This window comes from Pholis gunnellus (genome assembly GCF_910591455.1).
Source record: "Pholis gunnellus genome assembly, chromosome: 2".
Taxonomy (NCBI): domain Eukaryota; kingdom Metazoa; phylum Chordata; class Actinopteri; order Perciformes; family Pholidae; genus Pholis; species Pholis gunnellus.
In genome coordinates, this window is record NC_136536.1 from 10,109,347 (window position 1) to 10,247,360 (window position 138,014).

The 138,014-nt window shown below is 41.3% G+C and overlaps 12 protein-coding genes across 14 annotated transcripts; 8 read left to right on the top strand and 4 right to left on the bottom strand.

Moving 5' to 3' along the window:
• Window positions 1-2,252: 2,252 nt before the first annotated feature.
• Window positions 2,253-5,020, top strand: dazap2 (DAZ associated protein 2). The gene is made up of 4 exons (XM_079173802.1): window positions 2,253-2,392; window positions 3,603-3,721; window positions 3,816-4,064; window positions 4,185-5,020. Exons 1-4 carry the CDS (start codon window positions 2,380-2,382, stop codon window positions 4,311-4,313), a joined length of 510 nt encoding a protein of 169 aa, XP_079029928.1. The 5' UTR covers window positions 2,253-2,379; the 3' UTR covers window positions 4,314-5,020.
• Window positions 5,021-5,897: 877 nt separating this feature from the next.
• Window positions 5,898-10,956, bottom strand: LOC306706663 (uncharacterized protein). The gene is made up of 6 exons (XM_079173813.1): window positions 10,754-10,956; window positions 10,388-10,428; window positions 9,161-9,220; window positions 8,947-9,006; window positions 8,750-8,794; window positions 5,898-8,657 (listed from the first exon to the last, which is right to left on the bottom strand). Exons 2-6 carry the CDS (start codon window positions 10,392-10,394, stop codon window positions 8,485-8,487), a joined length of 345 nt encoding a protein of 114 aa, XP_079029939.1. The 5' UTR covers window positions 10,395-10,428; window positions 10,754-10,956; the 3' UTR covers window positions 5,898-8,484.
• A 1,858-nt stretch (window positions 10,957-12,814) lies between these two features.
• bin2a (bridging integrator 2a) lies at window positions 12,815-19,609 on the bottom strand. 2 transcript variants are annotated; one of them, XM_079167737.1, is made up of 13 exons: window positions 19,415-19,609; window positions 16,602-16,709; window positions 16,423-16,503; window positions 16,119-16,173; window positions 15,944-16,038; window positions 15,682-15,777; window positions 15,146-15,253; window positions 14,964-15,049; window positions 14,800-14,875; window positions 14,630-14,712; window positions 13,678-14,290; window positions 13,517-13,586; window positions 12,815-13,426 (listed from the first exon to the last, which is right to left on the bottom strand). In XM_079167737.1, the coding sequence occupies exons 2-12, from the start codon at window positions 16,683-16,685 to the stop codon at window positions 13,533-13,535; spliced, it is 1,431 nt and encodes a 476-aa protein (XP_079023863.1). In that variant the 5' UTR covers window positions 16,686-16,709; window positions 19,415-19,609; the 3' UTR covers window positions 12,815-13,426; window positions 13,517-13,532. The 2 variants fall into 2 exon arrangements, with proteins under 2 accessions (XP_079023863.1, XP_079023864.1); XM_079167738.1 differs by having other exon boundaries at window positions 19,373-19,609.
• On the top strand, window positions 18,014-21,073 carry LOC306702200 (uncharacterized protein). The gene is made up of 5 exons (XM_079167756.1): window positions 18,014-18,330; window positions 19,629-19,734; window positions 20,084-20,190; window positions 20,429-20,601; window positions 20,688-21,073. The coding sequence occupies exons 1-5, from the start codon at window positions 18,171-18,173 to the stop codon at window positions 20,964-20,966; spliced, it is 825 nt and encodes a 274-aa protein (XP_079023882.1). The 5' UTR covers window positions 18,014-18,170; the 3' UTR covers window positions 20,967-21,073.
• A 315-nt stretch (window positions 21,074-21,388) lies between these two features.
• On the bottom strand, window positions 21,389-29,175 carry racgap1 (Rac GTPase activating protein 1). The gene is made up of 17 exons (XM_079181822.1): window positions 29,051-29,175; window positions 28,565-28,670; window positions 28,257-28,459; window positions 27,995-28,137; window positions 27,730-27,799; window positions 27,589-27,642; window positions 27,405-27,482; window positions 27,166-27,283; window positions 26,521-26,663; window positions 26,068-26,232; window positions 25,872-25,967; window positions 25,326-25,524; window positions 24,918-25,023; window positions 24,019-24,151; window positions 23,087-23,213; window positions 22,874-22,973; window positions 21,389-22,439 (listed from the first exon to the last, which is right to left on the bottom strand). The coding sequence occupies exons 2-17, from the start codon at window positions 28,647-28,649 to the stop codon at window positions 22,364-22,366; spliced, it is 1,896 nt and encodes a 631-aa protein (XP_079037948.1). The 5' UTR covers window positions 28,650-28,670; window positions 29,051-29,175; the 3' UTR covers window positions 21,389-22,363.
• Window positions 29,176-30,343: 1,168 nt separating this feature from the next.
• LOC306713069 (inactive dipeptidyl peptidase 10) lies at window positions 30,344-53,823 on the top strand (the record flags this gene model as incomplete). The annotated part of the gene is made up of 25 exons (XM_079182635.1): window positions 30,344-30,382; window positions 35,852-35,966; window positions 36,764-36,859; window positions 37,053-37,147; window positions 39,324-39,395; window positions 43,488-43,540; window positions 44,151-44,232; window positions 44,705-44,825; window positions 44,954-45,108; window positions 45,996-46,093; window positions 46,604-46,727; window positions 47,117-47,158; window positions 47,243-47,347; window positions 48,387-48,478; window positions 49,262-49,309; window positions 50,585-50,703; window positions 50,799-50,846; window positions 51,097-51,195; window positions 51,561-51,627; window positions 51,767-51,961; window positions 52,058-52,112; window positions 52,218-52,317; window positions 52,421-52,479; window positions 52,676-52,748; window positions 52,832-53,823. 25 exons carry the CDS (start codon window positions 30,344-30,346, stop codon window positions 53,047-53,049), a joined length of 2,370 nt encoding a protein of 789 aa, XP_079038761.1. The 3' UTR covers window positions 53,050-53,823.
• Window positions 53,824-54,935: 1,112 nt separating this feature from the next.
• Window positions 54,936-64,813, top strand: cs (citrate synthase). The gene is made up of 11 exons (XM_079178647.1): window positions 54,936-55,073; window positions 57,742-57,792; window positions 58,061-58,168; window positions 59,450-59,515; window positions 59,861-59,992; window positions 60,674-60,862; window positions 60,952-61,151; window positions 61,692-61,821; window positions 62,114-62,215; window positions 62,485-62,694; window positions 62,812-64,813. Exons 1-11 carry the CDS (start codon window positions 55,023-55,025, stop codon window positions 62,980-62,982), a joined length of 1,410 nt encoding a protein of 469 aa, XP_079034773.1. The 5' UTR covers window positions 54,936-55,022; the 3' UTR covers window positions 62,983-64,813.
• Window positions 64,814-66,320: 1,507 nt separating this feature from the next.
• Window positions 66,321-70,226, bottom strand: coq10a (coenzyme Q10A). The gene is made up of 5 exons (XM_079178658.1): window positions 69,627-70,226; window positions 68,742-68,891; window positions 68,456-68,648; window positions 68,137-68,238; window positions 66,321-67,711 (listed from the first exon to the last, which is right to left on the bottom strand). The coding sequence occupies exons 1-5, from the start codon at window positions 69,761-69,763 to the stop codon at window positions 67,544-67,546; spliced, it is 750 nt and encodes a 249-aa protein (XP_079034784.1). The 5' UTR covers window positions 69,764-70,226; the 3' UTR covers window positions 66,321-67,543.
• Window positions 70,227-71,265: 1,039 nt separating this feature from the next.
• ankrd52a (ankyrin repeat domain 52a) lies at window positions 71,266-88,652 on the top strand. The gene is made up of 28 exons (XM_079170522.1): window positions 71,266-71,387; window positions 71,942-72,025; window positions 72,160-72,238; window positions 72,426-72,496; window positions 72,705-72,905; window positions 72,996-73,083; window positions 73,364-73,506; window positions 73,720-73,932; window positions 74,516-74,594; window positions 74,683-74,797; window positions 75,314-75,396; window positions 75,495-75,612; window positions 75,716-75,784; window positions 75,904-76,044; window positions 76,264-76,326; window positions 76,554-76,665; window positions 76,994-77,065; window positions 77,169-77,370; window positions 77,499-77,586; window positions 77,722-77,839; window positions 78,496-78,715; window positions 78,817-78,904; window positions 79,035-79,118; window positions 79,474-79,619; window positions 79,748-79,830; window positions 79,934-80,016; window positions 80,592-80,683; window positions 81,012-88,652. The coding sequence occupies exons 1-28, from the start codon at window positions 71,361-71,363 to the stop codon at window positions 81,281-81,283; spliced, it is 3,234 nt and encodes a 1,077-aa protein (XP_079026648.1). The 5' UTR covers window positions 71,266-71,360; the 3' UTR covers window positions 81,284-88,652.
• A 3,411-nt stretch (window positions 88,653-92,063) lies between these two features.
• On the top strand, window positions 92,064-96,995 carry rnf41 (ring finger protein 41). The gene is made up of 7 exons (XM_079167457.1): window positions 92,064-92,170; window positions 93,018-93,105; window positions 93,200-93,315; window positions 93,409-93,680; window positions 93,846-93,981; window positions 95,208-95,311; window positions 95,417-96,995. The coding sequence occupies exons 3-7, from the start codon at window positions 93,226-93,228 to the stop codon at window positions 95,769-95,771; spliced, it is 957 nt and encodes a 318-aa protein (XP_079023583.1). The 5' UTR covers window positions 92,064-92,170; window positions 93,018-93,105; window positions 93,200-93,225; the 3' UTR covers window positions 95,772-96,995.
• A 1,957-nt stretch (window positions 96,996-98,952) lies between these two features.
• On the top strand, window positions 98,953-114,588 carry dgkaa (diacylglycerol kinase, alpha a). 2 transcript variants are annotated; one of them, XM_079180908.1, is made up of 24 exons: window positions 98,953-99,068; window positions 105,141-105,244; window positions 105,606-105,682; window positions 106,885-107,014; window positions 107,204-107,278; window positions 107,367-107,416; window positions 107,515-107,589; window positions 107,825-107,941; window positions 109,040-109,157; window positions 109,307-109,395; window positions 109,503-109,622; window positions 109,883-109,981; window positions 110,186-110,272; window positions 110,393-110,466; window positions 110,548-110,622; window positions 110,790-110,875; window positions 111,008-111,097; window positions 111,285-111,445; window positions 111,536-111,600; window positions 111,935-112,025; window positions 112,165-112,351; window positions 113,111-113,228; window positions 113,465-113,525; window positions 113,676-114,588. In XM_079180908.1, exons 2-24 carry the CDS (start codon window positions 105,169-105,171, stop codon window positions 113,754-113,756), a joined length of 2,202 nt encoding a protein of 733 aa, XP_079037034.1. In that variant the 5' UTR covers window positions 98,953-99,068; window positions 105,141-105,168; the 3' UTR covers window positions 113,757-114,588. The 2 variants fall into 2 exon arrangements, with proteins under 2 accessions (XP_079037034.1, XP_079037033.1); XM_079180907.1 differs by having other exon boundaries at window positions 98,967-99,068; window positions 105,012-105,244.
• A 1,314-nt stretch (window positions 114,589-115,902) lies between these two features.
• Window positions 115,903-127,498, top strand: tamalin (trafficking regulator and scaffold protein tamalin). The gene is made up of 8 exons (XM_079167423.1): window positions 115,903-116,206; window positions 118,760-118,812; window positions 120,033-120,087; window positions 121,749-121,851; window positions 123,541-123,634; window positions 125,045-125,111; window positions 126,191-126,257; window positions 126,550-127,498. Exons 1-8 carry the CDS (start codon window positions 116,009-116,011, stop codon window positions 127,044-127,046), a joined length of 1,134 nt encoding a protein of 377 aa, XP_079023549.1. The 5' UTR covers window positions 115,903-116,008; the 3' UTR covers window positions 127,047-127,498.
• Window positions 127,499-138,014: the final 10,516 nt, after the last annotated feature.

Consider the following 138,014-nt stretch of genomic DNA (forward strand, 5'->3'; position numbering starts at 1 on the left):
CGCTTCTATTGTTATGTTGTTATTGTGCTATGTTCTAATGTGTGTCTGACTCATATTTTGTTCTTTTAATCATTCATCCTTTTGTAAAGACACTGTGTGACCTAGGTTTTGAAAGGTGCTATTTAACTTACTTAATCCACTCCTTTAAATGTTTTGCAGCCATTTCAAAAATAAATATGAAGTTTCTTTGGGGTGACCCCTTTTAGCCCAAATGATCCGCACTTTAGGGACAAACCCCGGTTTGGAAACAAACCCACATGCAGAGGACTGGATTTTATTCATGGCTATTTCTGACATTGCAGGACCAGACTATTTGGAGGGGCCGGAGAAACGGGCCATGTTGTGTTGCACTTCAGCTGCAGAAAACGTGATGAAACACGCGGATCATCGACATGAAGTGGTTACGTTTCCATCGCAGATCAGAAAAAAGGATTCAAGATGGTGCATTTCCTGCTGCAATGCCCTGTTAGAAACGAGGATCTGTCAAAAAACTTCAGCGGGTGTTGATGAGCTCCCCACCCCCATCCTGCCCAATAAAAGTCTCGTCGCGTCGGCCACTTTTGAAGACGAGCACTAACCACCAAGCACAGGCGACAGAAACCATCCCTACCCGTGCCTAGAGACCGAGTATTATGTATTTCCCTCTCTTTATCATAAATATATAAATTATGCTAATTACGAACATTGCATATTAACGAAAACTCATTTCCTCTCGCCATGTCGCTGCTATGCGCGAGGTGCAGGCTCGAATAGACTCCGGTTATTGTATTCAACTTACCGCGGAAATGCAGCTTGATTTCTGTAATCCCCCGCTTTTATAAAAGGTCCTTGTCACAGTTTGTTTCAGTCACACATAATTAAAAATTCATCTCAGCTCCCAGACGGGCGCTGTGACTGCACACAAAAGAGGTATTTGCATTGATAAGGAGGGTTGTAACGTTAGGATCTCCTCTCTCTTAATGTTTAATGACGATGCCCTTTCTGCAACAGCTCAGATAATCAAAAATCCTTGAGGTGTCTCACAAAATCCTATTTGAGCTGTAAAGTCGGACTAAATTGCAACAAAATTGGCCTTTAGCACTACGTCATGAGCATAATTTATGCACGGAAAAATCTTGCATTGAAAAATGTCTGCCTCGACTTGCGAGGTGCCATGGTTCTCTTAAAGGGGAAGTACCGAGAATACAAGCCGAGGAGAAAGAAGCTCTAGCCCAGTGGAATAATAGATCACGCTGCTGTACACGAAGAGTTGCATAAAACTGCTCTTTGTTTACTTACAGTATTAATAAATATAACACTTAAATTATGCAGCTATAGGTTCATTTAATAACTTTATTATCTCAGTTTAATATTAATATCAATGGGTAAATGTCATAAATGGAAATGTTACTGCAAATGGAAAACGTGTGTCAAACTTACACACTTTATTAATGAATACAAATGGGCCTTTTTACAGTAAAACTAACAATGGCTCCATGAACAATATCAAAATGAATCAAAATATCTGCTATGACAGGCTTTTTGTGGATGGGTAACACAGATAGTTCATTACAAATCAAGGGCAGGAAAAAAGAGAAAGAATATACTATCAATATTAGTATTAACATCCTTGTATGGTATTTATCAATACACTACAAGACAATGACCATACAGAATAGTATCAGGAACTGACCTTGTTTTTAGTTGTAGCTACATTTCCAATTAAGTTATTTTTGTATTACTATAATAATATGTTATTATCTACCTCCCTGCGTGTCTCCTTAGGCCGTTTGTTTCTTTTATCAGTCATGTGTTACCTGTCTGCTGTAAAACTGCTATCTAGCTATCTAGCTATCCATGTGTCCATCTATCTGTCTATATGATAGATAGATAGATAGATAGATAGATAGATAGATAGATAGATAGATAGATAGATAGATAGATAGATAGATAGATAGATAGATAGATAGATAGATACTTTATTCATCCCGCAAGGGGAAATTTGTTCACTACAGCAGCAAAAATATATTCAAGCAATCAAAGAATAAAAAATAGTAATGCAAAGGTGTTAGCATATGTTTTAAAATTAGCATCTATTCTTTGACCTTAAAAGGTAAGTCCGATATTTGTTGTCTTTTCCAGAAGCCAACAGTTCACCTTTTAGTCACTCTTGAACGCCCCTATCTCTTCTGCCTGTAGGGGGCGCGCGCACTTAAAATACCGAGTGCGCCGAACCACAGATAGAGAACGACTGACGTCACCACTTCCACAACAACAAGAAGCTGAAAAACAAGGAAGTGAATGATTGTGAAGCCGTAACCTGTTATAAAGGCCGTGACAAGATATACGCCGAGCTCCGTTTAATCTGAAATTCCTCCGCGTCCGCACCAGTCAAGAACAATGAACAACAAAGGTATTTGTCTACACTCCGTTCGGGTGATTAGTCAGCTGTCCGTTTTACGACGCTGACGGTTTAACTAGAAGATGAAGAAGAAGCTGTGTGGTTGTGGCCATCTGAAGCGGACTTCACGTTTAGCTACGTACACGACAATAAACAGACGTTTTCTTGCCTAACTTGTTTAGCACACCCGTCGATCGCGGGTATATATTTTATCATAAAACACCGAGGATGTAAATAATGTACGCGTAAATCCACTGTCACCTTATATCACCGTAGCATTAGTGGCCAGGTCACATATTTCCAGTTAGCCATCATCACCACTCACAACAGGCAGGCTTTAAAGGCAGCGCTAACATGATTTTACCGTTTTAGTTCACATACGTGGGAATGTAAATATGAATCCATCGTTTTAATCCACTGTGCACATGCAATATGTGTAGAAGTAGCCTATATTTACAGGAGCATTATATCGCGTGTTTCGTGTTTTTCCCCTCGGCTATATGCTAGTTATTTGAACATACTCGGATCCTTTGTTGCTACCAGGGTTTGAAGCGCCGAGGCCGACAAAAATAACGATTATTTTCATGATCGATTAATTACCGATTATTTTCTCGAATAATTGCTCTTGTCTAACTACGGTAAATAGCGCAAGATGCGCATCGTTAATTCTGGGATCCGTTATATAAAGAAACCCGGAAAATATTCACTTTGGGGAAAGTGGGACCTGAGAACGTTAGCATTTTTTGCTAAAATAAATACTTTAATTATTAATACATTATCAAAATACATTTTCTGTCAAATAATCGACTAAGCATTTTAGCTCCATGTAGGGATTTTTTTCTGACGTTTTGTCAGTTTTTAAACACAAATCTTGTAATTAAAACAATAACTTTAACTTGTATTTTTTAAACTTAGTTGACAGTTTTGATTTTTTTTTTCTTTCATATGTTCGAGTGTAAAATAAATATATCTTGTAGGCTCTCTCCATTATTGGGACCACCTTTCACCCCTCAAGCCAGGCTGTATGTGCTAAATTTCTCTGCAGTCCATATTTTAATATTTAGCTGTTTTCTACTACTGCTGAGAATGTGTTATTCTTTGCTCTAGCCTGACAATAAACATGACGTTTTCTGTTTCTGAGAAACGTTTGACCTCTAAAATCATTCTGTGTCAGTCACTAAACGACGAAGCATTTGCTTAAAGTAAAATGTTGTTTTTGCAGGTTCATATCCTCAGCAGGCTGTGTACCCTCAGCAGAGCTCTGCACCTGTATACCCTCCTGCTATGCAAATGTCTCCTCAGGCACCTCCTTACACAGACACACCACCTGCATATTCTGAGGTAACTTATTACTTTTATGTATCCTATGATAACACAATACTCTCAGTGAACGGTTCTATTCACTTCTTTTTTTGTGTGTATCTTTTGTCTGCAGATATACCAGCCCAGATATATGCTTCCACATCAGGTGCCCAGTCAGGTGGCACAGATGTCCTCTCACTACCCTGGTGCTCAGATGTTTATGCCCATGCAGCCACATATGCAGGTTGGGCAAATGGGCCAGAATGTCCCCATGGCTTACTATCCCATGGGAGCCATGTACCCCCCTGGTTCAACAGTGATGGTAGATGGTGGCTTTGATGCTGGTGCTCGCTTCACAGCAAGCAGCGGTGTTTCCATCCCAGTGAGTATCCACCTAGTCCAATCATTCAGAACTCGGTTAGGTTGTCATTGCAGACTGTTATAACGTCCAAAGTTTGTCGGCTCTCTACCAATGCTTGTGCTTGTTTCTCCCCATCTCTAGCCCCCACCTCCTGGACATCCCCCCAATGCAGCTCAGCTGGCTGCCATGCAGGGTGCCAATGTTGTAATGGCACAGCGCAAGAATAACTTCTTCCTGGGTGGATCCAGTGGAGGTTATACCATCTGGTAACGGCAACTCCTCAACTCCTCCTTCATGCCTAAACCGTGTCCCCCGCCCCAAATGATGCCCCAGTTCTTCCCCCATCCCATACGCCTCCCTCTTCAGGCTGCTTGGCCATGCCACAATACTGATATCACCTAACGGAATGTAATATTTTAGCGCCCTTGTAAAAGGTACAGTACTCCACTTCTGACCCCGAGATCAAATGATGAATGCCACTGCCTGGAGAGGACAAATGCTAATTTTTAATGTCGTAGAATTCATTCCATAATTCTTGAATGGGTCTAACCTCTTTCGGTCATTCCAGATTGGACCTCTTTCAGGCATCTGTATTTGTTCAAGAGACCTGGTCTCCTTTGATCGAATGGATCACAAATTACATTGAGATGTTCTTGTATACCTGTAAAAGCAACGTAAATTAAATATTGAAATATCAGACCCGCGTTATATAGTTTAGCTGCTTTATGGTGAAAGTGAAATGCAGTTACAAAGTTGCAGTTGAAGTGCAAAAAAAAAAAAAAATCCATTTGTCTTTTTTGGAAACTTTTAGTGTAGTTAAATTAATAGATGTGTAATAGTTTCATGTAAATACCAGTATGATGATCATGAGAAATTACATCTCAACTATACAAAAAAAAAAAAAAGAATAAGCATCTTGGATGCTTTTAGCTAGAATTGTCTCGTCCTTTGCACAGTATCCAAAATATCACAGCAAATGTGTCGTACAGTCTAACTGACGGATTGTTACATTTAAATCACTTGTAAATTTAATAAACTAAACTGAAGCAAATAATTTAAGAAAAGATTTCATGCAATATCCAAAGTGGTTTACTGTACCTTGTTGGGCAATTTGTAGATGAACATAGTGAAGTGCCAAAGAGCACTGGGGATAGCCCGAATTTAAAGCAAATTAACTTCAGTAAACTTAAAGGAAAGAAATTTAAAGTAAATCCAAATAGTAAGTTGAATGGGAAGGGGTGGTTGGTGTAACATTTCTAGATTATTATTTTTTTTTTTCTCCTGTTTCTATTTCACAGTCGGATACCCAGAGTTTATACACTAAATGTTTTATTGTACAGACTTCAAGAACTACCCTCCACTGTTTCTCTTTGTTTTTTCACACAGTATCATTTAGAATCCAATTTTTAAAGTATTTATTCACACGTAAAAAAGTGTCACCTTTGTGATAGCATTAGTTTCTTGTCGTTTTAAAAGATTGAGGAGACTTTATGAATAAATATTTCAGTGTTTCTTTATTCCACCCTTCATTACTTTCCACATTTCCACGACTAGTTAGCCTAATCAATTTTTAGTACAACCAATGAGCTGGTTGTATCATAAATTTGGTCTACAATGCACTTATGTTTGGTTATTACTTGAAATTTAAAATGTCACAATTTGAAAGCAAACATATCTTCGAATAAGCAGGTATGAGATTGTTGGTACTAAGACCTTCAGTTTGACACGACTGCAATTGTGTTAATGTCACTTTATGTGGATTAATCACATCTCTAAAGTGATGCATCATTTTGCACCTTTGCTATGTACAAATTTGATTAAATAGATTTTATCAGAGATGCACCGCAAAGCAAATTTGAGTGGTTGCAGACTAGGGGCCGACTTTTCTTTCTTCTTTTTTTTTTTTTTTTATTTAGTTTTCATGACTTTTAAAAAAAAAAAAGAAAAAAAACTGAGATTTCTGTTCCTGTTTAGAAAATCCATCAAACTAGTCCATTTGAAAGTAATGTCAAGATGTGTCGTGTTGTTCAGTCGCCTTAACGTGTATGCAAACTTGCAATGAGGCTCTTTCACTGTCGGCATAATTGTTCATTTCCAACACATTTTTGTGCTGCTAATTAAACTTTAGAATCTTTACATAATACGTTATCTTGCAAACTTTAAATGAGGTGTCTGAAACTAGCTAAGTTAGTGTGGATACAGTAAACGTATATTTGTAGATATTCTTCATTTTGGTGTGTGGTAGCGTCGTCGTGTCACTGGGTATCCGACACACCGTATCGAGTTTTAACAGCTGTGGCCTCCAGAAAACAAATGGCGCCGCTGTCGACCGACATATAGTTATTTCTGTGTTGGGTCGGAGAGAGCAGCTGTCTGGAAACGTGCTTCGTTCATCTGATGAACTCCTTTTTCAGCGGCTCTTAAACAAAGCTACTGTACCAGACATGACCCACGTGTCACTCGGGTGTTTTTCTTTAAATGGCTCAATGTTCATTTATTCTCACTCATGCTGTCGTTTCATACAGCTCCGCTGGGGAAGAGGCCACAGCTATCAAAACTTTAAAAATAAAAAAAAATATGATTCAGTCTAAGGTTTTTCTTTTACTTTTCTTTTTTTCCATCTCTTGTTTGTGAAGCAGCATAATGGTGGCTTTGTCCCAGCAATATGAAGTACTGTAAACTACAGCTGACCAGTAGATGCTATGCCAACCACAGCCAGCAAAAGGATTACTCTTTGTTGAAGGATTATGGACATTTAGAGTTCAGGGATTCTCTTTACAACACTTTGTAAAAATAGATGTATGTACTAAAGTGATGTGACAGACTTTGGTACACATTCTATCTTTTAAGATTACTAAAGGAGATGAGTGTCAAAAAGATGGAATACTTTGGAAAAAAAGGTCTTAGGTGCACTTAACTTTTTTATACTAAACTTAAAATTTAAAATGTAAGTTTAGAATAAAGGTTATTTTGGAAATTTGAAATGCTGCATGTTTGTTTAATTTTCTATACATATACATTGTATTAGAACAGGGCAGGTTAAGTTCAAAATTGTGACCTGAGATAACACCTGGGATTTTTGGTTATTGTTTTGTTGTGATTTTAGCTTAAATGTTGCCTTTCCCTGGCCAGACTGCATCACAGGTAATTGATCGTTTAACCAACTTACTTGATTGTTTGAGTGGATGCTACTTGCTTGGCCTTAATACCAATATCACTTTTGTCATAAATAATTATCTCCCACCTTAGTTTAGTATACATACTGTACGAAAGAGTCAATAACTCAAATATTGTCACTTTGATATAAAAGGAATTGAGTCAAATATGGATCTGTATTTTTGTCAAATATCAACGGAGCATTGCACAGTTGCCAGTTTATTGCGGTTTGGCATTTTAATCCCAACAGTCCACAATAAATCCCAACTTCTCTGAAGCTCATCAAATTCAGTCCTTGTTGAAACTGTCCGGTTCGGATTCACATCCGTTGTAGTCATTTGATACCGTGGTTTGTCGTTATCTATTGGAAATTGATGTCCAATATATCTGTCAGCTAATCTACTCGACAATGTCAACAAAAACTGACCATCTGCTTCTTAACAGCGTGTTTTTGTGCAGGATGAGAGTCATTGGATGGAGCTAGGTCTATCTAACAAACTGTCAAATTTGATTTGTGGTTCATTGACCACCGATTCAAAGTCAGGTTGTGGGTTTATGACTTTGACTAGTTTGAAACACATTAAACATCACTGCAAGCTGTCACACTGTATAATGGCTCTAGTCCAAAAACAAGTTTTATTGCCTTCCACATTCATGTGAAATGGAGAAGTCATCAGTAACCGTGTCTAGCAAGGAATAGAAAAACAGTTACAACAAATGTCTAGGCTGTCCTGAATGGAGGACATTGCTTTTAACTAGCTTATAAAAAAAAATTGCATAGAAAATCTACAATTTTACAAGCAAATCAATATAACAGTAACTTCTCCCCTAATAGCTTCATAACACGTCTTGTAAGAGGTTTGTTTGTTTGGTGGGGAAACAAAGTGTCTGAATGAAACATAATTGCAGATGGTAAGAGGAAAAAAACCAAACATGGCTGATAAAGAGTAGCAGATTGTTGCAGAGTGTTTACTGATCATGTAACTGTGACTATACTAAAACTATTTTTTTCATGCATAGCTTTGCTAACCTGACAACACACCTGTTGTCACCTGCTCCTCATCCATCAATATTCACTCAGTGTAACAATCTTATCTTTGGTTTTGCTTGTGCGCCTCTGCGTTTTTTCACAACACACATCTTAAAAACACATTTGTTTTTTGTTTTTCCCCCCTCTGCCTCCGTGTGCAGAAAATCACGGCCTTCCCTCAAAACACAGATGCATAGAAAAACAAAACAGTCCCATTTCTTAGCAGTCCTCCACAGAGCCTCGTCTCCACCAGGTTCAAATGAAGTATTCCTTCTTTTCGCTCACGGCCTGGTTATTCTGCTGGTCGTCGGGGTCCTCCCCCGGAGCCGGCTCCCCCGTCGTCCTGTAGTCTCCTTTGTTGTGGCAGAGATACCGGTAAAGCAGGAAGCCCAAACCAACTACTGTCAGCAGGATGACGACAACGACCACTGGGGAAAAAATAAGGCAAAAATATTAGCTTTAAATGGCGCTTTCAAACATCACGACTAGAGAAAGTTCAGATTGAAGTGCGACCGATTACCTGCAACAACTGCGTCTGAGCTGGCGGGGGCTGCTGTCGTTAGCACTGAGATGGGGAAATAAAGAAAAACAGACGATGTATCAGAGTTAATTTGATTGTTTTACTTTGCAGGAGGGGAAGTAGTGCAATTCCAGGAGGAGGCTGGCTTGTGTGCCATTAATAGAAAATGAAATGAAATATAAAAGTGTAGGAGTTACCCTGAATCATGGTGGTGTCTGCTTCCGGGGGAAGTGTTGTTAAAAGCCCCATATCTGATGCTGGACAAAACACAAGCATGACATGCATTGATAAAACAGCACAAAGTCTACGGTCATCATATCAGGACACTTGTGGGCTGCAACTCAAGAGATTTGAAGCCAAGTGAGTTCATATCATAAATAGAAAATAAAAAATAAAAAACTGTGTACTCACCCTTTGTCGCATTTGTGTTTATGTGTGCGGAGAGTGTTGTCAAAGGAGTCGTATCGGAATCTGGAAGGTTAAACGAATGTGTTAAAAAATGTCACAGGGCGCTATCTTCAGCACACAGGCTGCTGGTAGAGAGTTGTGCAACCGCATAGCTGCCAGCCGAGGAGGGAATATGAAGTGTGGCGACACGGTAATCTGGTTATTAACTACTGGCACTGGAACAAACCTGTCAATCTCTTTGTTTCCTCTCTGATGCAACGACTTAATCAGAGAGCACAGCGGTGAGAGAAATACTGAGAGCATTTAAAATGTGTAAAAATAAACAGTACAAAGTTATAAAACACTCCAGAATAAGTCCTGCATTTAAAATTATACTACGGTGGAAGTACAAAAGTCTTTTCAGTAATAGGAGGTGGATTAATCAAAAGAAAATGAAGCACTTTATTTGAGAAACAATGCTCTATAGTGTGTGAATTTCCTGCTTTTCTTGGTCATAAATTAGTCTAAATGGACTATTTTGGAGTTTGGACTGTTGGTCGAACAAAACAAGACATCAGATGGCGTCACCTGTGGCTCGGGGATATTGTAAGGGGCATGTTTCATTGTTTTATAGACTAAATGATTGGTTAGTTGCAGCCCTGATCAGCAAAAGTACTTAAAGGATCAAAAGTAAAAGTGTGCATTAGGCTGCAGAAAGGCACTAATCGGAGTGTTAGGTTATATTATTGGATTATTATTACATCTGGTCGAGGTGGAGCCAGTTTTAACTAAACAAACCGTTGGGTAAATAGATGATCAACCACTTTGTAAGAACTGAATCTACAAAGTAACTACAGTATATCTCAGCTTTCAGAGGAATGTAGATGGGCTGCAACTAGTCATTGTTTTAGCAATTGAGCTGTAGATTATTTTTGAGATTAGTTGATTAGTTGATTAATCCTCCATCACAATCCTCCACCATCCAATGTCTTGATTTTTTTTGTTCATCAACAGTTCAAAACCCTAAAATAATTTACTATATTTTACTATAAATGTAAGACCAAAACAGGAGTTACATTTGAGAACCAGAGCATCAAATGTCTGTCACCTATGTTTTTCTTGAAAGATTTCCTCTATGTTATTTTATTTTGAAAATATCTAGAAGAATCAATTTTGTCATAGCAGCACATCAAATTAAGAAGACAGACATACAAGCACTTAAATAAAATTGATTTAAAAAGGTGGACTTACCATTCATGATTGGTGACAGTTAACTCACTGGCTCACGTTACCTGGAAAAGAAACACATAGAATCAAACAAATAAACAACCACATGTCTCACTAACATTTCCGCAAACGTCAAGAAACCATGTCGTACATCTGTTTAACTCACATGGAAACTAACCGGTCAACACCTACTCCACCACTGTAACCGACGTGCTGACTCTTTGTCCAACATTTTAAGGGACAAACAAAACTTCTCCGTCCTGATTAAATTAGTTCACTTAACACAATGTCCCCTCGAAGAAGAAGAAAGCTTCACTTTTCAGGGGACGTGTATCTCACACTGAACAATCAAGACATCGTTCATCACAGCTGTTGAGTGAGATTACCTACCTGGCTGCTGTGGAGCGAATCGAAAACAGCTGGCTTTAAAATCCGATTTGTTTTGTTTGTTTTCCGCTCAAGTTGGAGAAAACTAACGCACACTTTCTAACTGGAGTTTGACATTTAAGCTGCCGGTGAGTCTGTTGAGGCGTCTGAAACTGCGTCTGTGAAATACAGTAAGCGGCAATACTTTTTCTCCCCGCACTCGTGAGTCACGCAGCACACTCTCTCGATTTCCGCCCCTCCCTTTCCTCCCTTTCCTCCCCCTCCTCCCTTTCCTCCCCCTCTCCGCGTCGAAGATCGTCTAATCACAAGATGCGGGACTCCGAAGTTAAACATGTGAAACAGAGGAGAGAAGAGAGAAGTAGGAGCATGCAAGTTAGACAGACAGACAGACAGATAGACAGATAGACAGATAGATAGATAGATAGATAGATAGATAGATAGATAGATAGATAGATAGATAGATAGATAGATAGATAGATAGATAGATAGACAGATAGATAGACAGATAGACAGACACTTTATTAATCCTGCAAGGGGAAATTTGTTTGCTACAGTAGCATTATGATAAAGGTAAGCAATCAAAAAATAACAAATATTGAGTAAAAGAATGCACAATATATACAATGAAATAGAATAATATTAAATTAACTTTACAAAAAAACCCAAGTAAATATTCACATTTGAGAAGCTGCAACCAGAAAATCTTTTGGCATCTTTAAGACTATTGTTTGATTTATTGATTGCTCAAATAGTTGATGATTAATTCGACTAATCATTTTGGCTCAACTGGAATGTGTGGGGTAAAGCAGTAAATCCTGATTTGCACAATATTTTCCCAAAACGATCTGGTTGAATTCAAATTTAACTGAATGCTAAAAGTCACCTGTACTTCAGCGAGTTAGTGTTGCACATTGAAAGGATTCCAGCAACCCTGTAATGGATAAGCGGTTACGAATGATGGATGGATGACCATTGAAGGACTTGGGAGTGACAGATCTTTTTTAAATGGTTAAAATCTGTGCAGCAGAGGGCAAGATACCGACTTTTGGTTCCTAGTGTGGGTCAAGCATAGTTTTGGCAACTTGGTAGCATCTTTCATTTGCTGTACTCCATTTTGCTGTGTCAGTTTTCATTTTTTTTTTTTTTCTTATATCTTTTTTTAATTGTTAGCAGTAGGGTGGATTTTCTATTTGGATTCAGCCACAACAAGCCATGTGAAATAAGTCTACATGAGACTCTTTTGTTAACAGTCCTGTTTGGGAATGGGGTGTTTCTTTTTCCACACCAAACTGGCTCAAACTGGCACTGTGCTGGTCGGATTTCAAGTCGCACCCGACATCCTTCCTGCATGGTAAACAACCACGTTTTTCAACCCCCTAAAGCTGACATAGCCCTGGTGACATCATCGGGGTTATTTGGTCAGATTTGACTAAAAGCTCCCTCTAGAGCTACAGGGGACACTAACAATGCTTTCACATGCAGAGTGATACTCCTCAAAAAGGGGTAAAATAAAGTCACAAAGTCAGTCACATATGATGCATAGATGTATATTGATACTGCTCAGTCATGACACAAAGCAGCCTGTCAATCACGTAAATCACTAGGTGGTTTCTGTGTCCTGATTCTGACTACCAAAATAAAACTCCATGCTGTTCCAATTCAGGAAGTGAGAGGCAACGGGGTCAGCTGACCATAACAAATTTGAGGAAACTCACATCAAATGTCTTTTTCTTAGAATGAATTAAGCAAAAAAACACATTTTTGTTCATTGAACTAATCTGGTAAAGACTGGCCGATGATGGCCGGACTATTCTCGACATTTTAGCTCTGGAATTTGGTTCAAATAAACTTGTAAACATTAAAGATGAATGACTCTTGAAGCAGGAAAACTCTCTTAGCTTTTATGCAAATAAATTGAAGCAAACTATTGCAAATTCTGTTGGGTTCACAATGATAAAAAGCTGAGAAATGTGGGCTGAGTGAGAGCTCATTGCTTTTCACCCTATCATTTTATAAACTCTGTTGGCAGAGAAGCAACCACAGCAGATGACGCCTTCAATTAAATTTAAACAAGACAGAAGGATTTATTGTGTCCACATTTCATATTAATTTATATATTTCATGAAATTAGTATAAACGTGATACAAAAAAAAGATAATTGTTCAGAATTACAGAATGCTTCATCTTCACAGTGCACAACTACTTAACTGATTCCAGTTTTGTGAGTGAAAAAGATCAAATATACTATACTAATATAATAATTCAAACAAAAATGGAAAATGAAATCCCCAGCACATGTGCATTTGTATACAGTGACCATAGTCAGTAAGAAACGTTTCAATTTAAACCTAATGGTGCATTTATGTTTGGTGCACATAAAATAACTCTGATTTTCTAATTTATGGTGCAGAATATAATGAAACCTGTGGGGTGGAAAGTCATTTATAACCTATACTTTTCAAAGGATACTTAAAATGAAATATGACTGTTACAAAAAAATATGACTTTACCCATAAAATGAAATGCACTGTATGTACATATGATTTCAATGAAAGATAAATAATAAAACTAACACCAACAAGTCGATGCACATGTCCACATGTTGAACATGTCAGCGCTGCTCTCTCCACAGTTTGTCTTCTTGTGCAGCTGTTGACTTCAATCTCCTCCGCTTCTCTGTTCAAATCAACACAGGGCAGACATGGATACATGAATAAGGTAGATGGAAACAATAATAATCGATAATAATGCATGAATCATACAAACCTTGAGTCTGAATACTTTACACCACTGTGCTTTTTGAGTCTGGAGATGTCTGTTTTTCTGCAGGAGCATCCTGAAAAGTCATGTGAAATGTGAGTCATGACAAAAACACAGTGGCGAATGGAGGTCTGTGTCGCCATTCCTCAGCTCATTAATTGACAAACCTTGTGAGGAAGGCCCGGGTCCTCGGTGTCAGAGTGCAACCCGGAGACTTCACCATTCTCCACTCCATTCGGTTTGAGGGTGTTGAGCTCCATCGGGCTGTCTTCTCTCTCCTCAATGTGCAGCGGGCCGTCGTCCGCTGCAGACAGCTGAAGCTCCAAGCTCTCTGAATCCCCGGAGTTGTTCAGTTCAGAGCTGCTCTCACTTGGTGGAGCTTTCTCACCGTCTCCCTTGTTGTCAGATTCTGCGGGGGGCTTGGCCTCAGGCTCCTCTTCCTTCGCGCCCTTCTCCTCTTCCACATCATTGCCGTCCTCTCCAGACTTGTGCTCATTTCCAGCTGCAGCGTCTTCCTGTGCAGGAGAACTGTGGATCTCACTGTGGCTCGACCCCGCGTCCAGGTCCCCGGACTCGGAAGCGGGGCTCTCCGTAAGGGATGGCCGCGGTGAGACGGCGAGGATGCTGCTCTCTCTGGACAAAGAGCTGTGGCGAGGCTTTTCCGGGGACCTGAAACTAAACCTCTGGCCAGGTCTAGGACTATAGCTCTTGTGAAACTCAGAGAAGCTGGCTTTCCAGGCCTTAGGGGACGTCAGAGTTCGTCTCTTCAGGGAGCCATACCTGAAATATTTTGTATTATAAGACAAAAATCCTCAAATTCAGACATAAAAGTATTCATCCCAAAATATAAATCTATCGGAAAGCACTTTGTCTCTTTAAAATATATTATAGTAAATATTGCAGCTTTGCTGTTCAACCTCAAAACATGTGAAATATTGGCATTAAATGCTTTTTGGAGCTGCAAAAGACAACGCTGTTAGCATCATTGTGATGCTGAGAAGAGACTTTGTAAGTTGTGTGAAGTTTAGCAGAGCTTCAGTTGTCATGAGTAGATTTTTATTGTCATTCAACATGTTTTCAAAACGTCTTCAAATTTCAACGCTGAAAAGGAAAACTTACCGTTGCATTCCCTTCAAAGCAAACATTTTGTCCGGGTGCTGAGCCTGCAGCTCCTTTATCACATTCAGCAGATCAAGGTTGAGCTGAAAGAGGACAGAACTGGTCAAATAAAAATAAAAATAAAACATAACAATGTATATAGTTTGCCTACTGACTTAAGAAAAACGTACCGTGCTCATTTCTTTGTAGAAGGTGTCTCTTAAATTGGATACAGCTGAGAAGACTGTCACAAAGCATCCAACACGGCTGAGAAAGAAAAATAAAACCATAATGTAAAACATGTGTATACGCTTACATTTCATATGATGATAAACAAAGAGATATTCTAGCAAACCTGTCAAAGAGCACCGGCAGCTCTTCTTTTAAATCAAAGTTGATCCCTTCGTAGACACTTTTAGCAGCATTCATCTCTTCACTTGCCTTCAGAGTGAAACAAATGTAAGAATATTTTTGGGCAAATGAAGGTTGAAATGCACAGTTAAAAAAAAAATATATATGCATGTTATTATCAATAACCTTGTTGATCTTGACATCGTCCCTCTTCTTAGCAGTCTGCAGTGCCTCCAGGTGGTGAAGGGAAGAGTCGTAGTCGACCAATTTTCTTCCTCTCTTGGCTACTTTCTCCTACAGATTGGAAAAGATTGAGACTGCGTTCCAAATCGCATGCTTTTACTATTAATACATACTTCAGCCGCCCTTAATTAAAAAGCACGTACTGTTGCATGCAGTAGATATTTAATATAGGATGTACTACGTCATAATAACATTGCACCTGTAACTTTGACGCCCTTGCTCATATATCAGCTACATAAAGGATTGTGGGTCAGGCTGCAGGCTTGCATACTGCACAATACTTTTGGCATAGACATACTTTGTATTGGGACTTATTAAATCTTTTTCTGGCATACTAAGTAGTGTGGTAGTATGGGTATTGGAACACACAGATGGTGTGTGTGTGTCTTTGTAGGGTTTTGCGTGTTTTGTTCTCAGGCCTTTTGTCTGTCTGTGTATTCACTTCTGTTTGCTTGCGTGCTTGCTTTCTCTCGTCTTACCCTGACATCTGGGAATTGGCTCACGTAGGACTCCATGGTGCGTACGGCCTGATCTAATAGCTTCACCTCGAGGTCATTCCACAGGAGGTCCTCCCCCTTATTAAAAGGCATAGCATAAATATTGCATTAATTATGTATGAAGAGAGGGAGAAAGAAGGGGTTTTGGTTCCCCTAGCTATGTGTGAATCCTGTTGCTTTTGTCGTTGTAAAACACAGACGTGCAGTGGTAGAGCTGCATTTCATCACTGATGATTGTACCGACCTCTACAATGGCTCCTAAATCTTCCTCCCCAGCCCAGTCAGTTTCGTAAGCATCAAACAGAGACTGGGAAAGGCGTCTCGAAGCTTCGCGCATGTCTGTAAAAAGCAAACTCGTCCGTGTGAGACCTGCAGAGGACACAAATCGACAACATATACAAGCAAAAAAGCATCTTCACCTCGAACTGAATTAATGTAGTTCCTCAGGTCCCTGTACATTCGGTTCCCATCAGTCTGCGAATAGACAAGAGGTTTGTATAATTGTCAGTCTTTAGATTTATGAATTCCATTGTGTTTGGTTCTCAGAGTATAAGCCATCGCATGTTTACACAGTAGAGACAGCAGTGGAAATATATTTGTGTTAAACTGAAAGTCTTTTTTTTTTTCAATTGTTCAAACATTGTTAATCTACTTTATTGTCCAAAACAAACACGGACGGTAACTCAAGGTTTCCTTTATCTCGTTAAGCAGGGGAATGATTACCTGCTGGTCATTAAACTGTTGGAGACAACGTTCAAAGTGGTCATCTCTGCTCTCCACCGTCTTCCCCAACTTTTGCAGTACCTGTAGAAAAAAAAGCACGTACCTCAAAGCAACAGCTACCGCATGGTAATACCTTCTTTCTCTTGCTATTCGGGAAACAGAAACGTGCAGATTGTTACCTTTTCTTTGCTTCTGCTCAGCTGTCTTTGGACTTTTTTAGCAAAGTCACCAGTGCCGCTCTTCGGACTTGTGCTCTCGGCCATATTTTGACTTGGCTGTGTTTGTTCCTGAACGATGAAGAGAAACGGAGAAGAAAGAATTGTCATCTCATATTTAACCAAATTAAGACTGCCTCAAATTTGTTCACCCTCTCCAAGCCTCCAGAGCTCACTAGAGAGACTTTTGCATGTCGGACCCATCAAGACCACTCATTTAATGTATAACAACATACTTGCACAATATACACAGTTATATTTAAATTACTATCAATACTATGGGAGTAGTAGTACAATTATTTTGTTATAGTCCAAGATATTGTGAGTAATGCATATAGGTTTTGTTAATGCTATCACCTCACTCTACTCTATTAGTCTCTGTGCTGCTGTAACACTTTACTCTTGTGCTTTTTTTCATATTTATAAGAGTATTTAAACTTAATGATATCAGATGAGGTGGAAAAATGGGGAGAGTGAGGCGTAACTGAATAACCTCTTTATATTCACCTCAGTGAGCAAAGCAGCAAGAGAAGTCTTCACGTCGCTGGGGCTCTGGAGGCCTCTCAGCAGTGTTAGAAAAAGTATTCAAATCCTATACTCAAGTAAAAGTACCACCATATAAGAATACTCCTTTACAAGTAATACAAAGTCCTGCATTCAAAGCTTTACTCCAGTATAACTTGGTTTTGTCAAAGTATAAGTACTCATTATGCAGCAGAATTGAGTTATATTTTATGTTACTTCTCCTTTCATAATTGATGCATATATGTGTATAGCAGTAGTTGCTTTTCAGATTAAGATTTTTACAAACAAAACACAATAATCTCATAAAATATGATTTATTAATACAGATTATACTATCTAATAGTAGAGTCATTCAAATGAGCTCCACCATGACCAACTACAACAATAAAATGCTGTTAACGAATCTATACATAAGTAATAATCCAGTATCATTTGATTTAATATTAGGACAACAGCTATTTATTTTTGCTAATAATTACTCAAGTAACACTTTTAATGCAGTACATTTGATGGAGTATTTTTACATTGAGGTATTAATACTTTTACTCCTGAATACCATCACTGAGTAAGTATAAAGTAGTGGAAAATTTAAACCTCTGCCGTTAAGTTATGGAGCGATGGAATTTAAAAAAATCAAATAAATGACTTGATGAATTAATGAATGTGCCAAAGGTAAATACATAAAGAACCAAATAAAATCAGAAATATCAATGTCACATTTGATAAATTAATCAATGCCCACATGTATTGTTGATATTGTTTTAGGAACATTTGATTGCATATTCATTTTTTAATCGAGTGGTTTAATTATATTTTGGTAGGTTCCATCCTCCATACTCTGACCCGTGGACGCTCCCTTTTGCTTCAGCTGTGGAACCGCGTTAATCCTCTGATAACTACAATACCCAGAGTTCCCTGCGCTCAAGCCACTCCCAGGAGTAGACAGGCAGCGGTGAACTTTAACCAGAGTGTGTTGTATGTTTCTGTTGGTGTCGGAGGAGTGGCTCTATGATAAATTCCGACCAGATTCAAGCGCTGCTCGCCGACCTGCAGGACATGATCATGGGGAGCACGCTGGTCAAATGTGCCGCCACCGACCTGGGCATCCAGTGGGCCGGCTGGGCTCTGTCTGCAGCCTTCAAAACCGAGAAGTTTTATGATTTGGCAGGTAATGAAAAAGAAAATACCAACAACTGGCGAACATTTTCCCCTTTGTGAATGTTGATTTGTTGCCTTGTGCAGAGGTTTTGCAGCCTGACTCGTTATTCAGGACAGTTGAATTGGTTTAAACTTGACAGAGAAGCGAATCACATTTAAGCGGGATATACGTAGGTTAAACAACTATAATTCAGCTGTGTGAGTTGTAATTTAGTTTTTTTTGTCTGCACTTAAAAATTGAACTGTAACCATTATGAAAGCTGCGTTATCTAAAGCAGCTTTGTTGTGAAACAGCCAGAGAGCTCCTCCTTCATGTTAAGAAGCCACATGCATATCCAATCAGCTTAACTTAGCTGGTCCTGTGTCACTGCAGGGCCGTACAGAGACATCATGGGGCCCTCTTTTTAAAACAAAAAGGGGGCCCCAATTATTTTTAATTTTTGTATGTGGGGCCCAATGAAGAATGGACACAAGCCTTTCTCTCCACTAGTGATTACTGGTACCTGGTCTCACTTTTGCATTATTAAAAACTCAAAACATTAATCAAGTAAGAATTACTCTGATTTAATTCTTACCTTACTAATGTCCTCTAGAGCATTGGTTCCCAAAGATTTTCACGGGAAAACCCCCATTTGAAAAAAATGTTTCTCACCACTGCTCTAGAGCTAAAACCAGAAGTCTATTAATTGATTTTTATCAAGCAAAAATGATCCAACATTTGGTCTACCTATAGTCCCAGTTTCTCAGTTGTGAGGATTTTCTGCTTTTTCCTTATGTAATAGTAAACTGAATATCTTTGGGCTTTGAACAGTTAGTCAGACCAAACAATCAGTGACAGGTTGTCATCCTCCATAGATTTTGCCGATTATTCAATAATGGTAAAACAATAACTATAATCTGTAGTCCCAGTTTTAATAAGGTGATTGTCACTCGTGACACGTTGTCAGCTTAAAAAGTTAAGTGTACGAGCACTGACGAAGTTAGAGGTGACTGCAGCCTTCCAACCAGATAATTATCAAATAATTTGTTACGCGTAGAACAGTGCAGCTTACCTGTCAACGACTGATTTCTTTATAATTTCACAAATGAATCACCTTGACACTTGTCTTTGACTCGTCCTCTTCTTGTTCTCCGCTCTGCGCTGTGCTCCCGGATATTTTACCCTTGAACTTTGGAACCAATTGCCTGCAGTATCCTGGGTAAAAGATTTATCAAACACGCCTTACTGTGCAACAAGTAGAGCCATCCGCCATGCCCATGTCCCAAACGCTCTGAGTCTGCAGCTTGTCTCTCTCTCTTTTCTACCAGGATCTGGCACATTTATACTACTTGCCCACCTGAGTCGTGTCTGGGGAGGAGCCAGTCATGTCCGCCAGAAGGTGCAGACTGGGTTGGTGACAGCATGGGGACTCAGGTAAGTTAGGCAGCGTTGACCCCCATTGTTAAACACGGTGTCACCCCCTGCACATTTGAATAAAACTCAGAGGAATGCCTATATATATATATATATATATATATATATATATATATATATATATATATATATATATATATATATATATATATATATATATATATATATATATATATATATATATATATATATATATATATATGTCATTATTGCCTACAGAGTTTTGTGTAAGTTACGGAGGGTCCTTGGCGAGTTCAGAGGAGGAACTAATGAACGTGAAACCTTCGTCCGGTTAATGAATAATGCCTTTGGTTAATGTGCATGGACGTTAACCATGTCCTCTCTGCAGGCTGGGGACATTCCTCTTCATGCGGATCTTGAAGGACGGTCATGATCGCAGGTTCAACAATGTCAGAGACAGCCCAGGGACTTTCTTTGTATACTGGACTGTTCAAGGTACTTTAAGTGATGCAGAAGCATTCCTCTCATTGCCATAGTCCTTACCCAACTCGGCACCCAAGTTGCCTTGTATAAATCGCTGTCTGGTTTCTAGCTCTCAGTATGCTTGTATTCTATGAAGGAGCTGTTTGTTGCTGTAAGTTGAATGCATTTAGTTTGTGGTGGTATTAAAGGCTGGTTGAAGATGATTCATTCCCCCCCCCCCCCCCCCCCTCCCCTCCCCTGTTTCTCTCAGCCTTGTGGGTATTTATGACCCTCCTGCCCACCCTCATGCTGAACAGCGAGAAGCGGGACGTGCCTCTGGGAACGAGGGACTACATTGGCTGGACTGTATGGGGCCTCGGCTTTGCCACTGAAGCTATTGCTGACCAGCAGAAATGGCTTTTCAAGCGTAACCCAGAAAATGCTGTAAGTTAACAGACCTGGTGTTGTGCAGCCCTTAATGCATCGTTCACGGTGTGTAACTGCAGTGAAATGTACTTTTGTGGCTCCAGGGGAAATTCATCCAGAGTGGACTATGGGCTTACAGCAGACATCCAAACTATTTTGGGGAGATCCTGCAGTGGTCGGGGCTCTGGCTCTCAGCCTCGTCAGTGATGGAGGGGCCCCAGTACCTGAGCGTGGTGTCGCCTCTCTTCGTCTGGTTCCTGCTAAGCTTCGTCAGCGGCATCCCCATCCTGGAGAAGCAGGCCGTGAGGAAGTGGGGCTCTGACCCGGTCTTCCAGGACTACGTCAAGAACACTCCTGTTCTCTGGCCATGGCCTAAATTTTGATATTACATTTTCTCAACTGCTGTACCAATAAATGCCTCACAAAATGAACGTATATGCACATTTGTCATGAAGCGTCCTGTTATTTTGGAAAATAAAGGCACACCTTTACATAACAGCCCTCTGTGTAAGATTTCTTTGTGGCGTGACTAAGAGCTAAATCAGTGCATCGTGGTGAAGACTACAGGTTAAGCATTTCTGCAGTAAGATGGCTGTTAAGATTGTCATGCAAGTGTCTTAAATTGAGAATTTGACTGTGAAGGAGGTAATCTGTCAATCTGAACCCACCAAGCTCTCTGCATGTTTAATCAAAACTGGAGTTAACCTGGATCATAGAAACTCTCTTTACACCCTCCAACTGTTGGATTCAGGAAGCTAGCGAACAGCACAAAGCATTGGACAAAAGGCACACGAGACATTTTTGCAAAGGTTAGAACTGTATATTAAAAGTTACATGAATTTTAAAGCGTGAACTTGTGTACAAAACTTGTGCCAATAGTTAATAAAATAATGCCACGACAACTGAACCGGCTAATCTTAGAAAGTAATTGCCTCTGGCGTAGGGCTGCTCGTAAGCATCCACCCGGAGTACAAACATTACACAGAGCAATAAACAGAGAAGCTAAATTATCTGGCAGAGATTACAGCCTGTGACATAAACCAGTAAATATTCCTGATGATCACTGGCCGTGTTAAACGACTGCAAGTGAAGATATTAAAATGATGACCCTGTTCTCAAGAGATTAATGCCAATTAACTATAAACTCACAACCTCCAGCTTGCAGAAGATCCATAACATCTTACAACTACTGGTATTAGTATGAAATGGAAAGAAACATTTACAATTCTCCGGAGGACGAAGACAATCAAAATGCAAAAGAAATAGAATACAAACATCAAAAAACATAAAAGATAATGTTACCAACACATTCAATTACAACCTAGAATGAAATGCTTGAGAATCAGTTATTCAACTTCTGAGTGACACATGAGTTGAAAAACTGTCTAAGGTTGTGACTGAATTTAGACACAGGTCACAATAAAACTGCATATACAGAACATATTTTTACCTCTGAGCATATTTCTCACAAAGAGTAACAAACAGTACATTCTCATGTGTGAAGAGGTGAAAGTAGAATGCCGTGTTAAACAATTAGCTCTAAAGACACTCGAGTGTGCATAGATAGGAAAACCTATTTGGTTAAAAAAACAAAACTGTATCCTTTTACAAACACGTAAAGTCACAGAAACTCTTGACTATTGTGAAACACTAAAAACAATTATAAGAAGACTTCGAGACTGGCGGAGCGGTACCATAATATATGTTCTGCATGAATGCAAAAAACAATATCTGTTGGTTGTTATCGTAGTAACAGGAAGTGTAGCGTAGCTGCTTTGGATTATTTAAGGAGTGGAGACGCAAAGAATTTTCCTTGACGAGAAATTCCGACTGCTGATTTGCTCTTGCTCCCAAATCTGCAACAAAGAGCGCACATAATGGCATTTAATTGAATTAGGAGTAAATAAATCAGTCAATGAGATATTGTACAGTAGATTAAACACTATGAAAGATGTTCAAATGATGTTTTAATATCTTTGTTAAACAGTGGAATCAGCAGCACACAACAGTCGTTCTTGAGGTAATTGTAAGATAATTGGACTTCATGCAAGAACAATTTAGGTTTCATTTGCATTATTAATAGTTTATATAATAAAAGATTGATACTTGACGTCAGTGTATCAATACAATATTGCCCCGCAAAACCAATATTGCTAATATGCAGTATTCTAAATTATTGAATGCGGCAAGTTCTCCTAAATCACTTGTACAAGCCACTTAAGAACAAATCAGTTAGTACGAGTGGTTCTTGCATGAGGCCCGTTGATGTGATGATGTGCTGTGTGTTTACCTGGGTGTCAGACTGGACTTCATGCGCTGAGACAAGGAGCTGGAGGAGGGGGTTTTATTGAGCTGGTGCTCTGGAGTAGTCAGAGGTCCCAGCATGCTCACTGCAACAGTACAAATATTACAATGATACATCAACCAGCAAACAACTGTGCCCAGACTCCCCAGGCAAACACTGCAGACAAAAACAAACACACAAAGTCTAGTGAGCTCGTACTTCTCTCGGGGGTGGCATAGCAGTTTGCGTTCTCGATGATCAGGTGGTCCAAGTTAGTCGGATAGCTTTCCGCCATCACAAACTGGGCCCAGTAATCCACCGGGAGACCCAACAGGCGCTCCACAACCTGAACACAGAAAGATTAGCAAGAATGCAAAAGATCAGGGTTATTTCAGTGTGTTGCCTCATCCTCTTCCAACAGCGCTAAGCTGAATGTGTGTGTGTGTGTGTAGATGCCCTGGGCAAGTCAGAGGGGAATTACTGAAAGAGTCCATAGTACGGTGAGGATGTTCCGAAATGGAGGATTATTTAGTATTTAGCGTTTTGGTGGTCTCTGTAGGTTGTTGTAGGCCAGCCACTTATTAAAGGTGGGTTAAAAGAATGGATATTTTGCTAATTAGTGCGATAAAAAAAAAAAAAAAATCTCATCTAGAATTTGCAGCTTGTGTTTTGTCTCACAGCAAACATCTTGATGGACAGAAAGGAAGTTATAACCCAAAAGCTTTTCAGGATACGAGACCCAATTTTGATCATATTTTATAATTAATTTACATTCTGTAATTAGCTCACTAATCTAACTTGTTAATAATTGTCGGTGGCAGAGTCTGACATTCCTGCATTGCATTGAATAGCAGGAAACGGTGCATGCGTGTACAGCCACAGTGAGCCGTCAGATGAACAGCTGAGCTCACAGCATGACATCAGACGGCGGTTGCTCATGACATGATGGAAAAAGGGCAGTTATTGGCTGGTTATTTTCTTATTTCTGACAAACAAGCTGCTTAATAAGTGTTTGCTGCCCCCTGGGATTCTGGGACATGTAGTACTGAACCACACTTGCTGTTACAATCAGAACATTAAAGTTCTACATTATTATAGGACTAAAGAAGAAACATGATGTGCAATAGACATGATGCATCACTCGGGCTTACCCCGGGTTGTCGTTTAGTATCCTGCAGCATCGTCATGGGATCAGGGTTGGGAACGGCATGACCCACAATAGTTGGTCCAAACACTCGAGCCAAGTTGCTGATGTTCATCTTAGTGTCCAAGCTGTCAGCAACTCTGAAAGATGTTAATAGACTCAGTTATGTCTCTTTGGTAGATATGAAATACATTTAAAAAAGTGTATATTAGGTTAAATCAGGCGTAGGCATACGATAGTTTAACCAACAGCAGCAAGTGGCATCTGATTGGCTGGTACTTGTTGCCTTCTTCACAGAATTTGTAACGTTTATTAGTGATGAAAAGGATTGGCCGAAGGTGGGTAGGGTTAATGATTTCCACTTAGGCGTGGATGTTTTCATAAGGATGGCAGCCTTCTTGTGTAGCGCTCCAATATATAATTACAATGTCCTAATTATGGGAGAAAAATGTTTCTTTTAAAATGATGCTATGCACATTGCCTATGTGGTTGGAATAAAATTGCAGATCTGAGATTACAATTTTGATGTGGTGTCATAGTCCTAATGTTGAAATAGCACACTGATTAACAAGAACATTTTGAAATGGCACCGGAAATCAAAAAGGTTTCAGACCCCTGGGTTAAATAAACAGAATAATTGCCCTGTGTAAAATGAGTTGATGAGACAGACGCACATCTTTGCCAAAAGCAATTCAACCCAATTAAATTGGGTTGAATTTTCCTCTTTTTAGTCAGAGGATAGACTAAAATAAAATAAAAAAGGTCAGTTACAGAGAGACTTCTGTGAATATCAGCACGTTTCGGCAATGAGCTTGTAGCAGGACCAACCAGGTATCAAAGCACAATGAATGCTTTTGGATCGGCATAGCTCTAATTGGGTATATTAGTATTATATTCAGTACTAACCTCTGAAGGTGAAGGACTAAGAAAGCCAGTGTGTCTCTGTTGGGCTGCGGCAGGTCACTGATGGTTTGGTACATCAGCGCTATGCTGTTGTCATCGTCTGAAACCTCTGAAAGGGAACAAAGGAAAATGTTTTTGTTAGCAGAGAGGGAGGCTGTCTGGATTAATTTACAATTTGAAAGCAAATGTATCGGTCTAGTGTAAAAAATTAATTAAAAGAAGATCAATCTCTTTTGTTTATTCCAGGCAAATTCATACCTGAGGTTTCCATCACTTCTCAAAACAAAATAGAGGCACTTATGTTGGGTACATTTCTGCCATCCATTTAAAAGTTACACAAAGTTTTCTAAAACAGCATCTTTTCTAACAGCAGTCTCACACACACGCACACACACACACACACACACATACCGGCGGCCTCCATGAAAGTACGGTTGAGGCGGAAGGTGAGAAGAGGCTCCTTGAGGTTCCTCAGGAAGTCCTTGAGGAGACCAGTGATGGCATTGATATCGTCCACCTTGCTGAGCACCGGAACCGTTTTGCTGCGTAGGAACTTCTCCTTCAGGTCCTTCACTGTGCGATCCGCACCGGACAGACGGTAGAGTCCGGCCTGAGAGGAAGAAATACAATTATTCAATCGGTGGGCATCATTTGGGCCCGCTGGTTCCCCCATGCTTCCAGTTTTTGTGCTAAGCTAATTGTCTCCTCGCTCTAGCTTTGTACTGAGAGCTCGTATCAATCTTGAGAAAGTGAGACAGAAGCTAAACACAGTTATAAAGCAATCAAGAGATTTGGAGCAATTGGGAATTCAATCTCCTGGGAACAAATTGTTAAATCTTAGTTACAGCGGTCTGTAGCAGCTTGAGGGAAAGACATTAAAAAGGAAACTACTGGGGTATGAGGCTTTACTAACTTACACATTTCTGCATGTTATGAGGACAGGAAAACACCACTCACCTCATGCAGGCCCCTTTGCTCGATCTCACTGATACAGTGGACTACGAGAGGTGGAATCATGGGTGACAAGTCAGACACGTAGTCGGCAAGCACACCCTGGGAACAAACGAGAGATGGGGCAATCTGTCAGCACTGGGATGAAATTCCAGAGTGGAAGCAAACAAGAGAGGAATCAGGGAAAAATGTTCTCACACACCTCTCCAATTTTGACTGGTGTGGCGCCCATGTTGGGGATGCATGGCAGAGGGCATCGCTCGCGACACTCGGGGTGAGAGACCACCCTGCAGTCACGGCACTTCAGTGCAATCTTGCCAAACTTGATCCTCTTTCCACAAGGTACGCACGATTCCGGCTTAATGACCTATAGAGAGACATTTAACATGATTTAGGACGCTGGTAAAGATTGTGGGTCAACAACCACCTACATGTTCAGCTAAATCAAGAACGTACACTTTGTTTTGGCACATAAACTCAAGTAAATGCATAAACATGTTTCTGTGCAGACACAAACGTTTATAAGAGGAGATGATAACACGCTTCAGTGCCAAGTTTGATTAAACTTATTGGCCTTAAGGGAAAAATAGATATTGTTCTAAATACATAAAGTGCTAGAATGTGCTTTTCTAGTCTGATTAAATGGCATTCGTACCGTTTTGGAGACAAACTCGTGAAGACGGACACCCCCGTAGCTCTGCGGAGTGCTGGGCGCCACTTTCCTCTCTCCCTCGGGGTTGCCAGGCTGCTTAAAGACATCCTCGGACTGGACAGATTCAGAGTCCCATTCCATGGCAGCTGAGCAAGAGATAGAAAATAAATACCAATGTGTTAGCTGACATGACCACTGCGGTTATGAGAAGACATACTGTTGAATCACAGCTGCTGCATATTAATATTCAAGACACCCATAAAAAATAATGAGAACATTGCAAATAACAGGTTGATGAGCAGTTTCCTCTAATTTATTTTGGCTGCAGCACAGCAGGGCCCTGTACAGTAGGTGATTTGGTGAATAATGAGCCTAGATTAGTCAGTTATTCTAAAACAGCTTAAAATGTAAAGTATGCATTTAATGGATTGTATCCAAGATTGACAAAATCATTTTTTACATTTGACAACAAAAAAGAACAATTGTCCCAAACGAATGACTTATATCAAGTTGTGTTTGAAGAATCAAGTTAGCTGGATGAAAATAAACTGGCTCAAATCATATTAGCCTGAAAAGGTTGGGCCACGTATGAAGAACGGGGCCCATCATGACCTAAGCTTACATAATCCTGTTGTAAAGAAATCTTACCGGTCTTTCTCCTGCTGCGAGTCCAATAAGGAACACTCTCAATGGTAGAAACGGCCTCAACGGGTCCTCCGTTCCCAGGGACAGTCACTGTGGTCTTTGTAACAAGGGTCTCATTTCCCTGTCACAAATGAACAAAGAAACAGTAAGAATAACGACATACAACCAGACTATGCAAGGGCCCAACAGTACGTTTTAAGAGCTGGTTACAGGCTTGCAACAAAACATCTGCTTCTCCCTACCCTGTCTAAAGTTCTGCCTGTTGATCGAGACCGCTTGGAGGCAACTGGGGGACCATCGACATGATTTCTCGAGGAGCGCTGAAATCAAGACAGCAGACGTGACATCTGTATCTCCAGCGAACATGAAGCCAATCAATCAAACACAAACGTTTAAAGAGAAATGGTGCACATGCACTCATCATACCCTCTTCTCTCTTTTCTTGAGTCGCACTGTCCTCACACTGGAGGAGTCCCAGTCCTGTCACAGATCAAGCACATCAGAATCCTTGATACTGAATATGATGTGAATTTAACTCTAGAAGATACCGAGAAGGGAAGTACTTACAAGGGAGTCGTCTGTTTTGTCGTAGCTGATATCTGACAAGATGGAGGCGGACTCATCTATCGTAGTCAGTCTGTCAGGAGCAACAGAAAGTACGTGTCAAGCCAGTCAGCGGCATTTTATTTGTTATTTCGCCTTTTAAAAAAATCTAAATGGGAGTGCATTTGAAAGTTAAAGTGGGTTGAAAGTGTGCTGGAAAGGTGCATTGATGTGATAAATAGATGACCAGGAACATTGTACTTCAGCAACAGGCAACGGGGTTTATTACCTCCGGCTGGTATTCAGGCTGGCTGCTGCCTGGCAGTTTGTGTTCAGGAAGGCGAGAGCCGAGCGCTGCTCTGCACTCAGCTGGAGGCTGTTGGAGGATCCCTCACTAATCAGGAGGTCCCGGATCAGCTGAATTTGACGGTCCTGTGATGTGGAAATGCAAGCAAAGCACAAATGAGACACTCCTTGAACCAGGTGAATTAACAGCGGACTAAATCAATATGTGTCAACAAAAACAAGGGTCTGCATTTGATCCAACGTACCAGCTTCTCACAGTCGGTCTCGGCCTTCTGTCTGCGCCTGATCTCGATATCGACTTGGTTGCGGGCGTGTTTCAGTTTGACCTCCAAGGCTCCCCTCTCCGTCTCTGCTTTGGTGAGCACCTCCTTGCAGGAGCCCAGGTCTTGCTCTGCCCTCAGCCATTTGCGACGACAGTCATCAAAGTTTTGTGCCAGCTGGATGAAGTCTGGGAAAGGAGGATGCACATAGTACTGCGACAGGCATCTGTGTAGGAACCTATGTCTCAAAGGATAGATAGTAAAGATAAACAAAAGAATCGTAAAGTACTCACTTGGTTCAATATTCTCGTTGAGAAGGTCAACTTGCGTCCTCAGCTTATCGTATAAACTCTGGAGGCCCTCCACAGCAGTCTGCATGATGGTCTATAACTGAAGACCCTTGAAAGAGAGACATTAAGTACAATTCATTCATAGAACAGGGGTTGCGGTTCTGTATAGATTGGGTTGGTGTGTGGCTCATTTTCAACGTAGAAAGCGTTAAATTAAGACATCTGAGGAAATGTTAAAGAGGAAATGGGAGTTACTCTCGAACATAATGGCAACGATAACAATGCATACAAATATAAATTAGCCGCCACAGAATCATGTAAGTACCACATGTTATTCCTCATTTGCCAATGCGTTTAGTGCAGCTGCTTTCTTTTGTTTCTGTTCTAGCTAGTTTAGCATTTCCAACTGTAACGTTAATACTGAAAAACAACACGGCAGTTATTTCTAGCTCACATGTTAGCACAGATTAGCTCGCAACAGTTACTTACCGATTCGGTACTGGAGAAATATTGAGACGCAAAACCCTGTCGGTGGTGTTTAACGCAGAAATGTTGTTTCTTTTTCGTTTTTAGCGAGCACCTCGTCGTACCTTTGTCCACATTCTTCCGCAGCCACAACTGCAATGAGCGCGTTGCATTTCAAATTTCGCCGCTAGCCAATGAGCGATAACCACTGCGCGGATGTCACGAACTTCCGTGGGCGTATTTTTCGAAATAAAAGAGCCGTAACGGTAGCTCGTTAGCACCACAGAAAAGGCACAAAACATAATAAAGAGAACCAGAAATATCACGAATATGAAATACTATTTTATAAATTAGCCAACAATCAAAGAAACAAACTAATACAAAATCAAAAAGCAGGAATCAATGAGAAGAGTAACGTTAGACTTCCGGTCACAACTTTCAAAATACGTTCCAAACCGGCAAACAAACCGGCAGGCAAACAAACCGCCAGGCAAACCGTTATTTCTGTGGAAAAATAACGACTTTGCAGAAGCAGTAGGCTATTACACATAGTTACGTTGACAATGACGGCATGCTGTGGCTGAGAGGTAATGTGCTGCATCTGTAGCACCAAAGGAGCCTTCAAAACTTTATCATAAGAACTTTATCATAATTATCACCATATTACTATTTTTGGTCAATCCATCCCTACAGTAACATGACAAGACATTAACAGAAGTGATCCATATTTGAACAATTTCTTTATAATTAAAAAAACACATGATGTATTATACCCATGGTATAATATAGGCTACTTATAACTGGAAATGTGCATTACTATATATGTTGTATTAAAATGTATCCAGCATGTCATTAAAGGTTCTTTAGAAATGAAGGCACTGCAGCATTGCTCCTCCTCCTAATTAATATACTATACTTACGTATATTATTGTGCAAATGCATACACCAAAAAGTAGGCTATATTATTGTACTTTTACACTATGATAAGTTTCTGATTATTATATCAATGGAATTAAAATATTGCACCTGCCAAGCCGCCTGTCTGAGCCAATCAATAGTTTATAACAGACTGGAAATAGGTGATGACTGAACGAGAGTCCCCCGTGCAGAGGGTGGGTGAGAGAGAGAGAGAGAGCGAGAGAGAGAGAGAGAGAGAGAGAGAGAGAGAGAGAGAGAGAGAGAGAGAGAGAGACCACCAGCCCACCGAGCACAAACTTGCTAGAAGCAGAGCATGCAGAAAAAGCTCCGCAAGACAACAGTGCAGCTGCTCGACGGGTTTTGAAGCAACAGAGGCAGCAGAGCTTGTTGCGGATTACAATGATTGCCACAACTCAACAAAACATGACCACGGAGCTGGTATGTGTGTGTGTGTTTTCATTCCTCTATCATTACTTAGTTTTCCTTCATATTTAGACCAGTGTGTGTGTGCGTGCGTGCGTGTGCGCGCGTGCTTAGTCTCTGATATGCAGTGGGGAATTCCTCATGTATTCCCACAAAACGATGATTATCAATTAGTGTTTTTAGACCATTTCGCCCACTCAGACTTTTCCGTCAATGTTCATCTCCTGGACAGCATTGACTCTGTGCACTGCGGTGCAAGGCTGGTGTGGTAACTCGACGTCCACAGCCTCTCACTCTTATTGTCGCTCTGTCCCGTAGATACTTTTATACTATGATATCTGCAGCCAAAAAAAAATCTCGGTATAATAATCACATATAAAAAATGGTCCCAGCAGAAAGAATGTCCCCTCCAGCCAGGACGACGAGGAAACCTACAGCCTGCACTGTATGATTGATTATCCCTCTGCTGTGTAGATGTATTGTCATTGAACAAAGACTATGAGCCAATACGTCCTCTGTTTGTGTTTTTGCTCACACTATTAACACTCATTGATTATGCCAAATGCTGGCTTTAGTGAAATATCTGTAATGTAAATTATTCTTTATTGCAGCTGCTCTCCCATTTAATTGTAATTGGCATGCACACCTGCTCCAATGTGACTTCTCCTGGTTTATTTAAGACAGTTCATCTCTGTTTATCACTATGTCACACTTTGTTTTTAATTGGATTTACTTACGTGACTACTCTAACATGCAGTGCTTCCTTCTTCGAATCAAACTTTCCTATGCTGCATCAGTCACTGTACAACAATTTTACTCTGGTGCTACACTTTCTCTACAGTGCTGTGCAACAATTTAAAATCTTACCAACTGAGCTCTACTCAGTAACAAACGATAAGATTTTAAATCATGAGCTGATTCGTGCACAGCTGCTCTGTTGGAGAAAGCGTTTGAGAGACTATGGAGCAGTTAAATTAGGTCTAATTGGTATGCAATATGAGCATGGTGATGTCTGACACTAAGTGTCACTCTAACCTTCAGTTTATTCTACTCTTGGTGAAAGCTGCTTGAAGGGTCCGTGTGATAATACTGCAGCATTATTGTCTCCTTGAGAGGGGGCCACACAAGGCTGCGGGGCTTATATACAATCCATTACCTGCAAATGTCGCAACATTTCATGTCACGATCTGTAATCAATGTTCTTTACACTGTGAAGCATTTCAGGAGGCCAAGCTGGGTTATGATTTTCGGTCTCCGTTTATGAGAAAATGCAATGATTTATGGCATAATGTGGGTTGCTACTTGTGTCATACATCTGTGTGTCACAGTATTAGACCTACCACGATACAATAGGTGCAAAGAGAATTGCAGAGTCAACATAAATGACTTGTGTCACCACTCTATGTCAAATATGAACGCCACATCAGAAATACCATGCCAGGAATACATATGTTGGTTCAGTTAATCCCTGGCATTAAGGAAGAAAATTATACAAATGATGTAATTCGTTTTTTTTCAAAGTCAATATTGTTTTAACATTCATCCACAGCACTGACGATGTGACAATATGGCAAAGTGTATTGTTTTAGTGTGTAATGAGCATATTATAAGCCTGTTTCTGGGGAGTCTCAGCCCAGTGACAAATACCATATCTTTCGTCATATTTCACTGAAACACTACATCATGTCAACTGCAGCTCTCCCACAGGGATTTGACTGATGCTGCTTGTTTCCTAAAGGCAGGAACTCTGTCACTGTGAGTGGCTGGACATACTGAGGAAAAGCTCCCTCATACATACTCATACCTCTTTGTACAGTCATTTTCTTATGCGTGATGGGGAGCGTGAAAAGAATAAGACAGGGCGGCCTTGCAGTGCTGGAGGCTAAAGCAGCAGGTCTTTCATTTCACAAAGGCTTGTGCTGCATTGTTTGGCAATAGCCTCGAGGGTAAAAAAATCTGCCCAGTTAGTGTCATATGGTGTCTATAACACCCACTTTTTTCTTTTTTTTTTAATAAACACAAACAGAGAAAGGGTGGCACAGTGAGAGGGAGCACAGAAATGTGTCTGGATGTGATGAAAGATAGCCCAGATATGAATCAATATTGATCTGTAGTATCTCATTGCTAGAGCACATTGGTTACCATTTATCCCAACCACACTAAAGTTACAGCCTGCTAATGATGACCTTCATTTTAAATGAGGCAGTGAGAGATATTGACATAGCCGTACATACGTAGGTTGCTAATCTACAGCTTTCCCTTGAGAGCAATTACAGGGTATCATTAAATTAAGGAGCACATAGGTTATATTGAGGTGTTGTATGTGTCTCTCAATAGATCTCCCCTTTTTTATGGCGCTGGTTATACCATTGATGCGTCTGCCAATGTCATGTAAGTAATAAACATCATTGCCTGATGTTAAAGGGGGCTTTAGAGGTATGCAAATCCAGAACCAGAAGCCCCAAACAGCCTGCAATGGCTCCCTCATTCCTCTGCCGATGATTTATTGTCGGATTCTTCATGCCTCAAAGACACAGAAGATGGAGTTAAGGAGGTCTCCAGAGCCTAATTTATGAATTCTCCGCACTGCCTAGATTCTGCACAACCTAGTTGTATTGCTCGCCGTGCAGATTGAGAAATTGTGTTTAAGTGTGGCTTGCTTTTTTTTTCGAGCGCAAACTCAATCAATACAGTTAGAATTGTTTGATTTTGTGTGCAGTGCTCCGAGAAGAAGAAGGCAGTTATCTGGAATCTGTTTGTAAGCAGTTTAATTTTTGCTTCCAGTCCGATAATTGTGATTCCTAAATTAAAATGATAGAAAGGTCAGAATAGGTCTGTGTGTTCCACATAGAGGTGTCATACTTGGCAAGAAACAGTGTTCAACAGAGGTTGTCTTCCTAAAAGTCTCCTTCGTGGCTGTATTCCCACTGTTATTTGTTTCCCTCTGGACCATGTACCACTGTACACCTTATCGATTCTCTCATGTGGTTGAGTTAAAAATCGCTCCGCTGGCAAACAGAAGCGCTCTCTCTTCTCTAATGCAGTTTTGCATGGTTTGCCAAAAAATCCTCTCAAGGGGATTCCTTCAGGAGAGTTATCCGTAAACATAACCTTTGATTAACATTCTCGCATTCTTTGGTGTTTGACTGACACCTCATCTCGGCTACTGCTCCAACTCCTGTGGGATTTCAGAGGCTGAATAAATGAGATGGCTCTCTGAGATTCATATTTGATCTTGCTCTGAAGAAAACCTGATTAACAGAAGCCTGCCCTTCACACAGCCCAGCTCGTCATCTGTTCACCCGTGCCTGCAGTTTGTGCTGCACTAGATTCCCTCATGCATTGGGATCAGCGACCTGTCGGCACAAGCAGCTTCGCCAATGTTCTCTCTGGGGATTCTGCTCGGCACATCTCGCAAGTGTGACAAAACTCCTCAATCGCCCAAACGTGGGATTCTCCCGGTCTGTCACAACGACGATGTGACCTTAATTGGAAGTATGGTCTAATGTCTGGGCTCAGGGATATGATAGGAGCTGGGCATCCCATTAGGATGATGTTTCCGCTCTCACTTTGCACACAGTAATTAGACGGACGACTTGGGATTGAAAATACTGTGTGATGGAATCAGTGAAGAGGAGGAATTTAATTTAAAATGTCCCTTTCTACTTTGAGATCCTGGAATATAATTATTTCTATGTTTTATGTAACCATGAGTCTTCACAATTGCTATTCATGGTTTGCAATTTTACGCAACATATACCCAGGTTGGACGTTAAGAGACATTCAGTTCTCAATTTTCCAAATTTCTAACAGTTCAGTCAAACCGAAAGCGCTGAAGATGCAGTATGAGTGAGTGTTGACTGTATACTACTCCCAAAGCCTTCATAGACTGCTGAAGGTTTCTTTATCTGACGGGAGGATAATGGTGGAGAGATTCTGTGCTGAGAGGCCGCAGTAGAATGAGACAAAACAGAGTGTTAGAAAGACCAGTATAGATACACGGGCATGGACATCAGTCACCCAGCTCTGGCCTGCCCTGAAGGTTCAAACATTACTTAAAAGTTGGTTCTGCAGGTGCAACTGGTAGTGGCTTTAATTTGAAAAAGCTGTGATACTGCAGCCAAGGAGATCTATTAAAGATGAGACCTTGGCAGGAGTTCTGTGCTGGCAACCATAGAACAGGCCGTGTTTGTTTTCCATTCATCATGGATATAAAGTAAAATTGCTTCCTCGTGATAAGAGAGAGAGACAAATTCTCAAAGGTGTTTTTAAAAAAAAACATTGTGAATGGAGGATTTTTATCTTATGAAAATAAATGGCAAACAGAGGCATAAAGACAATTTAGAAACCTCTCTGCTTCTGGTTCAGTTGCATTGACCTTTACGCCTCAGTCCCTGCTGAATTCACCATCTTTCACTATTCAGAAATGGATTTTTAAGACATTTTGACTCCAGTTAAGTGAGTGCATTCTCAGTTTATAGCACTTTAATACACTATGTGCCAGCGGCCTTGTCAGATGGTCTATGGGGGTAGAGAAGTGTATGTTTGTGGAGAGGATATGTTAGGTGTGACCAATAGAACTGATTCAGGGACAGCTGGTGTCACCCAGGGAGCACGGAGGAATAGCAATCTGTTGACCAGCAGGATAAAAAGCCTTCCTTCAGCTGCCCGCCTCCCTAATGCCTGCAGGAAGGTGATCTGGACAGGCGAGGCTGTGAAGGGTGGGGCAGCCATAATGAGGACTGAAATGATGTACCTTCTGTGTGATTGAACTCTCACACTCCAGCGGCTATGTGGCTCCAGCAGTGCCAGCCACTCGTTATGAGGGAGCGGAGTGCAGCTTGGGGAACAGCATGCAATTGTGTTTAATTGTAACTGATACTGATGCCGGCTCCTTCCATCAGCTCTCCCTGATCACACACCGAGGATATACACAGAATCCCTTTCTCTCTTGATAACTGAAGTGTTGTGTATAATTTATTGTATTGTTATGTAGTCCCAACTACTTCTTCTCATTTTCATTGCCTCGTTAACAACTTCATCCAGTGCTGTTGAATAAATTCTGATCCACCGAAGCAGATGAAATAGGTAGCAGCTTTTCCTATAAAAAGCACTCAGGCACCACATATTTCATTCCACACTTATTTTAGCCAAACCACATAGCCCATCAGTCATGTAACAAGTGAAATGAGGCGATGATAAAGAAAAATTAAAGTGCGGCCAAAATTGCTGCCTCAATCAAAGTCTGATCTGCCATATATGCCACAATTTTATGCATTTATCATACGGAAAATTAGTGTAATTCAGCGAAGACTGGCCTCAGTCCCCCCCTGGGGCTCGCTGTGTTGATGTGCCTGTCGGGGGGGGGGGGGGGGGGGGGGGGGCAATTTCTGTGAGAGCGTGGAGATGAAGCAGCACTAATGTCCTCCTCCACTGATGTGCTCACATTCATCACCGTGTTTGTGTGTGTTCTGTTCATATCAGGACCTGGGGAGTTCAGATGGTCCCCCGCGGAACTGGAAGGGCATAGGAATAGCCATGGTGGTGATCCTGGCTGTTATGTCTCTGGTCATTCTCTCTGTCATCGTCCTCACGCCCGGTAAGAAGAGCCGTATGGAGGAGAAAAGGTGTTGTAATTTAGGGAATTAAAGGGATAGTGTGATATTTGGGGAAATTTGTTATTTTGTAGAGAGTTAGATGAGAAGATCGATACAACTCTCACGTCTGTATGAAGCTATAGCTTGCAGCTGGTTAGCTTAGCATAACACAAAGACTGACAACAAGCGGGAACAGCTAGCCTGGCTCTGTCCAAAAGTAACAACCTAGTTCTACCAACACCTTAAAAGCTCTCAAATTTACATATTATATCTTGTTTATTTTATCTGATAAAAAACTAAATTCCCCTTTTTTTTGTTCCATTGACTGTATAGAATTTGGAAGTAGTGCTGCTTGACATATAGGTTATATTGTGGGATTGTGTGTCTGCTAATAGATCTCACCCATTTTTATGGTGGTTTATGTATATCTTCCAAAGTCAGGTAAGTAATAAACACCATTACCGATGTTAAAGGGGGCTTTAGAGGTATGCAAATCCAGAACCAGAATCCCCAAACCTGTGATGGACCAGAGGTTTCATATTTTTGTATTGTTTGACAGAGCCAGGCTAGCTGCTTCCCTCTGCTTCCAGTCTTTAAGATAGCTGGCTGCTGGCTGTAGCCTTATATTTATTTATCGTCTCTTTCCAGTCTTCTCTGCAATCTGTCAAATGAAGGCAAAAATGTGAAAAATGAATCCAAAACCGAAGGAGACATGTAGTCCAGGCTCCAACACGCTCAGGCTTTACTGTGAACATACTTTTTGATGAACTAATTAACTCTTGTCTCTTTGCCTCTGAAGATGAATCTCACTTATTACTCCGTTCCCATCTCACTATGGAGGATCTGGAGAGTGAAGAGTTCCAAGTTCATGACCCCCGTGTGGCATGGTTGAACGGTAAGGACCCCTGTTCCTTCTCGCAAATTACTCCTAAATGAAGTGTTCATGTCAGTTTAATACCACTTAATCGATCTCACCTGAAACTGAGATACTGGTTTGCAGACCTAGCAGCTGTTTCTGCCTCTGTGGATTTAAGCCATCACTGTAATAACACAGGATCCTCTTCCCTGAACTGTCTCGACCCTGTCAGAAAACGAAGTGGCTCTCCGCACTCGAGAAGGGCACGTCCTGTCGTTTAGCCTCAACAGCAACCTCACCTCGACTCTGGTGGACAACAGCTCTCTGGTGAGTTACAGCAACACAGCTTTTGAGGACAGGGGACAGATTTCAGTATCGATTAGCTTATATCCACAGACAGCCGGACAAATCGACTGGCCAATAGAGTTTCCAGATCGAGAGAGAGAGAAGCTGTAGAGCGCCACTTTTCCGAATCCCACACTTGAGACCAAAATAAGAATTGGCAGAGTGACAGTATCAGCTCATTTCCCCCCAAAATCTGGCTGCTCTGTGAGCCCTCTCAACATGTGGCTTCAAAGAGAATTTCCCAAGCAAGGGCATCATTTTGAACACCGCCTCTGCGCGACACTGACAGCCTTATATGGGTCATCGCCGAGGAGCTTAAAGCAGGGTTGTGTTGTCAGGTTGAGGACGAGTCTCTCCTCGGTGCTATGATGTGATTTGTTATCTCTGCTGCTCTTACTAATTCCAGAAAAAGATGCATTCCTGTATGAATACCAAGATGCACATGGCGTTTCCCTCAATAAATGAATGGCTGACACAATTCTAGCTCAATATCGTGTCAACGACTGACATTAGAATTCATAGTAATTAATGAAACTTTTTTAGGTAACACTTTTTAGACCAGAAAAATCTATTTTATGAGACAGGAGCATGGGAAAGAGGGACGAGTAGATCATATTTATTCATTATGGAGGTTTGTATTTATTTATTAATGCTGAATTTCCATTTTCCATGTAAATGTATTCCTTATGAGTCATCTAAAAATACTTTTGAGAACGAAGTGTAGCCTTTGGGGCTTTAAGCATTCATTTTATAGAAATCTACCCACTTAATGTAAACATTTTGGAGCACATTTATGGTTGATACTATCCAGAGTGCTTTACTTACATACAATATTGGTGATTACCATCGAGTAACTTCCATATTCTCTATTTAAGATGGCTTGTTATTGTCACAAACCATTAGCCTGATGAAGGTCTAGCACCGAAACAACAACAATTGTTTTAACAAGTCAGAAAGTGTGCAGAGTTTGTTTGCAACTTTAGGAAGCACATTTTAAAACCAGGGTGACGAAGTGCTTCACAGTTACATACAAAGATGGTGAAAAAGTATCTGTAGACATATTCAAATTGAAGACAAGCAAAAATGGCTGAAGAATAAGAACAAATAAAGGCAAGGAAGCTTTTTAAAACATGTCTTTGAGAATAAACAGAGATTTAGCAAAAGCCAGCGTTGAGGTAATATGAGAACGCTATGGAGTTTTGTAAACACACAGCAGAAAGTCCTGCCAGAACTTTTTTGGCTTAAACAAGAACTAAATGCATTACAGTAGTCAAGACATGATGAGACTGACGAATGGATGATTTGTTCGAGCTGGAAGAAGGATAAGCAGGGGCATATTTGTTTCTTTATTGAAAATAACAGGACAATAGAACCAACCTTAAATGTTTCTCTAGGTTCAACTGGGAATCCAAAATGACCCCAACTTTCAGTTTAAGCCAGGAAACCAGAGTGCTGCTGTAACATTTCTAATTCTGAATAAAAATATTTAATTATATTATACCTACAACCGCTTTCTCCACCAGCCCTGTCTTGATCCCATACAACAAAACAGCATTGTTTGTTTCCAGGGAAATGTATTTTGATGTGGATTATGTTTGCTATTTGTTGCCTAAACCTAAGAAAGTAGTTTTTTAGCTTTTTTCCATTTCAAACATTAACCTCATATTTCAAACAGTTTAAAAGTACGGCTGTAATCCAGGAGAAAATGTGTGCATTCTAATACCCATATAACCATACTATTTAGACTGGCAGAAAAAGATTTAGTATGTCCCAATACATAGTTTGTCAAATGCAGTATGCCAAAAATACCAGGATGTCCAACTGCAACAAGCATTTTGAAGTATTTTAGCCAACATGCTGTTCTCACAGTGGATATGAGCAAGAGGGTCAAATTTCAACGTGCAATGTTATGACAAAGTAGTATGTCCCAACTGAATGCATACTACATGCAACAGTACGTACTTTGTAAGGGCAGCTGCAGCATGTACTAAATAAATAAATAAAAAGTATGCAAATTGGAACGCAGTGAACATTTCCCTCCAAACGTAATTGAGAGAGCAGTTTAGTTTTATGGGAACGACATTTTGAAGACACGGTTGTGTCTTCCCCGAAAAACAAATGGAAGTTGCTGATGATCTGTTGTCTAATCCTTCAACAGGACCTGACTGCTACTAAATTTCAAGTGTCTGCAGACAAGACGTCTGTCCTCTTGGCGTATAACATTCGACCGGTAAGTTTTCTCCGAATGCCAAGTTGACTCAGAGTTACTCCAGAATAAGCTCCGTTAAGCTCTTTACCTTCAGAAGACATCCGGAGTCATACATCGTCCTTCTAATATTAAAGACTGTTACCGCTCACACGGCTCAACGGGTCTGGCAGGCCACCGGTTGCTGCAAAACAACGCTGAAATGCATCCTAATCAGAGCCCCGAAGAAACAACTGAGATAAGGAGTGAGAACATGAAGGAGGAGGTTGAGGAAGATGTGTGTGTGTGTGTGTGTGTGTGTGTGTGTGTGTGTGTGTGTGTGTGTGTGTGTGTGTGTGCGTGCATGCTGATTCTGCTACTGCAGCACTCATAAGCTCCATAACACCGCCCGCCACATGACTGGGATAACATATGGGGAGTTGAATATTTAAACTGGCTGATGGCGGAAGGTGCAGGGGCCTGAGGAAGGCTTAGTGAGTGATCCGTGTGATAGTGGGGGGGGAACGGGGGAAGGCGAGATCAAGGAGATGGAGGGGTAAAGTTGGAGCTGCAGTAATGAAATCGCCCTGCTAGTTCGGTGGGGAATATTAATGAGAAGCCGACAAGAATCACAATCGCAGGTGGTTTCGTATAGGCGTCGGGGTAGACACAAAACAGATCTTTTTTGCTCCCTTTACTTTAACACCACATAGCTCAGTCCCTCCGGCCGCCTCGCTCTGCAAATACCAGCACCATCAATAAATAGTCTGTTTTTTCCTCAAAGGGCATGCAAGTTGTGTTATTTGCAAGTAATCGGCAACGGAAGGGAAACAGAATTACGATCAAATTAAATCCCTCAGCACATTTTCCCCCACATTTTTATTAAAAACCTCAAAGCAGTTTTGCTGCTCTCTCACACTCTCATTTGTTCAGTCACTTCTTTTTCTGGGGGGGGGGGGGGGGGGATCCTGTTGCTGTGTATTCGTCTCTAACACAGTGCATGCATCCATTCTAACTGCATTATTCAGTGATTAACATATGTTCAATCACTTTTCAGATATCTCTGTAGAGAAAGGGCTCAGATCCGTGTCCAATCTGTGGGTTGCTTTAGATTGATCTCATTAGCATACTTTCTCTGATGTCAGCAGGAATTGTCTACTCTCATCTGTATGCTCAGTGTGTATTCACACGGGAAGAAATCAGAGGCTGTGGACACGCCACCTGGAATCATTTGTATATTTAGAAATGGGTATGTTTGCGTGAGCATGGTTGGCATTTTGTGTGCATGGGGGGCTATTCCTCCACTCTCCTCGTCTTTCCAGCTCCATCCCTCTCTCTTCGCTCCTTCTTCCTCACTCTCGGACACTTTTTTTCCCCCAGTCTATCTCTGGAGGGGATTTGTGCTGACTGAAGCAGTTTGAGCCAGGCACCAGCTTTGCTGTTCAAAAAGAGGAGCGGCACGCTGCCGAGGGTGGCAGAGAACGAGAGAGAAAAACAGAGAGAGCGGTGGGGGAAGCCACTTGCGAAGGAGAGAGATGGGCAGAAAAATAGGATGTGCACCATTTGCCCTCAAATACACTGCCCAGTTGAAATCAATCAGAAGGGTTATCTAAGAGATGCTAAAAGGAGAAAGCTGCAGTGGATAGAAATGGATGAGCAGGCTGTGGGTAAAGTTAAAAGGCTTCTCTGGATTTTGTGTTAGCTCTGGAGGCGTTAGGGAGGGTTTTGTGCCTAGTGGGGGAAAATAAATGGATTTTGATAAGAGGGTGTACATAGAAGTGGGGATTTAGCCACATAGGAACACGAGAGAGCAGATTTCCTGTATAGAGGAAAATGTCTTTCTTTAAAGCCTGTATTTAATGGGTTCAAAAACAAGAAAGAGAAGTCCCACATGTTTTTATAAAAAGAGTGATGGCGAGATACCATCCTGCCAAGACAGTGCAGTTTAGGGACAAATAAGATGCCAACGGAGTCGTGTCTACACTCTGCAGCAAACGCTGATGGGTGCTGGTATCAAAGGCAGCGCATAGTGGGGCTGCAAAAAAAAACGCTTGTGAGGCAGGAACAACGTTGAGAGGGAAGGATGCTATTATCTCTGTATTGTGTATCATGCAGTGTACAATATATACTACAGCTGTGCTCCTGGAAAAGACGTGGTAATACCTATAAGTTTCCTTTAACACGTTATTAACAACCTCCCTTATGAATGTTTAATCTGTGTTTTATTCCCCCACCCCCATTTTGTAGACGTGGATTGGGTGGGAGGCGGGTAGTAAAGTGTGTATGTGTGGGGGGGGGGCAGAGCAATCTGTAGGATTTATGATATGTGACTGGAAGCCACATTAGAATTCACTCTTCCTTTCCAAGACAGATGCTCTCACTGTCTCTGTCTGTTTATCACACTGAAACACACAAACACACAATAAAGTACAGCCTCTGCCACCAGCCCCATGATGTTAAATCATGAGCAGAATCTCTGGGTTAATTTACAAATCATAAACAGCTTATTGAGCGTAGTGCACATGGCTAAGCCCCCCCCCCCCCCCCCCCCCCCCCCCCCGTGGTCTCGTAGAGTTATACTCCCTGTGACGACCGAGTCTGCATCCTTTCCTCCATTCCTGTCCTTCTTTCTTTCTCTCCATCTCTCTCCCTCACTTGTTCTTGTAGTGTTGGACCAATTCATCCCTTCCTCTTCATGTCTTCTTAGTTCATTTCTGTTGTAATTGTAACAGCTGTACACCCTGTTCCACCCTCATGCTCAGACTTTACCCCGCAATCAGATTTCAATTTCATTTAGATAGCCTTACAATGTATTTCTCTTTCTTTATTGCTGCGTTTTTCCATCTCCATGCATTTTCTAGCAACAGACAAACAACACGGAGGGAAAAAAAAATCCAATTTCACCGCTAACTGTGCTGTATAGAGGATGTGACATTTAATTTCTTTGGGGACTGGCTATTCGGAAGGGTCAGGCTTTCAGAGGCCAGTGGGCAAATAGCTTGTTTCCAACCCTTTGCATGAGAGGAAAAAAAGAATAATACAAATCAATACATTACCTAGAATTCATCAGGTAACGCTGTGGTCAATTGCGGTTAACACACACACACATACGCATGCACACATTCATCGATTCTGGTCCCTTGGTCTTCTTCAGCGTGTTAATTTAATTATTCATTGAGCTGCTGATGCCTGTGTCAGGGTTGCCAGCCACAATAGATCTCAGAGGAAAAGATATTAGCTGTAACGATACTGTTTGATAAGATTGTCTAACTTTTTCGTTTCTGTCTTAACCCCCACCTACATAAATAATTCCTATATATTATTTCCACGGTTCTTTCTTTGTGAACATGAGTTCTTGAGTATTAAGTCTGTGGCTGCTCCGAAGACAATGAATGGGAGATATTTTGGATCCACAGAATGTTTCTGTTTTTTTACCAAAAGAGCTTTGTTCTATTATGGTGTTTTCAGTTCTGAAACAGAAAATGTGCCCATATACTTGGAACATTTTCACCTGCATACTCTTATGCTGCCTTCAAATGGGGTCATGTTTACCGTGTTCAGGAGAACGTCCCCCCTCTTGTGGTATTCACGACCTCGTAAGTGAAAGTTTTCTGGAAACTCTCAAGTTCTCGGCTGTTGGAATCAGAAATGGCATAATAGCTTAGTATAATGTCATTTCAGTCGTATAGCGTTTGCATCTCCTGCACTATCTTTCACGCTTGCTATCTTGCTTAATTGTTAGCCTCGGTAATATTGCCACACGTACAGATATTTGCTTCTACTGCTTATTTTAGGTGAAAGAATAGCATTAAATTGTTATTAAACTACTATTAATAAAATAATTTAGGGTTTCTACATTTTGTAGCATAATGTTGTTGCCCTTTTAAAAAGCAATAAGCCACTTGATGCAGTGCTTTACAGTGATTCGAGAAAATAATTAAAGGATACAAACCTATCTTCCTGATGCCGTTTGTTTAATTGTAAGGTGGGCCTCGGCAGGGCCCTCCCTAACCTTTGTTTCATTTGTATTTAACTTTCTTTATACATGTGTATGAGCATGTGTGAGCACCAAAATACGTGTGTGTTGTCATCTAAGTGCGGCACACCTGTGTGCATGATATCCTCTACCTCTTTCAGGTGTTCTCTCAGTCCTTCACAGCCTCCTATGCTATCTACAATGTGGCTAATGGGTAGGTGGAATCATGAATGCTAATGCATGGGCTGCACTGGGCATGAGCGTCACCAATGCAAGCAGACCTGCGGATTAAAAAACGTCCCCAAATGAGTGTGTCTCATCGAATCAGAGCCTCATGTTTCTGTCAGACATGCATTCATTCTTCAGTGGTCTTTACAGGTTCCATATCCTAACGTAAGGTTTGTACTGTACTTCAGATTTCACTGCCTGATATTCATATTCAGCATCGTATTAGTGGGAAAACTCTGTGGTAGCTGTGGATGATCCCTGGAGCTTCTGAGGAGTGGTTATGATAAAGGAATTCAGGAGGACCTGCAGTATTGATCATTGCCTGAGTATGCCTTGGAGGACAATGTTTGCCTGACCTTAGGAAGAAAATAAGTGCAGCTAGGAATATGTAACAAAAAAACGTTGCACTCTTGCATGTACCAACTCCATGCTCTGTTTTGTTTTTCCCTGTCTGCATCTTGCTCCTTTGTCCTCACAGTGCAGTGTCTCTCTCAAGCAAAGCTCAAGGACAGGGCATGGATGGACCTCAGAGGGCTGTAAACAGGACACTCGTCCCTAACACAGGGCTCACGTCCCTGTATTTGTGTGTGTTCCAGGGAGCTGCTGGAGCTTAATCCTCCGGAGAGGGAGAAGGCAGTGCTACAATACGCTTCCTGGGGGCCTCAGGGGAGCCAGCTGGTAAGCCAGGCGCCCTCTCATTTACCTGATCAATGTGCTGTCTGCGTCGTCTAAATCAGCTACACCTGCCAATATGATAAGGAGATTTTTTTCAACCTCAACAATCCATAAAAACAAAGTCCTTTGACATCATTTTCATAATGATAACATCAATGGTATCATGTCTCTGTCATTATGAGATGAACTCCATCTCAGGGGTTATTACTCAGACTGTTGCTATAATGGAGTTATTGTACACTCAAAATATCATTCATCTAACGTCCTTGTAATGTAATTGGCTTTTTGCTGCTATGTCTGCAGCATATTAACTGGCAAGTAAAGATATATTGGCTCTCACTGGTGCTGGCCGATGATTCATTCACTCTTGGACGGCGTCCGACCGGCGCTCGATTCATGCAGCCAGCGATGAAGCCTTCAACCGTTCTGTCTTTGATATTGGATTTGCCCTGTCTGTCTGCGCCGCTCATGCCAGGCCTATGTGTTTAATGGAGATATCTACTACAAGCCGACTGTGACCAGCAAAGCCCTGCGTCTCACAACCACTGACCTGGAGCAGAATGTGGTGAACGGGCTCTCTGACTGGATTTATGAAGGTAGGATGTATTCCTGCACTTAAACTACAGAGTGAAAAATCTGCAAAACCAAGCTGACAACAATGATTGTGAACAGCAGGTGTATGCTTTGAGTCTGATATAACAACTTACACTGTATTTTAAAACAGAGGAAGTGCTCTTGACATATGTTGCCCACTGGTGGTCTATGGACGGGGCCCGGCTGGCGTACCTCACCATCAACAACTCTGCCACACCTGTGATGGAAATACCTCACTTCTTAGGTGGTCTCTACCCCTCCAATGTGCTCTTCCCCTACCCCAAGGTAAAAGTTGATGAAGACAAACGTTTATTGTCACACTGGCAGCTCTGTGGGGCTGAACTTAACATGCTGCTGTTTAGCAGGTGTAATCAGGTGGCAACCACCAGTTCTGAAAAGTGACACCAATGGTGAAGTGCCTTTAACGTGCATTCTTTGAAATGACCAGTAGGGGGGCGACTCCTCTGGTGACCCTAAAATGTCCCTACTTCGAACTTGATTTATTACCTCAGTTAACATGAACTATTTATGAACTCAATCTCTTGTTTCAAGTCTTCTTCAATACAGTATGATGTTAATTTAGCAAGGTATGGTCCCATTTATTATATGAGTCACTTCTGGTTACAAAAAAACAAGATAGTGACGGCCAAAAAACTAAGATGGCAACGGCCGAAATGCCAAATTCAAGGCTTCAAAACCATATCCACAAACCAATGGGCGACGTTACAGTGACTACATCCATTTATTATATACAGTCTATGGGTGTAATATTTGCCATGTTCACTATATTAGTTTAGCATCTTAATATTTGCTAAGTAACACTAAACATAAAGGATCCGCTGAGGCTGATGAGTCATTAGTTTTGCAGGTATTTGGACAAATTCAAAGGTGGGACCTGATGAAAAGTAAAGTTATAACAAGTCAACCTCATGGTGGAGTTAGAGGGAAAGTCAGGGGAGCAACAAGGTCACGAGGATTCATCCTTTAGGCACCACTGATATCTGCACGATATTTTAATGGCAATTCATAAAAAGATTGTCGAGACATTACAGTCTGAACCAAAGTGGTAGAGAATGGCCACTATTTTATAGCGTGGCTAAAAAGATTTGCCTGTGCGTACACTTTTTATTGAGTTTATCTTTTTTATGTTTGTTTTTTTGTTGCGCTCACAGGCTGGCTCAAGTATCCCATCAGTCAGTCTGTTTGTGGTGAATCTATATGGTCCAGCTCACACTCTGGAGATGATGCCTCCTGACTCCCTCAGATCCAGGTACTACATCTATCTGAATGTAAGAACTAGAGATGCACCGCTACTGACTCAAATTGCTGGATAGGGTATCAGCGACAATACGCCGATCTGGCATCAGATACAATTATTTTAATAAGTATTATATCAACGATATGTATTTTCGTTTTGCTGATATTTTGTTTTAAAAGTTAAGTCAGCTATGTTTAAGTCAGGCCTGATGTTGCCTTACACATAAAATAACGATCCGAGTCACTTCCACACAGTGAGGTATACAGCTTATTACCCAAACACTGGTATTGGATCAGCACCTTGTATCGGCTGATACCCAAAGCCCAGCTATTGGGGCTGAAATAGTCGGAATGGTGCATCACTAGTAAAAACAGAATAAACCTTAAAGTCTTTGGACATCACCTGTCAGATATCATTACTCATGTGTCAAAATTCCTCTCCACTGTATTTTCTTTGTCATTCCTTTGCAACACTTTCCAATCACTTTCCCCGTGTATCATTCTCTGCATCGCCTCTCTTCAGAGACAACTACATCTCCATGGTGACTTGGATCAGCAGCACTCGCCTCGCGGTGCGTTGGCTGAATCGTGCCCAGAACCAATCAGTGCTCTGTGTGTGCGAGGCCACCACGGGGGCTTGCTCAGAGGTGAGCGGTCATCAGTCATTCAGCATTCGTAATCCACAAATGGCCTCCGCTGCAATATACGGCTTTAATATAATTTTTGCTTCTTCTACACTGTGTTGGGAGTTGGGATTGATTTCCTTAAGCTCTCAAAGATCCACTGGCTGGATTCATATTTAAGGTCATTTGCTGCATGAGAGGAATCCTCAGTGATGTAGCGCAGTATTATATTGCTTGTTCCCTTTCAGTAAATCCTCACATATTCCATGTTACCCATTGCCAATAGTATATTATTTATATATTTAATAATGTATATATATAATAAGCTTTATTTACACAATGGTACTTAGCTTCAGCTTTGTAAATAGTGTGATTAATACATTTCTCTATATTGTGTGATTCTAAAACAAAAGAAGCACAAAATGGCCATGGACATAATGCAAAACAAACGACAGGTATGTATTGCTCATGTTTCATGTTTTATTACACCTGTTTGCCACTACTGTCTGTCTTCTTGACTCAATACTTTTCCTCAACAGGATGTGCCGTTGTTTTCAGCAGACGGCTCTGTGTTTTATACAATCTTGCCAGCAAAACAGGGCGCTCGTGGAGAGTTTCACCATATTGCTGGTCTTTCAGCCCAGGTCAGTTTTTCTCTGACAAAATTGGTCGTTAACATTTCAGCAGGAGTCACATAAAACACTGTGATTACAGATATCAGCAGCACAGACCTTTAAAGTCTGGTTTGCTTAAAATCCCCTCCTCTCTTATTAATTAGAGCAATTTGTCTGTATTTGTTTTTGTCCTTAATTACTAAAACACCACCTATATCTAAGGAGTAATTTCACTTATAATGGCCGTTTTGCCCTTTACGTCATGGAGGGAAGTTCAGTGAATTTCAATTTGGCAATTAAAGCATGCCCAGAAAGGCAATTAAAAAGGTTTTATGATGCTTTTTTCTTTTTTTTTTTGCCATTTTGCCATTAGTGGACAGATTAAGAGTGTAGTAGCATATGTTACATAGCTATTGGGTCTCTTGGCACAGAACAAGTGAGGAGTCACATCGCTACTCGAAACACACACAGGTAAAGTCCAAAATCCGAGAGACTCATTCCAAGCAAGTGGGATCAAAAACCAGGGAAGCAATCAGAACAGCGCAAACTAACAAGGCAGGGAGTTTAGTAAACGGGCTCAGAACCAGAATCAGGTAACAGATGCTGGCGTAATTGGCTATCACATGAAATCAGTGAAATGGGAAGCAGGTGAGCTAGAGGGAGGAACAGGTCAGGTGGTGGAACTGGTGGAAAGGGGTAACCAGAGGACAGGTAAGCAAGGCTGGGCCTGAAATTACAAGGCAGTTAGTGACACCAGGCAGAATATTGAACAAGTAATACTGAGAGATGTGAGCGGTGTCGTGACACGTTTGGGCTCATGCAAATCATTAGTGGCTTTGGCTCAAATCACAAGTTTTCTTTTTCTACGTCTCGCTCACTTCAGTCATTAAAACATACGGTTCCTGAACACTCATAGCCGTCAGTGCCTTCATTTGGTTTAACTTTATGAACTTTGCTTTGTTCCCCTCCCATCCTCTGACACACAATCGCTGTATCGCACCTATTTTATATTCTGCGTATCGGCTGGCTTCCACATTGCTCTTCGTCTCTGTTTCTCTGTGTAACGCAGCCTGTCATCCCCTCCGTCCCGCCTCGCTTCTTGACATCAGGGAGCTGGGACGTCACCTTGCTCTGTGCCCTCGACGAGACGGCTGGAAAAATGTATGTGAGAGTCACAGTGTGTGGAGACGGGTTTAATCACCTTTCAGCGCTTTAACAGCTTGCGGCTCCTTACTATGAATTGGGGCTAGAGTGGGGTTAGAGTAGAATAGTGGCCATCATTATAATGATCATCTCTCGCTGTAAGCTGAGAGCAATTTCTAGACGTGTCAGCTACTGAGAGGTGCACATACGATTTTTTTTATTCAAAAGTAACTCAAAGTGCAATTTCTACATGTAGCATTGATCTCTGAGAAAAAGTGCCAAAAGGAACTTCTATAACATTGACTTTGCTTGTGGCAATGCTTTGCCACCGAAGAGGGTAAGGAATGACTTACATTTGAACAGAGCAGGTTATCACTTACATCTGTCTTTATCCTGCTGGGGGCAGAAACCCCTCATGAACTAACTGACTGAGGCATGAGCATCAAAGACAATCCAACAAAGTCAATTGAGGATCTTGTCAGTTGTTTGCAGTCCCGAAGCCCATGGGTTGATACTAAATAACTAAATAAGTGTTTCTGTCTCACAGTACTGTACTAGCATAGAGGCGGATAGTTGACATATGATGCTTTGATGCACATCCACTTCACATTTGATTTATTTAATTCACCGTCCCTAATGGTGCTTTACAAAGTGTGATTTAACATGCTGAAGTATGTAAATCTGTGTATTCTCGTCATGATTAATTTACATCCAGAATAATTATGATGAAGTTAAGATGCCCAAAGGTGATCAGTGTTGATATAACTTGCTGTGTCTGTGGTTTGTTTTTCTCATCATCAGCTATTTCCTGAGCGCAGAGGAATCCAGACAAAGTAGACACCTTTACAGGTAGACATGCTTCCCTCTGACACGGCGGCACAGTACACATTCTGTTCAAAGCTATTTAAACAGACACATTATAATGTGTACGATATAAGACATAATATATGTGTTGTTGCTAGAAAAGTAGCTATGCTCGCATGTCTTGTTATTAACATAGAACTAGAGTCTACAGCACAGTGGTGCTTTGAGATAAAAGCTAACGTCAGCCGGCTAACATGCTCACAATGACTATGCTAACATGCTGATGTAGCCGGTATGACCTTTACCATGTTCACCGTTTTGCATGTTAGTGTTTGATAATTAGCACCAAACGCAACGTATTGCTGATGCTGATGGGAATGTCATCGGTTTAGCAGGTATTTGGTTATAAATAAAAGTATTGCACTCATAACACAATATGACCTAGATGAAAAGTAATAGGAAGTCAATTTAATAACAATCCATCCAATAGTTGTTGGCATTTTCAAGATTTATCCTCTGGTGACCATGAATGTCGGTACACATTGTATGCCAATCCATCTTGTAGATATTGAGATTTTTCAGTGGATAAGTGAAAGTTTTGACCTTATGGTGGTGCTAGATGAAAAGTCAGAGGATGACGATAATCACATGGGTTCATCCTCTGGTCATTATGAATATCCTTAAATAAAATGTATTACTAAAATTCATCCTATGGATTTTAGTTTGGACCAAAGCAGGTGGCCAACATTGCCACCCCTGAAACAACGCTTGCATGGTTGAACAAGCTTTCAGAAGAGTGACTGCACATTAGTGTGTTGACGTGTGAATCGTTATTCTTGTGAGCTGTACATGCTCAAGGCCATGTGCTGTATTTACACATTCATAAAAGAAAGAACTCCTCTGAGTGGACTAGGACCCTCTGTGCTGACACACTTGTCTGTTCCCTCATCAGCCTCTCATCTTTTTATGAGCGTACTATAGCTTTGGGCTGTAGGAGTTGGTACAATATTTTGTAGGAGGGACTGTGGCTTGTTTGAATTTGGCCTGTGATTAATCTTGTACGGAACCCGTAAGCAGCAGAGTGGAGAGGGTCATTGAGAGACTCGACGCAGAGCAATCTTTATAACCGCTTTTATATAGTCTTATCGAACACGCATTTGTTTCTTAAAAGTCAACTGCTTAGTTTGTCTCAAGACACTGACACTTTTTCCTTAACACCTTGGCAATTAATTGACCCTCTCCTGGCACTAATAAAAACCACTTTAGACTCTCCTATTCTTCTATTGTGTGGTCAATAACCCCTTTTCTCTTGTGTCCAAGTGTGGACCTGGATGGAGTGTTTCAGCGCCGGTGCATCTCCTGCAACCTCATAGATGGATGTCGCTTCTTTAAAGCTGAATTCAGCCCCAATCAAACCCACTTCATCCTCTATTGTCTAGGTAAATGAGAAACGCAAAAGCAAGGAGTATGCTTTCAAGCTTCACGCTGCTCAGACAGCTGGTTTTAGAATGTTTTCTTTTGAAAAATCCCCCAGGCCCAGGAATACCTAAAGTGACGGTTCACAGTACAAAGGACCCCTCCAGTGAGTGTTACGTCTGCTTGTCTGACTTATTGTATAATGACGCGCACACACAGGCTTGTCTGCAGTTTCTTGCTATGGCCTGCAGAGGAAGCTATATTCAAGCACCAAGCACAACACACCAGAAAGTAGATTCTTTAATCTCAGGCTTGTGAACACTGCCCTCTGTCTGTGGCTCTCAGTTTGAGCTGTTTGCATGGAGATCATGAGGATTTCATAATAATCTGACACACTGATGTTTAATCTCCTGTAGGATACGTCGTCTTGGAGGATAACAGCCCTCTATCTGATGCTCTGGAGGACAAGAGGCTTCCTGAGACTCTGTTCAGGACACTCCCAGCTGACAACCATGGTACAGCAAAGAAAACATTGGCTCTATTTTACATGATTTAATATTTAGGATATTGCCCACACAAATACAAGCATTCACAGATCACCTTGAGTGCCCTTCTCAAGCAGTTAGACTATATTAAGCACTGGCTGCCAAAGTGTCTCAGCCTAGAAGGGACAAATACTGTATACCTCTGCTCAAGGACCAGTGACAGTTATTCTTTTATGATTGTACATGCTTGTTCATGTTTTGTTCAGATTAAGGATTAACTATTTTTTTTAAAGATTATTTTTATGTGCTTCAGATGTCAGACAGAGCCTAAAAATATAGCAGCAATAACATGTCTATGGACAGTTGACTTTATTTGACTCGTTTGATTTCCTTAGATCTACACCTGAAGCTATCTCTACCTCAGGGTTACGAGGCAAACCTGCACCCTCTCCTCGTCATTGTGTAAGAATTGCTGAACAAGCAGCAGCTGAGAGTTATTAAGTCACCTGTTTTGCAACCTATGATCCCTTGCCTTTACTTCACTCTTTCACCCCCAGCATCTGTCCCCGCCCTTGCTGATCCTGTTTATCTTCTCGCTCAGGGATGGCGTGCCTGGCAGTCAGTCGGTGACAGAGGAATTTGCCCTGGACTGGCCTCAGGTCCTCTCCGGCACTCACAATGTGGCCTTGGCCTGGGTGGATGGGAGGAGTGGGGTCGGCCGTGGACAGAAGACCACCACCGTGGATCCGCGAAGGCTTGGCTCAGTTCGAGTCAAAGATTATCTGGGAGTTGTAGAGTAAGTTAAGTTATGCAAAGAAAAGCTATATAATTGACATGTGAGAATATTGCATGTAAACTGGTTCACTAATAGGATTTAATGATACATCCACAGGCTGTTGATGCAACTGCCTTACATTGACGATCGTCGGATGATCCTCTATGGCAAGGTTACAGCATTTTTTTTTAGATTTATAAACTCAGTTCTCCTATTGAAGCCATTAAAGCAATTGCATGCTTTGTTTGTTTTACCCCTTTTCGGTTTCTCCTTGCAGGCATTTGGCGGATATTTAACTCTCAAGATGCTAGCTGCAACAGATAAGCTCTTTCAATGCACGGCCGCTGTGGCACCAATAACTGACTTCAGGCTTTATAGTGAGTTGAGCTCATGTCATTTACTATTCAAACACTAAGTCCATGGGAATTGTGATGAAACCGAGACACAACTCATGTATTTGAGTTATTCCACTTATTTCAGGTGCTGCATTCTCAGAGCGGTATCTAGGCCTTCCCGCTAAGGAGGAGCATGCTTACTCGGTGAGGCTGTGGATATATTCTCAGTTGCAGTTTGTTTTTGCCCCAAAACAAATTGTTTAAAAAATCTTAAAAGTTTAAACATAAGCTGAACATTTAACATGTAAATGTGTATGAAGGTGGGATTTATCGGGCTGTTGTGTTAGACTGGATTAGTTTCAGCTAATTGTACCTAATAAAACACATATATTGTTTTCAGACTGCCTCTTTGCTGGAGGAGGTTAACAAGCTAAAAGATGAGAATTTCCTTATTCTTCATGGAACTGCAGATGGTGAGATTTTGCTTCATTTTGTGTTTTGAATTCTATTTTCTCGCCTCTAATTTCAATATGTGTGTGTGTATTTTTGGCCAAAGCGAGAGTACACTTCCAGCACAGCGCGGAGCTCCTCAGCCGACTGGTGAAGGTGGAAGCCAATTACTCACTGCAGCTGTATCCAGATGAGGGCCATGTTCTGAGGGAGGTGCACAGCATCCAGCACTTCCAGCGGACGGTGGTGAACTACCTCCAATCCTGCTTGAAGCACGGCATCCTCCTCGATCCCGTAGAGGATGAGGAGGAGGAAGATGACTGAGCCTAGAGCCCCTTCCCTCCTTCTTGAAGGACTATCTTTGGACTGAATGCCAGTTTATGCATTACCTTGGGTCGGATTACCAGGCACAAGAGCAGAGGAGTGGGGACCAAACACATTAGATCACCTCCTACAACTTCTGGAAAAATTGATGTACTGTATATCTTGTTGCACACAGTTATTTTTGCTGTTATATACTGTATGTTTGAGGCAGTTTGTTTACAAAATTCACTTTAGATGATGTGGACTAGAAAAATTCTGATTCTGCCAAAGGTTTACAAAGAATTTAAAACATGCATGTCATAATGGCTGCATGATGTGGATTAGTTTACATTGCATTTTCTGTGTTTTGCAGATCTAAATTTCACCCATCAGGGTTAAAAGTATCAAATCTGCCAACAGCCGGGAACACATTGGAAAAAATCCTTATTTCTGGACTACGGGATCATATTCCGATTCCTACAGATTTCATTCCTACAAAATTAGAAATGTACAATACTTTACAAAATACAAAATATTTTAATCCTAAACTCTAAAATAACTTGCAATCTGGCCCTACCGGTCACTGTCCTGGTCACACTCTCCACAAGCTCTAAGATAACATTGTAAAATCTTATTTTAGGTCTTTTGCACAATGTATTCCATGCTTAAATAAAGTTAAATGACCCGTATGGATCATTCTTAATGTGCCAAATACATTTTGTGGACTTTATCCACTTGCATTTTGTGATGAAGAATGAGTATGCAACTGTGACTATTTACACCACAAGCTCTGGTTCAAGGATGATTGCAAGAACGTCTATGTGGGACTGTCTTTTTACTGTATTTGGAAGTAGGGTATGTTTCTGTTTTGGTACATCTTAGCATTTTAAATATTTCTCGTGTATTGCAGAATAAAATTATTTCTTTGAACAATTTGTTGAGCCATTACCTTACAGTCCACAAAAGAAGTTGACCGGAGTCTTGACCATTAAACTGTCAACCGAACCATACTGGTAATCTGCATGCAGTAGGTTTGAAAACGAATGCCCTTGAATCTACACAACCGGCTACTCCTATTTTCCAACAATCATTGAAAATAAAGTTTGAACTTCTTGTTTTACAGTAAAAATCTAGTTTGGTTCCTTCTCTAAACATAACTGTCTAACAGCCATTTGGATATAATTATGAAAGAAATCCTATCATAAGCTAACACTTGGTAATGACTGACTTTGATCTCTGCAAAGTGGCATTCACAGCAAATATTATCAGCCATTACTGCTTTAAATGCCTACATAGATAATGGCCACTGATATTAGGTGAGAATGCCGAAAATATCACACTACATAATATATAAATAACATAGGTATAGGTGTGGCCTATGATAACTGGCAAAAACACCATACATAGGCATATAGAACATTATAACATAATATTTCTCCTATAATTAAATTCAGGCAACCACATATCTTCAGCTTAATGTTCCTCATTGATCTTGATACCACAATTTCAGGGGTAAAGCTCAGAGTCCATTGTATTGGAGTCACATCCAAGATGCCCTCTGATTGCCCCTGTACATACGTAGCACTGGTACTACTCAAACTTGATGAGTGTGGAGGAGAATCCTTGTCACATTATCCAGGTTAAGGGTCGTTGCTTCATTAACTGTATTCAGTATCGCGGTATTTTTCCTCAACTGGATAGATAAGTGGAGAGACTAAATAATACCTCGTTCTCCAATAGACCCTGATCTGCACCTATCGTCACAGAACAGGAAAGGGCCGTTATCCAATCAGCGTAAACCCAGCTGCCCCCTAGCCAATCAAATCCCTTTACGCCAGCCCATCGTCCAATCAACGTCGCTGCTACGACGGGCCTGATTCCCCATTCAACCTTCTGCTTTCTGGAGGGGCACCTTCAACCAGCTCCGTGGTGCACTGGCAGCGGCTTCCTTAGTTTTAAAGAGCAATTGGAAATAACAGATTAACACAGACACAATGTCTTTTCTGACTGTCAGTAGGTTAGCACCTAAACTGCTCAATTCAAAGGTAAGAGGACTTGAAACGGCCGTAATGGCACTTTAGAAGTCAAAGTTGTTGATGCTATCTACAGAAGCTAACCGTAGTTTAGCGGGCTAGCGAGGAAATGGCAAGCTAGCTATCATTAGCTAGCTTAGCCAACCACATTGTGAAATGCTGTTAACTAAGAGCTTGGCTAATACTTGTGAAAACAGCGTAACGGTTTTTAGGAGTGTCCTCAATTTCTTGGTGTTTTTGTATCGGGATGCTGTAAATGTTGTACTGTTTGTGAACTCTGGTTAGCTAACGTGCTGCTTGTGCTGGCCTGGTATCGTCACCGCCTGTCTGAACATGTTTATTTAACCAGACGTTAGTGACTTATACACCGTTTTAAGTGGGCACGACCAAGCACGTACCGTTTATTTTGTTATAAGTAAATAACTGTTATTATTGATCGGCTACAGATACGGATTAAACTTCGTCTAACGCAACCCCCGGTCGACCTTCAGGTTAACATTTCAGCCAATTATCTAACGTCACATCATTTAATGAAGTAAAAGTTCCACAGCACTGTGGGAACAACGTGTTTTAGTCTGGATTCAGACATCCAACGTCAGTTTTTAAGAGTATAATCTCAGTTGTCGGTATTTGATCGTGTGATTAAAATATTGCTTTAATAATGATCATGGCGTGTCATGATGTTACCACAAGCCTTTGCATGTTTAGGCCAGCCCTCTGAAACACTTCCAATCATTGATTAAAGGTAGTTGCCCCCACGTGCTGACTGTAACCTTCCAGTGACTGAAATCTAGTGTTTTACTTCACTGACCTCTCAGCCTAGATTGCTGACACTGTACGAATGACACTACAGCCCCCCCAAAGCAAGTATTCAACGATCAAATGGTATCCTTCCTTGAACGGGGGGGGGGGGGGGGGGGTTAATCCTGTCACTGTTATCAGTCTTGTAATTAGGTATATGTAGATATAACTGTGATATAACACTCACCCTTTCTCTCTTATCAGCTGTAATCTTTGCTCAGAAGTTTTATTAGTGATCTGTTTTGCAGTGGCATATTATTCTTGGCCATAAAATGTTTGTTTTCTGAACTATTTATGTTAAAAAAGTCATGTAATTCATGCTCTGAGAGCAGCATGAATGGTGGTGTCAATGTGGTTTCTTGCCTCAAGTGATTCCAGTTTTGTGTTTTTGCTTACTATCAACAAAGTATCTTCAACCAGGTTTTCTGTTCAGTTTTGTTTACATAAGAGAACTTAAAGTCACAGCCTCTGGGTTGACTCTTATACCCTTCTGAGCAGTGTAGTTGCTCTAACCTTTCTCCCAGACAGGACGGTCGGAGTGACTGAGTGAAACTGCTGCTCTATATTTAAGGCCCTGAGCTGTTACATAATCTCTCTCTCTCAGCTTTGTACTGTGTGTGTGTGTGTGTGCTCTGACGCAAGAGCCTACCTTTGTTGGTCCTTTACCAGTTGTGGTTACAAGGAGGGGGATCCCATTGTGAGCAGAGCCAGCTGTGCCCTGTCCGAGGCTCAGACCCCTCCCCCTTTCCCCCATTGATAATTTTGACATGCTGACAGAGGAGTCTTGTTTCAGTGGTGAGCAGCACCAAGCTCAACTTCTCACCACTGAGCTTTCAATGAGATTACCAGCCTCCAAACACAATCAGAAACAGGGCCAGTAGTTTTTCTTTTTAATCTCTCGTACATCCCTGAGTCTTGTTCCAGCAACAGTCCAAGGCTTAAGAACCCAAAGCACCAATTATCATAGAAAAATGTTTGATCTCTCAGTGTAATGAGTCATTAATGAGTCATTTTTTTTCTGACACATAGCTTGTGTTGGCAAATGTATGCCGGCCCATAATGCTCAGCTAGATGGGGAAACATGTGTTTCCGGACTTGACTTACTCATGGAAAAATTAGCTCATAAATTGTCTTAATTGACCTTGTTTGTTTCTAAAAAAAATGTGTAAGTCACAGTGCAGCATGTTAGTATGTGTGGTAGTCCATTCAAATGCCCTGATTGTGTGGCTTTGCGGTTTTATTTATTGACACACATTGTGATGTTTGATAGAAGTAGAGTAATAGTTGTATGCTCAGGGTAATCCCTTATGCATCATGGGAGGGATGTGAAGAGTAGTCCTCACCAGCTCTTACTCGTTGCAGATGTTAGTATTAATCTGCCTATTCACCTCATCTCAATTAATCTGAATGAACTGGAGGAGAAAGTAACCAACAGCCAACTCAATTCAAAAGGGATCAAAATGGAGATAGTTAAACACTTGATGTATTTTTAGAGAGGAAGCGCTTGTCATTGTAAGGGAGGATTGAAGGATTTATAATTTAGACCCTACCATGTTTAATTGGGTTGTGCTGCAGGGTAAGTGGTCGTAAATGATCTGAAATTATAAATTGAAGAACTAGAAAATGTTTTGGTTTTAAAGTCTGTCTTTGTTTATTTAGTTCATAGATGTCGTTCGCTGGAGGACCATCAATAAAAAAAGCACAGTAGTCCTCTATGTGGTCTGAAAATATGTGTCTTATGACAAGGTTGTCTAGGTTCATGTGTGAGGAGTGTTAGAAGCCTAGAGATGCTGCTGTGGCTCTTACTTTTTTTTTTATTAGGATTTGTGATTGTGCTACTAATACTCAAAGTGCTTTTATTTTGTCGTCCGCTCCGCAGAATGCCACCGTCTTCCTTGTGGCTGCCAGAAATGCCAGCGCAACAACAACAGTAAGTACACTACGTTCACTGCAGGGTCGTCTGCTTGCTTCATATTATAACCTGGTTATTATGCTGTAGTGTAAGACACTTGTTTGTGTTCTCTTGAGTATTGATGGAACACGCTGACCTTTGTGGATGTACAGATATTATTTTACTAAAATGTAAACATGAAGTCTGTTTGATTAACCCCAGGTCACATTGGAGGAATGTGTTTTATTTGAAGATAAGATGTTCGTTCCACGGCTCGATTTATTGAACGTTGTGTTTTTTTTTACAGAATCTGAAGGATGTTCTGGCAGACCTCATCCCGAAAGAACAAACGAGGATCAAGAACTTTAAACAACAGTATGGCAAAACCAACATAGGACAGGTTTCTGTTGACATGGTGAGTGACTCTGGAGGTGTTAGACGGTTAAATGTGTCAAGGGATCAGACTAAACTGAGAACGACAAAGCCAAGATTCTTCTGATCCACTGTGTCAATGAAGGAAGGAGCATCTAGGCCGACTACACTGATGTGGATTAGACACGGGCGTGTTGGCGTCACCTAATCCGTCTAGGCCCGCACAGCCTCATTTACTGTGTCAGGTATCACTGATCGGTCATCTCCCTCAGAGTTCACAGTATGAAGCTATACTTACACATTACCAAAATACGTCCATTTGTACAGCGCGTGTCGGTACGTCGCAAGAATGACTGCGTCCGGTCAAAGCATGCATGCCTCCTTTAAAACAAGATACAAAAATACTCAATCATCATTAGTGTGGACGTATTTTAGAAGGAGACCCAACAATGTGGTGCTCTGCAAGCTCTCCAAATTGGACACGGCTTATCACAGCCGCACGGAACGCTTTGTCAAGGCGGCTCCATGTCCGGTTTTCTGTTGGTCGTGACCAAAGCAAGACATCCACAAGCGTAACTTGTTTCTTTTGTTGTCACTCAAAAGTGTTTCTTCATCGTCCCCATGTTGAGTAATTTCTGCACCACTGCTGGTGTAGTAACTTAACGTGTCATCCCACATTGTGAGTCAGCCGTTTGATATTTTTGGTTTACTTTAACGGCCACGTAAGAGTGAGAAAATGTCTAAAACTTACGTAACAAACTTTCATTAGTGTGTAAATCTCCGATTATTTCCCTTGCCCCACACTGATTATCTTAACTGCATATTACGATAGTGACCATTTAAGTGAGGTACTTAAATAAGTATACTGATTCTCCAGTTCAGAGAAAGTGTTGTTATAACATACAGTCGATGCTTCACAGCCATCCCTTTGAATTTGAGGTCCAGTCAGGCATCTGACAAATAGGCTCTATATTCTCCTTACACTCGTTAAGATGATGATGAAATACAATATTAAAATATTAATTAGACAAGATGTTTATTTGGGGTATTTGAATTGTTATGCTAATCACGAATGTAAAAATAATCTTTGTAATGATAAATAAATTCGTCATGAGATTAATTGCCTCGTCAAAAAAATAATTGTTGAATTAATCGATAACAAAATAATAATTTGTAAAAGACAGAATTCATTCAGAGGATTTTGGCTTTAAAGGTCCAATGTTACATAACTGTTGTTACTGCAAACACACACCTGTATATATGGTGATAACAAGACGGTTTTTAATATGTAATGCCACTAACATGCTTGTGTTTTCATCCACAGATCTATGGAGGTATGAGGGGCATGAAGGGCCTGGTGTACGAGACCTCCGTGTTGGATCCTGATGAGGTCAGTTTGAATACTCTAGCCTGCCCCAAAGGCTCTTATCTTTATTTCTTTTTTAATTAAGCTGAGAGCTTTCAGGGGCAGAGCCATATATCTCGTTAGAGGCTTGGTTTGTCAACTGTAAAAACTACAGTACCCTGGATTTTAAAAATGGCTGTCAGAGCATTTGATTCATTGATTGCTGCCGGGATGTTATTAGAATTTTAACCAAAAAAAAAAAGATTACCAACCACATGGAATAACATATTCAATGGTAGAGTTAGAGCTCATGTTGGCAGCTTGTCATCACTCACTTGATGGTGCGTTTCAGGATCACTTATTTATTTTTCTCTCTCTATTGATGCACAGGGCATCCGTTTCCGGGGCTACAGCATTCCGGAGTGTCAGCAGTTGCTGCCTAAAGCTCCAGGAGGTGAAGAGCCGCTGCCCGAGGGCCTCTTCTGGCTGCTGGTCACGGGACAGGCGCCCACTGAGGAGCAGGTGAGTGGCAGACGAGCGCTGGAGCTTCAAAGATAAACGTGCCCGAGTTGTAATGAGGGAGGACTCTGCAGCTGTTCATTGGCTCCATCCTTCTGTCCGTCCATCCAATGTTTCAGCATTTTCCAAATTACATATTCCGGCAGAATCATGAATATTAGATGACGGTGACAGATGTTAGATCAGTTCAAACAGTAACTTGATAATGTGAGTGCCAACATGATTACTGTTGCCTTGCCTAAACGACTTTGTCAATTATGTATGACTCTAGAAAATCATCTCGTGTATACTAAAGATTGTTTTATAGCTGGGGAACACGACACTTTCATTATCTTTCTTAAATAGGTATTTTATTGCTGCCAGCGATGTCTTTGAAGAGTGATATGAGGGTAACCTAACTGATAAGCCTTCACTCTTTCACCTCTGAACCCCTTTGCTCTTTGATATTCTGTTTTTGAATGCATCTGCAGGATAAGGATCCCTTTTTTCTCCCAAACAAACTATTTTCCTTCTACTTGTAATAGAAACATTGCACCGCGACGTTGGCTCTGTGGTTGCCGTTAAAATGTAATTCATGCACATGTGCATGTAGCACACATTGTTATCTTATCTCGACGTTGAAAGAGCAGAGAGAGTGAATACTTCAGGATACTCTCTTTATATTGCGTGCTCCTGTTCCTCCAGGTGAGCTGGGTGTCCAAGGAGTGGGCGAAGAGAGCAGCCCTCCCCTCTCACGTCGTCACCATGTTGGATAATTTCCCCACAAACCTGCACCCCATGTCTCAGTTCAGTGCCGCCATCACGGCTCTGAACAGCGAGAGCGGCTTTGCCCGGGCGTACTCTGAGGGCGTCCACAAGTCCAAGTACTGGGAGGTGAGTTTACAGGAAATCTCTTCTCAAACCGGTGTGGTGGCTTGTTTGCCGTTTGCTTTAGTACATCCCGTCTGTGTTGGTTCTCTTAGTTTGCCTATGAAGACTCCATGGACTTGATCGCCAAGCTGCCCTGCATTGCCGCCAAGATCTACCGCAACCTGTACCGCGAAGGCAGCAGCATCGGAGCCATCGACTCGAACCTGGACTGGTCCCACAACTTCACCAACATGCTGGGCTACAGCGATGCCCAGTTCACTGAGCTGATGAGGCTCTACCTCACCATCCACAGGTGCAACTTCAAGCGTACCTGTCACATTATAAGCGAGCTTTGATTTTCTAGGTTTTTGTTGGAGGAGCATGGGGAGGGGGGGGGGGGGCAATACAGCAGGTTGGGCTGGATAATGCTTTTGTAAAGCAAGCAACTGAAATGCCTGTCTAATATTCTACTTAAATAACATTTGAAACTAAAGTAATGTGTTATTTGACTCAAGTTATTTGACTCTTGAGTCAGTTTATCTCAAGGCGCCTTACATCAAGGTTACACTGGTCTTGTTCAGCCATGCCGTGCATGGGCCTGTCAGTCAAAGTTTGTGTGGTGCAACTTCTGTTATCTAAGTAATAGATACTGGGTGATATTGTTTTACACAACCTGTAGTTTTATTAGGCATCTACCAAGCAGAACAATCGACACTCTTTCATTAAAATCAGTGATTTGATAGAAAACAGTTTTCCACTCAGTGTTGAAATGTAGTGGATGCCAGTTTAATCTCAAGACAAAATGCCACTTCGTTTTAGTTTTAATGTATATATTTGTTTTGTAACATTCCAGTGACCACGAAGGAGGGAATGTCAGTGCACATACCAGCCACCTGGTGGGCAGTGCGCTGTCTGACCCCTACCTTTCCTTCAGCGCTGCCATGAACGGTCTGGCCGGTCCTCTGCATGGCCTCGCTAATCAGGTTCGTACCGAGCAAACCATTGTTTTCACTCTGCTGAAGGCCGTGTTTATCTAGTCTCCCAGCAGGCATTTCCTTCACAGGGGACATTTTTGCTGCTTTGGTTTCGTGGTTTTCGTGTCTTACTGGGACACTTGAACATATCTTTAGTATTATTATGAGAGACACATTTCTTACTGAAATGCAGCACAAGCTCATATAATATCAAGGAAAAGTCTGAATCGTGTACATTCTGTTATTAGGAATTCATGTTCATTGTGTATAATGACTGTTTATTATATTCTGCATCTCACAGGAGGTACTGGTGTGGCTGACTGCCCTGCAGAAGGAGTTGGGTGGAGAGGTGTCTGATGAGAAGATGAGGGATTACATCTGGAACACTCTGAAGTCTGGAAGGGTAAAGACACCAGTTCCTCTACCAACTCTAGAAGTGTCGTAATATACTGTTGTTGATCCACGATCGGTACGGATCCCCCCCCCCTCTCAGTTATGCACGCATGATTAATTACACAGTTTAACCATGACATTTAGGAGCTAGTAACGGTGGCAGCACCTTTAACGGCTAACAAACCTATGTTCCGTTCAGTTCAGGCTCTGTTCAGTGAAAATGAGTCGTGAGTTGCACAGTTCAGAAGTTGAGGAAAGTGTTGTCGTCTCTCTTCGTAGGTTGTGCCAGGCTATGGCCACGCTGTCCTGAGGAAGACTGACCCACGTTACACCTGTCAGCGCGAGTTCGCCCTGAAGCACTTGCCCAACGACCCCATGTTCAAGATGGTGGCCCAGCTGTACAAGATCGTGCCCAACGTGCTCCTGGAGCAGGGCAAGGCCAAGAACCCCTGGCCCAATGTGGACGCCCACAGCGGAGTGCTGCTGCAGGTAAGAGACATGTGGTAGATCACGCACACCTGTCATCCTGTGGCGGCAACCGCAGACCCCCGACGGGCCTGACTCCCTCTCTCTCTCTCTCTCTCTCTCTCTCTCCTCTGTCTGCAGTACTACGGAATGACCGAGATGAACTACTACACCGTGCTGTTCGGCGTGTCCCGAGCCCTCGGCGTGCTGGCTCAGCTGGTGTGGAGTAGAGCCCTGGGCTTCCCCTTGGAGCGCCCCAAGTCCATGAGCACAGACGGACTGATGACACTGGTGGGAGCCAAGTCCGGCTGAAGAACCACCCGGAGAAGAGCTGGGGGGTTAGTGTGAAGGGTGGGGAGGAGGTGGAAACATCAAAAGGCAGACATAAATGTTTGACCCCCTGTCATTTCCAACCCCAGGGATTCAAAGAGACAGTACGCTTTTAATGTCATTTCACAAAAGAAGGACCTTTTTTTTAACCGTTACGCTAGTTAGTGTTTGCGCTTAGTTTAAAAGACAAGTTTTCCCGTAAGGTCTCCAAAACTTCAGACACATAAACGTAACCTATAGTCGGCTCAAACAATGTACCGTTATAAGTCTGCTAGCATCCCCTGTGCAGCGCCTGTGTTTGTCACTGGGCACCGGGGTCTGGACTATGACTAGGCAGTGGCATCCAAAGGGAATTGAAGGAAGTAAATGAACGCTTCCTTTGTATTTGTTTAAAGATCTAAAGTTAAATACGTGACTCGACCTTTCCTTTTTTTTTGGCTAATGCAGTAATTTTGTTTTAGAGGATATTCACAAGCAAAAGACCCTTTTCCTTCAATTCAGGCTCCCCAGTTAGTTTCTTCTAGGCAACGTTCCCAGATGTCGTCCCTCCCAGTCTATCAATCTGTTTCACTCCCATTTATGAACACTCCAGCTCACAATTAAGGTCCTCACCAATAAAAATAAACCAGCTGTTCAAATATTCAAAAATCATAAAAATTGGTTAAAAGATACTGCCCCTTTAAATCGTTGGTCCCTCCTTTTTCTCCAACTTGTAGTTTCCCTCTCTTTTTTTTTTTTTTTTTTAACGATGACCTGTATTGCCTCTATGATCAAAATAACTCTTGACTATATAGAAATTCTTCTTCTTCTTCCTGTTTTTTAATGGTTCTCTGCTGAAGAGCTCTCCTGACTGGTGGAGGATACAGAATGTACAGTCACAGTAAAGACAAAGGGTGTTGTAATCGGCAGCCTGTAGTAAATCCTTAAGAGCAAGCTTGAATACAATAAAGTGAGATCGGGGGGGCTTTGTATTTGTATAAATCCCGTCTTATTTGAGTGTATGTTTGACTTTATCCCCACAAGAGAGCGCTTTAAACATCAACTACTCCAAAATGAGCACTTGCTTGATTGGATTTCCTAATTTGTAGTAGTCGAGGACCCCCCCAGGTTGATTGTGTCCCTTTTACAGAGTTTTTCTTTGGTGTTCAAAATGTATAAAACTATAATCTTTGGGTTCTCATTTTGTGGTTTTATTTATACTTTGTGTACATAGGTATATATATGTATAGCTTGAATGTATGAGCTCTGTGCGATCACTTGCTTGTAATGACCACAATGATTACCATAGTTTACCAACAATGTAGTGTCCAGCCTCACTGTGACATTCTGACAACGAACAAAGAGACAACCTGCAGCTATCTTGTATATACACGATTTCTTGCCTTGCTCTGTGGGCTTAGCCGGTGCTGTTTTTCAGGTGTTTCACTTGAATGTGTCAAGCTTGCTCTTAAGTTCTGGGTTTGTCAACACTCCATTTTTGTGCAGTTTAAATTCTTGCATCCTTTCCTTTTTCAAAGTACTCTCGCCGTGTGAGTCAGTAAGTCACTCTGATGTTTGGATCTCTGCTCTGCTACCATCTTCTTTCTGGCTTTTATCGGGCGTGTTTTGTTTTTCTCTGTGGGTTGTGCGAGAGGCGTGGTTATTTTGATCGTAGAGGAACGGTTGTACGTGATAACTGGGAGCATTGGGTGCAGGTGGATTCATCAGAGAAACACTTTGGGATTGGGGCTGGATGTGTCAAAAGGGCAAGATAAACTTGAGGAAAACCTAACAAAAAAAAATAAGAAAAAGAATAAAGGTTTTTATTAACGTTTTTGGGGTTTCTCATTTTCTTTAAAGTATAGAAAAGGGGCCTATAAAATAAGTCCTTTGCTCTCACTTCAAGGAGACGATTCCAATTATGTGCTATTTCTAACTGATCTGCATACACAACCACTGAAGAGTTCAGGGTCGTGCCCATCAAGTCTAAATATAAGGTAGACGGTGCATTTTACTCTAAACTTTGCGTCACTCCTGCTGAGACATGCAGCATCAGACAATAACATTTTGGAAACAATCTTTTGAATGCACAGAGACACAAATCCGTCTGTTACGCCATTAGCCCTCATTTATTCAGTAATGCATCTTCCTCTGTGAGCAGATACGTTTGTTTAGGCCTGCGTTTTATATATTTATTACAATTGACATGATTGAGAAAGAAGGTAGCTCCGAACACCGAGCTCTACTATTTGCTGTTATTAATAACTGTCCCAAATACCATCACCCTGCTCTGGTTTCTCGTGCCGGTCAGCTGCCTTTTTGAAGAGCCGTGTCTGCCCTCTGACACTGTTTGTGGTGTTGAAGTTCAGCAGTGCTTCTTCTAAATGTCTTTGACTCTACAAATTAAAAAATGAAACTGCACACAGGAACAAATTACACCTTTTTTATTTAAATAAAGCTCTGAAATACACAGTATTTACAAGGATACACAAGCTTGCAACAGAAAATAAAGTGCACGCTTTAGAGGATGCAAAATGGTAATATATTCTATTGTAGCAACTCCATCCTTATATACATACTGGACTGCAACTGGTAGACCAATGGTCAGTCACACAATTACTATTACTGTGGAGAGCCGAGGTGATCATATTATACTCTTTGATTTATATTTAAATATTTTTTGAATGTTTTGGCAACTTCAAAAATAAAACTTGGCAAGAAATTCAATCTTTCGGCAACATACTGAAAATAAGATGTCTAGAAAAAATAAACTTAAAAGGGAGTTCAAATGCATTCCTACAAGATGCAACATTACTGACATAAGCTCCATGCTTTAATATAATTCTAATATGGCATTAAATAGACTTGGTCTATATTAATTCATAAAGATACAACACTCAAAGTAGCATTTTACAATCTTTTTAAAAGTTGGACTGTGATTTTTCTTTTTTAAGTCTGATTCACAGAACAATTTTGATTTAATTAACATTCTTCATGCATTGATTAACTGTCCATTACCAACACGTCAGCGTTAAGGACAAAACACAGCTTTGAAAATACTCAAATGTTTTATTGGGGTACGAGACTTGGAGCATGTGCCTGTTATGAGGAAGGTCACGCTGACTTCAACATGGTCAACTCTTAAAAATGGCAGATATACAATCAATGAACTTCAGGAGCCCTTCACCGTGGAATAAAGCCACGGCCTGCTCATACATGAAAGATAAATCACAACTTAAGTCACACACACTTTGCCTCTGTTCCTTAGATCAATGCATCATAATGTATATATGTAAAAGCTGAACGTCCCAGAAAATAAGCATGAAACGCATAGACCGGGATCAATGATTGATAATGTTTTATTCTGCAGCCCTGGAGTATATTTTAAAGCAACAATGTACACGATAGAAATGTAACACCCTCCTGTGACCTTCTTTTAACTGTAAAATACAAAAAGCGGATTCAGGAAACGTTTACAGCACGTTTTACATATTGATGTTAACGCGGCAGTTATATAACTCAGCTCATCAAAAGAACGGCTATGATCGTTTAGTGATAACCTGGAAAAGATATAAGATCTAGATTTGTAATCTCATTTGCAGTATTTCACAGCACTCTCTGGTTTATACGGTGCTCTTGTTGGTGCAGCGTTAAGACCCCCCCCCCTAATCACCTATTAGTTACTTGTTCAGGGGCTGTAAAATAAGACATTAAAAGTGGCAGGTCAAGTCTCAATGCCCAAAAACACAATTCTCACAGCACAGCAACGTCCAAGTTAAAGCAAAATGTCCCAAACCTCAAGTGCATCGAGGGCACAGCGGACCAATGACGAAATGTTGCACTTCAATGATATTGTCCCAACACTCAACGCCCCAACATGGCGCATTAATGTGAACCCCAACAAAACAATAAGCAAATTCTGGTGAATAAATTAAAAGGGATTAAATGAATTATCGTCTTGCACCAGGATACGAACTATAAGTCAAACAATATACTTGGATAATGAATGTGAATGGTAAAAGGAGAGGCAAAGATTACGCTTCCCTCGTACGGTCTGAGCAGCTGAAGCTAACTAAAGAGTGAACACACTGAGATTCGATGACACGTCAGTGTGGAATAGATCACAGTGAACGACAAAACTTGATCCCCGTCCAGAGCAAAAGTCTGTGCCTTTTTCTAAAAAATAAAAAAAGGCGGTTTTGTTCAGCGTCACTGTGCTTTTCTTTTGAAATAATAGTCCAGTCTACCATCATGTTGTTGCAATGATTTACTGTTTCGTTTACACAAATGCAGCTTGTAACTGCCATGGAAGCGAGAGCAAAGGTGGGTTCCTTCTGATAAACAAGCATCCTTTAAGTGGACAGACTCAACACACAGAGGAGATAAATTAAAGTGTGTTGAGGCAGGAACTCCAACGTTAACGCTTACTAGAGTTGGCCAGGATGTCTATGTGGCGCTGGGGGGAGGGGATGGGTGACTAAGAAGCATCATGCAGGTTTGTGTTGGTAAAGGGACTAAAGGTTGGTGTGGTTTAAGGCCAGATGAGAACAGACGGCTGCTGAGATCACGTCTGATGCACCTCGTGAAACATCAGTTCTCGCGGGATCCGAGTCTCTGGGCCGTAGAGCTTACCGGCTCGCCGCTCGAACGCAGCGACGTTCTGCTTTACGACCTCATCGAAGAACATGGTGGCTAACTGGGAGTGCAGCAAAGAGCGGAACTCAAAGGATATCTGGTAAAGATACAGAACAAAAATCTCTTTAGGATATGACAGAGTAGACAAGTCATAAAATATGGCAACTATACAATAGTTTGAATAGGAATAGCTCAACAATATGGAAAATATGTTTTATTTGCTTTCTCGTTCAGCGATATCAGTCATGTGAAGCTTCGACTCGCAGACTTCTTGGTGTCTCGCCACGGAGAGGAGTCTCCAGAAAAGCCACAGCTCACGAAAAACCAGAAGGAGCCGTTTGGACATGTCTAGGCAGGCTAGCCCTTTCCCTCTGCTTACAGTCTTCATGCAAAGTTAAGCTAGTTATCCGCTGGCTAAGGCTTCATATTCACCGTATGGACTTGAGAACGGTAGTGAGCTCCTCATCTAACTTTTATCAATAAAGTGTTTTCACCACAAGAAGCAAGCTGCAGGCTACTTACAGAAAAGTCTACGGTGCAGGTGCGAGGGTAACCAGGAATACCAGGACTAAAGCGCCATATCGTCTCCAGGTGATTGAATAGCTTTCCATCCGTACACACTGCCTAAAAAAAAAATCAACCCAGAGGAGACATTCTGTGATTAGAAATGAGAGATTTGGCATCACAGACATTACTCAAGACCGCTTCGCTTTCAGCCAGGCGCTGACATTTAAAACGTACTCATATTGCAGCAATATCAAATACACAGATATCACGTTAAACACCAGATATAAAATCCTTCACAGGACTGACGAGACTCCGTGAAGGTACTGGCACTTACTTTGACTAGATGAGGCCGGACACAAGTGATCATAGACGTGTATCTCTCCACCACGGGAGGGAAACCGACTTCAAGCTGGGCTTTGGAGTGGCCCGCTCTTTTCATGATGGTCTGGGACTTCTTACACCACGGCACAAAGTTCTTGTAGTCGTCAATATTGGCGACCACATCATGCATTTCCTGCATAGAAAAGCTGTGACCAAAAAAAAAAAAGAAGCATGGCAAGGTTGAGGAATAAAAACAACAACACATAAGTGATGGTTATTAGCACATAGTGGATAATTACCCAAGTATCCTACGCTCGGAGTACTCTTTCCTTTTGTTGGTGAAACTGATGAAGTTTCTGTTTTGAGGAACAGCTGTCATGGTGTCCCAGTCTTGAAGGCAAAGCACTTTGGGAGTTCTTGTCATCAAAATGCCGCATGACGACAAGTGCCTAAAGGTAAGAGAAATATTTTTTCTGTGAGTCACATTCTGGAAAGAGTGCAACGTGCCACAGGCACAGTCCACAACATAAAAGGCACACTACGTTCCCCTTTTTCTAGATACTAATCTCAATGAGAACACATAATATGCTGAACCAGGAGGCAGTGGAAGGTCCCTGTGCTGCAACTGTGCTGGTGTTTTCTGAGGCCTTTTATGTGAATAGCAGAAAGCTTTGTAATCTGACACCCACTCAGGCGACCTCTTAGCAATGCATTTTCCAGTAGGCAACCTGTTTAATCTATATATTCAAATAAATTGTTGCTCTCTCTTCACGTGACTTCTGGCTCTCATTCAACTTTGTCAAATGCGGATAAAGTATGTTGTACCCTAACTTTTGTTTGTTTTTAGTATCAAACAAGTACGTATTACATTACATAATACTTACAGAAATTACAATAGTCTTTATTTAGGGAAAACAAACCATCTTGTAATAGACATTTGCAAACTCGACAACATCAACAGTGTAGGCGTCTTTCGCTTGATATGTATGAACTATAAACGGTGACATTAGCTACCAGGATATTAAAGTCATTGCCTTAATGGAGAATCGTCATACTTTAGTGATAACATAAATACGTCAACAGTGATAAAGTTAGCTCGTAACCTTCCCTCTCTTACACCCGTCGGTCCAAAAAGAGACGGTGTCATTGACTCTGTTTTGTAGGACTCGCCGTGTCTCGCTTACCTAATGCTCTGTCGCAGGCATCCTCTCTGCACCCCCGTGAGACACGAGCGAGGGGAGCCCACGGAGGCGATCTGGAGAAAGTCACTGAACGTCCGCACACCCATGGGCAACCTCCGGGCACTGGCCGTGGCAGCCATCAAATCAGCGAAGATAGATCCTGGGATTCAAAGATCCAGTCCAAACACCCTGCTTCCGTGTGGGTAGTTGTAGCTAATTCTGACTGTCCCGAATAACTAGCTAGAATATACTGGCTAGTTGGTTATAGTCACTTCAACAACGCTCTCCTGCCGCTTTTAGAGCTGCCGGCGTAACTAACGTTAGTTTCGGTAACGTCAGTTAGCTGCCAACGTTAGCCACCGTTCGCTAACACTGTTTCATAACGAGCCCGGACGAGCTAAACGCGACCTAAAGCCGCGTTCCTCTTTTTTTCCCCCGGCAATACTCGCATCACTCCACGTTACGATCCACACACTCGCAATACAATTAAATTATTTGGGCTAGTTTGGGTTTTAAATATCGTTTAAATACCGCCCAACCGCCAACGACCTTCTTGTGGCTAAAACGCCGGTGGGACAAGCTGTGCCTTTTTTCTTCTTCTTCTTCTTCTTTTTCTTTTTCTTCTTCTCTAATTTGATTGGCGGATCGAAACCAACTTGAATAGGTGCATACCGCCACCTACTGTACCGGAGTGTGCAGTTTCAGAGTACAAGTTTCATCACTGTTCTAAAGGATAATAATAGTATTAATATTAATATTAATATTAATGGGCTGGTCTTCTGTTTAGCCAAACGACTTTAAACATATAAGCTCAAAACAATAAATTGATTTATTTAGTTATGGGTCTATTGTATAGCAATGACAAAAAACATGTAAATTATTATATTTCATTGTATATACTGTGCATTTTTAATATTTTTTATATTTTATATATGTTTTTTTACTTTGATTGCTTACCTGTATCATAATGATGCTGTGGCGAACAAATTCCCCCTTGCAGGATTAATACGTTATCTATCTATCTATCTGTCTATCTATCTATCTCAATAAAAGAGTCAGTTTACTATTAATTTTACCTGATGCAGCAACTTCTAAATTAAGGAACATTTTCAAAAAAGTTCTTACATTTTAAAATATTATTAATAATATTATGATAACAATGTTTTTATAATAATAATGTTATCATTATTATTATTATAATAACAATATTGGTATAATAATATTAATTATCAAAATATTATAAAATGTCTTTAAATTATCAGAATAATATTAAATTTAATTATTTTTCATAATGAAAAATAATGTTCTCAAGCTACAAATTATGGTCAATAACAACTAGGTTAAATAACTTTGACTAAAACTTCTTCAGTCTTTGTCGTGGTGCCCCTCCGACCCCTAAACGTTTCACTTGACCTCGCAGAAGTTAACTCAAGAGTCCTCCATGTTGTCACCTCCAGTGAACGGATTTTACCGTTTTCTTTCACACGATGGCACCATTTCACCCGAGCCAGACCGAACACAGACCGCCACGCCTGTAGGCGGACCCAGCACGGTCGTAGCCTGTATCGTCAAACCAGACATCGGGATACAGACAACAACAGTGACAGATCGAGACCGCATTTCTGTTTGCAAACCAGCTATGGGTGCAGTCTGATAACAGTGGATACAGTAGCGCACCGCAATATACCTCGAAGTTTTATCCTCATGAAGGAGCTCCGTCCTGGCTGAGTTTGGGAGATGGGAGTACATAACATTGCAGACCAGGTACGACGAAAAGAAAGCGCTCCGTGTTTGTGCTGTGGCGCAGTCTATTTGCTGGGGAAAGCCCTGTTCTTGTGCGCAACGTACTGCGTCTCATCCGCGGAGCAAGTAGTTTCGTTTTTAGCTTATCGGCGGTGCATCTTTATTTGAGTGCATGTCGGAAACATAATCACATAATCACCTGTGATTAGCGATGGTGTTCACATGTCAGCACGTACGATACTGCTGCTCATGTCTCGGCCCTGCTCTGGGTAGGGGCCAGCTCTGTAGCATAAAATTAGCTACAGAGGCTAGCTGACGTAACCAAGTACTTAGACAAGGGCCTGTAGGCCTCAGCCAGGGCTCCGTCTATTTTCTGGAAGCAAACAAGACTCTCATTCGGTGTCCAACCAATGCACCAAATACAACATGTAACATCACGATAGCGCATTTAACCCATTACACTGAATAGTGCGCAGAGAAAATCGCAGCGAGATGGGACATTACATGTTAGCTAACGAATCGCCGTTAACGTTGTGATGTGCAACGGTAACTTAGCAGGTATTTCTGTGTTGCAGCCTCCTCTGGTCCAGGCCATCTTCAACCGTAATGCTGAAGAAGTTCAACTATTATTGCACAAAAAGGAGGATGTCAATGCACTGGTATGTATGACGTGCTTTCAGTTGCAATGCAAACGGGCTGTTATCATGAAGCACTTGGGTCCTGTTATCTATATCCGTTAATAAACATGACTGTTTAACGTCACATTCCCCTTAATTGATTATTATACCCACAGGACCAAGAGCGCCGCACGCCACTTCATGCTGCTGCCTGTGTGGGTGACGTCCATATATTGGACCTCCTCATTGAATCAGGTGAGTGTGTGCACCACTGCTACTACATTTTGAGTCTTCTGCATTAATGAAAAGTGGTGCATTCTCAAATCTTTGTCACCACTCCAATAAACATTGCCCTCATTGTCAGCTCTCCGTGCTGTTTTTTTTTTTCTTTCTTGCTCTTTCTTCTTCTTCTTAAAATGTGTTACTTTTTGTTGTCTGCCAGGTGCCACTGTAAATGCTAAAGACCATGTATGGTTGACCCCGTTGCACAGGGCGGCTGCTTCCAGGAATGAGGTAAGCAATAAACTCATATCCAGGAGTCCAGTTATCTCTGTCAAGATGACTTCATCCTCTAATTCCATTATGTATTCACCGACCGAGATTGTAGAACTCTTTTTAGATTCATGCACCAAATATATTGTGCTGACTGAAGGAAATGCAGCAAACTGCAGATATAATATATGCTTTAAGCTCTTGTGTGATGGTTTTCCTTTCTCCCCAGAGGGCAGTGGGTCTGCTGCTGAGGCGCGGAGCGGAGGCAAATGCTCGAGACAAGTTCTGGCAGACACCGCTGCATGTGGCTACTGCCAACCGGGCCACTCGCTGCGCAGAGGCCCTGCTGACCCAGCTGAGCAACCTGAACATGGCAGATCGCACTGGCAGAACTGCCCTGCACCACGCAGCTCAGAGTGGGTTCCAGGAGGTGAGTCTTCCAGTCATTGGCTTCCTAATTTGAGAACCTATGAGTTCTTTTTTTTTTTTCCCCTTCAATTTTATTTTATTTGTCTCACAGATGGTGAAGCTGCTGCTGAACAAAGGGGCCAACCTGAGTGCCATCGATAAGAAGGAAAGACAGCCTATCCATTGTGCTGCTTACTTGGGTAAGCAAGTTTCGATTTCTTGCCAATTCGGCACACAGCACACATTTTCACTGTCACATAACAGTGAAAAGCTCCTATTGTTCATGACAAGTTTCACTCAAATGATGAGCAATAACATTGCCAAGTCCGTACGTCATTATCTATCTACAATCGCTGATTGTTGCGTCTCATACTTGGACCTCTCTGTTTGTGGCCATTATGGCTATGAATCCTTCAAAGATTTGTGTGAAAGATGATGCTGAAATGTTTTCTCCCTTTTTTTTGTGTGTGTTTCCCGTAGGTCATTCAGAGATTGTGAAGTTGCTGGTGTCCCGCAATGCAGACAAGAGCTGCAAGGATAAGCAGGGCTACACACCTCTCCATGCTGCAGCTGCAAGTGGTCACCTCGAAATTGTAAAGTACCTACTGAGGATGGGGACAGAGGTGAGCGATTTTCATATAATATATATATATATATATATATATATATATGTAAATATATTCGTTTAGCTTCCATGTTGATCATTAAAAGTCACAGCATTTAACCAATACTCTTTAATCATCTGCGGAAATTTGACACATATTTTAAGATTTCTCAGACTCCTGCCTTTCGGGCTCTTGGCTCAGTCTGACCTGGTGTTTGTGTTTTGCTGTCAGATTGATGAGCCCAACAGCTTTGGAAACACTGCGCTCCACGTGTCTTGCTACATGGGACAGGAGGCTGTGGCTACCGAGCTGGTGAACCACGGAGCTAATGTTAACCAGCCCAACAAGTGCGGCTACACCCCTCTGCACCTGGCCGCTGTCTCCACCAACGGTGCCCTCTGTCTGGAGTTGCTGGTCAACAATGGGGCAGATGTCAACCAGCAGGTATGAAATGGGTTCAATTTACTTTACCTACTGTTCCCTGTAATGTTGTGTTCAGATGTGGCACTACATTTTGTTTGGTTTTGGCCATTGTCAAAGATTTTTACACTAAATTACAAATTGGAGATGTAAAGAAAAGCGTGTTTTAGTTTGATGCTGTGGTCCAAAGTCATTAAATGAACATAAAGGAATGGATGTGGAGATAATACACAGTTTATCTCACATGTATTGAGCCGCTAGAAACGAGAACATTTCCATAGTATGTGTGAAAAAGGACTGCACGAGAAAGAAAATGTCCTGATATAAATAAATCATGTTATTAATCAGTCATCTTTTTATTGCTTACAAGACCGTATAAATGATACCGTGAGAAAGTGAGACCTGTCGCATTATAATTTATTATATTTATATTCATTTATGGCAGACGGTGTGGATGCTCCTTGTTGTCAGCTACTGCGCCCTGCAGAAACATGCTTAGAACTTGTCAAAACATGCATGCTAAGTTATGCTAAACTGTGGCTTGTTATTATCTCTGAACTGCACTCGAGATCAAATAATGTGATTTTATATTTGTTTGTTTTTTCAGAGCAAAGAAGGGAAGAGCCCCCTGCACATGGCAGCCATTCATGGACGCTTCACACGCTCTCAGATCCTCATCCAGAACGGTAACGACGAACTTGTCTGACTGATCTGTGAGAAGAAGTTTGTCCCAGTGAGCCTTGTATTCACTCCCTCTTCCCTTCTTTACGTCAGGTGGGGAAATTGATTGTGTGGATAAGTTTGGCAATACTCCTCTCCACGTTGCTGCTAAGTACGGCCACGAACTGCTGATCAGCACGCTCATGACCAACGGAGCAGACACGGCCAGGTATCAGAAACGCCTTAAGTTGTACTACAGATGGGTATCATGAGGTTGTAAAAACACGAAGAAGCATCAATGTATACATGCTGTGAAACAGTTGGTTATAAATGGGTTATATTTAATGCACCGATATCGGATATCAGGCCAATACTGACATGTTTATTTACTATTTACGTTATTTTCACCAATTTGTTGCTGCATTAAAAGTTTTACACTTAAATTGTAATTAGTGTTCATTTTATAGATATTTTTTTTAGCAAGTTACAGATGTACATTTTATTATTTTAATAAAAAATAACAATTTAGTAAAGGTCTATTTATTATTTTAAATTGTTTAAGTAAATAACGTGAAACAACGATGTAGAGCTCATTCATTAAACACCGGTATCGGATCAGTGCTCCATATCGGCCGATACCTAAAGCCCGGGTATCGGTGTCAGGACTGAAAAAGTCGTACCGGTGCATCCCTAGTTCCATTTTAACATTTCTAATATTCTGTTTGTATGTTTTTGTCATTTCCAGGCGTGGAATAAATGGAATGTTTCCCTTGCACTTAGCGGTGCTGTACGGGTTTTCAGACTGTTGTCGCAAGTTACTCTCCTCAGGTTTGTCTTTTGTTCCACGAAAAACGTGCACTCTGATTCTATTTTTGTACGCTTTGACGTTGTTGTTACCGCCATCGTGTTCCTCCATTACCCTACAGGTCAGCTGTACAGTATAGTTTCATCCATGAGTAAGGAGCACGTACTTTCGGCTGGGTTTGACATAAACACCCCTGACAACTTTGGGAGGACCTGTCTACACGCTGCTGCCTCTGGAGGGTAAGATGCAGAATCTGCTTTGTCACATTTTAAATGACCAAAACAATTTTCCGGTCGCACATGTCTAACTTCATTCCCTTTCCATGATCATCTTCCTTTACAGAAATGTTGAATGTCTGAACTTGCTCTTAAGTAGCGGTACCGACTTGAATAAGAGGGACATAATGGGAAGGTGAGTTTCTCCTCATGTGTGTTGGATGTTTTCATGCTGCCGTGAGAGTAATTGAAGTGCCAGCTGTTACACGTCTCTGGTCTGAGTGACGATTCTCTGCCCTCTCATCCTCCCTGTAGGACCCCGTTGCACTATGCGGCTGCTAATGGGAGGTACCAGTGCACTGTGACCCTGGTGAGCGCTGGCGCTGAGGTCAACGAGCCTGACCAGACAGGCTGTACTCCCCTGCACTACTCTGCCGCCTCCCAAGCCTTCAGCAGGTTGGACAGCAGGTTTTATTTTTGACTTTCTCAGCTTTTTTTCAAGCAGTTTGGTTTCATCGTAAAATTGCATCCACTTGTGAGCAACCTCAAGCTTTATTAGATATCAGTGTAACCATCTAAACAACACACAGAGGAATGTGTGGTTTTGCGATGATGTGCATGTTATACAGATATCAAGAGAGTTTGTTGAATCAAAGCATTTCTTGTTATTTTCAGAGTTGATCGGCATTTTTCTGGGAACCATCAGAATGATGAGGATGAGGCGAAGGAGTCGTACTTGTGAGTTGTTGTTTTTTTCTTGGCTTTTCCTCTCCATCGAACCATGACGCATGTGATCAAGGCTTAAGATTTAGTAAACGGACATCAAGTTTGTTTGTGGAAAAGATTTGTGCCTCAAGGAAATGATTCTCAAGGCTCGACAGTATGGGGTTGTTGGTGATGTTGGTGCTGAGACCGGCTCTGTTCTTTATCCCCTCTCTACATGTTTCGTCGTCTTCTAATAACAGCTGCTTGGAGCATCTTTTGGACAACGGCGCTGATCCATCGATGGTCAACTCAAAGGGTTACAGCGCTGTTCACTATGCAGCTTATCATGGCAACAAACAGAACCTGGAGCTGGTGAGTTTTTCTGTTTTTAATCTGAAACTTAAGCTTTAATACTCAACTGTCACACATTACATGCACTCGTACTCCTAGTCCACTCAAGCAAGTGGCACAGATCTGGTCCAGAAGACTTCGGTCAACACAATATTTTATTCTGTTGAGTGAAATATATTTCCAGTCGTGTTGTTTAGCCAAAACGATTAATTCATGGGATCGTTTTTGCAGGCTGTGCATGATGAAAACGCGTTCAGGTCTAACTTTTGATTGATAATAATATGTGTAGCATGTTTATCTATTTCCTCAGTAAATTAAATGAAATCCACTCTTGTGGTTTATTTCTCAGCTCCTGGAGATGTCCTTTAATGCACTAGGAGACATAGAGAGCAGTATTCCAGTCAGTCCTCTGCATCTTGCTGTGAGTGTTTCTCATTTAACCAACTCTGGTCGAAGCCGGTTTTAATCGACCGCTTAATGCTGACCACATGCAAAGTCGTGACCGCCCGTCTCTGCTCCCTCAGGCTGATAAGGGCCACTGGCAGGCGCTGCGTGTGCTGACGGAGACCGCAGCCTATGTGGACATGCAGGATGCCGCAGGGCGTTCTGTGCTCTACTTGGCTGCCCAGAAAGGCTACGCCCGCTGTGTGGAGGTGCTGTTGGCTCAGGGGGCCTCCTGTCTCCTCAATGACAACCGCCTCATGTGGACTCCAATTCACGTTGCAGGTATACGGCTCTCCGCTGGAAGATCTCATGACAATGTTTCTGATTGTTGCTACCCTGGATGGTCTACATTTTAAGTTACAGAGAGTAGGTTGTTTTTTAATTCTCTCCGGTGCTTTATTTTATTCCAGCTTCCAACGGTCACTCAGACTGCCTGCGCATGATGATTGACTATGGGGAGGAGGGAGATCTCACCAATGTCGCAGACAAATTCGGCCAGTGAGTTGTTTTCTATGAAAAGCACGGCTTCAGTTTTGTACATTCAGCCTTCAAAAACAGTTTAATGCCTGAAGCAAATCTGACCAATCAGCACTCGGTAAAACATGTCTTAATTGTTCCTTCTGTCCCCTTCAGGACCCCTTTGATGCTAGCTGTTCTGGGAGGTCACACTGACTGTGTCCACTTCCTGTTGGAGAAGGGTGCCCTGCCAGATGCCAAGGACAAGAGGAGCAGCACATCTTTGCACAGAGGGGTAGGTCAACAAATAGCACTACAGCAGAGCATCAGCTGCACCACAAAAACTCATACAAGACTTTGGCTGACTTTTAATTGGTTGTGAGAATTAAAGTGAAACGCTTTACATTGTGAAATGTTGACTATAATACTTGCACTTTCACCACAAAAAATAGTAGTTTAGATCACAAAGCTAAATGGGCACCTGCCTGATAGAAAAGTTAAGCTGCATCCAGCAGTGTTTCCACATTTGCCTGGTGACAAAAGAGTGAAATATCAACATAAAGGAATGATGGTTAAAACTCCTCCCTTTTTTAAAAGTCTTACTAGAACCATCTGTCAAGGAGTCATAAGGATAAAAGCAACAAAGCCCAAGGGGGGTTAGGGTTAGGTGGCCAGTTTCCTGGACAGGTATTTATCGTAGTCATGGATTAAAAACCTTTTTTTAAATGAGATGTCTATAAATAACATTCAAATGCAGACCTCAGAATAAGAGCTCCCTGTCAACTAAAGTAGCTTAAATCTAATTCATGCTGCTGTGATCAGTAGGTAGAATACCTAAGAGCGAAATGTGAGCAGGAAATGATGTCTATCTATAACGTAAAGATGTTATAATTGTTATTTTTCTCAGTCCAAGTTGTTTGTATCAATGGAGATTGTCTGGTCTTTGTTCAGGCGGTGTTGGGCCACGATGACTGTGTGACAGCCCTGCTGGAGCACAAAGCATCTGCACTGTGTCGGGACGTTCAGGGTAGGACACCGCTGCACTACGCTGCAGCCAGAGGCCATACGGAGATCCTGGCCAGTCTGGTGCAGGCCGCCGTGGCCACAGACCAACAAGATAAACTGCTGGACAACAAACAATACACCCCATTGCACTGGGCTGCTTACAAAGGTTTGCTTCGTTTGAACGACTGGAAATGGCTAATCCCTAAATGTTGCAATACATCAGTGTTCACATCTGTTGTCCATAATGCTGAGTGTGTTTGTTCTTAGGGCATGAAGACTGTTTGGAGGTTTTACTTGAATTTAAAACATTTGTCCATGAAGAGGGAAACCCTTTCACCCCCCTGCACTGTGCTCTGTGAGTATTCAGTTGGCATGTGCTTTTGCACGCATGTCTTACTGTGTCGAAACTAATTCCTCCAAAAGAAGCAACACAATGAGTAGGTTTGGATGAAATCATTGCATTGACGCTCCGGTCTTGCTTGTAGGATGAATGGCCACAGCGGTGCTGCAGAGAGGCTGCTGGAGTCTGCTGGGGTCCACATGATTAACACCAGAGATTCCAAAGGAAGGTGAGAATGCAGAAAAAATACTTATTTTTATATCTTTCTTTGTTATAAAGCAGGTCTAAGTACTATATAAATACTGTGAAAGTATTAACGCTCCATGCGTGGAGAATTACACACAGCCCGTATTCAGAGACTGAGCCTTTAAACGAGTCATCAGGATTTCTGTATGGTAAAATAACTACACAATGAGTAGACCATTTCAGTTTTAAACGTAAACATTGTAAATACCAAGACCTCCTCCTTCTGTCTTATCACATAATTGGTCGTGCAGGCCTAGTGTGTTGTACTGCCACAGCCCCTGAAGCCGTAACACTGATCAGACGGTAATGTTTTGGACTGTCTCTGTCTGCGCCTGTAGAACCCCTCTGCATGCTGCTGCATTTGCTGAGGATGTCGCGGGACTTCAGCTGGTACTCCGCCATGGGACCGAGATCAACGCAGTGGACGACAGTGGATGCTCTGCTCTGATGGTAGCTGCTGACAAGGGACACAGTGGCACCGTGGGTAAGTCTTTGACCCGTTGTTCTTGTGGGGTTCTTAAACTAGTTGTTTCCTTAAGAATAGCTGATTGTCACACTCGGGACATCTGTAGAAGCAGGAAATAAATATCTGTGTGTCTTGATGTCTCCCAGCCATCCTTCTTCACCGGGCCAAGGCTGACCTGACGTTGCTGGATGAGAACAACAACACTGCCCTGCACCTGGCCTGCAGCAAGGTAGGCAAAGCTCCACTGTGTTGTGCTGAGTATTAACACCAAGTCGTATGTAGACGTATGCCCATGCAGTTCTTTTCACTTTTCTTTTCGTTTTGTCCCTCAGGCCCATGAGATGTGTGCTCTGCTGATTCTGGGGGAAATCCACAGTCCCACACTCATAAATGCCACCAACAGCGCTCTGCAGATGTGAGAAAGCTAGCAATACTTTTAATCTATCAACAAAAGAGGGGACAAAGATCATGTAGTCTATTGGGATTTTCTGTAAATTTTTGTGAGCCTACATTTCTACAAAAGCCCTATTAAGCAATTAGCCTTGATAAACTTTGCAGGCCATGTTTGTCCTCTGTTTCAATCTGGCCACTACTCTGAGGCTGGAACGTTTAACTTTGATCTACTCTGAATGAGTACGCACATTGGGAGATTAAGGTGTCAAGTATTAGTCTATTATTGGGGTCACATGGCTCCCAGCCACGATCTCTTTCTATTTATCAATGGGGAAATCCCATTGGCTTCAATGAAAATCCCATTGACTTCAATGGAAAATCCCATTTGCTTTAATGAAACATCCTGGTTTAAATTCCACACTTAAACCTTTAAAGCAGCAATGTAAATGTATTTCCTTCAACTATGATGACTGATGAAGACAATATATCTAATTCCTACAGTTTGAGGTGTTCTTAACATGTTCTAATGTTAAAATTGCAGACTGAATAGTAGATGTGCCAGCTGTGTCTCACACTCTTTCCCACACTCTGTTCCAGGCCCCTCCATCTTGCAGCACGTAATGGCCTGGCTACGGTGGTGCAGGCACTGCTGAGTAGGGGAGCCACTGTGCTGGCTGTGGATGAGGAAGGTGAGGCCTCTCGACGCTTGGTTAGCCATTAGAGCTCATCCAGTGTGATTTAGATGTAGTGTTACATTGAAGTGAGTTGGAGTCTTACTCTGTTTATAGTGATTTAGCTTGTAAACTATAAATCATCAAAGCTGTTCTGACCGTTTTCCACAGCACACCACAGTGTCAGATTGGACTTGGGGTCCAGATATCTGTAGCTGAAGTTGGTGTGGGCAGAGAGGGGTCAAACAAAGCCTTGATGCAAAGAATTTGCATCGATGATTTTTAGTACTCGACTTTCTCGAGGAATCGGTTCAGGTTTAATGTGAATGTGTTATCTGTCAATCAGGCCATACCCCGGCCCTGGCCTGTGCTCCCAACAAGGACGTGGCTGACTGCCTGGCTCTGATCCTCTCTACCATGAAGCCTTTCCCCCAGCGGGACCCTTCCTCCTGCTCCTGCCCTTCTCCCACCGTCTCCCCCTCCACGGGTCTCAACTTGCTGAAGCACTGCGGCATCACCGCCGCCTGCGCCCCCTTGCCCAGCAACGGCCTCCACAACGGCTACGTCAAAGACCGTCACGGTGCACCGGTTGGCCTGGACGGGTGTCTGTCTGAGTGAGGTCTCGTGGCCCCCCTCAGTCAGCTGCTATCACCATCATCACCACCAAGGGGGGGGGGGGGGACGGGGACTCCCTTTAACATGGCCCAGAGGACCAGGAGAGCACCCACCCACATGTCTGTTCTCTATGTATGTGTGTGTTTGTGTGTGTGCGTGAGTGTTTGTTCTTCTCTTGAGGTGCAGTCAAACCTAATATGCAATTAGATCCCATTCCTCCATCTCCTGGTAGTGCTTAATATGTAGAGGCGGATTGCTCTACAAGGTCACTCAGATGAAGTGTGGCGTCCGAAACCGACACTAGCAATCTGGCCATCTCTAAACCATTTAACCCTTTAAAACCATGTCGACATAATGATATAACCGACATCTAAGCGCATAGAAATCTCTGCATCCTCACCCGTCTTTCTCTTCATATCACTCAATATAAAAGTCATATCATGTTTAAAATCAGTCGTGGTGACCTTGTAGAGGAACATACAGCCTTCCCAAAAGAATGATCAAAGAGTTTCTTTGTTTGTTTGTTTTTTTTTAAATTATATTTTCTTTCTTTTTAATTGTCCGTTAGCCTAGAGTTTTTATGAAGGAACCACACAAGGGAAAAATAGAACTTTTGCTTCAGAGTGCAATGCTTGTGTACTCCAGTACAATCCGAAAATTTTGGAAAAGGGTCACAAAGATGTTAATTCCATAGTGTACTTTAAATGTACGGCCTAGAATTGTTTGGCATTTTAAGATCATTTGGTAATGCTGCTGAATACGTTGGCATGTCTCCTTCCAAAGGAGAGCGATGTTCGGGTCGGCGTTTGTAACATTGATTTGTTCTTAATGCTGACTTCATGTTTTAAAGATGCTAAATAAGTGTTCGTTAAGCTAGAATGTTTCTAAGCATATAACTTATGACCAAAGTTGATCAACACTATTATGGCTATAAATTATTTATTTGAGATGAACTGTACTGTATAGAGAAAGACAATAGATCTCGATATACCTCGTCAACTCGTTTAGCAGCTGCTTCATCTTCACCCGGGGGTCCGTTGGCCTGACGTTCTCTCTTTGTAGGACTGGAGAACTACTGTAGGATAGTGACTGACTGAGGCCTTGTTTATTTCTAGACGAAGGCTTTTACTAGTAATATCTGCCAACAACACCTCATCAAAGCATCATATATCTGAGCACATAAATGAACAAGCCATTTCAAGTCATTTCCCATCTATTTAACAGTGTTTTTTTTTTGGAAACTATTTCCAAATTCAAAAGGCCTAATTATCGAAAGAGAGCAATCGGTTTTTGGTTTTTAGGCACTCGTGACGTTTTTTTTTTGTTCTTTGTGTTCTCTGAAGTTGAACCGGCCGTCAGCTTTGTGGTTTTAACAAACTCACACTAAAAGAGTATTTCTTGGAGCTGGTGAACTCGTCTTAAACATCTAATAGCTTATCTCTCAACTTCTCGGTGGTCGTCTCTGATCAATTTGAACAGGTAAAGAGTAATGTCTGCTATTTTTATTGGGCAGTTTTCAAGCAATATTTTCTTTTGGCCTTTTTTTTTTTTTTTTTTGAACGTTTTTGAATAGACAATCACTGTCACAAGGGCTTTCGTTTCCCTGGAATGTGTTTTGATTTTTTTTCCGTTTTTATTATTTCATGAAAAAATTACCTAAAGACTAAACGAATGGCTCTGTGTGTGCCGGGCATTTTACTGTCAGTGTCAACACAAATGCACTGGATTGCCTTTATGGCATCTCATGAAATGCCTTTTGACCCATGCCTTCTGTAACACATCATTTCAGTTGGATTGCATAATGGCAGAATAAGATGAGCCCTGAGACTGATTCTCTTTCCACCCATTTGAGAGCAACAGCATTGAACCACAGTTGCACCCATAGTATCTTGTGGAGGGGGGGGGGGATTGCCGGGCATATCTTTATATGTCCCGGCATTATCAATGACCAGGAAGTTGATATCCCTTGTAGAGGCAGATAGGGCTAAGAGGAAAATGAGGGGGATCTTTGCTTCGGCCAATACCTGTTGTTTAGATTTCAGGAATAGCAGAAATCCAAATATGTGCTTTTTTTGGTGTTCATATTGTTGTCTCCTCATCCCATTTCTGGTACTAAAGATGATTGTATCGGACCACTAGAGCTGTTTGTGACTTTTAGATGTTATATCTATGCTATTTTGTCTGTTTTTATTTTATGTTTTAATTTTTTTTTTTTTTAGACCATCTGCTGGTGGTTAAATTACACTGAGTCGGATTGTTTTCCTCGGTGTGATGACTTCATATCCGCTGGTAATGAAGTGGCACAATTGCACACATTAGTTGACTGGATGAGCGATGAGGACCTAGACTGGGAGATGTCGTTAAATACCCCTGCGAAAAATCTTGAATTTTACATAATTGACAGAAACTGACGAAGTCCATTTCAGAGCAGTGATTTCTCGGTCGGTGTCATAGTTTCATAAGTTTGCATTTCAATTGACCTCCATAACTGACTGAAATGAAATGGAGCTACTGTAGTTGATGATCCCCAGCCTTTTGTTCTCTTGATCAGTTTATAATTTACATGAGAAAAGTTCTATTATGATTATTAACATTCGGGAAAGGTACAAAACGTTTTGTAATCTCAGGATCTGTGCTGAAATAGCAGCTGGCAGAATTTATTAATCCAATCAGATCTCAGCAGGATGATTATGTCTACATTATTATTATTATTATTATTATTTTTTGATGGGATGTTCCATAATTTAATTCCTTTTTAACCGTAATCCCACAGCACTTAATTAGATAGTCAAGCACGCACTTTAGTACGTTCAGGTTCAAAGTGTGCAAAATGGAGCAGATGTAATGTATGTACTTGTGTTTACATGCATGTGTGTTGCTGCTGAATACAGGAAGATAGGGTGACGAGAGACAAGCAAAGGCTGCAACGAAATTGTACTCTAATAATGCATTATTTAAAAAAAAAAAAAAAAAAAGTGTCTCCCAAGTACTTTCGGGACAGTGTCCACAGCCCACTGACTTTATTTTGTGTTATCTATTGCTGGGCAACCAGCCCAAAAAAGTGACGAGGTTACATGACCCAGCCTACTGTTAATACTACAGACTCTAGCCTCTGTCACTTAAAGTCAGTCCAGAGATTCAACAGACACCTCAGGCAGGCTCCTCAAACACTCTACATACTCTCTCTGCCGTCGGTCGGTGCTGTCAGACCGCTGATTATTTTTCCTCTTGTGATGTCCTGATCTGACCAGTAAATGGAGCCATTGCCCCTACAACTATATACAAGTTGTAACTGAATCCTTTTGTTGTATCACAGTATTCTTATACATGCTTTTTTTTTTTATTATTTTATTTATGTGTACCAGTGATAATTGAGTGATTGTGCATGGAGCTAGATCACAATTTTGATATAGTAACAATTTAAGCGAGTGGAGCATATACAATATATCTGGTGTCCGAAACAGAAAAGCAATGAAAGGTCCAATTGTAGCAATAGAGTGTGTGTGTGTGTGCGTGTGCGCGTATGTGTGTGTGTGCGTGTGTGTGTAATCGTGTGCAGCACAAACATTGCACTGCCATCCATTTAGGCCAATTCAGTAAATCATAGCATAAATGCCAGTGGAAGATTTAAATGCGGGTTAATGTTATAATCTTTGGTCACAAATACGGCCTAATTGCCAAAATGTGTCGAGAGGCGAACGCCTCTTCGTAAAGCAGCAATGGATTTATGCATTTGTTCAAGCAGTTTACAGTCTGACCATCAAATCTGAGCCATGAATTTTTCTAACTGAAATGAATGTAGGGTCAGTTTAGAGCAGGACAATTTGCTTTCTCCTGACTTTAAACTGTTGCTCTTCATTTGTCTTGTGTAGATATGATTATACAGGTAGCATGTAATAACCTAATTCTCCACATATTATACAGTATGTATTGTAGTCTTCCTGCATTGAGGGTCTGGATAGGGGTTATTTTTTTGTGGCATTGTTTGTAAAATCGGCCTGCTGTTGTGTAATATCACTCTTCTTTCTCTATATGTATGTATGTGTATATATATATATATATATATATATATATACACATACACATACACATATATGTATATTTGTGTGGACTGTAGCCTACAAGGTAAACGGAAGACGAGAGTTCAGATGAATTTAACATTCATGTTCATCCATTCCATTGAGATTGCCTTAGAGTAAAACAAGAGGGACAACAAGGTCTACAGTAGATATGATCACACATACTCGTTAATAGCCTATATTTGACAAAAATGCACCTAAGCTACACCCATTTAGTGCCATAGAAACCTTTATTTGCCTTTAGACAGAAATCATTATTACTTGGTAACTAATTCAGAAGTAGGCCGGATTATTACAGTTTTGTGTTTGGAGCTGCATGTCTTTTCACCAATTATATTAGTCAAAGGAAAAACTAGGTATGTGCATGGGATACTAGTGCTTAAGTGCAAGTATTCTGTTAAAATTTGGTGTTGGTTGAAGTCTATTGTATAATTGGACATTTCTGAAGAATATAGTTAGTCCCTTTGGTAGTGGCAAAGCAATCCCTTGGTTGTGCGTTTTGTTTAACAAGAAGGTTTATAGTGTGTGTGTGTGTGTGTGTGTGTGTGTGTGTGTGTGTGTGTGTGTGTGTGTGTGTGTGTGTGTGTGTGTGTGTGTGTGTGTGTGTGTGTGTGTTTTACCTGGAGAAAAAAAATGATGTCCAAAAAAAAAAGCATGGTATATACAGTATAGAATTGATTTGCCTCAATGGATGTCTCGGTTCTTACTTGAAGTAAATGGCAAATTTCAATTCAACTCTCTGATCCACTGTTGAGCCTTTTGCCTTAAAAGCTGAAAAAGGAAAATGATACCTGGCAGTACCCGATGAGTTGCGTCACCCGTAGAGTTATGCTGCTTGGTTGGATTGCTTAAAATGATTGGCAAATTTTGGTCTTGCAGACAAGTTTGGGTGTCGAGAAGCACACAAGTCAATTGAGGTAGCACATAGCTCAAGGTTGCCGTGGTGCAGAGATTGTCGTGGGAGGTTAGGATATCGCCATATTTGCCACTGTGAATGAACGAATTCAGAATTCACTCGTAAACAATCAACTTTGGCTTCTCCGTCATCCAGAGCCAAATGACCCTGGAGATAAAAGTGGTGTACCTCAAACAGAAGAGTCTGACGGAAAGGAAATTCTTATGAAATATGCTTGTACAGCTTTGCTAACAAAGAGTTAAAATCTTGTGGTCTATCTTGTTGTGTGGGTAGCGTAATTCTGCTTAAACCAGCCTAAAATCAGAGATGTATATCGACGCGGAAGTGTTAGATTAGTGTTGGCAGATGTCTCATGTTTCCTACCTTACAAAGGGGCAGCCAACTGCACCTTGTACTTTTTATTGGACCTGCAGTTTTACCTCATCAGTGATCTTTTGTGTGACGACGCTGACATTTATCCTCTGTGATTTCTTCTCGTTTCTCCTGATGCCAGTCGTGTAGATTTCTCTCTTGTCGTTTGTGTGTGAGAGACTTTTCAATATATGCATGTCAAACCTAAACGTTCACAAACATAACCCTTTTTAGAACAGGAAAGCAGTTTCAAACACGTTCTCTTCATTACAACCAACAGACGCGTCTGTTATCTGGTGCAAGTCATAAAGGGTAAAAGGGTTCAGTCTAATTTAAGGCGGGGAATGAAGGTAGCTATGAAACTTTACCTCTGAAAGTCAAAACAATACAATTTGACTGTATGACTAATGCTAGTTTGACCGCCTTCCCTGCTTGAACAGTTGGTTATTAATCCCCCCCCCCCCCACCAATAGGACCTGTGTAATATCGAGCACAGTGGTGGCATGGTGCCTTTTATTTGTTACTACCGAAAGGTACGGTCTTCCATTTGTATTTCCCAGAAGCCTTATAACGGGGGAAAAAAAGAAATTACACTGAAAGTACACGACATGACTCATTTTCCCTCTGAGCATGATTATTTCAACCCAATGTGATCTGAAAAAAAACTGCCTAAATAGCTTCTTTTATTAGTCTGGATGTCATGATGCATTTCCAGTGACTGAGTGCTCCCTTTGGGTGGCAGAATAAATTGCACAGTACTGTTGCGATTTCAGGCACATCAAACATTGAATGGATGGGGATCAGTTGTACGAAAGCACAAATCCAAAGAAGGCACCTCGGGGCTCGGTTGGCTCCCCCAACACCAAGGAAAGGAGCCTTTAGACCAAATTTAGGCAAAGATGAGAGGAGGAAACATTGGACTCCTCTTGAGTGCAGAGAACATTGAGTTTTGATTGTCAGTAACACATTAACTGTAGAAAGACCATTGTCTGGGAATTTCAGAGCTTCGTTCTGATTGTTTCTTCTCCACTTCTTTGGTATTCATCGACGATTAGTAACTTCACAATACGAACCAAAATTGTGAGACGACGCGGTAACGGCATTCAAGATCAAGTTAAGGCAAACTGTTTGTTGTGACTGTGTTGCAAATTGATTGTAGAGATTGTTTTGTGTTATTTTTAGGGTAGACTGACGACAAGTAGGGTTGCAGTAGTAGCTGTGTGCGGTGTTAATAACAGTGTGATCATACTATAGACGTGACGTAACATTTGTTGTCTTACCACGACATTAAGGCATGAATCCTCTTCTCTCAATCTGACCTCGTTTTGAAATAGACAAAAGATAAAAAAGTGCAATAACCTTTTGTTTATTATTGCTTCCTCAGTTGAAAAAAAAAAAAAACATATTATTTAATATGCCCTTTTTTGTTAACACCAAAAGTCACTCATCTGTAGCAAATGAAGGATTTCAAGTCGTCCTTTTGTTTGTGTTCAGAGTGGTGGCGTTTGACAGTGTGAGTGTTTGATATTTCATTCTTAAAACTGTGATATCCGACTTTAACAGCTGCCTGCTCAGAGGAAGAACCGTGCACAAGTTGACTGATAGATTTTGAGTAGGTGCATATTTTTTATTTTTACTGATGGACTCTGATGGTATTCTAGTTTGGACTTCTGGTTTATAGCCGGTAGACATTTTCATTTGCATGTGTAGATGTGTATATGCATCCTCTTCCTCTTTGAATGAAATGTTTTCTCAAAATATATTCAGACCTGCTGTCAGTGATGTCTGCGGATAAAAGGAAATATGAAATGCCTTATATTTGTTTTCAATGTAAAGCATTAAGGGTTCTTACGTGTCCCTCCCTTTTCAGCGTGTAGCCTAAAGCTTGTACAGTTAAGAAACTCATGAGATTTATATCTTCTGTACAGCCTGTGTGTTTTCAGAATTTGTTACTTGGAGGTCCTGTGATTGTGGTTTTAGAAAAACATTCCCCTTTGAAAGTGCCGTTTGTTTTCACCAGCAGAGGATGTGTCTTTGGGGGAGGGGAGGGGAGGGGGGGGGGATTTAATGAACACAAAAGGAAAACAAATGTACAGAAAACTTCCCCGTGTTTACTCTTGAACCTGAACTGAATGACACACAGTATTCGCGCAGGTGAAATAAGGCAGCCATCGTTTGATGGAGCACCTTTATAGACTTCTGTGAGTCCACGATGGAGGTAGTCTCACAGCGAGCTTGATTACTCTAAAGCAGAGCCATATCAGAGAATTTGCCCATTAGGAGCCCCTTTGAATGTGCTATTAGGAATAGCCTACTGAATAGGAAAGGATGTAATACTGCATGTTCTGTGACATTTTGGTAGCGCCTAGTCCCTTTTTTCATGTTTTTATGTTTAGTCCGCTTCACTGTAGATGTTGCCTATTCATTGCAACTCACAAGCTATTAACAATCCATTCACAGCTGGACTTAAAGCAGGCACTGATCTGCTGCTGAGGCAGCCTTATTTCACTGCAATTAAAAAGATGACGGATAAAGGGTTGCCTGTTTGCTTTGAGTGGCTTATCTGGGGAAATGTGAGGGGAAGGACTCTGCATCGGGGCATGTGATGAGTAACAATCAAATAGTTTTACAGTGCACCTTCACAAAAAGATAATAAAAAAAAAAAAGATAAGATTAAAAACGTCGGCTCGTCCATCCCAACATTCCAAAGTTGATTTCATTTTCCAGAGTCCTGTCCCGCTGATTGAGGAAATCTTTTTGTTTGTTGCTGGTGAATGAAGTGGGCATGTGTGTCAATGACAGGGTTCCCTATTTAGCCTAACGCTGATTACCTCATTTACAAATCTGCAAATATACTATTCTACTGTGTGTGTGTGTGTGTGTGTGTGTGTGTGTGTGTGTGTGCGTGTGTGTAAAGGAGTCAATGCCATCACCAGCAGCGTGGTCTCTACACCTGTGATGACAACAGGACCAATGAAAGTTCCTCGGTTGAAAATTAGCCAATTTAGAACATGACCAGTCTGAAAAGATAGGGATAAGACACGATTTAAATTTTTGTAAGGCGGAATGGGCCTCTTAAGATTTCTTCAGTTAGTAAATCACCACAACTGCTACACCAGTCTTCATCTGGAGCTATCAGGAGAGCGGCAATTCTTAGATTTTTGTGTGTTCATTTGGAAGTAAAAGGTGAAAATCTAAGATTGCAGTTGTTACACACTGCTCCTTAAACACTGACTGGAATAGCAACTGTTGGCACTAGCATAGTTCAAGAAGTCGAGCCGAAGCCTGGTGTATCTCACAATTATTTCAGTGAAAGATCACATTAGCATCACTTGCTGTTTTTCAGTAGCATTTCTCCTACCTCCTTGTTTTGCAGCCTTGAGTATTGTTTGTCGCTCCACCTGTTCTGATTTCAAGAAAAGAAAAAGAAGAAAAAGTCTATTCACAGAACAGGAATACAGATTTATCATAAGCAATGGTAGTTATACATAAAAGGTGTGCTTGGTTGTGCTGTATGTGTATATGTCTATTTGACGTTGGAAAAAAAATATTTATGAGAAGCATTTATACGACAAATTACCACTGGAATGTGAAGCCAGACAATGTTATGATGCAGATTATAAAGATAGTCTACCCCCTTTAACATTCAGTGGCGAATGGTCAGAGGATTCATCTTTTTTGAAAATAAGTAACCGTGCATTGGCTTTGTTTTGTTTTTTTAACACCACCCATTTCTTTGGTTTCCTCTTGTATGTATACTTCCCAGTCGAGCCCTTTTAGTATGCATACTTTCAACGTTTACAGCTTCATTCTGGGTCAGCTATCCATTGCCCTGCAGTTGTAATGATACCACAGGTTGTCACAAAGAAGATAGTCGGGTGGATTTGTAATTCTGTACGGGGGCGAGTTTGAGCCCCTCGAGCCGTATGCCTTTGAATCCATTTGTCCACGCCGAACCAAATTCTGCTACATATAGGCACCTGTCTCCACACTGCCCTGACATTTTACATTCAGTTTGACTATAAGGGGCACAGGACAAGGTGAAAGGTTTGAGGTTTACTGACCAGGGTCCCCCACACCAACCCATCCACCCACACCTAATCCTGGACAGGTCCGGCCCCACTCCCCCGTCACCCCACCCGCTGTCGCACCTAAACCTCAAGCCATTCATTTTTCTGGTAGTTTTTTTTTGACAATGCAATCCTGAAAGCACTTTGCCTTGTTATTCCTTTGTGTAAACATGTGAATGATGATTTGTTACAAAAATGTTAAATATGTAAAAGATCATTCACTGTTTTGGAAAAACCTGCATCTGTCTTTCTGACGTTAAAAGAAAAAGGAAAAAAAAACAATTTAGTGACATTAAACCTGAATCTATTTTATAAAATGTTTGCTGCAGCCAATTGGTCTTGTCATTCAGTATTGTGGCTTAGGGTTGTTTGTGTTCAATAAAGTGCTATTGCTAAATATTTCCTGAGTCTGGAGTTATTGCTTGACGATGAATCAATGTTTCGGATCACGTAGTTCTACTAGCATGATTCACCCTGAATTAGCATTTCTGTTAAATTCACTGGAATAGCTCCCAGCTATGAAGTCAAATACAGTTTGGGGGGGTGAATGTTTGTCTGAAAAAGTTTTAATCAAATCTTCATTTCAATGAGAAAATGTCACAACTGAACAAGGTTAACGGACTTAATGTTAATGTGTTCGGTCAGAAATCTACTTGCGAAAGGACATTTTTAAGTCAAAAAGACAGCAATGTAGATATGGCAGTAATCGTTTGCCTGTTAACTGTGCTAACATTACCATTGCCTGGGGCTATATTTAATTTGAACACAGCCACATGCATTGTGAAGACACGAAACAACACTAGTAGTGACTGACGATGACTCATCTTTTCAATGTGCTGCTCCTTCTGTTCAGCCATATCCTCGCACACTACATGCAGTGCACTTCCTCTCTGCAGGCTGGCTGCTCTTCATTTCCTTCCTCTTTACCTTCTACTTCATACAGGGAATTGCAACAGTGCATGACTGAGGAAAAGGGCACCTCATACCTAATGTGTCGGAAACCAATAAATGAATAAAGAAAATGCACTTTCACAAATTGAGAAATAAATTAATGGATTAGAGTTATATTAGTTATATTAGTATTCCTCTGCTGATGCATGTTGGCGAGTGTAAAATATTATTTGTTTATTATTATTTAATATATTTTATTTTATTATATGTCTGTTGTAGGAAATGTGTTTGATTATATGGTCCTTTAAATAAATATTTTAACATTTTCAAGATTTCAGATCAGTTCGTTGGTTGGTTGATTGATGTATTGATTGTTTGATTGGTTGATTGATTGATTGGTTTTCTGGACCAATTAGAGGCTCCTGTTGTACGTCATGACGTGTCCACCCGCCTGCGTGTCAACGTCACAGAGGTGTAGGATGTAACGTTAGCACAGGACGTGTCTAGCGCGCTACTAGCAACAGTAGGACGTCAGAAAATACATAAACATCGTGATTGGGATCTGTTTTATTACATTGTTCAAGTGAGTATATCAGTCCATTATACTGTTTTCTTCTAATGTGGCTGGTTGTAACGAGCCGTTTGTTGGTGTAGTTTGTCCAGACTGGGCTCTGTCTGGTTAGCTCAAATGCTAACATCCAGAGGAAACCAACGGGACCTTTGGCGCTGCCAGTGCTATCTGCTTTTGCAAGCGTTAGCCTCATTTAATAAATGGCTGGCAAGCTATACTGACATCTGAACTCAAGCACTGGGGTATTTACTCAACATGACACCAGTTTAGCTCATTATAAACCTAAATGAAATAGTGGTTTTAGTGTAACATGTAACGGGGAAATAGCATCATACACGTAGGTTAGCTAACGTAACGTTAGCTTGGAGGGTTAGCTTGTGCATGCTGAGTGCGATTGGTGGAAAAAAAAGGGAAACTGTAAAGCGCCTCCGGACCGGTGTGTGCTGCTTTCACAGAAATTAGGTCAGACACAACAAGTCACCTGGGACGACAGGATGCTCGCCTCAGATGGTGCAGTTTCACACGTTGAAGACAACACTAACGTTACGGATCAAGGACGTCACTTTTTGGCTCAAACATGGCTGTGTACTCTCATGACTTTAGTCATTGTACTTTCACAGCTTTTATTGATTCAATAATAACACAATATATGTTTGTTCGGTAGCAAGATTCCTCTCGTTGTTACCTTTTGATCAGAATGCTTAACGTAGTTAAGAAATATGTCTGTAGCTAAGCAGCATCTATTGTATTCATCATGTGATTTTTAGATTATGTAGCGTAGCTCGGCTCCAACCATCAGCTATCCAATAGTCTATAGAAAACCAAATAATCTGTGTGAATATCATCATTTTTCTTGCAGGGAGTGTCTGTGTCTCTTTCCCCAGATGTGATGTATCGGCTTTACATCAAGAGCTGAATGGAAGCATTTGAGGCCTTTCGTGAGTGAGGTAGGCTCAAAGTATGTGTACATATCTATGGAGTATCTACAGTCACATATTGATGCATTTTTACTATTAATTTCCTTGGTTGTGTGTTGCCCAGGAGGTTGTGGATCCCAGTGATGTACCATGGGGTACGACATTACGAGGTTCCAAGGGGAGGTGGATGAAGACCTGCTGTGCCCTATATGTAGTGGAGTGCTCGAAGAACCGGTGCAGGCAAGTCCCTGTCTGAAAGATTACCCGCTCTTGTTCATATTGGCGTATTTCAAAGTTTTTATTTTTTTGGGGGGGCTCTCCTTTTCATTTCAGGCTCCACACTGCGAGCATGCCTTCTGCAATGCCTGTATAACGCAGTGGTTTGCCCAGCAGCAGATATGTCCTGTTGACCGCACGGTAGTGACGCTAGCTCACCTCCGGCCCGTGCCCCGCATCATGCGTAACATGCTGTCCAAACTTCAGATCAACTGTGACAATGCAGGTTTTGGCTGTACGGCCACTCTGCGGCTGGACCAGCTGCAATCACACCTCAAGGACTGCGAGCACAACCCCAAAAGGCCCGTCAACTGCGAGGAAGGATGTGGGTGAGTGGGCTTCACTTTGGCAGAAAGGAACTCTGCATCGTAGCTGTTGGGTACCTTGATTATGAATGATTACAAAAATGTATCCCCTGTCCTCCTGTATGGTATGGAATTATATCCTCTTTTTTTTTTCCCCTCTGGTTATTCTATCTCCCCCGACACTTGCAGGCATGAGATGCCCAAAGATGAGGTGCCCAACCATAACTGCATCAAACACTTGCGGTGCGTCGTCCAGCAGCAACAGACCAAGATTTCGGACCTGGAGAAAACGGTTGCGGAGCATAAACACCAGTTGGGGGAACAAGTATGAACATTTTCCTGCTTATTTATGTTTTAACCAAAAAAATGCTTTATGAGCCAAGTTCCTTAAAAATATTGGCGTCTGTGGAACAGGTTTTGAAATAGCCAAGAGCATATTTCTTTTCCATGATTACTTTGACAGTGAGTTTTCTACTTCTATTCTATTCAGTTGCTGAATGAGACTTGAGAGTTTTGTCACGATACAGTTATGTAACGAAGAAGCAGAATGTTAATATACAAATACTTAACCCTATAAGGCATTGCTATTACAGGGCTTTCCACAAGGATATGGAATAGTTAGTGGGAAAGAGTAGCCAGCTAGGGGGGTAATTTGGCTGTAAAAGCCCAAATTTGGTGGCATCTGGCAAGTTCTAATGCTACTGTTCCGTCATATACACTATACAAACAGACTTCTTAGCCCACAGTCTGTAAATAGCTATTACTATTTAAAACCATGCCTGACTAATCATAGCTTTTCCAATGAAGAATCATTAGACCTTATTTTGTTATTTATTTTGTATTTATTTATGTTCACCTTCATAGGCATATGAAGACATGGGCCTGTTTCTTTGACTGTTTTAGTGTTTGCAGTGCATCTTAAAAATGGCTCTGCTGTAAAAAGGGCAATAGTAATGAAGATTATTCATTCGTCCATTCATCAAGCATATAAACGTCTGTGTGGTGTATGTGGAAGATAAAGTGCTTTCAGTGGACGTTTTAATGCTTACTGCACGATCGTCAAGTTGAATTAGTCGTTTTGAGGTAGCCCTTGTAATTAGGATGCCGCCTGTCTGTGCAATCAATGCGATTCCTAATGTGCTATGTCATCATTTGTTTTGCAAATATTTGTCAAGCACTAAAAGACTACTCTCCGCCACACAACCTCTCAGCTGAGCACCACACACATTCATATAGAGCATCTGAATAGACAGATATGGATGTTTCTCTATGGATGTTTCTCTATCATCATGTTCGCATTGTTTTGAAGCAGAGGCTAGTGGTAAAATGCACAGGCAACTTGTTCATCAAAACCATTTTATCAGAATCAAAAATGTACATAATGTAGCTCATGGAAAGCTCTGCTGTTACTATGTATATATTCTTGATAGCTAGGTTGGAGTCTGACACGGCTGAAACTATTTAGGATCAGTAATATTACAAATAGTCCATTTATATATATTAGAGTATTTTGTGGTATCAGTCATTGAAGATGATGCTTTTAATTTCCAGAAACGGGACATTCAGCTGCTAAAAGCCTACATGAGAGCAATCCGCAGTGCTAATCCTAATCTCCAAAACCTCGAGGAGAGCATCGAGTACAACGAGATCTTAGAGTAAGTTAAAATGTCATCCTCTCCAATGCTTTTTATTCTAATATTAACTTTGTCTGAGAGCCGCAGCTCGGTCCCTAATTTTCTTCTTCTTTATCTAATCTCCAGGTGGGTGAACTCCATGCAACCTGCCAGAGTGACGCGCTGGGGTGGCATGATCTCCACTCCCGATGCCGTGCTTCAAGCGGTCATCAAGCGCTCCCTCATCGACAGCGGCTGCCCTCTCTCGATCGTGAACGACCTGATCGAGAACGCCCACGAGCGGAACTGGCCGCAGGGACTGGCCACGCTCGAGACGCGGCAGATGAACAGGCGCTACTATGAGAACTACGTTGCCAAGCGCATCCCTGGCAAGCAGGCCGTGGTGGTGATGGCCTGTGAGAATCAGCATATGGGGGAGGACATGATCCTGGAGCCGGGCCTGGTCATGATCTTTGCACACGGAGTGGAGGAGATCTTATAACTTTACAGCGTACTGACCTGATCCAGAGACACGAGGGGAGGACGTTTTTTCGCCTGGAGGTTTGCTGTCACCAGTAGAGCTTTTCCTCGTTGGAGTGAAACTGTCTGATTTGAATCTGGCTTATTTCAAATAAAATCCTATAAGGGGCTCACTCTTGAGCTTGATACCTATGCCTTAAAGTAAGGACACATATATATATTAGGAACCTGGCTAATAGTAACTTAATCTGACTGATATCTGAGATAAAAGTTGAGAAGTGATGTTTACAAGGTTTATATTTTGGTGCAGTATATGATCTGATTGTTCTGCTCCATGTCCTAATATAGTAATAAGCTTGAACCCCTGTTTAATGCGCTCAGTTGTATAAATGCTTGTAAATACAAATACTATATTGAATTATAAATGTCAATCTCTTATTTCGCTCACTGTAATTGGATTGTGATTATTCTTTTTTTTTTATCTCAGTTCTGTTTTGTCAGTTTGTGTTGCTGTCTGCAAGGACTTTGACTCTGAAGATTATTTTTCGTGTGCTTGCTTTAGTTTTTAGTTTGTTGTGAATATTTCACAAGACATTTGTGCTTCTGAGTTTTGATTGTCTAAACCTTCTGTGCCATTTGTTTTATTTATTGTGTTGCCTTTTACACAAACATGCTTGAAAATGTTACCATTTGATGTATGGAAATCTGCCTTTTTCGGTGCATTTGAAGTTCAGAAGAAAATTGTTTTTGTTTTCTTTGTTGCCTCAGTTGTAAATATAGTCTGTATGTTTGGTCCAGTTGAAGTGTTAAATTAGAAGTTTAACATTTTGGGATTTAACTATGTATAATGACTTTTGTTTGACAAATCATAATGGTTCACTTGATATTTTAGGTAATTCTTGCGTCTGTTTCTGATGATTGAAATATAGGCATTGATCTTGTCATTCTTCACAGTAAGCAAACATCTGTTCACTGACATGTCACCACAAACCATAGCTTGGAGAATGTAAAAATATTTGTGAAGTCACTCTTATGGCTTTTGAGAGGTAAAATGTTTCGCCATGAGTCGGTTATTGCTGTAGTAAGACAAACACTACTTCAACCATCCAGTATGAAAGCCCACAGAAGTGCAGTATACATATGTTTTAGATTGTGCCCTTTTATTATTTTCCCTCTTCAATGTTTTTGTTTGTTTTGTGTCTGTTATGTACTGTGTTGTACAGACAAGAAAGTAATAAAAAATGTCAAACTTCAACCCGAAAGAATGTATTTTCTCACCGGGATAACACGTTTTTATATTTAGCATTTTAATTAGGGGGAAAAAAAACGCAGTTCCTTGCTTTACCACATCATGTCATCAGAGATCTGCAGGGGGGGGACTTTTCTTCAGGGAATGTCGGTTGATTAGATTATGTAGAAACATCAGTATAGAGAAAACTAGTGCTGCTTTTTGAAATCTGGGCGGTGAGGAGGAGATGTGGGATGTGACATGCTGTAGATCCAGGTCAAGATAATTAAAAGGAACATTTTTACAACAAAACTCCGTGGGACGAAGGTCTGACTGCTCTGACCTGTGTCACTCTCCTTTTCTCTGCCTGACCCAGACACCCACATGTTTTCCATGTCTGTTATCCTCTCTTGCCAGCCTCGTCCTCATTGTGGAGCCTAATCCCTCACCATTGTGGTCACTGGAATGTGAAATCATGTGCTTACCCAGTACCGTGGCTCTGTTGTCTACAATCATTATGTGATGTGGTTGGTTGCTGCAAGGCGTACAGCAGTCCCCATACTAAGCCACATGCTAAGTATTCCTCAGAATATGTTGATGAATATGTTTCGAAGAACATTTCTACAAAATGTACAGCACAAATACTTGAGGCCTGTGGAGGAAGTATTCAGATCCTTCAGAAAAGTAGCAGTACCACACTGAAAATATGACCATTTTGATGGGAATCTAAGACATAAAATAGTGCAGCAGGTAAAGTATATGGATAGAATATTAATTAATATATTTGTGGTAGCATTGATAATGTTTGTGAAGTATTTTTGGCATCATGGATTATATAATGTTCTTTGGTAGTTTAATCTATAAAAAGGCATATTTTATAAACCTATTATATGTTTTGTAAAATCTTAATTGCTAAAGTAACTAGTAACTACAGCTGCCAAATAAAGGACAGCTGCCAAATGAAGGTAGTGAAGTAAAAAGTATAAAGTTGCAAGAAATGGAAGTACTCAATTGAAGTACAAGTATCTCAAATTTGTGCTTAGCGCAGTATTTTAGTGACTGTACTGTGTTACTTTCCACCATTGCCAGTAGATAACGCAGTAAAAATACTCGTTTCTGATTGGCTACATGGGACCGTTAAACTAAATCACCTTCTAAATCAATGCGCCAAAGCCAAACACGGTAGAACTGCGAGTAACCGTAATAACAACACTAATAGTCGACAACTACCCCTTCTTAATGGCCGCTACCCATAAACACAAACATATATCTACGCCAAGGTGTCCAGATATGAGAAAATAAAGGTGTCTTCATGCCATATCAGGACAACTGGTCCTACAACAAACCGCCAACAGCTAATGTTAGCTTAGCTAACGTTGCATTCCAAGAGTTTACGTTAAAGTTAAGTTAAGCTACAGTGAAAATACTTAACAAACATTCTCAATGCTAGCATTTATTTTAGTTGAAAGCAGCCATAGTAGACTAATTTGTAAGGTTATGTATTGTAACATTTATGTAAGTTTATTTTCCAATATATTTTACAGTGTAATGCGTTCATATTTTATTACTTTAGCTTGTGGCATGTTATCACCGAATCATAGCCTAGCCTAGCATATAGGGTGCTACAAAATACATACTTGCACACTTTAAAAAAAAAAGTTGCTACTTTGCAAATGAAATGTTTCTCCATATGGAAAATGGAGCTACTGTACTTATTAATTAGTTATTATTATTATTTTTTTTTTAAATGCCTATAGTGTAAATTGCATTGATTTAATTTGAGCATGAGAGGAATGATGTGATGTGACAGGTTAAAGCTGCATCATTTTAATTAGCATTACTTTCGCAACTTTGCAGATGGAGGCACGCTGGTGCACCGATTGTGTATTGGCTTGCCAAGAAGAGGGCGCAGAGCAGCTGAGGCGGTGCTTGAGTTGACAGGAGGATCCGCTCACTCAGTCACTGCTCTGCATTAGTTCACTGCTTCCACTTCGCCGAACTGCTGCTGCCTCCATTTAAAGTTAACGGCCACTTGTGAAAGCAGGATTTTTCAACCGCACCACGACGGTCTCGTTAAAGGCGACAGAGAAGGTAAATGACTATCAACAACAAACAGTACAGAGGTCCGGGGACTCGACGTATTGATTGAAGTTTCTGTGCAGCCCTGAGCGGCTCGCTGCAGATGAACGAAGGTCTAATACTGTGTATCATTATTAGCCTGTTTGTTGTTTGTACTGCTGTCAACAATTTGCGCATTTAGTAATCGAAGGCGTTCCGCTCCGCGCATGTCAGCGAGTAGCCGTGTGTTAGTTGTGGAGTAATTCACTCAGCACGAACAACAGACGACAGGGCAGACCTATTGCATGTTAATGCACGGTCAAATGTCTTTCTTTCTTTTTTTTAAGCTCATCATCATTTTAGTTCCATTTGCAGCGTGTCATGGCTGTTAATGCCAGGCTGCTTAAATTACATGCGGGAACCCTATTTAAAGAATAGAGCCGTTCATATCTCAGATGGTTGTTTGGTGGTGTCTGAAGCGGTTGGGTGTGTCATGTCTGAAGATACTTTGGTGTAAAGGACTATAAGTTTAATTTCGTGATGATATCAGTATTGCATTGAGCAGGGAGGTTGCTCGTGTTATTGCCCCATGATAGGGTCTTATCTGAGTGCCGGAGATTATGTTTATTGCAGGATATGGAGCTATTCCAATACGGGACAGTGACACCTCAGTCAAAATAGAAATAAAACCACCTCAGAGGGTTTTCACTGTGTTCTCGTCACTCATGGGATAACTAAATCCTCCACAGTGTGAAGTAGATGATGGTGGGCACTCTCCCTGCTGTGTGGTCATTGTTTACTCAAAGCTCCCCTTTCATTGCCATTTGCAAATTGGGAAAAGTGCTCTCAGCTAACTGGTAAAACAAAACATACAGGAAAATCTTACCGTGTTTTCTCCTTTTATCCGGAACTCTCAGTTTCAACTAAGTCCACTTTATTTCCAGGTGACACTTTCATGGTCGAGCTGTGTGTTTATTACCAGTGAGTTAGTTAAAAGCTGGGGAGGTCTCTGTGTTTTTAGCTGCAAGAGAGTTTTTAGTCACAGTCAATCAATACTGTTGTCGGGACATCTGTCCCATCATTACATCTGAGGCTAGAGGCTGTAAATGCACTAGAATTTAGCCCATTTTGCGATCTGCAGTTTAGTGCATACATTTTAGCTGTTGCTGTGTGGCATAGCCAGCGTAACCAAAGCAATGGCATGAAAACATTTCACTTCTCTAAATTAAGTAGTTCTATCTTCCATTTATCCTCCACTTCCTTCATTATAATATCCCTTTGAGTCTGCCAGAGTCCTATATTCGTGACTATGATTTTAACCCCTTTTTCGTTCATGAGTCACTACTTTCTTGTCACGTCATAGAAGTGAATAGAATTAGCCTTAGTGTAGCTCAAGTCTCAAATGCTGTAACTTATAAAAACACTTATTCGCTCCTGGCTCATCCATTCATATTTCAAAAAGAATTCGCATGAGCAAATACAATCGAGTATACTGAAATCCCCTAAAGAGCCCAGATCTCTGAATTACTGACATGACAGCGAAGAAGAGTAGGTGGCTGCATTTCAGATGTAATCATTGAGAAAAAGGGACATTTAATTTTTCATTTTCAATCGTGGATAGATCTGTGGGCGAACCAGGCGAGACTCCCTGATATGTCGAAACAGTGGCTGCTGTATGACAGCATGCACTCTCTCAAGTCTAGGCAGGTTTGAGGTTTTATTTTCTTTCAGCGCAGCGTGGTGTTCTACAAGGCTGCCTCCACACACACAAAAACGATTATATAAGTCACATTCAAGACTGAACCCAGAGTGATGGGCAGTCCTCGCAGAGTGAGCAAAGCCTCGCCTACATTTTCCCAAGAATCTGTGATTCATTCTGTGGTGAAAGTCTTTTGTTGTTTTCCATCTTGTGTTTGTGTCAGATTTACAAGTGTGTTCAAGTTCTCCAGTGTTTCGACTAACTTTAGCCTGCTGTAGTTTGCATACCACTCAATTCTTCAAATATTACCATACGCAGTAGACAAGGGAGACCCATGTTTTGCTCTCATTTAGCATACTCATTACTTTAAACCCTGGTTTTTGCTTTTTTTTACTTGATAAATCTTACACCAGCTGGATCAATATTTTTATCCAGGACCATGCATAACATCATTTATCAAAGAAATATATAAATTATATCTCTGCTTTGGTGCTTTCAGTAAAGTCAACCACACATTTTGCAGTACACAATACAGCGATATTTACTATAATTAAATAACATGAAGATATAAAACAACCAGGGGAAGTCGTGGTTACTGGCTGTAGCTCTCGCGATACATAAATGTGAAGAAGTGTTGTTTTTTTCTATGATTGTTTTAGGAAGTCAAAAATGACTGCTCGTTTGAAACTTCTCGCTCGGCCTGCAAAGTGACCCCTTGAACACACAGACCATTTATAGTAGTAACAAAGTATTCCCTTGTTCATGCAATGAGTCACAGTAGCATCTGCATGTAGAATGCAATTTAGAGCGTGGCCTCTGGTTTCTGAAGGCCAAACCAGGCTCATAGCGTGGGAGGAGGCGATGCTGCGGGGGGAAGACTCACAGCTATGCTGACTGGGCTCCCCCCCTCTGCCTCCCTCTCTGCCTCGTCCTACCTGTTAGTCATCCGTGGCAGTACTCTGACAGAGAGCAGCTGATGGAGGGAAACACTTTCCATAGCAACTGAGCATGCCCGTCCTCCCCCTTCTGTTAACCTGATGCAATCTGTACGCACTTCACTGAAGATAAATGTAGTTTCGGGGGGGAAACACAAACGCCCAAGAATTAGACGTAGACTTCGCGTTCTGTTCAAAGAACCTGAGCAGTGTTTTCCAACCACAGAATGACGAAGTCAATGGCTTGCATCCTGCAAGTGTTGCAAAAGATTTGCTTGACACAAGGCGTGGGCGATACGACAGCCTGCACAAACATTAGCCTGCATTGAAAAAGGGTCGTCCCCGGGTGTACCGTGAAATGATTCTTGTGAAGAGAGTGCTTTATGGTTGTGGATCATAATTAAACGCATGCATATGTGAAGGAAAATGCCAACTGAACCGTCCACTCTAAATCTCCAATTAGTTCACCGTGTGATCGTTTTGTAAAGCAGTTTTTCAGTCGAGCGGTCAGAAGTAAAAGCCGGTGTCGGGCTCTAAACAGACAGTTTTTCAGAGGTTTATTGTGGGAGTGGAAGTTGCACACACAAGCTGTTGCTACTTGAAAAAAAAACATTTTAACATTTAAATTGTTCTTTACTGCTTTTTGAAGAACCACTCGTGGCCCCACATAAAGCCAGGAGGGTGAAGCTCTTGTGCATTGCTGCTCAGAACACGTGCTGCACAATCTATTCTGTAACGATTTTATGAAGTGACATTCTGTTCAAACAGAATAATACCTCTGTCTTGTCAGTAGAGTGAATCAAAGTAAATCACAATGAATGGTGGCTATGTGGCTCCTGTTAGCTCACATTTAAATCTTTCTTGCCACAACAGAGTCTCTACCTCATAAATGTTTCCATAAAGTAACATAAACCGATCCCTCATTAAGCATCTATAATCTAAGTTAAGCTCAACGGTGTAACCTTATTGAGAGCCAGCCCAGAAGCAGTACGTCACATGGTCTGTATTAAGTCCTAACAAGCCTCAGACATTCCTTAAAACCACCTAAAGTATTCATACTTGTTCCGGGACACTGTTCATCTCTAAGTGCAGGGAATGCCTCTTCCTGTGCTCCGTGTTCAGACTGGTCCTGATTTCCACTCTGCCTTGTGCATGCAAATCATTATCTAATCAGGAAGTGAGGAATCAGATTACTCTGATAGGCTTGAGATCTTGTCGAACCAGACAATAATTATGATACTCAGTTGGTAAGGAGACAAAGTAGACATGATGCTGCTCACGACGTCACGCTCCTCTGGAAAGCATGAAAACAGGAAACGGCAAACACCTCCCAGGAGTTATCTAAAATAAGAGGTGTCTTTTATGACTATTTTTACCTTATTCATACGACAGTTTTTGAAGATTGAGCCAGATGCATATTTTTAGAATAAAGAGGTTCAGGCTGTAATCAGGTGCTCAGTGCCAGATGGATTTTCATGATTCCTCCATGTGTCACTCTGCTGTTGATACAGACCTAGCCCACCTGATCGGCTGCATAAACAGAACTGCTAGGCAACGCTGCTGACCTTTTGAGGGAATTAAGTGAGGACAGTGTGAACCTTTCAGAGTCCAAAGACCGCAAATGGATACAATCCCATGTGAGGAGTGGGTGTTATTTCAGATTATTTCTTTTTTTTTCTCAGTACATTCTTTGTCCTTTAAGTTCTCTGATTTTGTGGTAAGTGCAGGCAGCCATCACTGATACCTGCGCCGGCTGCACTTTAATGTGTGATAACACCTGCGGACATCAGTGTGAACAACACATTTACAGTGAGGACCTATTCATCAGCCTGGACCGAAAACAACCACACAGTCTTTTATATGCTTCACTTTTGTGTAGCTGATGATAGAATGGTCTTTGATATCAGATTTACAGTGTCCTATGTGTGTATTTAACTCCTCAAAACTGTTGAGCCACGTTCAGTATACGTATATTTTGAATTGTTTTGATTTTCTCATTGTGAATTTGCCATTGCTATTCCAGGCCCCCATTGCCATTCATTTCCATACATTAGTGTGGAAATTAGTCAGCGGACTGTTAAAACATTCTTGATTTGTGCGCTCCAACAGAGTAGTGTAAAAACTGAATTACTTGTCTCAACTGCAGTACCCTGAAATGTAATTTAGACAAAACTGAAAGCAATTTGCTGTGATGGATAACACAGAGCAGCAATGTTAAGTTTGTTTTAACTAAATCAGGTGAAATCACTGCTGTGGTCCTTAACAAGCGATGATTACTGATAGTTAATGGTGAAAAGCCATAGTGTAAAAACTATAGGTGTCACAAATCACGTTCACACAAATGTTAGCTCTTAAATACCAAAAAAAAAAGCATGTGTGCCATTGCTTGATGCTTATTATGATAGACTTGCTTGGAAAGATCACAATTAATGGCTAACAAAATTCCCTTACATTGATAGATAGATAGATATAAACTGTATTCATCCCCAGGGGGAAATTAGTTACATGATTATCAACATTTTACTGGCATGCATCTACACAGGATGTTAGGATGCCATCTTTTTCCCCTCCATTAACTTGTTACTCTTCTGTCTTAAATAATTAATGGGTATACATTTGTCTCTTTGTTTCCTGTCATTAGGGAATCTCTTTTACAGTATGCTTTAACTGCATGTTTACTTCTGAAAGTTTTCATAACGAGCCCACCAAACGTTCATCCAGACTTCGGACTAGTTGCGATTACGAGCTCGCTCTCAGCTTTGTATGACATTTGAGTCTCTTCCTTTTGTTTGGAGGGGAGGTCCCTTAACAAGCCAGTTTTTTTTTTTTTTACCTCTATAAGATTTGTTTTGCTTATTGCCACATTTCAACACCATTGTACTCCTTTGAGCCGAACTAAAACAAATGCTCCCTATATCTGGTATTTTATAAATCAAATACAAGCCAGTGAGTGTATGGAAAGACAATTTAGGTGCAGAGAATCCCTAGAGTCAAAGTATCATGGGTACCGTTAACCTGACATCATTTCTACCAGACTTTTGGCCCAGTTTTTAGTGGCTGGTCACATGTTATTGGTGGTGAGAGATTTAAAATAAAGACGTGAAAGCACACCATTGTTAATGCTCGGAAGTGGCATTTCAGAGCACAGACGGAAATCAATTTATCCACAAAGCTATTATTATTATTCATTGTGTTCGCATCTGTACAGTGTTGACTTCAGATGTTCTGCACGGATCCACATATTCTCTGACAGTTACTGTCTTCTTTCTGCTTCACTCAAACTTTGGATGTTGAGTATGATTCTCCCGGTCTACAATCATGCTTTTTTTTTTTTTTTCACAGAGCGAGATGGAAGATGCTATCTTTTGCTTGCAGCCATGCTTTTATGTTCTACAAAGAGGCAGGCTACTATGCACCCACCTTCTCTTTTCTATCCGTCTATGTCTCACTGTTTCTCTCGCTTGTGCACAGGCAGGCAGTTAGTGCAGAAGCAGGCGCCATGTCCACCCCCACAAACCCAGAGGTAAAGGAACTGAACCCTGTCGACTTTATCCAGCTCCAGCAGTACATTGAATGTGAGTACAGACAGGCGGGCGGGCAGCTTTCTCAGCGCTTAACGCCCCCCCCCCTTCACTTCCACTTCCACCCACACGCACACTCATATACACTCGCTCATATCTAGAAGAGGTTGCAGTCTGCCACATTATTCTTTTTTTTTTTTCTTCAAATAAAGCATGCACTTTTATTTTTTTCTCAATAAGTCTGGATTCATTGTGTATTCATACTGTATGCGTACATGATATCTCAGAAATGTGGATTCTTAAATGGTTGCACACAGTAGTGTGATATGTGAAGAATCTACTTTTTAGAGCTATACCCTTTGACTCACAGAAGTACACGTGTATCCCTGTGTGACCTGTGTGTCTTTGCTTCCAGACTGCAGCTTGAAGGTGAAGGACGTGCTGAGGGAATTTGACGCAGATGGCCGTCTGGCCCGGCACAGACATGGAGAGGTGAGGGGACGGGATGGTGTGTCCGGCTGTTCACCATCAGGTCCAAAACTCACTCACAGAAATGTCAGCTACGAGGCACAAAACTGAACTGAATTTCATCTCTCAGCGGCGGAGCAGTTTACTGAGATAACGATCATTTGATTTATGTTTATTGAACAGTTATTGATTTTCTCGCGCTAATTAATTAGATTCAAAGCAATCGATCATGTTGACTAAGCTGTCCAAGGGAAATATCTTCAGCGCAGTCGAGCGAGGCTGCAGATGTAAATCACCTTCTCAGTTTTTGCCCACGCAGCAAGGCTGTGCCGAACAGTGTGCTGGCTGCAGTGGTGCAGTGCGAGCTCAAATGTGACTGAAAAAGATCTTTCCTATACTGTAATGTCAGTGGGTGACACTGCCAACTAATTTGTGCAGGAAGCGAACGCAGTAATTTCACATGGATAATTTGGCTAATGCCAGTTTAATTACATAATTGGAAGGAAATTATTTTTTTATGGGAGAAAGCCTGAAAGTACTGGTTAATAGCTTTTAAAACACACTGAAAAATAATGCTATTTGTAAATCTTGGTGTGTGTGTTCAATTATGATGCTGACTCCGTGGGCTTACTTTCATTTGGCTTCTTTTTCCTTTTGTTTTTGTTATCTGGTCTATTACTGGGGCAGCTCGGCAGGGGTATCAACCGGGGGAAATAGCATAATGTCAACAAGAATTAGGTCCCCCCCTCCCCCCCACACACACACACACACACACACACACACACACACACACACACACACACACACTATCATGCGGGAAAGACAGATGCCAGGCCAAACAGATGGACTGAAATCTTGATTCAGGGGTTTCTTTCTTGGTCATTTTCCAGTGAAAACCCTGCAACCACTCCACCTTTGAAAACTGAATTAAATGTTTCTCAGATACATCTTCAGCTTTTGAAAGCTTTCCATCCCCTGCTGGATGCACTTACAGTACATGACTCTCAAGCTCAAGCTCAAAACAAGGGCGTTTCTTTTTCTTCAGAAAACAACACATCAGTTAGAGGATTTTCACATGATGAATGTCATCTTCCCTTATTTTCAGAAGAGGTGAATTTGAAAAATGCAGAAGTTAACACATATACAGACGGTTAAAACATTTAATTTGACCATTCACAAAAGCACAGTAAAAATAATTGTGTCTCTCCAAATCATTTTTTCCCCAGTGCATCAATGAAGAAGGCTTTCGTCTGTTCCTGAAGACTTATTTAGAAGTGGAGGACTTCCCTGTGGATCTCTGCCAGCGACTCTTCTGCTCCTTCCAAAACTCTGAACCCACCCAGGAAGACAGTGCCAGTGAGATTATACACCATGTATTAGCACAACTCACTGCCCCCATGCTACTTTGCTGCATGCCCATATCAATTTACGCCGCGGCCTTTTTGGCACCGGGTTCGTTTCTCACCACAAGCCTGTGAGGTGCTGTTTGTGCAGATATGGTTCACAGCCATCCTTCTCTCTCTCTCTCCTCTGTCTCTCCTGTAGAAGAAGTCTTTCTGAAGGATGTTTCATGTTACTTCTCTCTGCTGGAGGATGGCCAGCCTAGGGACAAGCTGGAGTGTGAGTCCTTTGTTTTCTTTTCTGCCCAAGATAATTTGAGTGATGACTTGGTCCGGCACTTACACTTTCATTTCTCCTCTCTCTTTAGTTGCTTTCAAGCTCTATGACAGAGACGGCAATGGAGTCCTCGACAGCTCTGTAAGTTGTTGTGGGAATCTTTTACGTGTGATTGTCCAGTTTGGCTGTATCATACCAGCCACAATAGTAAAGCAAGTCTTTTGTTGTTTTTCAAACAGGAAGTGGATCGGATTATTGCTCAGATGATGCATGCTGCAGAATACCTCGGATGGGATGTGTCAGAGCTGAGGCCGGTAAGTGTCACCATACTCTCCTCTGAAATGTCAGCATCCCTCAGACACATGAAAGCGTGTACGTACTTTTAGCCTTGTTTGTAGAAGATATCGTTGCATAGAATATATGGCGGTAGATGCACCTATAAAAGTCCACAAATTCCCACGCATGACTGGTTTCAGAAAAAATATATATTCTTTTCTAAGCAATAGAGGTTTGTGTGCTGATTTGAACAATCAAATGTCATTTCATCAGGTTCTGAAGGACATGATGACAGCAATTGATGCTGACAGCAGCGGTACAGTGTCTCTGGAGGAGTGGGTGGAGGGAGGCATGAACAACGTTCCCTTGCTGGTCTTGTTGGGTCTTAAGGTACTTTAAAAGCAGCGTGTTTCTCTTTGTAGTGTTGGCCTTAAATGCTTAACTCAGATATATATTTCCTTGTACAGCAGGTTGTAAAACACACTTTTACTGCTCTTGTGAAACCTTGACTTTGCATGCCTCTCCTCTGTCCTTTGCCTCCTCCCTTATAGACTATAAGGGCCTTTTTGCCGACTCAGTGTTACAGGGTGTGGTAATGTCATCTGCTCTCATGCAAGCTCTGCACCGTCAGAGTGCTTAAGTGTTTTCCATTTACTCTGCAGAATCTATGTCCACATTAAACAAAGTACTTGCTTAAAAAAATCAGTCTTTAGGAACTATGTTTGACTAAAGAAATGAATCATTTTGACATTGGGTGTATACATAAAATCGCTCTTCATAAAACAAGGACAGCTCAGTTTTGTGTTATGAGATTTGTTTAATATGTTGCCACGGATGTAAGAGCCACTTACTGTTAGACTGCCTGTCTGCACGCTCACTGATTGGACTCTGCCACTAGGCTTGGCCACTGCAACAATGCCTGGGACTTCCCCTCAGGCTATTTCTAGCCACCAATGGACATTTGAAGCCTGGGGTGCATGAATTCAGCCCCCTCCCAGTCGCTGTGTGCTTTTTGGTGGCCTGCTGGCTATGTGTCATGCAGTAAGTGATAGGATGATTCATCACGTCGGGGGGAAAAAAGCATTTCAGTGTGTAATCCGGATAAAAGCGCTGGCCGCCCTGTAAACGGATTGAAAGCAACCTTATAATCTTCTGTTGAGAATAGATTATAGTCAGTGTTTATTTGAATATGGTGCTCCACTGTATGTCATGATATGTAGAGCCACTACATACTGCATAATCAGCGATCTCATTAACGCAAGGTTAGTCAAGCGTAGGTGTGAAAAACAACTGTGAAACGCAGGCCTTGCCCACAACGTTTTTATGATTCAAGGGTTTGTGTAGTTTGATCCAAAATGTACCAAAAGGAAACAGATATAAGCTTTTTTTTCATACATTTATTTTTCTATTTGAATGCTTTCCAACCACGATGTTCTTTTTTTGTCTTTTTGCATTGCCGTCTTCAATGATTGCTCCTACAACTACCAGATGACTCAGAAGGACGGGCAGCACCTTTGGAGAATGAAACATTTCAATAAGCCCGTTTACTGCAACGTGTGCCAGAGCATGCTGCTGGGCCTGAGGAAGCAAGGACTCTGCTGCACCTGTGAGTACCTGAACTCACCAGAAGAGGGCAACATTTAATACACTGTAATGTCAAAGTTGAGAATTGCAGTTACATTTTTAGATAGATACCTTCAATTTATAATAATGTAAACGTCATATGACAGCAGGGTTATGTGTTGTGTTGTGCAGGCTGCAAATACACAGTCCACGGCCGCTGTGCTAACAGGAACCCAGGCCCCTGTACCAGGACGTATGTGAAGTCAAAGAAAGAAACAGGGGTATGTCCTTTTCTCCATTTACAGTGACACTCACGGTCTACAGTAGATGTTATCCTGTGTTCTGAGTGCTCTTATGTGGACATTAAAACATTCATCTCACATTTCAGGTTCCAGCACACGACTGGGTGAGTGGGAACTGTGACTCAAGCAAGTGTGAAAAATGCCAGAAGAAGATCAAGAGCTATCAAGGCTTAACGGGCAAACACTGTGTGTGGTGCCACACGATGGTGAGGACGTATTTCGACGTGTGACTGATTTTTAGGAAAAAGTTTAAGGGCAATGAGGAGAAAATATGCATTTGTGTTATCGGGCACCCACATTCAGTCTGTAAAGGTTTCCTCCTCTCCTTCCCCTAACTGTCCTGTCTCTTTACACTGTGAGCAGTAAGTGAAGCAGAAATGCAAAAAAACTTCTTTTTGGATCCTGTCAGTTGTCATCACTGTTGTGCTGGGAGTTCATTTGATGTATCTCCGTTTATGTTTTACAGCGTCATGATGCATGTGCAGACCAGGACCCAACAGAGTGTACCTGTGGGCCCCTCAGAGACCATATCCTGCCTCCATGGGCAATATATCCTGTTGTAAAGGTGCAGAATTATCCTCGGGCACACACGCAATACAAACACTGCATGTCACACCAACGCAGAGCATAAAATCAGCCCAGGGCTGGTTCTTGTTTGTAAACCTTTCTCACCCGTGTGTAGTGATTTTTCTTTTCCAAAGGCAGCAAAATGTTCAAATCAAATGTTCTCTGGTTTATTTGATATTCACCTTTGTTTTTGTCCCTAAAGGAGAGACCAAACAATGTAAAAAATGGCTGCTCAGGGTCAACAGATGACAGCGAGCTCAATACTACTCCTGATGGACAAGTGCTTCAGGTATTATTATTAATATCCCCAACGAAGCCTTTTCAATGCTGAATATTTACAATGACAGGGTTCAGTCATTTGGCATTCAATCAGTTAATAAAACTACAACATTTGTTTACCATTCAACAGATCAGCCCTGTGCCAAACACCCATCCTCTTCTAGTGTTTGTCAACCCTAAAAGTGGTGGCAAGCAGGGAGAAAGGTGAGCCCAGAAAAGATATGTCCGTGAAGAAATGGATGTCTAATACTTGCACATTGTTTAGCCTGGTTTTCTGTATTCCAGAGTCCTGCATAAATTTCAGTATTTACTGAATCCACGGCAGGTACACAACCTTTGCAATGGCGGTCCTGGACCAGGGTGAGTAATTGGTACAATAGATTATGAGCAGTATGAAACAGAAATAAATGGATTTGTTTTATTTTTTTATTTTAAAATACACTGAGCTAAACATCACATTATTTCAGACCACATTGTCCTGAATACTTGAAGCTCTGCTCTTAAAATCTCCATCATTTCTCTTTCAGACTGAGTTTCTTCAGAAATCTGCAGAATTACAGGATCTTGGTGTGCGGGGGAGACGGCACAGTTGGCTGGATTCTAGACGCAATAGGTGAGACTGTTGCATCACTACAAGAGTCAGCTCATTACAAGGCACGCGATAGCTGCCACATCATGAGCTTCTGGTTAAAACCAATGTGACACGCTTTCTACTTGCTTCCCTTTTTCCTTTTCTTGCTATCAGACAAAGCCAATCTGCTAGTACGGCCACCTGTCGCTGTGCTTCCTCTGGGCACAGGAAATGACCTCGCGCGATGTCTGCGATGGGGCGGAGGTGAGAAATGAATAAGAGTGTCTTCTTGTCATAAAATATTGAAACAGCTTGCTGCATATATGCTCTGTTGCTGTTCGTGTGTGTGTGTGTGTGTGTTTGTTTGAATGTGATTCATTGAAAGAGACGTTCTCCAAATATTTGTCTATATTAGTCATGTTTATCGTTCTATGCTGTTTTCTTTGTGAAGGATATGATGGTGTGGATCTGAGTCGTATTCTTAAAGACATCGAGGGGAGCTCTCAGGTGCTGATGGACCGCTGGAGTGTGCAGGTCATCCCAGATGAGAATCAGGAGAAGGGCGACCCGGTGCCCTATGAAATCATCAACAACTACTTCTCTATTGGAGTGGTGAGTTTCTCAGAAATACGTCACACAAGAGGAAGTGTTTATTTTTCAGCTTTGTGTTTGGATCATTACTGGGTTTTGTTGTGTTGACAGGATGCCTCCATCGCCCACCGGTTTCACACAATGAGGGAGAAACATCCCCAGAAATTTAACAGCAGGTAGGCATTCAACAATTTGGTGAAACATAGTATTAGTTTCTTGGGCACTTCTTCAGGAATAACAAAGAATGAGCAATATCCCCCTCACAGTCATGAAACACAACACAGTTTTAAAATCATACCTCGAACAGATGTACCGTTCAACAACAAAGCAGACCTGAGGAACGTCAGTTTTACTTTCATTTTTCCTGTTTGCAGTAAAAATTGTTTCGTTGCAGCAAGCGTTGCAACTCGACTCCTCCATCTAAAGAGCTGTGTGTGATAAAAAGAGAAAATGTTCTGGGAAAATGAAATATCACTTAAATCTGAAAAACACACTTTTTTATGACTGCAGAATGAAGAACAAGCTGTGGTATTTTGAATTTGCCACTTCAGAAACCATCTCTGCTTCCTGCAAGAAACTGCACGAAAGTCTAACAATCGAGGTGAGAACACTGCATCAGCTTTATCAGCTTTTGCAAGTTTTGTATTTTGTCTCTGAAATAAACTCTTCTGTAGTAAGAGAAAAAGAACTGTTCCCACAACCGGACGGAGCACTGATGCCGTATGCTGTTTCTTCTTCAGTGCTCTGGTACTCCACTGGACCTCAGTAGCCTGTCTCTAGAAGGGGTTGCTGTCCTAAACATTCCCAGCATGCACGGTGGCTCCAACCTATGGGGTGAGACCAAAAAAGGGGACACGAAGGGAATGACGAGTCAGGAAGAGCCCGAGGTGATTGTCGACCGAGAGATCCTGAAAATGACCTCACAAGGTATTTTGTCTTTAGTTAAATTAGACCAGGGTGAGATTTAATCTGATTTATCTGCAGTTTCCCTCAGCTACATGAAGCTTTTAAACCTCTGTCAGCTCTTTGTTTTGTTTTAACCACCAACAAACTTCACTTTCATTAAACGTCGGCTGTTTTTAGCAGAAAGGTCCTGATAAACTCACTGTACCTGTTCAGCACCAAACAAAGAGTGAATAATGGAGTGACTTTTGTCAGATCAACACAAACAGGACCCCAAATAAATGATGTTGCTCTGTGACTGCTGTTTGCTCAAACACTTGACTGAACAACGGATATCAGACTTTGTGTTTTCTGCTTGATCTGCTGCTCCCAAGTGGTCAAAAAAAGTAAATAAATGAATGTCGCTTTAAGAGGGTCTTTTGCACAAATCATCAAATGCAGTAAATGAAACTGGCTCCCATGTGATTGATCGGTCTGACGTGTTTTCATGCTGATTTTTCTGGCCAATTGAGGTCAGCAGAAACAAGCTGTAAACACAACAAGCTTCTATGACAACTTGTTAGCAGACCATTAGCATTGGATTCGTGTTTATGTCCACCTGTCTAATATACTCTAAAAACTTCTCCACTGTGTTCACCAACTAGTTGCTAATTTTGTCTGTCTTGGAAGGTAGTTTACAGAGCTTTTTTAGAATAAAAATGATGACTGATATTTGTTTTTTGTCTCAGACTAAGCGATTGGATTGTGCGCTGGATGTTCAGTATGTCCGTGTGTTCTTGTCAGATCTCAGTGACCGTCGATTAGAAGTGGTCGGCCTGGAAGGAGCCATGGAGATGGGACAGATATACACGGGTCTTAAGAGTGCTGTGAGGCTTGCAAAAACATCGCAGATCACCATCAGGTGAGGAAGAGCCTCACAGACACGTTCAGACTCGTCCGGCTTTGAGCCCTAAAGCCTTGGTCTTTACTCCCAAAAGTCTTGACAATGGCTTGTGATTGACTTTGATCACCAGCTGAGGATAATCCTCTGGCTCTTTGAATAACAACAATTACTTATGCTGGCTTTCCTTTTGGTATTTTAATTACACATTAGGGTCCTTGATTTTGTTGCCTGACGCCTCTCTACTTTACCCTCAGGGTGAAGAAAGCCTTACCGATGCAGATAGATGGAGAGCCGTGGATGCAGCCTCCCTGCACGGTACATAACACACAGACACGGTTTCCTCTTAAAAAACATAAATTAACATTAATGCAAATTTCCCTTTTTGCAATCAAATTAGTAGAAATGTTTTCAATTCAATTATATTGTAATTTACTGGACATTTTGCTTTCTATATTTCCTTTTCAGATTCACATCACACACAAGAATCAAGCCAGTATGTTGATGGCTCCTCAGGCCAAATCATCTGGTTTTTTCAACTACAAATAAACTGCACAGAAGCAGCCACGTTTTTTTTTGTAAATAGAGGACTGACACTTATAAAATATGAAACCAGTTTTGAATGTGTATGTTGTAGAGTAATCGCACCGTAACAGTCAAAGTTAGGATAACTGCATCTCTGTAACACATAACCGAAGCATGGCACTGTATGAATACAACTGTATGGTAAGAAATGTTTGCATCGTGGCAAAATTATTTTCACCAAATGTACTCAGTGTTTTTATCAATACCCAACTCTCTTGCTGCTTCTGTCTCAGTGCTTCACAGTTAGTGGAAAAGCTGCTCTGTAGGAACTTGATGGAACATTTAAAGTAAAGTGAATATCACGCTAAATGAAGAATATTCAGCTTCATGTGCCTTTACAATACGTTCTCTGTGGTTATGGCTTTGGTAGAAGACTTTACAGAGCTTGATGTGTAGACATGCACTTTGGACATAATCCATGTAGTATTGCTGTTTTCGTTGTGGCTATAAAGATGCTGGGAAATTCAATCAAATTTTTTTTGTACATTTCAGAAGATACTTGAAAGTGTTTTTGGGAACAGTAATGGGAGAATCATTACCAAAAGAGGGACGCATGTTTATCCATTGCAGCAGTCAGCCCACTCAACTGTTCCTGTGTGTGCGCGTGTGTGTGTGTGTGCGTGCGTGAGTATGTTTGTGTGGAAGGAAGCTGAGATATGTTCACTTCCAACTTGTCTTATTTAAATGCTAAATTAGTCCTATAATTTCAATATATCTGCAAGATGTGTATGTAATATGCCTGAAATAACACACTGTAGAGATTTTAATAAATCATCTGGACTTCAGTGTTTGGTAGACCTCGTTATTCACGTGGTGGGTTATTTCTTCTACCACAAGGGGGCGTCTGATGGCAGCGCCATAATCTGCTCCACTGACTCAAAATAACAGTTTTCTCTGCCTCTTTAAGTCCTTAACTCCTCGTTGTACAATTTGATCTCTTTGTTGTCAAAGCAAGAATCTGTGCTGGGAATAAATATTGTTTTCTCTGAGTAATATTACCCCTGACTTTTAATGAGAGGTTTTGTCTGCCAGCAACAAATGCTGCCTTCAAATACTTTTGGATTATTCAATACTCCCATGCTGTAAACTTGGAAACTTTACAAACTGGTCAGATTGATATACACAACAGTTTGCACATAACATGAGCCACCAAATGAAATATGTGCCTTACAAAGTTATTCTTGGCTTGTGGAAATATGCTAGAGCATTAAAGCGCCCCTCAAGACATGTTTTAAGATATATATAAAATACTCTGCTTTGAATAATGTTTTCTCTTTTTGTCTTTTTAACAAAATTCTTACAATTTGTCTCTGACACCAACATTAAACAATCATTTTTTTTTTTGTTTCCTAATTTTAGTTGTTTGACACAACATGTACTTTACTGAAAAGTCTGATCTCAGTGTTTGTGTCCATTTAGTTCCATTTTGGGAGCAAGAAATCACATGAATATCTTCTAGGTGATTAAAGTCACTTACGTAGTGCATTTTCACAACTATTCACTGAACTGGGGCAATTCTTGCCATTGTTTTGATACAAATATTGATGTAAGTCTGCAACTGATAAACTATCTTCATGATCAATTGTAAGAAATGTCAGAAAACAGTGAAAAATCACCAACGTCTGACGAATTCCAAACCCCAAAACATTCAGGTTAAAATGATGTACAAACCAGAGAAAATCAGAAAACCCTCACATTTGAGAAGCTGACAGCAGCACATATTTGGCATTTTTGCTTGAAAAATAATGATTAAAACAACTAATCACTTATCCAAATACTGATTAATAAACTAATCCTTCTGCATCGACTACATGCTTCGTGTGCTTTTTTTCCTCTGGACTTCACCACTAATTTCTATAAAATAAAACTTTTTGCTACATTTACAGTATAGCCTGCGACCCCCAAAACAAAAACACCCTCTAGTTTCTCGAAAGGTGAAACCGAATCATCCGAGGCGCACTTGAAGGCAGCAGAGAAGGATGCGCGTCAACATCCCTATTGGCACTCATTCGTGTCCTTCACAACAAAAGTCCCCGCCCCCAGCCTCTTCAACAGAAACACTCTCGAGTCACTTTGTAGCTGTTGGCTCCACGTTGAAGCTCACAGCTCGGTCAGCATCTCTCGCGGCTGGTTCTTCTCTGAGGACAACGAGACATTGTATTTTTTTTTGTTGTATTTTCCACAACTTTTGCCACCACTCTTTATATGAGCGCAACATGACGTTCAGGAGGCTGAAGAAGGTGAACTCCAGCGGGCCAGAGAGTGGACCCGCATCTCGAGACAGCGACATTTATTTCCCCTCGTCAAAGTCCGACAGCTGCAGGACTGTGGACTTACCGACGAACCCCTCGGAGGTTTACAACTACAAGACTTTGGCTTACTCTGGAGGGACGCTGCCCAGAAACTTCAAGAAGGTAAGAAGTGCGTTTAACCACTGAGTGGTACCTTCTCCTGTGTCCTCATTCATTTGGGTCAAGTAGTCCGAAGTTATCAATTCAGGTAACAGCTGCACGCTAAAAGTAACTTTTAAGATCTAATTATTTGTTTACTATCAAGTTTTTTTTCCACTATAAATTATAATTGACTTATTTAGTGGACGTTGTTTAACATGATGTACAAGATGACCAGCTCAGCAAAAACGCACCTTTTTTGTGTTCAATATCGTGATTATTTCACCTGGCAGAAGGACGAGGTCATTTGTAATGATGTCTAGACGGCACATGGGCTTTGTGTTGCTTTATCTAAAAGAAAACAATCTTAAGTTATGTCGGATGCAGTGAGAGGTGAAGTGTTGTCAGTCTTGATTAGACAAACTGAAAATGTGTCACGATTATCCTGACCAGTGTAATTGCGATTAATTGTCATCAACATATCCTTAAAGCTCTTGAAATGTCACTTAAATATACTGGAATAACTTTACCTTACATGTTTTTCTTTGGGAAACAAATATTTGTATCTTATCACAGATGGGGCACATCTTTGTTTAGTGAACAAACAATCTCTTATATAAGATCATCATAAGTCATTAGGTCCTCCTGCATACATAAAGTATACAAAACTAAAGTATTTTATTTTAAATCGGGCTCTATTTTTCATTTCTCTACCATGATAGAGAGCCTGTCTCTCGTAAAGATATTCATGATTATGCAGATAATATAAATTCACCACGATCAACTTATTGTGAGTGTTTATTTATAATCGTTCCATCCTTATTCTTGATGTGAAAATGTTTGGGACGCTCTGCTGGTTCACGGTTCATCTCCAGAGAGTATCTTCACTAAAGGTCAACAGAAGCACATCCAGGGGCAAGTGTGGACCACCCAGACACTGGCTCTGATTTATGATGGGCCAGGTACTCCAGGGCTTCACATGAGAACAGATTCAAACGAGGAGGATTTCATATGAGCAACAAGTTCTGGTTAATTCACAGACTGATGACTCCTTTGCTTTGACGGCTGATGAAATATATTGACTTTGATATGATTTTAAAGATTATTTACATGTAGGTAATTGAGAACCGATTACAAACGTTTGGTGTAGTTTAACTTTCTCAATTAAGTGGTACTAATACTTGCGAAAATATACAATACGGGTATGAGCACAAAGACACACATTTTAAATAAAATGTTTTGACTGTCAAAAGACCAAAATTATAATTATAACGTCATTTAACATTGACCTTAAAATAGGGAATTAAAAAAAAATGAGATATTTAAATCGGATTGACTAGAAATATCGCATAGTACTCCAACTCTGTTCCATGTTGCCTTTATTTCAAAATAAGAGCGTACTGAAGATTGCTTCATCCGAGATGAACAAATCAACAGTTTTAACGTGATAACGATATGCTAGCCTGGATCAGTGAAGCCACGATTGAAGAAGGAAGTGCAGGAACTGACGTCTCCTCCTCCGATGGTCCAGAATGACACCAGCTTCAGCCGCTGTTGCATAAAACTGGCTTAAAGTTTGCGTGGCTTGTGGGTCAACTGGCTCATTCTCCTGGCTATTGTATCCCTCATAAAGCTTTTGTTCAATTCTGTATCTTTACTTACTTTTGGGGGTTTCTGGCACCGCCAGAGGGAAAGCGGTTGATAACAAACTAGTGTGACAGTGTACAGTGAGGAGAGGCACAGTTATCCACAAACCTACATACATACATAGTGTGTGCAGTGGCTACAACAGGGCATTGTGCACACACAGGCTCAGAGATCTCGCTCCAGCCGCCCCCGTCGGCCTCTGAGGGTATTTGGGAATAAATGCACTCATTGAGACGGGAGCGGGACAATTCTGTAAGTGTTGGGACATAAAGAAAGCAACATTTTACTGCGCAGAGAGGCCGAGGCACAAAGCAGCCTTTCATAGGGGCAGCATTTGAAAATGATCGAGTTGGAACAGAGGAGGATTGATTGTAAGTGATTTAGTGGAGCCTTCTGGACAGATACCTTCCTTATTTATACAGTCAGGTAGGGCCGAGTCTTGACCTACTGTTGACTTGAGTTTTCACTCAATGCAGTCATTGTGGTAGTTATTTTAGCCCCGCGTGTCTTATTTGTTTCTTTAATAGGCTGGAATTTGTACAAACTGCTCTTAACGACCTACAAGTTTCACACAGGTCAACAGTTTGAGGGCCTGAAGGCAGCAGGGTTTGCGTGAAATTGAGGCTAAATTTAGATCTTAAGATGTTGTGACTGTGTGACGTAAACAAACAGCCGGACACGCATTTCTGGTTTCGCCTCTGAAGTTTCCACACCGGCGTAATGGCTGAGTGGCTTTAAAAACACAAACACAACAAACGACGCACGTGTGCAGCTTCAGGACTCGATGAACCGGCTGATGCACTGATGTGTGCAGAAGGTGTGGCAGGGGAATTTGTTGGGGGGGAGGGGGAAACCCTCATGAGTAATCTTGCGTTAACCTCACACAGGTGGCTGACACGCTTCATGTCTTGTTTCGTTTTCTCCTCGCAGGGCGGCGGGCTGCAGAAGTGGAAACCCTTAACACTGACACCAGAACCACAAAGGTACAATCTCCCTCATTTACCCGCGTACACGCTAGATTCTTCTGTCTGTACTCTGATCTTTTCTTCTTCCTCCTAAGAATGATCACAGGTAGGCATGGGACGAGATGAATATTTCATGTCACAGTAATTAAGATTCCTGACATCTCGATAAATCATCAAAATATGCTTAAATGTCTAAAATGACACTAAAACATACTGGAATCACTTTACCTAAGATATAGGTCAGAAACAGATATTTCCTTTTTAGTGGAACACTATCAATCTTAAATAAGAGAATCATAAATCACAAGCTCCCCCTGCATAAATACATATATATGCGAGCCAGACAATCACTCATGTGAGGATATTGAGTTTTTTGTTATTAAATCCTACATCGTCCCATTCCTCATTACAAGTGAGCCTCCTCATCCCAGTGAAAGGCCCTCATTCAAACATCCATCCACAGTGATGGCAGCCATTGTTACGCATGATATCCTTTTGAGGGTCGTCATGAATCTTTCATGCGTTTTGCTGCCCCGTCATGAGAGGCGCTGCGTTGACGTCCGTCGGGCCCAACAGACCGCCTTACTGTACGTTTTAGCTGTGACGTCTAGATGCTGCCGGACACAGAAGAAGTCCTGTGCAGCCAGAAGAGAGTTCTCGTAATGCAAATTAGATATGGAAGAGAGGAATCCAGAGATGGACGTAAACATCTTGTTGACCTCCTTTTCATCCTCGACTTGTACATAAATGCTGTTTTATAAATTAGTTTTAGTCAATGTCATCATTACCATGAGCTGAAAGGGCTGAAACGAGCCGACACCAGTGAATAACACGACTAATTCACTACCCAAATGGTCGCTGATACATTTTTTTCCGCATTTATCACATGGCCTTTGTGCTTTTTCTCCTCTTCGCACTACTTTTGTATCACATGTAAACATGCACCACTTCACGTCTACAGTGTAAAATGCCACTTTTAATGGTAAGTTCTCACATTTGAGAACAGCTGCAATCATTAAATGTACAATATTTTATTTGCTTGGAAAATGCCTTGAACGATCAACTGATTATCAAAATAGATTTTCCTGTATAGATTGCCCACTCCATAACGCAGCTCACATTGATTTTAAAAGAAGATTTTTGGATATCTGAGTAAGAGGAGAAGTTGTGAAAGCTGCAGCATGTACCTAAAAACAAAAAGGTGAAATAAAAATGACCACATCTCTCTCCCGTTCCAGAAAGGTGGTGGTCCTGGAGAAAAATGAAGAGGAGTCGTTTGGTTTCGAGATCCAGGTAAGAGGATTAATAGCGATGTATACAGGGGTTGGGGTGGGGGGGGGATTTGGTAGCCTCTCAAGTGCCATTTAACAGGATTTCCCTGATCGGCCACATCGCTGTCGACAGATGCTGAAACTTGTGTACATGTTATCCTGTAAATCTCTTAATCCCAGCATTTGCCTGCTCTGGCGGGGGTGAAAGGTCACGCATCAGTCAAATAACTGTGTTAGTGTTTGTCCCATGATGTTTTTTTGTATCTCCCAGCGTCTGTATTTTCAGCAGTGTGGTTTGCTCACACGCTCCCCATGCAATACCTGCCGCACTCTCACCCTCTCAGCAAGCCGACGCGTCACTCATTTGACCTCAATCTCCCTCGGCGGCCTTGAAGCGCCGGAACCTCACAATGTCGGCTCTGTCATGCGGACCCCTTTCTTTAAATAGCTTTCCTGAAATGGTTCAATATTGATATGGCCTGTTTGAGTTTTCTGCGAGTGGAGAACTGCTTGGAGGAAAAGACGTATTGTTCTATTTACGGTTTCGACGGAGGTTCGCGCCCTTCCTGCCCGCCTGTGGCCAGGAGGAAGTGAGATCACGAGGGCCAGTTCGACGTCCGAGAGAGAGAGCGAGATGAGTTTGAAGCTTTCCCTCCCTCAGTGCCTGTTATGTTAACACCAGTGTGGAGTTGAGGATCCAGCATGCAAATGTTATATTTGCGTTCCAACGATATTTGCGTGGTTAATGTTTATCTTTCAGGCAGCTGAGAAGAAAATGAGCCAGGCAGATCTGAATCAATGCAAATCTTCCATAAAAGACATCTCTCCAAGTTGGATCCATGTTTCAACAAGAGCAACTTGAGTGTAGCCGATGGAAACGTTGAAGCTTGTTTGTTGAGCGAACGGAACTTGACAGTTTTAATCGCGTATTCACCGACTGATGGTCGCGTGACGAGGGGAAGTCTATCTGTGGCCTGCAGTGGTCTGACCTTCTGCAGAGAGACAATGCAGACCGAAACAAGGAAGTGCATGCAAATACATGTGGAAGTAACAATAAAAAAAGTTTCCAAGACAACAAAATATTAGATACATAATAAGGGAGGTGGTATCTTGTTAGCCTGAGAACTTTGTTATGAGTGTTACTGTCCCTGTCCCCGTCCCCGTCCCGTCCAAGAGATCCCCTCCTAAAGTACATTTTTTTTATTATTTATGTAGAAACGCTTGGGGGAAAAAAGCATTGTTCAAAATAAGATACGCATTTATTGATTGAGCACAAGGACACACATTTGTAGCAACAAATACAGAAAAAAGGTTTATAGTGTGTTTTCTTGAAAGGGATTGTAACACAAAAAGACTAACTCTGCTGAAGCCTCAAACATTTTTTTTTTAAATATGTGAACCTGTTCTTTAATGTTGAAAGTCTACCGGCAGTTTCTGTTCAGTGTGACAAGAGAACCAAACGGTTGCACCACGTCTCTGCGTGTTCAGTGATATGATCTGCCTTCCTGCACTGTCCGTCACGGCTTCCTCAGTTCGTCATTCAGTGGTTTATCAGTCTAATGTTGTGTACAGCCACGTTATTTCAAAACTGTTGACATCAATCCCATTGTGTGAGACCGACCTATACATGAAGTAGGAGGAAGTATTCAAATGTTTTCAGAGTTATTGTTGTGTCTCTTTCAGACTTACGGGCTGCACCATCAAGACCAAAACTCAGTGGAGATGTGCACATTTGTGTGCAAGGTGCACGATGACAGCCCGGCCCAACAGGCAGGACTTAAAGTTGGTGAGTTTGCATTTCTCCTTTTATATGGAGGACTTATTTTAGGCCTGGGCAACCACTCGTAATAGATATGAGGGGAAGTGAGCGTGTCAGGAGTTGGTTCAGCTCGTCCTCTTTTTGTGTGTCTGCCAGCTGACGCTCGTGTACCGTACGTCAACAAAAGCACTCGCGTGTTTCAGGCCGGCTGTTTAGGGAAGTACAAATTTAACTGTTTGCCTGCTCATTTTCCAGTCAACAAAACGACACGTATTGGCCAGCTCCTCTCACCCATGTGCCAGATAGTCAATAAGGTTAGACAACCTCTGAAAATGACGGTTTTAAAGGAAGTGTTATTTTAAGTGGCAAACATTAATTGTTTCCATATGTGCATGTAGTTGGTTATCTTTTTACTTCTGGTGATTCTATTTACGCTTCCAAAATCATAAAAGTGCTGTTCATTTGTGAAGATTATCTTTCTGAACAAAACGTTTAAGTATCATATACATTTGTTTGCCACAGAACTTTTTTCCCCCAATAATCCAAAAATCCCATTGGCTCTCTGTCGAGGGAACCAGGGCGACGCTAACTTCCGGGCTGGCCTACGGACATATGTCACCGCTGCAGCACTCTATTACCTCCAGGTTTTTTAAAACTCATGGCCGCTCGGTCACAAACTGGCCGCTCTCAGCGCTAATGTCTCCATCAGTGTGCCAAAAAAAGGAGGAAGGTGATCCTCCGCCTCCTTCCTTTGTCCAACCTGCGTATGTCACTTCAGTTTCACTTCCTACATTCCTCACATGCTCGCTCTATTGTTCCCTGTGTCTCGCTGCGAACACAGCGATGAGCGCATGAAGCAGAATAGGCGGTGGGGTTTGAAAGGGGAAAATGGGCTTTGTGCTGAACCCTCATAAAGGCTCCTGTCACGCATGAGAGTCCACACCACATCTAATAAGTCTGATGTGGAACAATAAGAGTCTCGCAGATAAAGAAAACAAATAAGGCCTTAACACGTTGAAATCAGCTTCAGTTCATTAACGAGCCGTGTGCCACGTGTAATGGTAAAAAATATGCTTATGTGCGTATAACGTTTAAACGCACAATGTAATCAGCTAGGCCCGTATAACAGTGTAAAGACAATGTTCGTGTGCTTTCGTGCACCTAACATGAACTCACCATGACCTGTCCTTTGTAAGAAACATGACTCATCAGAAACATAACAGTTTGCAGAAGGCAAAAATGGCGCCTTGTAGAAACAACACCTCGGTCAAACAAGAAATAACACCTTTGAGATGGAAGGTACCTAGATGCAGCGAAACGCGCTGGACATGGTCTCTAAGTATATAAATACTCTGTACGTGCAACTGTTCTTTGAAGTCACTTCCACAGACTCTGCAATACGTATCTGTGAAACTGTTCTCCGCTTGCGCAAGCTAATAAATTGACTCTTACTACTTTGAGTATTCATCAGACTCTGTTTATTTAAACAACTCTTATCCCGCATCTGCATAGAAATATTCCACAACACACGACTGCACGTGGCTTCCACATTTGTGTTGCACATGTGTTGAGGTTTCATTTGGAATCAAACAAGCCTCAGTTGGCTTCAAACTTGCAGTAATTCAAGCCATTGTCGATTGAAGTGCATCCTGGAGGCTGCTGGTTAACAGACGTGTGTGTGTGTGTGCGTGTGTGCGTGTGTGTTTGTGTGTTCAGGGGATACCATCGCGAGTGTGAACGAGGCCACCGTGGAGGGATGTCGGCACAAGGAGATTGTTCAGCTCATCCGGGCGTGCGGCAACACACTCAGGTACACGGATCAATTGTGAACACAATCATTGTTAATTGTTAGTAATGCTTTCAGGTTTGAATTCATTAATGAACATGTTTCATTTAATCTAGCGCTGAAACAATGATTTGATTTGACAGCAAGTTGGAAGCAATTTGATAATTGAAAACGGAAAGTTGAAAGAATCTGATTTGTGTGTTAGAAAGATTTCTTCAAAGGAAAACATAATGTAGAGTACAAGAGGGACGTGTCTTAACGGGAAATAAATTAAAAGAGGTGATGCTCATTGTGCAAACAACTCAATTAACTTCAAAATAGAGAGCCCGATGTCTAATGTGTCTAAAAGCAACAGAAACGTATGAGTAAACGGAGGGCCGTGTTCTAGATATTGTTATATCAATCAAATTCCAGTTTGTGTTACAAGTTTCAACGATTGGTTAATAAAACTTTAAGTCGTAGGAATGAATTCTTTCAACTTTGAGAACCGCTGGTTTAGTAACTTAGCAAAACGTTTGTTTTAAATTTGCTGGTTTTTGCTTCTGAAATGTGAGGACTTGCTTCTAACTTCATATATTTAGTCATGTGCATATGTTTGTGTTATGGGCTGCCGGTCAGTCAAAGTTAGCATTTGGAAAATGTTGCCTCAGGCTGTGAGAAATTTACATTTCACAGATTAGGCAGGTTTTCCTTGGAAAGAAGGATTAAAAAAAAGTATTTATATTAATGGCCACAAGCAGGGTGAAAAGTCGGTCAGCACAGAGAGGGAATATGGGGATAATGGCGCACATTTTCAGACCGTCTCTCACACCGTTGTTCACATGAAAAGCGCCAGATATTATTGTGTGAAGAATGAGGGGAAAATAAGTTCAAACCCTGGGATAACATTCTTTTAAATGTCCTGTTTTACTTCATTTTATTGAGCTGTCACCCTGTAAGTGTCTTGAACGTCGCTGTTGAGTTGAGTGGGGTTCAATCTGAACTACACTCTCTTCCTCATCCTCCTCCTCTGCTTGTAAAAGATTAAAAGGACAATAAGCGAGGCCTCGAGAGCTGCTGCTAAAAACGTGAGGTGAACCGCGTCAGAGTGACAGAGTATAGGCACCGATTTTACAGACTGACATCATCAAATTACTCTCACAACTGGAGTCTGTGTAAACTGTTAAAGTGAAAACGAGCGCCATAAATTGTTCACCCACTCATGTAATTCAAAGAAGTTGGTTCACTAAAGTGTCTTGAGTGGAAATTGTATTTGTTCCGTATCCTTCCCCGTCTCTTGTAAACTGTTTTGACACCAGACTCATTCCCGCCTCGTCTTATGAAAAGAGTCTTTCATATGGTTTTTTTTAATCGCTATTTACTACCCTTGTTGTTTTAATAAGCTCTTCCCGCTACGCTTAATAACTCTATTGCCTTCTGGTCTTGCGCTTAAAGGCTGGAGACGGTTTACAGTGACTCAATCCGAAAAGCGGAGCTGGAAGCCCGGCGGCAGTATCTGAAGGTGAGTGTTGTTTTTCTCTTTTTTACTGTTGCTGCAGCAGTTTTTCATTATTTGTCAGCGGTGAGTCGGCCTGTTTGTGTATGTCCACCATCACCACCCCCCCACCCCCACACACACACACACACACATCCACACCTGTCTCCCTCACAGCACCACCTGTTGCATCAGCAGTTTACTGATCTCTGCAGACATTCTCAAACCCGTGGCTGTTAAAAAGCTGCCAGCTTTCTCCCAGAGATTACAGCAGCTGTCCCGCTCTAATCCACCAGTGTGTGAGAGCTGCAACACAGCCGCTCGCTGAGATACTAATCCAACGTTTTAAAGATTAACCTTCTGCTCAACATGCAGGAACAACATTTATTCATCACTTAGTGGTGCTATCCATGTTACTGAAACATGCATGTTAAATTAGCATTCAACCTTTTGTTTTTCTGTGTCTGCAAGAGGAAAGGACAAGGCAAGAGTAAATAATATAATCAATGTTTCTGCATATGCAGTGGTTACGGTTCAAGTTCTGAAATTGTTTTATTAAAGTTCACAATTATTCTAAAAATGTTACTAACTTAATAAACAGGCATGGCAGTTTTTATAGGCCCACTTTGAGTCATGATTTATTCTTGTGAATATAATATTTCAAAATCATCCCCCACATATGGTACCCTGGTAAATAAAAAACCAAAAAAACGGCTACAATTATATTCATATGACGTTGCATGTCAGTTAGTGGTATTTGGGAAAGCCCTCTGGTATGACATCTTCCTGTTAGCTGTTTGACACATACTGTCCCCTTGACGCATTAGGTAACGGTGGCCAATGCACCTGCAGTGTCGACACGGATAATATGGCGTTTTGGTCTTTTGTTGCTTTGAAAAGTTAGTTGAAACGTCTGTTATACGTGAGCTGCAAACTGTTGACCCATCATAGTGGTAATGAACTTGTGCAAACCTTTTGTAGGATCATTTTTTAACTGTACACACGTTTCTTAATGCTGAAAGTCATTTTTCATGAATTGATCTACAGCCTGCTTGTTGTGGTTTTGTTGTCAATCATTTTAACATATCTCTGACATTCTTTTGTAGCAAACTCTTCACGAGAAATGGGATGAATATCGGTCGTTGATGGTGCAGGAGCAGAGGCTTGTTCATGGTAGGTTTTATGTCTTTTATTAGTTAATTTTCCTTTATTTCACCAGGATAACCCACTGAGTGTCAACGCTGCTTTTACATGCTTATACATACTAAACATAGCAAAGTGTCCAGATTTAGAAATCCTGCAATCATTCATTTTAACTAACAAGCTAACAAACATTCACATGTTCCCAAACTAAGAAATCCCCTGTTCTCCTCTCTGTTTGAATAGTTTCCTGCATGCCTTTGTGTTCATTGATACTCAGTTAAATATGTGTCCACCATCCTAACTCTGCCCTTCTCTCCTGTAGGCATAGTGCTCAGCGATGCTGCGGTCTACGAGTCCCTGGAGTCGGCAGGGGTGTACGGCAGCCTCGGCACTCCCAGCCCCGCCACTCAGAGAGCCCTCCACTGCACCGGCAGCACCAGCAGCAGCGCCAGCTTTCTCAGCACGGCCACCGAGGACGACCCTCTCTACCAGACCTGCCTGTACCCGGCGGACCGCAGCGTGGACTCGGTCAGCTCCACCGCAGACGAAAAGAAAGAGCAGCAGAAACCGCCGCAGAGGCAGCAGCGCATCCGACCGGCCAGCGAGCTCTTCACGTCAGCCAAGACGCAGCTGACCCGCAGCGCCAGCACTCGCAGCTACATGAGGGGATCTTCGTCGTCGTCGTCCACCTCAGGGGAGAAGCAGGGAGGATTCAACTCGCTGCAGAGGAAGCCCAAACAGAAGAGCTTCCGCAGGCGCCTCCTCAAGTTCATCCCGGGCTTGAACCGACCGCTGGAGGAGGAGGAGAGCAAACTGTGAGCAGCAAACGGAGCTGTTCACCTAAACTTTGCAGACCCAAAGACTTAAAAGCGCCACTGACTGTCGAACTAAATTGCCAAAGAAAAAAGCAGCTTCAAAGAGCGAAGAGACCAAAGTGTATGGCGATACAGTTGCACTTCTCCATGTTTGACCAATGATGTGGCTACGTTATAGCCCTCAATGTTTCACAGCTGTAAATAACTTTTGTTTCCTTTTTGTTCTTTAAGTTATTTATTTATTTTAACATGTAACTGTACAGAATGAAGGATTTTTCAGTTTTTACTGCATGCACCAACTTTTCTTTTGACATCTGAGGGAAATGACCGTTACGATTTGTGATTGTGCAACGCGACATTTAGTAAGAGACAACTTTGATATCTACTATGATTCATATTGATCCTGTTTTGTTTTTTTTCGTCTACAGCTAAGGTTCCTAAAAATAAATTGTGTAATTTTCAGATTTTACTTTCGTTATTTTGTGCCGAACTTGCAAGAAAAGCTTCTTTATTCCACAAGCCACAACTGTTTGTGGGAATTGTAGCTGCCAAACTTAAATTAGCACTCAGAACTCGAGTGTACACACAATCTGTTTGTAATTTTCCCCGGTAGAGTTGTGTCCTACTCCATGTGATACTTTTAAATATAGCAAGCTTTCAAGGTTCCACAACTCTTCCTCCGTTGAAGAATGTTATCACTCGAGTTCTGGAGGTGAACGTCTGGCCTCGGATGGTTTGAGGCTTTTTGTGGTGCGAGGTATCCAGAAGGGAGGCTGTTGTTTCGGCTATGACACAGCTTATTGTTGGGATGATAGTGAGGAATGTGTGGAGAAAGGCATGACCCAAAATTCCAAACGCAACCGCTTTCTTTCAGCTCCTGCAAACGAATGCTGATTCTTCCACGCTCCCATATTCCCATGGTGGCTTCAGTTGTCCAAGAGCTCACTCTATATGTGTGTGTGTGTGTGTGTTGGACGGGGGTTGGTTGAAGTCTTTTCATTCCTGGCTCCCAGCTGACCCATGAGGTCATGGTGGTCACTCTCTCCAGCGTTGATCTCTTTTGTCCTCTGCCGCTCATTCACAGATGCATCAGGAGTGTTGATGATGGTGAGCGATGGTATGTGGCCATGTGTTAGAGCCGAGCCCTCCGACTGTCGTGGGCCCATTAAGGAAAAGCAGGGAGGGGGTGACATAAGGGATTGTTATGCAAGCTCGCCGGGGCTTGCAACATGGGTTTAGAGAATGGGCAGAATGCATAACGAGGGGATAATTATTCAAGATGATGGTACACTAAAAACAATGTTTGAAAGGGCCATTTAACAGAGACAATGCCTAAACAAGGAGGGTACTCAGCAATTAACCCAGTGGGCCATTAGTATAGGGGGGATGGCTAGCCAATAATACTGTTTCAAATGTTGCCTGACTGCTAAAACACCACTGTTGATCCAAAGACTATGCGGTGAATTTGTTTTGCAGCAGTCGGTTTGAGTTTGAACTGCAGATGGAGGTCAGTGTCTGCTTCCGGAGTGGATTTCCCCGACTATTCCAAGTATGATTTAGTTCTGAAAGGCTGAATCAGTTTCTCTCCAAAAGGTGTTCTCAAAACAAAACGATCAACAAAATGAGATACTGGTGTCTAAAAGCAAAATACTGCAACAACAAATTCATTCATGACATCTAAAAAAAGAGAGCACCTTCATTTAGTGAAGATGGAGAGCATGGCTGCAAATAATTAATTGTATTGTGTAAGACATCAGAAAACGGTGAACACCCTATGTTAGTTATCAAATGTTTTGTCCAAAAACTCCACAATAATGTTCAACCATGAAATGTTTGGCATTTTTGCTGTTGCTCGATTCATTTTCTGTCGATCGGCTAATTGATTTAAACTGAAAATATATTTCCTCGTTTTTGTTGAGGAGCATAATCCAGGATAAGAAAGCCAAAGAGCTCATTTTCTGCAGTAATCCAATGGGAAAAGTCCCATTTGGATTTTTGTCTCGGGACCCAGTGCGATGCTAACTTCCGAGGTTGGACTGATTTCTGAATTTGACACTAAAAAACTGTACCGACCAGTCAGTGGTGTGAAATGAGAAGCTTTGAGAAGAGGAAGCTGAGGGGCCTGCAGGACATAGTTGAGCCTCTGTGGTGAAACAGCTCAGACCAGAGTGCTCTTTCTCAAGCATGGTGTGTGTGTCACGGTTTCTGATGGGCCGTTAGTGCCTCTGGTCAAATGAATGGATCAGTATAGATGTTCTTGTTTGTTCAAATTAAGGAAGCGGTTTGGTGGTTGTGCTCAACACTCGCATCATCTTTAAACACATGCACAGAAAAGACACCAGACAAAACCACCAATCTTATTCCCACGCAAGAAATAATCCCATTTCAAGCCGAAATAATCCTCAAAAAGTTGTGGTGTCTTAAGTCTTAAAGCGTGGGAGGCCTGTTGTCTGTTGTGCCCGATAGTGATACAGGAGAATGAGTGGACTGTCAAGGCACAGGATGTGGTCGACAAATGTGACGGAAATCCACCATAAAGATAAGAGAACACAACGGTTAAATAAAGACAGCATGGCATGCACGTGATGATCTCCATGTTTGTCTGGGGTTGTGTGTGTTTAACAAAGAGAGAGAACAGGTAATGTCCGTAAAAGGAGAAAGCACGACTCCAGACTGGACACCTGCCTCGAGAGATAACCGGTGAGAATTAACATATGCAGGGTCAAAACTTACTAAAAATGTCCATAAAAGAGTGATTTTAGCGCCATCGAGGGGAAACAAAACGGTCCAGCGTGACTTGAGTGAATCGGTATACAGTAACGCTCTTCATAACCAGTATCTAAAATAAAGATTCTGCATTTTGTTTCCCAGCAGCAGCAGTGAGCTGATACGTTAGAGGTCATATTGTCTCTTTGCGGCTTTTACAGCCTTCTTTGTTGACACTGCTGCTCATAATTTCCACCCAGCAGCTCGTTATGGACGTCTCAGTTATAGAGTCAAAACCTGATATTTAAGAGCTGGACAGCTTTGTATTTTATCAACTACCCTAGATACGGTCCATAACAAGTTTTCCAGTAGCTGCAAGATCCAAAAACACATTTCAACATGCATGGTGCTTGAGTGATAAGATTCAATAAGATATAAAAAATAGCAGCTGACATATAAAAGAATATCTTAAAGGTTCTGAAAACATGTTTTCGCACTCAGCTTCTTATCATGAGCGATGAGGTCCAACATGAACAATTTTCTTTGTGTGCTTTGTTGTTTTTTGCTGGTTGAAAGTGAGGCCCTTAATTGGAAGAAAGGGATATATTTTCCATATTAACAGTTCAAAGTTGAGCAGTGTTTGAATCAACATCTGATGGCAGTTGTGTGGTTTGTTTGCAACTGTTGCAAGGTGCTATCAATAACATCTGGTCAAACAAACACCCACACAGTCCTGATGAAGCAGATAAGACTGTAACTGTGGAGGTTTTTAACTGTTTTTTTAACATGTGTAAACAGTGTCCAAAACTCCAGTAACACTTAAGTTTAAAGCACTTAACAGCAGGTTGCCTCCTGGTCCTGACCAAGCATCAGTATGCAACATGGAAGGTCTAATAGAAGATGTTGCATAATGAGTTGCATTATGGGAATTGTAGGATTATGTTTTGGACTAAAATCCAGGGTGTCCCAGCCTCTGATGCATCATTGGACTATTATTTTGTTTCCTAACTGTCTTTAGAGTTCCCCAACCTGATGATAGCTCATTGCTAAATGGCTGGTGTATACAGGGGAAAGCAATTAAAATGACATTTTAATGAATAGATCTTTTATAAAGCAGAGCTGTTTTAATTTTGAGGTGGGGGGGGGGGGGGGCAAAGGAAAGTCACTACAGACCTACATGGTCAACAAAAGTTTACAGTTAGAGCTGGAACACTTTTTATTCATCATATCTCTTCATGTGGCTATCTCCAGTTACAAAGTAAGACCTTAAATGACTCCCCCCCCCCCCCCCCCCCACACACATACACATACACCGACGTAACCTCTCACACACACACTACCAGTATATGTATTTTCTGATTAAGCGAGTGACAGGTGTGAATATCTCTGTAAGTGAATAGTCTGTGCTTTTATTTCCCTGTGCTGCTCATATGTCAGACAGTCATGACCACTTAGCTTTAAGGCTAACACAGGAAACACAACAGCAGCATGTGGCAAGTATCAGTGTATATTTAGGGGTGAATGAACTAATGACTCATTTGTAGGCTTAGTAGTCGTAGACTTAGTCTTAATACAATACACATGTGACTGTGTTTTATTTAAACACTGCATCTCTATCTCTCTCTTTTATGTCCTGCTTCTAAAAGCTTCAGTAATACATTAGATCAGGAACAACATCTGGATTAAACTTAATCATTTTCAAGGTATTTGTCTTTGATTTGAGATGTAGGCTACACAGTGGATGTAGGCTACATATGGTGTATGATACACCTCAGTTATTAAACGGGTTTTTGTTTTATGTTGACACAAAGTCAGATAAGGAACCACCTGCCAACGTTCAGTCACTTCCAGTCTGATCTACACTCACACACATACACACACACACGCACGCACGCACGCACACGCACACAAACGCACAGAGAGAGAAAAAACATCAAATGTGACTAAACTATACTTAAAGGTCATACTTATACTTAAACCCTGGTGTTAATCAAGATAAATGAAGCAAACCAGAACAGGAAGATGATCTAATTAGCTAAACACTAGCAAGCTAGCCTTAATTAGCTATATGTTAGCAAGTTGCTACTTAGCTAAATGCTAGCTTAATAGCCTACTCAGTTATTGCATACATCCAATTGCAGCAATGTTAGCTAGCTAGTTAATGTGTTCTAACTTGCTAAAAGGAGACTAGTGGCAGGTCCTGAGTTATAAACTCCAACGGGAAAAGTGAACACGAACAGAGATTATGACCGATCATTTTTCCCCATAGTTACCCAAGTAAATATTGGACAATTTTTCACAAGCCACATATCTCCCGAACATTAAGACAGTTAGGATGTGGTCCAAAGTAAGTTTCTGGAGCATTTATTCGTGACAGAAATACCATTCTATTAATTTCCATATTGAATGCATGTGGGTGATTTTTGACTCACTTGTGGAACGTTGGGATAATAATGTCCTACATAAACCCAATTTTTTAAAATAATTAACAGGGGGAATCAAAATAGTAATAGCTGTAATATGAAACGCTAAAATGTTTTGGGCGTGAAACTACTGTTATTATATATATTACTATATTAGTCCCACTGACCAACCACGTTGTTTCTGAACCACCGCTTCTGGGTCAAGAAATGACATGCTGTTATATAAAACCTCTGACAGCTGTGAGTGTGAGGAAGTAAGAGAAAGTCCTCAAATACAATGGCAGGAAGTGTCATGGGGTTATATCTTTAAACAGTGTGGCTTCAGTTTAAAACCTTTTCCCAGAAATGTAAACAGCTAAATATTTTAGAAAGGCATCACTTCTTTCACCGAAATAAAGCTCTAAAACTATAGATGTGTGTAACAACGTGCAGACCGGTAGATATGCACGCGTGGTTTGACAGAAACCACACGGTTTGACAGAAAGAGGAAGACGGTAACTTCTTCCTGTCTCCAAAGACAGGAAGTGGTGCGGATCACCCTGTTCTGAACATTATTTCTTTTTTCCAGGGTATGTTGAGCAATTACAACCACCACGTCCACACTGATGAAACAGCGCAGCCAACAAGCGAGTACAGCATATTGTCGTCATCTCCCACCATGTCAGAGCAAATGAAAACAGCATGCCGGCCTGAAAGCTCAGGCTGCAGAGCAGCGAGTGTCTGGGCTGAAGGAATGCCGTACGCAGGGGTGTTTGTCCAAGAGGAGAGAGGATGTTGACTCACCGTTTTTTTTTTTTTTTCAAAAACAAGCTCCAGGAAAACAGAGGATGGAGCTCAGAGATACTGTACCATGTTCCCAGAAAACACAATGATTATATTAAGCTGAAATTCTGTTTTGTTGTTTTGATGATGGCCGAGAATAACAGCCTCTTCCGTCATTTATAGCATCTGAAATTGATACACGGTGTGGTCTGAACTGACTTTGAGTATCTTATCCATATAGTTAGTCGGCTCATGGTATACAGTGTTGCTTTTATCTGACGCAGTTCAAAATATTCTCACTTGTTGCCCACACTCTCTCCACCTCAAAGGCCTCTTACTCTCAATCCAAGAAGGTAGAAGTGACTCATCTGTGGTTGATGATGAGCCACACATACACACTTCATATTGAACTAAAAGAAGTATTGAGGGGGATAGTGACACGCGAATGACGACTATGAAAGAAGAGAGTCCGCAAGTTGTGAGATCACGTTGCTTAAACTACCCGAACTGATCAACTTTTTTTTTAGACGTACAGGGGAAAGGAGGAACCTTGTGCGTCTTGTCTAGTCGTGGTTTGTCGACTACGGCTTCTTCTTTTTTTTCCTCTATTTGGTTTTAGATCACATGATTACTAGAATACATCCCACAGCATGTTACTGTTACTGTTCCAATCATTTTAGAGCTACGGTTGTGTCATTCCTGTCACATTCCTCACTCTTTTGTGTCCAATCTTTAACACCTATAGACCTGTAGACCATTTTCACATGACTCTCTGTTTCCTCATGTGGTCTCTTCGGTTAAGCGTGAGAGCAGTTCGTTGTGCTGAATTCAGCACCACAGTCACTGTACTGTGCATGCCGATGAGACCAGGAAATTCATTGTGATTTGAAAAGAGACCAAACATAAGCACATTGGGGCAAAGCTATTATCCATTTCCATCAGAATGGCAGCTGTGGCTGCAACAGCTGACATTTCTCTTCCACCCTCTACAACGTTTCTTCAATCCCTGTCTCGTACTGACAAGCGAGGCTTTGTATTGTTTGGAGATTTCACTTTGCATCAGTGCAATCAACCCCGGTGCACACACAAACTCTTTATAAAGTCCCCTTGCTTACTTTTAAACAACTAGTTCCTGACCTTGAACAGGTCCAGGAAACTTTGAGACAATAACACCGCTATTTCATCCATGGACTGTATCTGGAAAAACAAGAGGAAACTCATTGAAGATGAAAAAGGGGCCTAAGTCAGCAGAGAGCCAGTATGTGTGAGTCACTGATGGCTACTGTCCCAGGCCTGGAGAGGAATCAAAACAAAAGCACCAGCAGCCCGCTGCGGCCACCGCGCAGGCCTGTGAGGAGATACGGAGTTCCTGGAGGTGTTGGCCGCGCTGCATACTAGCTTTCTGGCTTAATTTTTTGGGCCTCACGTAATGCTTCCTGAGTGTTTTCTTGTAACTGGGTAAATTATATTTCAATGATTTACCCTCTTTGTGTATTTATTGGTTTCTCCCAGGAGTTTACTGCTATAGTCTGATGGTAGTTCGTGATTCTTAGGATCTTGTGAACTGATCTTGTTTTGTTGTTTGTGTTTTATTAGGATCAGACACGTGAGTGGCGCGAGCGGCCGTTCTAGGAGTGAGGCTTCAGCGGCGAGTATAGGCCACATGCACCTATCTCTGTCCCATAACAGTGTGTGGTCGTTTTAAATTTTTTGCACTTTTCTTAATTTTAAACTTTCGTCCTCTGCGTGTGTGTGTAAAGCACGGGCACGTGTGTGGTGAGTTAACTGTTTTTTACTGAGTACTCGTCCCCCCCATAGTCAGTGGCTGTTTGTTCATTTTTACTTCCATTGTACCATTAGAAGAGTATTTTATGAGCAGATCTATTGGTGTGCTTGTTTAAATTTGCATATCTTTTTATGAGTAAGTATTGCACTCTTGGCAGATACTACTTTCTCCTGTTTTTTGACTGCCAACTGTATAACTGGGTTAGCTGGGTTGTAGTTGTTTCTATTTACCATGAAGTTAAAGGGCCATTGTGATCCAAAGTTACTAGTAAATTAGGCATCGGATGACTACTTGTACTTACTGTCTTTCTCACTCCAATGATGACCAGTGAACTTCGTAATGTAAATCGTGGCCGGGAGTTGAAACGTCTAGTCACCTTGACGGACAGATGCTCTTCCTGTGATCCATATTAAAATATATGTTTTAATGAAAAATAGCTTTTACATTAGCTAAAGGACTGTTAATTCAATTGCACATCAATATTATAAACACTTAAAAAGTAAAATGTTACAGATTCCTACTAGTCCATTAATTAAAAGGAACAGTGTCTAACATTTAGGGAGACACATTGACAGAAATGGAATATAAAATACATAACTATATTCATATACTTGACATACTTACTTTTCATATACTAATTGTTTTTTATTGTTTTCTGTGTTGAGAGAGTAAAACATTTTTAATACCAGTCTAATGTCATTATAATAAAATGATCTTGTTCTGTCTGTTCACACAACTAAAAGTGTAATAAAATGTCCCCGTCAACTCATTCCATTACATGGGGGGAATCCCGGTATATTCATCTTGATGGGGGTCCTTGGCTGAAAAACAATTTCAAACAATAGAACCTCTGGCTTAGTTTACTGGTAAAGGAAGTGGGTACTTCTTCCACCACCAATTCTTAACTGATTTAACTGTAGCTCAATAAACCACCCCGAAAATAAGCAAGTGTGCCCAGAGACTGTCAATTACTGTCCTCCAGTGACATGGACAGGCTGAACTATCCAGCAGCCCAGCGTGTGTGTGTGTGTGTGTGTGTGTGTGTGTGTGTGTGTGTGTGTGTGTGGGGGGGGGGGGGGGGGGGGGGGGGGGGGGCAGTCAATGAGAGAGGAATGTGAGAGTGGGTGGCTCAAAGGGGGACATTCTTGTGACCTGCAAACGGATGACAGAAAAGATTTTGTCCACCCGGGTTGACGTCGACAAGCATGAAGACAGTGCTCATTATTCAAACTGCGCTGTGATTAAATGCCTCTGATGACTGCACTGCCAAGCCTTGCGTCATTTTCGCTTAATGTTATCTGGAAGGAAAGTTATTGTTCAGCACTGACGGCTACTGTGGAGGGTTTATCATGAGTTTGTGGATTTAGTTCAGTATGTAGATGGTCCATTGATTAGTTTCTCACATTAGTATTTATATGATGAGTTCACATCCATTATTTTAAACAACTTTCTTTCAATTCTGTGGATCTCAACTACATAATTAACTAAACTAGTATTGCTTAATATATTTCAAAAATTGTTGTTTTACATCTGCTGAATATCCAGCCAAAATCAAATGACGATTATTCACAATTGTTCCTTTACAAAACAAGATTGAGCAGCATTTGTTTGTCCAGTAATTATGAAATTTACTCAGATGAGGCTATTCAATCGTGTCAGGATGCTGCCCTCCAGTGGTTAATCAGTTCACAAACAATGTCATTGAGTTATTGAGGATGTGCTAAAAAGACTAGTGTGCAATAAATGTGTTTTGTAATAGGTGTAAAGGTACATTCTAATGTCAAGATATTTCATATTTATTTTATTTTACTGTTCAGCATCATTCAAGATGATTTATGTAAATTGTCCACTTTTCCCAATTTTTGTCTGAGGAGGTAGGTTCGGTAATTATTCACTTCCTAAACAATACTCCATATACTGCTATTGTTTGTTTTTTTGTTTGGAGGATCAGCCATTTTGCAGGAGAAATCTTGACTTGCCATAGTAGGAAAATCATTACTTATAACATTAGCAACGTCCTCATTATATGTTTATGTGTGACATTGAAAGAAACTGAAGCAGCTAAATGGGATTCAGCCATTATTAATCTTTGTCAAAATGTCTTTATGAAAAAGATGTATCAGTCATGTCCACTTGTATTGTCTACAGTGCTCACATCAATGTTAAAACCAACATTTTATCCATTTCATTTTAAGATCCAATACCTTTTCAGGTTGTTACAGGTGAAACAATTATAAAGCTGTGAACTGTCAGGAGACTCATGGCCAGCAACATTGACACCAGTGAATCTCTCAAACCTTCAGCTGAATTTCAACCCTGACCCTAAAAGTCAATGTTACTGTAATGAGCATGCTGTCACACAGACAGGTTTTAGTGGCTCTTAATTGGTGTGACTTCTGTAAGAGTTTGTAGAAACCAGAATAACAGAATTAATGTAAATGTCTGCACGGACAAGAACCTATGTATTGTAGTCAATGGTGGAATATAAAGTACATTACTCAATTATTTTACCTAATATACAATTTTGAGAGACTATACTGGAGTGTTTTTATTTCATGCTGCTTTCTATTTGTACCCCACTACACTGGTGGTGTCACTAGTGAGCCACCTTCACTTCTCCAGGAGAAAGAGAGACATCAGAGGTCCCAAAGCTGGAATCAAACCTGGAACACTGTGATAATGTGGATTGTTGACACTTGACTATGTAGGTGGTCCTACTGCATCTAATTCCAAGTGGGATTTCTTGTTAAATCAGCTATATATTTGCAACAAGTGTGTCAACTATATTAACCTGTAGTAAATTTGGCCCTGAGACAACTTATTTCCAAACCCCTTTGGTTGACGAGCCAGAACATAATCGATGTCTAACTTAGGAAATTGATAAAAAATGCAACTGGAAATTGTGACAGTTTCAGAGTTTCTTGTCATCATAACTGCGTAGTCAACTGCTCCCCCCTGGGGTTATGTTGTGTAGGACAGTCAGAAACAACAATTGTGTGCTGATGTCTACGTTTTGTGCAGCATTAAAGAATACAACAGTGGTGACATATTCTGGCATTATTATCAGGCGTTCCTTGTCTCTTTGATTGTCTCAGTCCAAAAGTCAGACAGTCAAAGATTTATTTGAAAACCTGAACATAAGCTTGGAATGTAAAAATAAATGATATTTGGTCCCTGGTGGCTTGGTCCATTTAGGAGCCCCGTTGTTTGTGTATTGGATTAGAATCACAGTGGAGGTAAAACTAAACATTTGTATAAGTGTATATTTAAATAGCCGTGGCAACATATGTTATGG

What these genes read in the sequence shown, in the direction of transcription:
- LOC306702200 (XM_079167756.1), top strand. Translation starts at nt 18,171, where the DNA reads ATGATAAATTCCGACCAGATTCAAGCGCTGCTCGCCGACCTGCAGGAC. An exon ending in GTGACAGCATGGGGACTCAG is followed by an intron (nt 19,735 to 20,083) that starts GTAAGTTAGGCA and finishes TCCTCTCTGCAG; the next exon opens with GCTGGGGACATTCCTCTTCA. An exon ending in TGTATACTGGACTGTTCAAG is followed by an intron (nt 20,191 to 20,428) that starts GTACTTTAAGTG and finishes TGTTTCTCTCAG; the next exon opens with CCTTGTGGGTATTTATGACC.
- LOC306706663 (XM_079173813.1), bottom strand. An exon ending in AGACACCACCATGATTCAGG is followed by an intron (nt 8,795 to 8,946) that starts GTAACTCCTACA and finishes TCCCCATCTCAG; the next exon opens with TGCTAACGACAGCAGCCCCC. An exon ending in CTCAGACGCAGTTGTTGCAG is followed by an intron (nt 8,658 to 8,749) that starts GTAATCGGTCGC and finishes TTTTTTCCCCAG; the next exon opens with TGGTCGTTGTCGTCATCCTG.
- tamalin (XM_079167423.1), top strand. Translation starts at nt 116,009, where the DNA reads ATGACGTTCAGGAGGCTGAAGAAGGTGAACTCCAGCGGGCCAGAGAGT. An exon ending in CGTTTGGTTTCGAGATCCAG is followed by an intron (nt 120,088 to 121,748) that starts GTAAGAGGATTA and finishes TGTCTCTTTCAG; the next exon opens with ACTTACGGGCTGCACCATCA. An exon ending in CCCGGCGGCAGTATCTGAAG is followed by an intron (nt 125,112 to 126,190) that starts GTGAGTGTTGTT and finishes ATTCTTTTGTAG; the next exon opens with CAAACTCTTCACGAGAAATG.
- cs (XM_079178647.1), top strand. Translation starts at nt 55,023, where the DNA reads ATGTCTTTTCTGACTGTCAGTAGGTTAGCACCTAAACTGCTCAATTCA. An exon ending in TGCATGGCCTCGCTAATCAG is followed by an intron (nt 61,822 to 62,113) that starts GTTCGTACCGAG and finishes TGCATCTCACAG; the next exon opens with GAGGTACTGGTGTGGCTGAC. An exon ending in ACACTCTGAAGTCTGGAAGG is followed by an intron (nt 62,216 to 62,484) that starts GTAAAGACACCA and finishes CTCTCTTCGTAG; the next exon opens with GTTGTGCCAGGCTATGGCCA.
- bin2a (XM_079167737.1), bottom strand. Translation starts at nt 16,685, where the DNA reads ATGGCCGAGAGCACAAGTCCGAAGAGCGGCACTGGTGACTTTGCTAAA. An exon ending in ATTTAGGAGCCATTGTAGAG is followed by an intron (nt 15,778 to 15,943) that starts GTCGGTACAATC and finishes CCTTTTAATAAG; the next exon opens with GGGGAGGACCTCCTGTGGAA. An exon ending in TCTACAAAGAAATGAGCACG is followed by an intron (nt 14,713 to 14,799) that starts GTACGTTTTTCT and finishes GTCCTCTTTCAG; the next exon opens with CTCAACCTTGATCTGCTGAA.
- racgap1 (XM_079181822.1), bottom strand. Translation starts at nt 28,649, where the DNA reads ATGCAGACTGCTGTGGAGGGCCTCCAGAGTTTATACGATAAGCTGAGG. An exon ending in TACTTTCATGGAGGCCGCCG is followed by an intron (nt 25,024 to 25,325) that starts GTATGTGTGTGT and finishes GTTCCCTTTCAG; the next exon opens with AGGTTTCAGACGATGACAAC. An exon ending in CTATGCCACCCCCGAGAGAA is followed by an intron (nt 22,974 to 23,086) that starts GTACGAGCTCAC and finishes GTACTGTTGCAG; the next exon opens with TGAGCATGCTGGGACCTCTG.
- dazap2 (XM_079173802.1), top strand. An exon ending in CACCACCTGCATATTCTGAG is followed by an intron (nt 3,722 to 3,815) that starts GTAACTTATTAC and finishes TTTTGTCTGCAG; the next exon opens with ATATACCAGCCCAGATATAT. An exon ending in GCAGCGGTGTTTCCATCCCA is followed by an intron (nt 4,065 to 4,184) that starts GTGAGTATCCAC and finishes CCCCATCTCTAG; the next exon opens with CCCCCACCTCCTGGACATCC.
- rnf41 (XM_079167457.1), top strand. Translation starts at nt 93,226, where the DNA reads ATGGGGTACGACATTACGAGGTTCCAAGGGGAGGTGGATGAAGACCTG. An exon ending in TGCTCGAAGAACCGGTGCAG is followed by an intron (nt 93,316 to 93,408) that starts GCAAGTCCCTGT and finishes TTTTCATTTCAG; the next exon opens with GCTCCACACTGCGAGCATGC. An exon ending in AACTGCGAGGAAGGATGTGG is followed by an intron (nt 93,681 to 93,845) that starts GTGAGTGGGCTT and finishes CGACACTTGCAG; the next exon opens with GCATGAGATGCCCAAAGATG.
- coq10a (XM_079178658.1), bottom strand. Translation starts at nt 69,763, where the DNA reads ATGGCTGCCACGGCCAGTGCCCGGAGGTTGCCCATGGGTGTGCGGACG. An exon ending in TCCGGCCTCATCTAGTCAAA is followed by an intron (nt 68,239 to 68,455) that starts GTAAGTGCCAGT and finishes TTTTTTTTTTAG; the next exon opens with GCAGTGTGTACGGATGGAAA. An exon ending in CCTGCACCGTAGACTTTTCT is followed by an intron (nt 67,712 to 68,136) that starts GTAAGTAGCCTG and finishes TATCTTTACCAG; the next exon opens with ATATCCTTTGAGTTCCGCTC.
- ankrd52a (XM_079170522.1), top strand. Translation starts at nt 71,361, where the DNA reads ATGGGAGTACATAACATTGCAGACCAG. An exon ending in AAGAGGGACATAATGGGAAG is followed by an intron (nt 75,785 to 75,903) that starts GTGAGTTTCTCC and finishes TCCTCCCTGTAG; the next exon opens with GACCCCGTTGCACTATGCGG. An exon ending in GCACTGGGCTGCTTACAAAG is followed by an intron (nt 78,716 to 78,816) that starts GTTTGCTTCGTT and finishes GTTTGTTCTTAG; the next exon opens with GGCATGAAGACTGTTTGGAG.
- dgkaa (XM_079180907.1), top strand. Translation starts at nt 105,025, where the DNA reads ATGCTATCTTTTGCTTGCAGCCATGCTTTTATGTTCTACAAAGAGGCA. An exon ending in CCCGGCACAGACATGGAGAG is followed by an intron (nt 105,683 to 106,884) that starts GTGAGGGGACGG and finishes TTTTTTCCCCAG; the next exon opens with TGCATCAATGAAGAAGGCTT. An exon ending in AGTCAAAGAAAGAAACAGGG is followed by an intron (nt 109,396 to 109,502) that starts GTATGTCCTTTT and finishes CTCACATTTCAG; the next exon opens with GTTCCAGCACACGACTGGGT.